This window comes from Lemur catta, chromosome 3 (genome assembly GCF_020740605.2).
Source record: "Lemur catta isolate mLemCat1 chromosome 3, mLemCat1.pri, whole genome shotgun sequence".
Lineage (NCBI taxonomy): Eukaryota > Metazoa > Chordata > Mammalia > Primates > Lemuridae > Lemur > Lemur catta.
The window spans coordinates 116,134,009-116,255,904 of NC_059130.1; the positions used below are offsets into that span (position 1 = coordinate 116,134,009).

At 49.5% G+C, this 121,896-nt stretch overlaps 6 protein-coding genes and 3 long non-coding RNA genes across 11 annotated transcripts; 4 read left to right on the plus strand and 5 right to left on the minus strand.

Annotated features, from left to right (window-relative positions):
- Positions 1-6,436: 6,436 nt before the first annotated feature.
- On the plus strand, positions 6,437-14,639 carry AGMAT (agmatinase). Its single transcript, XM_045548651.1, has 7 exons — positions 6,437-6,825; positions 7,862-8,064; positions 10,043-10,091; positions 11,167-11,362; positions 12,035-12,214; positions 13,626-13,710; positions 14,454-14,639. Exons 1-7 carry the CDS (start codon positions 6,563-6,565, stop codon positions 14,525-14,527), a joined length of 1,050 nt encoding a protein of 349 aa, XP_045404607.1. The 5' UTR covers positions 6,437-6,562; the 3' UTR covers positions 14,528-14,639.
- Positions 14,640-19,629: 4,990 nt separating this feature from the next.
- Positions 19,630-48,626, minus strand: DNAJC16 (DnaJ heat shock protein family (Hsp40) member C16). 2 transcript variants are annotated; one of them, XM_045548652.1, is made up of 15 exons: positions 48,476-48,626; positions 46,467-46,651; positions 41,843-41,909; positions 40,355-40,667; positions 33,296-33,480; positions 31,109-31,213; positions 30,181-30,339; positions 26,543-26,673; positions 24,622-24,805; positions 23,369-23,551; positions 23,154-23,230; positions 21,761-21,841; positions 21,560-21,658; positions 20,766-20,936; positions 19,630-20,218 (listed from the first exon to the last, which is right to left on the minus strand). In XM_045548652.1, exons 2-15 carry the CDS (start codon positions 46,631-46,633, stop codon positions 19,819-19,821), a joined length of 2,322 nt encoding a protein of 773 aa, XP_045404608.1. In that variant the 5' UTR covers positions 46,634-46,651; positions 48,476-48,626; the 3' UTR covers positions 19,630-19,818. The 2 variants fall into 2 exon arrangements, with proteins under 2 accessions (XP_045404608.1, XP_045404609.1); XM_045548653.1 differs by lacking the exon at positions 46,467-46,651 and having other exon boundaries at positions 48,476-48,580.
- Positions 48,627-50,499: 1,873 nt separating this feature from the next.
- On the plus strand, positions 50,500-71,928 carry CASP9 (caspase 9). Of its 2 annotated transcripts, none has more exons than XM_045548654.1 (9): positions 50,500-50,715; positions 52,447-52,717; positions 60,769-60,803; positions 61,630-61,806; positions 62,251-62,340; positions 62,910-63,057; positions 69,137-69,316; positions 69,902-70,011; positions 71,222-71,928. In XM_045548654.1, the coding sequence occupies exons 1-9, from the start codon at positions 50,584-50,586 to the stop codon at positions 71,312-71,314; spliced, it is 1,236 nt and encodes a 411-aa protein (XP_045404610.1). In that variant the 5' UTR covers positions 50,500-50,583; the 3' UTR covers positions 71,315-71,928. The 2 variants fall into 2 exon arrangements, with proteins under 2 accessions (XP_045404610.1, XP_045404611.1); XM_045548655.1 differs by having other exon boundaries at positions 52,447-52,624.
- A 603-nt stretch (positions 71,929-72,531) lies between these two features.
- On the minus strand, positions 72,532-84,954 carry LOC123635960 (chymotrypsin-like elastase family member 2A). Its single transcript, XM_045548656.1, has 8 exons — positions 84,896-84,954; positions 84,518-84,606; positions 79,134-79,231; positions 77,987-78,115; positions 77,343-77,479; positions 76,314-76,459; positions 75,237-75,389; positions 72,532-72,626 (listed from the first exon to the last, which is right to left on the minus strand). Exons 1-8 carry the CDS (start codon positions 84,933-84,935, stop codon positions 72,609-72,611), a joined length of 810 nt encoding a protein of 269 aa, XP_045404612.1. The 5' UTR covers positions 84,936-84,954; the 3' UTR covers positions 72,532-72,608.
- On the plus strand, positions 76,886-79,977 carry LOC123635961. The gene is made up of 3 exons (XR_006734259.1): positions 76,886-78,099; positions 78,605-78,685; positions 78,876-79,977. It is a non-coding gene; the product is annotated as an uncharacterized LOC123635961 (long non-coding RNA).
- A 7,403-nt stretch (positions 84,955-92,357) lies between the features above and the next one.
- Positions 92,358-98,783, minus strand: CTRC (chymotrypsin C). The gene is made up of 8 exons (XM_045546562.1): positions 98,744-98,783; positions 97,387-97,478; positions 97,185-97,282; positions 95,965-96,090; positions 95,011-95,147; positions 94,020-94,165; positions 93,037-93,189; positions 92,358-92,429 (listed from the first exon to the last, which is right to left on the minus strand). Exons 1-8 carry the CDS (start codon positions 98,781-98,783, stop codon positions 92,415-92,417), a joined length of 807 nt encoding a protein of 268 aa, XP_045402518.1. The 3' UTR covers positions 92,358-92,414.
- Positions 98,784-98,995: 212 nt separating this feature from the next.
- LOC123635962 lies at positions 98,996-103,805 on the minus strand. The gene is made up of 5 exons (XR_006734260.1): positions 103,518-103,805; positions 103,082-103,182; positions 101,187-101,225; positions 99,794-99,889; positions 98,996-99,530 (listed from the first exon to the last, which is right to left on the minus strand). It is a non-coding gene; the product is annotated as an uncharacterized LOC123635962 (long non-coding RNA).
- Positions 103,806-104,038: 233 nt separating this feature from the next.
- EFHD2 (EF-hand domain family member D2) lies at positions 104,039-119,434 on the minus strand. Its single transcript, XM_045548658.1, has 4 exons — positions 119,057-119,434; positions 107,550-107,697; positions 106,458-106,592; positions 104,039-105,502 (listed from the first exon to the last, which is right to left on the minus strand). Exons 1-4 carry the CDS (start codon positions 119,356-119,358, stop codon positions 105,371-105,373), a joined length of 717 nt encoding a protein of 238 aa, XP_045404614.1. The 5' UTR covers positions 119,359-119,434; the 3' UTR covers positions 104,039-105,370.
- A 97-nt stretch (positions 119,435-119,531) lies between these two features.
- Positions 119,532-120,852, plus strand: LOC123634745. Its single transcript, XR_006734000.1, has 2 exons — positions 119,532-119,598; positions 120,491-120,852. It is a non-coding gene; the product is annotated as an uncharacterized LOC123634745 (long non-coding RNA).
- The last annotated feature ends 1,044 nt before the right edge of the window (positions 120,853-121,896 follow it).

The window sequence follows — 121,896 nt, forward strand, 5'->3', positions numbered from 1 at the left end:
CAAAGAAGGGAAAGATGAGTGTTGATGATGTAACCAAGTGAGTGAGAGTCATAGAAAGCCCCCAGCCGGGTAGGTGTCTTGGGGAGGCTGGAGTTGCTGCAGGGTCATTCCTGAGCTTCCACGGCACAGACAAGTTCAAGTTGTTGACTCCCTGTGCAGAGCCCTTGCATCACGCTCACTGGGCCAAAGAAAACCCACACAGACAGCTGAAGTGCACACGGTGTTTTCCACACACTCTTCGGCTGTCACAGTATTTTTGGCTGAAATAGTCATCACCCCAGAGCTGCTTGCTCTTCACAGTTCTAGAAGATCTGTTCAATTATTCACTGGCTCACAGAACATTTTTTACTTGATTTTTGGAGGCTTTTGGCCAAGAGGATAAAGCAGATATTGAAACATAGTTTACCTGCAGGTCCCCCAACCTCTTTCCTGGCATGGCACACGTACAAAATGAGACAATTTATATCTCCCACTGAAGTCAACTGGAGGAGATTGGGGTGAAAAATGTTAAAGGTATCTTCTACATGTTGTATGATCATGATTTGAAAAATAAAATCAAAGTATTAGAGAAAGCATTAAATGTTGAGCTAATATAAAATTTCCAAACAAAATATTGTCTAATTTTAGCTCTCTTTGTGTGAATGTAACTGTTTAATGTCAGGTTTTATGCTTGAAAGGGCTACACGTAATAATGACCCAGAACTTTTAAACAATGATCTCTTCAAGTTCTTGCTGGCCATTAACAATTATTCAAGTACACAATAAAAATTCTAAAAGACATTTTAACATTCAAAAATTTACAAAAGTTGAAATTCAGTCTTATTTTTCATTCTTTAACAAATGTACAATTGGAATGTCTTGTGATAACATTAATAGATTTTTGAGTCTAAATCAAATTCTTTCATTTCAAACATTTCAAAACAATGATGGAGCTCTGATTTGAAGACATGTTCCTTCAAGGTTGATGTCCACTTGATGTGAACTGATATTCACTGTTCCAGGCCAGCTGGCATCTGCTCTGATTGGCCAATGTCTGTGTCACTGACACAGGAAAATGACTCCCAATGCTGGGAGCCACTTGAAGTCCAAGTGGGTCCTTGACTTATGCAAAAAAAGAATTTAGGAACTAGCCAACAGTAGAAAGTGAAAACAAGTTTTATTTAGAAAGTATAGAAAATCTACTCCACAGAGGAGAACTGGCCCCAGGGGTCCTTTAGCCCCTTTGTTTAAGCAACAGCTTAATTATAGGCTGAACAAGGAGAGGAATATTCATGTTATTTCTTGGAAAGGGCAGTATTTTCCTAGAATTAAGGTGACACCCTCCTTTTGACCTAATAGGAAGTGTCCTGGCATCAGGTGCATGATAGGAATGGGAGGCTATCTTGGAAACTTCCATGGCAATGAAGCGTTTAACAAAACCGTCAGGTCGAGAGTGTTCGATTTCTCCACCGTCTTGGTTCTAACTGGTTGGGACTAGTCCTGCCTTCAACTTGTTTTGATCAAAGTGTTTTGAAACTTTGTTTTGAGACTTCCTGACTCAGTTAAAACATGCCAGCACAATTAAGCAATGCCCCAAGCAGTGCCTGCCAGTTCCCTATCTCACCATCTCAGAGGTTAAATATTAGGAATACCACCCTTCTCATAAGCATTGTTAAAACAATCCCCCTACAGTTAGCTTGGACTCTGCTAAAATGGTTCACTGGCCAGAAATGGAGAGAAATATTTGATACTATGCAAAGACAGACTTGGAGCAGCTGCCTGGGGCTGCTCTGGCCAGAACCACCGCTGTCCCCTTCACTCCTAACCAGCTGTACCTTGGGTTGCTGCCCATCCTCCCTGGGCGTCTGGAACCCAACCTTGTCAGCAGGGCCCTGGGCCCTTGTCCATGAGGGGCCGTAGAGCACTCTGCAGCTGGCCTTGAGGCGGATGTCCAGGTGGCAAGACATGGCGAGCAGCAAATGTTGCTGGTCCTGCTGTCTCCTTGCGGGGAATCACAGGGCAGGATGTCACACTGTGTTCTGCTTGGATCCTCGGAGGAGGAGCTCCCCATGAGCTGCTTGCACCCAAGGTGACTAGCCTAGCTGATGGCCCCAAAAGCCATGGGATCTTCATGTTGTGTCTCATTGTTACAGCAAGTGTTACAGTGGTGGTTCCGGGGACAAACCGAGTGGCACACGGAGAGTCGGAGAATCAAGGTTTATTTGCTGGCAGGATCAGAGGGGTCTGGCCACCAAATTCTGAGCCCCGTCTACCTGATTTTTCCCAGTTTTATTAGGTTGGGGTGGTCCGAGGGGTGGGGTATCACGTGGCTAATGCGCCGGGTAATAGGTTAGTATTATGTTGGTGAGGGTCTTCCGAGGGGTGGGGTCTCAGGTGGCTGATTCACCAGGTAATAGATGGGAGTCCTCCTTATCACCATCCGTAACCTAACTGCAATACGGCAGCGTGCTATGGCCACTGGTTGGGAAACTGCAGTAGAGGATATAAGACATACGATGATAACACTACCTATTATTTATCAGTGTATGGTTTACACCGATCTTTCACAGTGGGCCTCATATAATGCTCATGGACCTCATTTAATCCTCATAGGAACAACCAGTAAGTGTTACTGAAAGCTTGGCACTTATCCCTATCCCTGAGGCCGGATCAGAAGAACAGGGACCAGTGGTTTGAGAAGGAAAGAAGTTTATTAATTTTCTGGCAAATGGGGAAGATGGAGACTACTTTCTATAATGCCATCGTCCTACTAATACAGAAACTTAGAGCTTTTAAAGGGGTGCCATTTAGCGTCAGGTAATTGCTGTTCAATTGTAGTCCATCCCATCTCCCGACCTCTGCCCACCTGGGAGTCCCACTTGGACCTCCAGGACTTCTGCCTGCCCGATATTGGTGGGGCTGAACCATCTCCTGTAGCACAAAGAACAAAAGACATTACCCTGCCCCTCCAGACCACTAACCTGAAGCAGGTATGTAGGTTTCAGTTCCCAAGAAAGAGTTTGGGATGTTTTAAAGAGACAGAAAATATTTTTGCCCTTCCCCACCCCAGGCCATTCCTTCTGTTACATAAGGATTATCATTCCAGTTTGCAGAGTAGGAAATGGGTTCAAAAGCGTGAGTTGCTCCAGTCGACATGCTAAGTTCACGTTTCCCTTACTGGGGTGCTGTCCAATGTATCAATCAGGGATGTACACATTGGTACACCTGGTTAAACAATGCCAGTTATAGGAGAGACAACTTTACTTGAAAGATTTTGGGGAAATATTACCTGGTAAATAATGTTAAAAATAATTAATTGGGGCCAGGCATGATGGCTCATGCCTAGAATCCTAGCACTCTGGGAGGCCAAGGTGGGAGGATTGCTTGAGCCCAGGAGTTAGAGGCTGCAGTGAGCTGTAATGATGCCATTGCACTCTAGCCTGAGCGACAAAGTGAAACCCTATCTCTAAAAATATAAAAAATGTTTAAACTAAAAATTAATTAATTAATTAAAAGACTAAGTTGGGCACATTAATGTTTGGGAGTTTATTTGCGCATTTAGCAATTCATGAATTGAGCCAGACTGCAAGCCATTCAGTGCTCCACTGAGGGGGAAACTTTTATAACGTGTTTGAGGAAGCAAAACAAAAGAAAAGGTTGATGGTTAAAGTGAAAAAACCCTAGTTAGATGTTAGTTGGTGGTTTCTGATTGATTAAGCTTAAGTTTTGTTTTACTATTTACATTGAGTTGGGTTTCAGTTTGCTAATGTAGGAACCCAAGGCACTGGAGTCATCCCATCCTAATGGCCTCTCAATTAATTATTATTTATTTATTTTTTGGAGACAGTGTCTTGCTCTGTCGTCCCAGCTAGAGTGCAGTGATGTCATCATAGTTCACTGCAACCTCAAACTCCTGGGCTCAAGCAATCCTCCTGCCTCAGGGACTTCAGGTGCACGTCTAAGTTTTAAATTCTTTGTAGAGATAGGATCTCACTATGTTGTCCAGGCTGGTCTTGAACTCCTGGCCTCAAGCCATCCTTATGCCTCAGCTTCCCAAAATGCTGGGATTACAGGCTCGAGTCACCACTCCTAACTCCTAAATTTATCTTTTAACAATATAAAATATTTTTCTGCTAAAATAAACACATCATGAAATTGAATGAAAACTTTCACAAATTTGTAAGATCAAATGGGAAACTTAAAAGAAACATTGTGTTTAATGGAGGGTACTTTGATCTGTGCCCCCACACCCCTGGAGATTGGGAGTGAATTATAATTATCTTGTCTGCCATCAGTGATTGAGATACAGTGATGGTGAAGCCAGGATTAACTTTTTTTTTTTTTAGAGGCAGGGTCTTGCTATGTTGCCCAGGCAAACTCCTGGGCTCAAGGGATCCTCCTTCCTCATCTTCTCGAGTAGCTGGGACCCCAGGTGCATGCCACTGTGCCCAGCTTAACTTTCTTCTGATTCCAGCTCCCATGCTTATGCCAGGTAGAAAACTGTCAGGATTTTAAGAGAGTTCAGAGTATTTTAAGAGAGTTCAGAGTATTTGAGTGTGGGCTTCAAGGGAACATCGGACAAGTGGAGATGAGGGTCGGAAGGTAGAGCATTCCAGGCAGAGAAAATGGCACGAGCAAAGGAAAGGAGGTGAGAAAGTGGGGCTGAGTCAGGTGAACAATGCTGGAGGGACAAGCTGGTGAAGTGCAGAAGGGGAAATACGGTTAGCAAGGTGGATTGGCTTCCGGCAGTGCTACCTGGCAAACACATCTATGATGACACTAGCAATGGTGAGATCAGATGGAGAGCTGGAGGCGAGAAGGCCTGAACCGGCAGCAGCAGAGCAACTGAGAGGAAGGCTTGTGTGCAGGAAACCACTGGGACTTGCCAAACGGTGGGGTACACAGCAGGATCAAAGAGAGGGGAGTGGAAAGTTGCTGGCTGAACGTACAGCCCACCTGAGATGCCGTCAAACATCCAGGGCGAGAGTTAGCAAATACCTGGAGCTCAGGGCTGGGATTTGGTCTCATGGATGACCTGCTATAGGTCAAAATCATCACCTTGATATGAAAAGAGACTGATTGCCATCAGAGAAGGAGCCATCAGAAAGGTGGCAGGAGACCCTGAGAGCACCTGGTCAAGAACCGCCACCTGTCCCCCCGGAAAGTTTCAAGGAGGAGTGCTCAGCAGTAGTGAGTAATGCAAAAAAGTTAGAGTTGTCACGTAGTGCCTGGCACATAGGAGGCGCTCCATAAATACCCGTGAGATGAATGAAAGGGGCAAGAGCATATACATTCAGAGCAAATGACATGAAACAAATAGTGGGAGAATCTCGGCCAGGTGCGGTGGCTCACACCTGTAATCCTAGCACTCTGGAAGGCAGAGGCGAGATCGTTTGAGCTCAGGAGTTCGAAACCAGACTGAGCCTGAGCAAGAGCAAGACCCTGCCTCTATTAAAAAATAGAAAGAAATTAGCTGGACAACTAAAAATATACAGAAAAAGTTAGCTGGGCATGGTGGCACATGCCTGTAATCCCAGCTACTTGGGAGGCTGAGTCAGAAGGATTGTTCGAGCCCAGGAGTTTGAGGTTGCTGTGAGCTAGGCTGACGCCATGGCACTCTAGCCAGGGTGACAGAGTGGGACTCTGCCCCCCACCAAAAAAAAAAAAAAAAAGAAAGAAAAAGAAGAAGAAAAAGAAATAGTGAGAGAATCTGAGTGTTAAGAGAATGACAGAGATTGTTGCATTTGTTCCAGAAAATGGCTGGGACCTGTTCCAAGGCCTCGTTTAGCCCTGAACGTTTGTTACTGGCCATTAGGAAACTTTGCCCCCACCTGCCGAGTGGAGGCTGGAATGGTGTGGGGTTTAATGTGTGACCTTGTGTCGCTAACTCGGGTCTTTTCCATTCACTCTCAACTTCTACAGATTAAGAAAAAATTTATATATATATAAATATATCATACCACCAAATGGCTCGCATAATTCCATTACAAATCACTTCTTTCTTTCTCTAGTGTATCTTTTTTTCCCCTTAGAAATAAAGAGGTCAGCACATTAGCCGGCTCACTGGCACTGTGACCTTCCCTACAGCTCACCTCTAAGTTCTTTTTTTAAAAGTTTATTTAAAAAGGCTTTGCTGCTTCCTGAAAATCCCACCCCCACACATTTCTTAATAGATTATTATTTTTTAAAAAAAATACATTTCCCATTTCTCTGGCATAGAGAAAGGTCTTTCCCCTTCAAACGTTTACGCTTTAAAAATATTACTCTGAATGGGAGAAGAGGCTGCCAAAGGCCAGGTGTTAGGGGCGCAGGGCGCAGACACCCCTGGGCAGTGCGGGGGCGCTGAGTGGCGAGCCCCCCGCCTGGCTCCGGCGACCAAAGGAGCCAGAGGCTGAAGTCCGGAGAGGGTGAGGGAGGGAGCCGGCGCCTGGGCCCTCCCCCGCCTTCGATCCGATCCCGGGGCGCCCCTGCCCTTTGAGCCCGGGCAGCTCCCGCGCTGGGAGGCTCGCCCTGTGGGCTCCGGGGACCAGCCCGGTCCGGCCTCGCGGGCTGGGGAGCGGTCGGGCACGGGCCCGCGGGCGACATGCTGCGGCTGCTGACGTCCGGCTGGGCCCGGGGCTCGAGGGCAGGGGTGCGCGCCCGTCCTGCCGCGGGGCTCTGCGACCCGCGGCGCGGCCAGGCCTCCGACGCCCCCCGGAACCAGCCCCCGAGCTCCGAGTTCGTGGCCCGGCCGGTGGGCGTCTGCTCCATGATGCGCCTGCCCGTGCAGGCCTCCCCCGAGGGGCTGGACGCTGCGTTCGTCGGGGTGCCCCTGGACATCGGGACCTCCAACCGACCCGGGGCGAGGTAAGGCCCGGGAGAGCAGGGCTGGGGGCCACGTGGCGGGACAGCCTACTAGCTGTCAGGCATGGAAGGTGCCAGGACAGGTGCCTCTGCTCACACTGGGTAGGGTTTGAAGCTGGGGGCCGGCTCCAAAATGCCCCTTATGATTTAAGACAGCTGATTTTCTGGCTCCTCAGTGAGCAACCTGAAGAGCTCAACATGGGAGAGCACGTCCTCCCTCATCCTGGTGTTATCCATTGTCAGGAAGGGCTTCTAGTACCCAAACCTTCTCCGAGTCCCCATCCAGGGGCCTTGCTGGGTTGGCGACTGTGGGTACCCCTATTCCCGCCAGCTTACAGCAGCAGGTGACCTTGCATTTGAGAACAGAAGCTGGCTGCCCCTTCCCAAATCCTCTAGATGTCACCTGACTCAAGAAATGCTCAAATTAAGGCAGTTTTCCTAAAAGGAAATTGGAGGAAGTAAAATCTGTTTTTCTAATTATTGAACACCAGCGTATTCCTGATTCAGTTCAGCAACATTACATCTGATTGTAACAGTCTGAATTATGAAAGCCAGCATTTATTAAATGTTTACTAAGTGCAAGGTGTTTTGCATAGATCATCTCATCTAATTCTTACAACCACAGGGTAAGGTAAACATTATTATTTTACAGATCGGGAAACTGAGACTCGGGGAGCTTATGACATTGTCTGATGCTTTTAGTATATTGGTGAGGATGAGTGGACTCCTAAATCTGTGCCTTATTTCATCTCTTCCATATACAGCGTAGATCAGTGGTTCTCAAAGGGGATGGTTTGGCATCCAGGGGACATTTGGCAATATCTGGAGGCATTTTTGGTTGTTACAACTTGGGGAAGGGGTGCTGCTGGCATCTAGTGGGTACAGGCCAGAGATGCTGCTGAACATCCTACTATGCAATACCCCATGACAAGGAACCATCCAGCCTCGAATGTCAACAGTGCTGAGGGGAGAAGTCCTGCCTCAGGTGGGGCCTTTGTACACCTGCAGACGGCTGACAGGGTGATTCTCCCTCCTCCAGATTTGGACCTCGGCGAATCCGGGAAGAGTCAGTGATGCTGCGGACAGTCAACCCTAGCACGGGGGCCCTCCCCTTCCAGTCCCTCATGGTCGCAGACCTGGGCGATGTGAACGTCAATCTTTACAACCTTCAGGACAGCTGCCGGCTAATTCGAGAGGCCTACCAGAAAATTGTAGCAGCTGGCTGTGTTCCTCTGACTTTGGGTAACAGTAGTCTGCAAGGGCCGCTGTAATAGTTCTCTGCACTGAGGGTTTGTTTATCATGAGCTTGAATACAGCCACTTCTCCCTGGCCAGCCACTGCAAATATGGAGACAGGAGGAAAGAGAACATTTTAATTCATTTATTTTAATCACTGGGTAGAGGATATTGAAAATTTTGGAGTAGCATGACCGACAGGGCCGGACTAGGGTGAAGCAAGTGAGGCACTTGCTTTGGTGCAAAATTTAAGGGGTGCCAAAAAAGTCAACAAGCAAGATCAATTAAACAGGATAAATATTCCTGATTTTTCCTTTTTGCTGTAGGCCCCTGGGTGACAGAGTGAGACCCTGTCTCAAAAAAAAAAAAAAAAAAAAGTATTTTTCTTGATACTAAGTTTTTTGGTACCATTCACATTTTGTACCCTGGCAAGTGCCTCCCCTGTCCCACCCTCATTGCAGCCCTTGATCCCAGGCCTGGAGAAGGCTGCCAGTGGGACCTTTCCAGCGATTTCAAAGACAATGTTTCTAATGACTTTATTTGCAAGGAGAACTGCAGGGGCATTTTTGTCCTGGTCAGGGTCCCCATCAGTCTGTAGGGCAGCTTTCCCCATGTCCCTCTCCTGACCGCCCATTCTCACTGTAGTATTTCTTTTTATCTCCTTCACAAATAGTTAAAATGACAGGGACCTTCTTCTAAATATCCAAACTTATTTTTGCCAAATTAGAGGGCCTAGCCTGTATAGCATAGTGGTAGAAGGATGGTTTCTGGATGGCAGGGTTTGAAGTCTCAGCTCCACCGCTCACTAGCTGTGTCACTGTATGCACTGCTTGATGCTTCCTGTCCTCACCTGTAAAATGGGAATGATAACACTACACTGTGTGAGGGGCATATAATGAAAGTGCATATGATTAGCCTGGTGTGGTGGTGTGCGCCCATAGTCCCAGCTACTCAGGAGGCTGAGGCAGGAGGATCGCTTGAGCCCAGGAGTTGGAGGCTGCAGTGAGCTGTGATGATGCCACTGCACTCTAGCCCGGGCAACAGAGTGAGACCCTGTCTCAATTAAAAAAAAAAAGAAATTGCATATGAATTACCCAGAATCATGCCTTTACATATTTTAAGCTTCAATAAATGTTAGCTGTTGTTATTATTAATAATTATCGATAGGAATACTCTCCTAGGTCTTTGCTGTCCAATATGATAGCCACAAGCCACATGTGGCTACTTAAATTAAAGTTAATTAAAATAAAATAGTTTCTCAGTCATACTAGTCACATGTGTGTCATGTGACTAGTGACATGTCATGTGACTAGTGACTACCACATAGGTTAGTGCAGATAGAACATTTCCATCATCGCAGAAAGTTCTATTGGACAGAACTGTTCTAGGCATTTACCTGTAAGTCTCAATTTGTCTAACTTATTCTTTTATTTATGTGTGTGTGTGTGTATATATATATATATATTTTTTTGAGACAGAGTCTCACTCTGTTGCCCGGGCTAGAGTGAGTGCCGTGGCGTCAGCCTAGCTCACAGCAACCTCAAACTCCTGGGCTCAAGCAGTCCTCCTGCCTCAGCCTCCCGAGTAGCTGGAACTACAGGCATGCGCCATCATGCCCGGCTAATTTTTCTATATATATTTTTAGTTGTCCATATAATTTCTTTCTATTTTTAGTAGAGACGGGGTCTCGCTCTTGCTCAGGCTGGTCTTGAACTCCTGAGCTCAAATGATCCACCTGCCTCGGCCTCCCAGAGTGCTAGGATTATAGGCATTGAGCCACCTGGCCCAGTCCCAATCTCCTCTTTTAAATAACAGGGACATCTTAAGCATCCCACCAATGAACAAGATCTTATTTTAGCTGTGGTTACCATTCCTCAGTCTAAAAGGGTGGCAGGGTTGGGTAAATCTAATCTTATGTAATAATCCTAGTTCTATGTAATAATCCTATTCACATTCCAGATGTTTTCTTCTTTTTCTCTTTGCAGGTGGAGATCACACAATCACATATCCCATATTGCAAGCTATGGCAAAAAAGTAAGTCCCAAATGGCTTGGCCCAAGCGAAATTTCAAACTCCAGAGCTGGGGAATGAGTTGTTTGCTGGTACGCGGCATCGGGTGACCGCTGCTGGCTCAGGTTGTTGGGGGTGATAGGACATTCCCAACTGAGTGGCTTCTGGGGATCAAAGTTAAGGTTGAACTCCAGATGTCTCTGTCAGTCACCAGCTGGAAGCCAGGACAATTTATTATTAACACTTCTAGCCGCCCTCCCTTGCCCTAGATCTGTTGTGATATGCATGCTCAGCATTTCCAGCCTGCCTCTGTTTTTGGAAGATGAGCCCCTAGTGAAATACACAACCCCACTTAACTTCAGTTTCTGTTTTGTTTCAACTGCCAAATACAAATACTGACAGGCACAACGGAGGAGCTTGCTCAGAGGCCCTGTTTTCTCCTGACAGGGCCCCTTTCCCAGACAGTGAGAAGACTGATTTTCCAGTAGTGGAAGTCTTACCGGGGATTGACTAATTAGGCCAATTTAATTTGAGAAAGAGACAGAAGGGCCGAGGCGGAGGGTGGCAGCTCCAGGATTTGTATATGGCAGGAGCATGTGGGCAGCATTCTGGTTGTGGGTGGGTGGGTGCAGGTCTTTTCTCAAAGCTGCACTTGCCTCCCACTGATTTGGATCATCTGTTTATTTTGGGTAGGGGTTGATGGAGGTTATGGAGGGAGAGCTGGGTCGGAGCTTCCTCTCGGTGCCACCGTTGGAAGAAGGGTGGCTTATGTGTACAGCCTTCAGCCGAGCTCACCTCCGAGCCTCCACTCTTTTTTCTCATCCTTCTGCCCGCTCTGTCTCTGAGTGAAGCAAATTCTGGGTGATAGGTAGTGGGTGGCAGCCAAAGCACATGTCTATTTTCTGCCTGACTTCTCTGAGTTTATTGTTCCTCTGAGCTGCTAAGTGAGTTGAAGACAGAAACTGATTGCAAGGCAGGTAATTGATGCCAGGTGCCCCTCTGTGGCTATGAATTGTCATCAAGGTTTGGTGGCATGAGGGGTGGCTGTGCTAGGGCCCCACAGGGAGGCTTGGCCTCTGAGGTGCCCTGCTGTCCTCAGGTATGGCCCTGTGGGGCTGCTGCACGTGGATGCCCACACGGACACCGCCGACAAGGCCCTAGGAGAGAAGCTGTATCACGGGACGCCCTTCCGCCGGTGCGTGGACGAGGGCCTCCTGGACTGTAAGAGGGTGGTGCAGATCGGCATCCGTGGCCCTTCTATGACCTTGGATCCCTACAGATACAACTGGAGCCAGGTGACAGACTGAGTGCCCCTCCCGCTCGCCCCTGGCCCCTAAAGCACCTTGTTTCCCATTGCCTACCCACTGGCAATTGTGGAGCCGACAGGGGCTTTAGTAATCAAGTTCAGAGAGTGGGAGGTTTGCATCAGGAGGGTCACATGGGTCAGAGATGTGTGAGGAGGTTAGTTCATGAGGCACTGGGGGACAGTCACTGGGGGGGGGGAGAAGCAGAAACCAACCACTGCTCAGATGTTGCTGGCTTGGACAAGAGATGAGAAGGTTGGAACCCAAGGTGAGCTGCCACCTTCTTAGTTCCCATCCTCATGCCCACTAAGCAGAAGAGCTCTTAGGGAAGCACACAGGAAAAGACCCCAGTAGGAAAGGCCCAACTCTTTTGCTTTTAGAGCGTCACGGCCAGTCTTCTGGACAGAGCCATCCAGAAGGTGCTAGCCAGCTTCTCTCTAACTCCGACTCTGAGGTCCGCCCTGACCCTGCTTCCTTACCAGGCATTGTCCCTCCCTTCCTCATCTGTCAAGTGGGGACAGTAGTCCCCTCCTCATGGAAATGGAGGGCCAAACATGACGTGCACGCGAAGAGCTGAGCATGGGGGTGGCACACAGGAAGTGCCCGGTCAGTGCTGCCATGCAGATGCCTGGACCTCCCGCTCTTCCCTCCCGGCCTCCCCAGGGCTTCCGCGTGGTCCTGGCTGAAGACTGCTGGATGAAGTCACTGGTGCCTCTGATGGGGGAAGTGAGGCAGCAGATGGGAGACAAGCCCATTTACATCAGCTTTGACATCGATGCCTTGGATCCTGCCTATGCCCCAGGGACAGGGACACCTGAAATTGCTGGTCTCACCCCTAGTCAGGTAAGGAAGCTCCACCAGTGAAGATTCTTGGGGGTGGGGGTACTTTGCACCCCACTTTCTTGGCACTTGTAGTGAGTCTTCTTGTAGTGAGGAACCAGGATAGGATTTTCAAAGCAGAGCACCTAGGCCGTCGGCGTCCTCATGGCTGACAGTAGTTTGCAGACTCCCTCCTTGAGGAGTGACTGATTTTGACAAGGGCCTTCACTTACCTGGCATGTGTTATAGCAGTCCTTTATTTGGTCTTCCTGCCTGCAGGCCATGTGTAGTTGGCTCATGGGGACAATATTATAGTACCCCTTCTTAAGAACACTAAACTTACCTTTTGAGAGTTAAATTTAAAAAGTGCATGCAATGGCATTAGCTACCAAGAGTTTTAGAAACACCCAAATAGGCCAGGCGCAGTGGCTCACGCCTGTAATCCTAGCACTCTGGGAGGCCGAGGTGGGCGGATCACTCGAGGTCAGGAGTGCGAGACCAGCCTGAGCAAGAGTGAGACCCCCTCTCTACTAAAAATAGAAATAAATTAGCTGGACAACTAAAAATATATAGAAAAAATTAGCCAGGCACGGTGGCGCATGCCTGTAGTCCCAGCTACTGGGGAGGCTGAGGCAGAAGGATCCCTTGAGCCCAGGGGTTTGAGGTTGCTGTGAGCTAGGCTAATGCCACAGCACTCTAGCCTGGGCAACAGAGTGAGACTCTGTCTCAAAAAATAAATAAATAAATAAATAAAATAAAGAGTAGGTAGTCGAAGATATTTGTGAGCAAATGAAGGCTGCTTAAACGGAATCAACTGTCTTACATCCTCTAAGAGGGGAGGATGGGCATAACTACCTCTCCTGAAGTCCTTCTCTGTTGCCATCAGAGGGATTTCTGAAACTCTGCTTAACTTTCTGGGCTTTTTGTCTGCAGGATGGGAACCCTTTCAGACAAGCCCACTCTCTTCCTACCAGCCCCCCTCACTTATCCCATCCTCCGGCCACATCCAACTACTTGCACCTCTCCTATCTTGATGCCTTTGCTTTTGTCTTCCCCTCTGCCTGGAATGCTCTTCCACCTGCTTGGCCAATCCCGTGAACTAAGTACTTCCACTTTGAGGAAGCCTCACGCCACCTCTCCAGGCTGCTACCTGTGCTTATACTTTTCTGGGCTTGCTTTTCTTGAAGCCCTTAAAGCATGACATGGAACTGATTGGTTTACTTGTCTCCGTCCTCACACTATAAAGCCCTCAGGAGCAGGGACTGTGCGTTAGTTATGTGTGCCTCTGGTAGTTAATAAATGCTTATGGAGGGAAAGCCAACAGCTCCAAGTCAAAGGGTGGACACGTGTGGGAGCAACCCACTGAAGCCACTACTGGTCACTTTTCACTGTGAACCATTACTGCTGTGGGCAGCTCAGTCTTGATCTTGGACAGGCTCTGGAGATCATCCGGGGTTGTCAAGGCCTGAACGTGGTGGGCTGTGATCTTGTGGAAGTTTCTCCACCGTATGATCTTTCTGGTGAGTAAGCAAGAGGACTGATCCGTGGGCAGCTGCTAGTTTAAATTACATTCATATAGTTAATAAGTAGAAAATGGATGGGTCCCCTTATATTAATACAATTCAGAGAACCTGCTGAGCACATCCAACAGTGAAGAAAATGAACCCATTACTGCACATAGCGCACACATGAGCTAATTAACCCTAACAAACCCCCTGGGAGGTAGCTAAGTATTATTAGCTTGCCCACCAGCCAGCAGAAGAGAACCCTGCCCCCCCCTGCAGTTAGTGACAGGGTGGCACAGTTCCATCCTCCTTTGATATTTCATTGAAAAGTGAATTCTAAAGCATAAATAACATATATTAATATTTATCAAGTGGGGAGTTAGCTGATTAAGATCTTCAAAGTAGATGCCATCCCAGTAATTTTAATGTAGAAAAATCTTAAGCTTCAGCGTTAGGCCTATTAGGCTCAGAGGGTAGGTAATAAATACCGCACACGCCATTACTAAAGGTTTCCCTTTGGGAAGAATCTGCGCTCAGAGTAAACAAAGAACCTTCTGAATTTTAAAATATGATTTCCAAATGATGCTTGGTGGAGGTACAACGCCAGGGAAAGCATGTTCACAGGCGGGTGGGCGGCCCAGACAGGAGGACGCAAGTCAGGGCTCTGGGAAAGGAGGCACGAAGGGAAGCGGTCCCGAGAGCCCTGGCTTTGCGGGGTGGTCCGTGCCCTGTTCACCTCAGCTTTTACTTCCTCGTAGGGAACACTGCCCTCCTGGCGGCCAACCTGCTGTTTGAGATGCTGTGTGCTCTCCCCAAAGTGACAACCGTCTGAGTCTTCTCTTCAAGACAAAACAGACTGCACTGCTGACAGAGTCCCAAGAATTTATGAGTGAGCAATCTGAGTACGAAAGCGTTTATGACAATAAAACTTTCTGCTAAAAGTCTCCTCGGTGGCTATGAAATCGGGATATTCAGTAAAACTCTACTGAATAGAGTTTTACTATGTTACAGCTAACATTTCTTTTCTTTTTTTGAGACAGAGTCTCCCTCTGTTGTCTGGGCTAGAGTGCCGTAGCATCAGCCTAGCTCACAGCAACCTCAAACTCCTGGGCTCAAGCGATCCTCCTGCCTCAGCCTCCTGCCCAGCTAATTTTTTTGCTTTTAGTTGTCAGCTGATTTCTTTTTATTTTTAGTGGAGACAGGGTCTTACTCTTGCTGAGGCTGGTCTCAAACTCCTGACCTCAAGCAATCCTCCCGCCTCGGCCTCCCAGAGTGCTAGGATTACAGGCGTGAGCCACCACCATGCCCGGCCCAAACAGCTAACATTTCTAAGGAGTTTGGATTAACTTAAAAAAAAGTGAAGCACTTGTACTACTTTTTTTTCCTTTGTTAAAAGATGGTGGAGGATAAAGGGGAAGGGGATGGAAAATTTCATTCAAAATTATTTAAAAATTGGAAAAATGAAATAAAAGAAATTAAAAAATACTGGATAAACATTCCATATTTCCATAGTATCTTCCTTTAAAATACATCTTCTCTGAGGAGATTAGGACTGCATCTTGATTTTAGGACCCTTGTGAACATAAATAAGTTCAAAAGAAAGTTAACATTGAGGTTCTAATAAAGAAACTTCCTGCTCAAAAGCCCAGGAGGGTGCACTAAATGTCTTCTAAATCAGAAAACATCAGGCAAGCCCTTAATGAAACTTCCTACAAGACTCAGTTTTGCAATATCTGTTCTTCAAGCCAGTGTACCCTCTATGACAACAATTCCTGAAATCTGCAGTTAAGCTGTGATCTCAAGAATGTGTTGACTTACATGCAAATTCAGTTTTGTTGATAATGCGTCCATGATAAAATCATCATCTTGCAATGCAAGGGCTACCCCATAATTATCACACATTAAAATAGTTTATTTCTGTTTCCAGTCTGTTACATTCTTAAAACAAAATAACATCAGCTTCAGTGCCTGTTCACAATACAAAAAAAATACCCAAAACAAAAAAACACCCAAAACATAAAAAAGACACAATTTGCCAAATAAGTTATTTGTTGCTAAGAGTATCAAAAGTGCAAAATAGTCATTCACCTTCTTTTTAGATGTCTCCCAAATATCATTACCCACTGGACAAACTGAACAGATTCAGCAGCTACCACACTGTATTTGTTTTCAGGGGACAATGTCAGACACTTGGATGTGAACTACATTTCATCTGTAAAGATGTTTTGCATCAGCTGTTCAGAATTCCACTTTTTAAAGAAAAGGTTTTGAGTGTTTGCTTCCAATCCCTATTGCCAAACAAAGCAAATCGCTCAAAACACAAGTCAGATCCCATTTCTTTTTATATCAGGAAAACATTTCTGTATTGATGACAGCTGCAAATTGATTAGGATGGTAATAAATAAAAGGGTACTAGTATGAATGGCTGCAAATGAGGAGGAAATCAACCTATCTGAAAACTACAGCCAAATTCTCATGGTCCGTAAGTGATGGTGGTGAGATCATGGCCCTAGTGGAAGTTAGGTAGGGCAGTCGTCTTGCTCACTGAAATATTCCTTAGTTTGAGCTTACGACCTCTGTATTAGAAAAATTGTGCAAACATCACCTGAGCAATAAAACAGTATTTTTGAAATGTGCATGGGTATTCTACAAAGACTTGTTTTAGGCCAGTTTCACCCCATCTACTAAACATGATGCATAGTCTGTATTAACCAGAGAAACCCACCTCTGAAAACATCGGTGTTGATATTCAGACTAGGGCATTAACTTAGAACTGGAATTGGGTCTTGTGTGATTACATATATCAGAAAGAAACTGTGGCACTGGCTGAGCAAGACAACAGCTCACACCATTGACATAAAAGTAAACAAATTTATGGAAACAACATTCAGCAGGAAAGGCTTGGATGGTAAAGGGTGAAGTTCAATTAAAATAAAGCTCCCTGGCATCCTCACAGGGGACAAATCTACCAGCCCCCAAATGGATCTGCAGAAGAATTTTTGGACTGAAACGTTTGGCAGAAATATTGTCAATCTCATCACCACTTTCTTTTTCTAGTGCAAATGGAAGGTATGACTGCCTGAAGGTGCTTTTTCTTTGTTTTTCTTAAGAGACAGGCACTCTGTTGCTCAGGCTGGAGTACTGTCTCACAATCTAGCTCACTACAGCCTCAAACTCCTGGCCTCAGGCAATCCTCCTGCCTCGACCTCCTCAGTAGCTGGGACTACAGGCATGTGCCACCACGCCTGGCTAATTTTTCTTATTTTCTTTTTTGTAGAGACGGGGTCTCATTGTGTTGTTGCTCAGGCTGATCTTGAACTCCTGGCCTCAAGTGATCCTCCCGCCTCAGCCTCCCAAAGTGCTGGGACTGCAGGTGTGAGCTATAGTGCCCGGCCCTGAAGGTGCCTTTTATATTTTAATGATCAAAGTTTTTTAAAATGAACAAATCTGGGGAGTTTTTGGTTTTCAGAAATTAAAGGCAGGTGCTCAGTGCAAGGAGACAAGTAAAATAAAATAAAAAAAAGGAATTAGGCCGGGCACGGTGGCTCACGCCTGTAATCCTAGCATTCTGGGAGGCCGAGGTGGGCGGATCATTGGAGCTCAGGAGTTCAAGACCAGCCTGAGCAAGAGCGAGACCCCGTCTCTACTAAAAATAGAAAGAAATTATATGGACATCTAAAAATATATATAGAAAAAATTAGCCAGGCATGGTGGTGCATGCCTGTAGTCCCAGCTACTCGGGAGGCTGAGGCAGAAGGATCACTTGAGCCCAGGAGTTTGAGGTTGCTGTGAGCTAGGCTGATGCCACGGCACTCATTCTAGCCTGGGCAACAGAGTGAGGCTCTGTCTCGAAAAAAAAAAAAAAAAAAAAGAAATTAAAGTCAGGAATTTCATTAGTAACTGAAATTAAACCTACCACCAAATCTAAACACTACTCTTATGAGAAACCTGGCCACGAAAGACCCAGAAAATAATTTTAAGGACTGGTGTGTAAAGAAGCCAGATGAATTCTTTGACCATTTCTTTTTTCTTTTTGAGGCAGAGTCTTGCTCTGTTGCCCTAGATAGAGTACAGTAGCATCATCATAGCTCACTGCAACCTCAAACTCCTGGGCTCAAGGAGTCCTGCTTCCTTCTGCCTCTGCCTCCCGAGTAGCTGGGACCACAGGTGTGTGCCACCATACCCAGCTAATTTTTTTTTGGAGTCAGGGTTTTATTCTGTCACCCAGGCTAGAATGCAGTGGCATTATCATAGCTCACTGCAACCTGAAACTCCTGGGCTCAAGCGATCCTCCTGCCTCAGCTTCCTGAGTAGCTGGGACCAGAGGTGTGCACCACCATGCCCAGATAATTTTTCTATTTTTTGTAGAGACAGGTCTCACTTTTGCTCAGGCTGGTCTCAAATTCCTGACCTCAGGAGATCTTCCCACCTCAGCCTCCCAGAGTGCTAGGATTATAGGCGTGAGCCACCGCGCTCAGCTGAATTCCTTGACCATTTCTAACTACAGCATTCAGAGTAAGCATTTTTAGAGGATCATATGGAAGAATGAAGCCTGGCAGTGATTTCTTTATTTTTCAATAAAGCTATAAACTCCATGAAAACTAATTGGGCTTCAATAATTTATTACTTACCACTGTAGCTCAATATTTATTCAGGATCCAAGTGGCTTACTTTAAAGCAATTATGATTAAAGAAATACTAACTTAGTAACTGTTCTACCACTGATTTTCACCCTTCACTTTACAAAAGGACAATTTGCTTTGACATTTGATCAGACCACTCTTTGACGTTGTCCAGACTCCATTGGTGGTTTTACCCTACATTCTCCAACTGGCTGGTATGATCCAGCCGGGGGTCCGTTATACACTGGAGCTCAGCAAGCTCGGGTCTGGCGGTCAGTCCCACCCTGATACTGGTGCAGCAGTTGTAAGTTAAGAGTGAAAACAATTAAGATGAGACATCAAAATATAGGCCAGAAGTGGAAAGCCTTTTGTAAAACAGGAGTCCAGAACAAGTCTTGGCTCACGTGTCACAAAAGATGACTTCAAGATACAGCACTTTTGGGGTAAGAGTGTTCAAAATACAATTGCTGAGAAATTGTAAGTTCCTTGATACAAAGACATGTCTGATATTTTACTAAAGAGACACAGTGGAGTGAAGAGGTTCCTTGAGCCCGACTCATAGCAGGTGGGAATAATTTCTCTTCAGTTTAACATCTACTGGCTTATAGCAGCTTATCTCTATACTCAGAGAACACGATTATAAGTTATGGCTCCTAATATCCATACCCTAAAATCGACGGAGGCAGAAAGGCATCTGAAAGCATACATGTCAAGGGTTCAAAGTCATTACAGTACTTCTTGCTGCGCAGACCCCTGCCCTGGCCGCAGGCAGTGCTGGGAGGCAGCGGATGGGTGGCTCACCAAGGCTCGCAGAGCTGCTCTGCTCCAGCCACTGCCCGGGCCTCCCTTTTCTTGGGAACCCACATGCAGAACCCCCACTCATCCCTTTCCTTTTCAACCATGGCCAACAAATTGTTGTGGGGGATACCCCCAAAATATACTTTTAGCCACTTACTCCCAGAACAACCATGAAATGTGAGATTGTTTGGAACTAGGCCTCTTTGCAGATGCAGGGCTAGAAGCTGCTGTGGGCTGGCCAGTGTCAACAGCATGCGCCACGGCAGAAGCACAGCAGGGCCAGGGCGGTGGGGCAGGGCGTGGGGGCGGGGGACAGGCTCAGGAGGGTCTGTTCAGGTGCTGCTGCAAGCGTGAGCCCTGTGTTTTTCTCCAACATAAGAGACAGGACAGGGAGGGTCAGGTGAGCACGTGACAGGGACGACAAAGGAAGAGGGAATGAGCAGTCTGTTTTAAATAGTACGGCATTCAAATGAGGAAAAAAACACTCAAAGGAAAATATAGTTTGATCGAGAGAATTCAAACCTGTGGTGTTTTTCACTCCTAGGTTAGAACAGGACAAAGGAAAGATTCTTCTAGCCATTGTTCTAGAAGAGCAATCTAACATCTATACTCTGTTCATTGTGATAGTTTCAGTCCTGAAAATACCTGTTCACAGGGGCATGTTAAAAAGTCTGAAGAGTTCAAATCTCCTTCTGAAATCCTCTCAGTCTAGTTCAGGCCACGATGGGATATAAAACCTCTGTAAGGAGCCTTCCAACAGGCGTTCCATCCATAAGGACAACTTGCTCAGTTTTTCTTTGATGGGCCTGCATCTAAGGCCACTGGGAGATTTCCCTCGAGATTCACCCGGCTGGAGGGAAGAGTCAAGATCACTGCATGATCCCAGGGCTTCCTCCTCTTGGACTGTTTTCTGGGGCTTGAAGAGGCAGAAGTATTTCTTGTGGCCATTCAGAGCCAGCACGTAACCAGTGTAGTCACGTTCCATGAAATGCTTATCATACTGGTTTGGGATCGGGGCTGCATCTTGAGCAAATTCTAGTAAGTATTCTAGCCATTCTCTGTGTTTATCTAGACTCAGGAAGGAGAAGTGTAGGCAGTTGCTCCTGTAGGAATAATAGAATGAGGTTTCAATATATTTCTAACACATTTAATTCCAGGGAAAACAAATACCCCAGTGAGATTTCAAATACCAGGAAAAGTCTTTGTGTTGGATGGGGCCTGAACACAGAGAAAATGAAAAATTACTGTGGGAGAAGGAGGGTCTCTATAACAGCTGTGACACTTCGGTCACCCATTCCCCCATTTCCTGCTAGGTATAACTTATATCACTCTCAGTGTCTGGCTTCTGGAAGATACACAAGGCTTAGAGAACAGTCAGTTTTCTGAAAGGGCTCAGGGAATAACATTGAGTTCTAGCTCTTCTGTTCAGAACTAACAGAACACGAAGTCAAGTGGGAAAGAGGTCCCTCTCATGATGGCTTCGATGTCTGGGTTAGAAACGTCATAGCCAACACCTTGCTGTGTGGATAAGGCCCTGATCAGCCAAAAAGGAAGGGAGGGCAGTTCTCCTCCAGTCCCCTCTTTACACAAACGTGCAGGGTTCCTCCCTCACATGTGCGTGCACACACGTATGCACACACACACACTCACCCAGTGAACGTGTAGACCTCGAAAGCAAATTTCTGCAGTAGGCTGTTCTTGGTGGAACTTGACAGGATAAGGACCACGTTCATGTGGCCTGGCCTCAGGCGTACCAAGTTACTGGTGTATGTTACATCTGTGAGTTCAGTTACCTCCACAAAGCCTTTCTTAGGAATCTTGCTGTGGAGAAACATTGAGGAGTTGTTATCAGGATAGGGGAAAGCTATTACTTTAAAAAGGAACAAGTGGAAGAAAATGCTATGTTCTAACCAGACTAGATATGTTATTTAACATTCTTGAGTCTCACACATCGGCAAGCTGGGGAAGAGCCTGACTGGGTAATCCCTGGCCCACAAACAGCCCTTCTGATGCTGCCTTGCAGATGGTGTAGAAGTCGTGTTGGGACAGAATGAAGACGGCAGCCACCACGCACTCTGTTCTGTCTCAGAGGCCCTGGCAAGAGGCCAGGGTGTGCGCTCACAACTGATCACATTGATCAGCAGTTATGGTGACAAACCATTCTCTGCTTGTGGCAACTCTACCTGCTCCCTGACATACTTCTTTGCTTCTTGCCTTCATTGTTAAATCTGAGACCGGGAAACGAAGTCCCAGAGTGTAAGTCGGTGCTGTTTCTAAATACCTAAGGGCCTTCGTAAACACTAGCCAGCAGTGACCACGTTTGACACCCAAGAAGCTGAGCCGGAGTTCTTCTGTCTACCAGAGATCCCAACACTGCTTTGTTCAACCACACGGCCTGCGGTCAGGCGCTGAGGGGAGGGGAGTTTGGAGTTTATTAGTGAAACCTGCTGTTTTCTTTGGTGAAGCTTGGCTCAGCCTTCCCAGCCTTCTTTTGGGCGTCATCTTTATCTGGAGGGCTTGATTCTTGCTCATCATTCACGACGCTGAAGTAAAAAAAAGGAGTTTGACACAAAAAGTGTACAAACCACCATGGAGGTTTGGGACTCAACCCTCAGCGCTACGCTGAGAAGCCGTGGGGCACTTACCTGAAAGCCTGGACCATGACAGTGCCGAAGAGGACGAAGAGGGCTGACAAGATCAGGGACAGGAGGGGCATCATTTCCCGCCTAAAACCGAGTTAATAAACTTATTAGCTTGACATGGGATGTTGTGATTTTAGGTTTCTTCTCTCCAGCTCAAAGAAGAAAAAAATCTCCAAAAAATTTCACATCAATAAACACTTTCTAATTTCATGCAAATAGAGGCTTTTTTTTGGTGTTGGGTGGTGGAGGGAAAGGTAGAGATTGTTTCCTCAGTGTACTAATTCATAGACAGCTTATTCTATTCTATTTTATTATATTTATTTATTTTAGAGACAGATTCTCGCTCTGTCAGCCAGGCTGGAGTGTACTGGCATGATCATAGCTCATTATAACCTTGAACTCTTGGGCTCAAGCCAAACTTCCACCTCAGCCTCTTGAGTATGGAGGACTAGCCTGGTTAATTTTTAAACTTTTTGTAGATAGGGTCTTGCTATGTTGCCCAGGTTGGTCTCAAACTCCTGGCCTTAAGCAATCCTCCCAAAGCACTGGGATTACAGGTATGAGCCACTGTGCCTGGGCCCCCAGACAGCTTATCCTAAAAGTCTGATTTTGTATCTCAGTATAATAGGCTGTGCTTAATAAATCCTGCATAAGGAAACAATAAAAGGGATAATAAAGGATTTCAGTTGTATACATGGAAGAACTTTCTGATGCTGAGGTATCAGTGACTAAAAAGTCTGTGGAGAGTTTGAGGCTGTAGTGAGCTATGATGATGCCACCGCACTCTAGCCAGGACAACAGAGCAAGACTGTCTCCAAAAAAAAACAGTCTGAAGCCTATGGAATTATTTCCTAAATTTTATTGATTTTATTCTGCCCAGAATAATTCAGAAGTAGCCCAGACGAGTGGAGTAGGGAAAGAAAATTGATCTTTCAAGATTTCATTTAGGATTGGTGTTCTAAATTTTGTTCATAAAAAACCGTCATCAAAGGCCTGCCGTTTCTTAGGCACTGCGCTGGGTGCCCAGAATCACAAACATGAATAACACATGTGGTTCTGTCCTTGAAGAACTCGTGGTCTCACTGGGGAGTGGGAGTGGGATGGCCCTTCTCTGATTAATTCACTGACTTGTTTGTACATCTGTACACTGGACTCCAGTGAAGGGCAGTCATGGGTGACCCTTTCCCAACCAGTGGGAAAGGGTCAGTCAGCAGACACAAAAAAAGTGAAGTTACTACAAGAAAAAGGGGAACAGTTGTTGAAAATGTGTAAACATTCTTCCACTTGCCCACATCAAGTATACATTGAAATTTAAAAAGGATGGATTCTTTTCAAATAAAAACAATTATACCAGTATTAACAAAGAGAAAGAAATCCAACCTAGCAATATCCCTACCAGTTGTTGTAAAGCATGTTATCCCAGCAGTCCGAGATGTAGTCAGAAGCAGAGTAGAGCCACCGAAGGAAAAAAACCTATTGAGAGACAAAATGGACAATGGTCAGGTCCGAACCCCCCGCCCCCCAACACAGTGCTGCTGCTGGACCTCTGCTCTTGGCAGAGATCCATCACCAGCACTGTGACCCAGAGTCCTCGCTGGCCATGGTGCTCACAGGAGCAAGTTCGTCGGTCAGGTCGGGAAGCACAGCTTCAGAGGACAGAAGAGCTGAATCTTTCCGCAGCTGGTCGAGATAACTCAAGAGGAGGAATTTATCATTCTCGCTTCCGGTCCAGGGATCTTCCAATGTTTTATACACCACCCTTCCTGCTGTGTTGCGCCTTTCTAAGATAGACACCTGGGAGCAAAGGAGAGGAGACCATCAGATGTCTGAAAAGCATGCAGTTGTTTGGTTTTTTTCAGGGAGGATGGAAAAAAGGGTCCAGTGAAATTAGTAATGAGCTCAAAAACAAATACTGATGAGTCTGAAGTATTTGCAAAAGATTTAAATCTTTCTGACAAAAGAAATTATTTTTATGGTGACTTTTCAAAGCTTTTGTTAAAAATTAAAACTCTTGGCCAGGCACGGTGGCTCATGCCTGTAATCCTAGCACTCTGGGAGGCCGAGGTGGGAGGATCGCTTGAGATCAATGAGCTCGAGACCAGCCTGACTAAGAGCGAGACTCCGTCTCTACTGAAAACAGAAAAATTTAGAGCTGGGCATGGTGGCGCGTGCCTGTAGTCCTAGCTACTTAGGAGGCTGAGGCAGGAGGATCGCTTGAGCCCAGGAGTTTGAAGTTGCTGTGAACTAGGCTGATCCCATGATACTTACTCTAGCCTGGGCAACAGAGCAAGACTCTTATCTCAAAAAAAAAAAAAAAAAAAATTAAAAGTCTTTTTTCTCAATAGACTTTGTTCTATAACCTCTGACTTAGTATTATAATAAAGGAACACTTTGTTTTTAAGAGAGATTTTCCATGATTACCAAAATGATGAAAAAGTCAAAGAAGAATTTCATGATTCTGTTAGGAGCAATGATGACAAGGGAAGAGAAAGGAAGGAGAGATAATTAGGATGAAGTGAAAGAGGCAGGAGGGGAAATCTCCGAAGCATATTACTGGTGGCCTAAAGACCTGTAGGGCTAGGATCCTGCAAGACTAGGCCTGCCATAGAGAAGAACTAGTGAAAAGGACCGATGCACTTCAGCATTTACTGATAGGAAAGATGCTTTCTGTGGAGGCCTGAAGCTGAAACCTAGAATGCGAAGTGACCAGGTGAAAGACTGTTTTAAGACTAGGCTTTCAAAACAGGCTTCAGAGATTTCTACATTTCCTGGAATCTGTACTGTATGCTGCCAGGGAAGGAGGAAACAGAATCCAGTGCCGTGTGCTCTGAAGAGCCTGGGATCAGGAAGGATTGGCAGCTCACCGCTGATTTCCCTCGAAATGCCTCGCCGTCTGGTATCAAGGTGCTGGCAAACTCCTGCTGCTGACTGCTGTAGACGTGCACAAATCTCACGGTGTCTTGAGTGTTTGCCAGGGCAAAGGACAGGAAAGCCTCGAAGGGTTTGCCCAACTTGGTCGTCTCGGCAGTCAGTAAAACCACACAGTACCTGCACAACACAGAAAAGAGAAAACTTTGCAACCAACCCCGGAGGGCAGGGCCAGTACCCATAATGGCAAGTGCAGGTGGAGAAGAGGAGGCGCTCATCTTATAGACGTGAACACATTTTGCACAAGCAAAGCTGATGTCTCTGATGAGAGAGGATTTCCAAGTCATTAAGGACCTGCCGCTTTTCCAAATTGGTGATGTTTTTCCCAAACCAAACGTCTTCATGATGTTTAGGAATTTCTTTCAAGACATGGGTCACTGAGTTCTTGATGCAGCAGGGCCTTTTAGAAGCCATGTGTTCTAGTTCTTCTACCACAGGGAGGGCTGATCGAACCTGTCTCAGGCCAGAGGCCACTGAGCCTCATTCCAAAAGGCTTCCTTTGCAACGTTCCAACGGAAAGTTTTGCTGTTTATTCATTCACTCATTCATTTCCCCAAATACTGACTGAGCACTAACTATATGCCAGGTAAAGAGACAACATTCTTGCCTTCACAGAGCTTATATTCCAGTGGGGAAGACAGAAAACTAATAAAAAGATTTATCATGACAGGTAACAAGTGCTATGAAAAAAAATGAAGAAAAAAAGGGGAGAGAGGGAGGCCAGAGTAGGGTGGGAGTCATAATCCATTAGACAGCCCGGCCAGGAAGCGATACTGGAGGTGACGTTTGAGCAGGGACCTGAATAAAGTACACCGTGGGAGGAAACGGTCAGAGCATCCTGGGAAGAGAGAACTAGTGCAAAGATCCCAAGATGGAGAATGGCTTGATCCGACTCGCATTTTTAAAGATCACTTGGCTGATGTGTGGAGAACTGTTTGGTAGGCACGAGACTGGAAGCGGAGAAACTAGTTAGGAAGCTGCCACCGTGGTGGCAGGTGGCCTGTTCTAGGGTAGCAATGGTTAAAAAAAAAAAAAGGTGAGAAGCGTGTGGATTTGGGATATTTCTTGAAGGCTTTGTAAACAACAGTCCTTATAGTCAGGATGTTCTCTTTTTATGTCTAATAAAGAAAGTCTAAATTAAAGTGATTCTTTCTTCTCTCTTAGCCTATAAGGGAATCTGAAAAGTCTGGTAACATAGGGAAATTCTTTATTTTAAACAATATTTTAGTTGTATTTTCAAATAATATGGTCAATGTTTTCTCCCATGTCCAGATACCTTTTACAGATGAAATAGCCCTAAATTTAAAGCCACTGATTCATTTACCTCAGAAACATGTAACAAATATTTTCCCTGTATTTCCAGACATCTTAGATACTCTGTATAATAACTCTTCACATACTTAATTGAGTAAGTTTTTAGCCTTCCTAATTCCCAGCTGATTATTTTAACTCAGTACTCTATACTTCCTTACTTTTTAATTATTATAATGGCTCCTTTCTAAGACCTCCAAAGACTCACGCTGCATGAAATGCTCTAGTAGGGACAGTAACTCTCTCATACTCCATGCTTCTTTAAAGTGACACTTGGCTAAAGTCTGCTCATCCTTCAGGTCTCAGCTAAAGTGTTATATCTTAGGGAGATCTTCTCTGACCCCTAGACCAGGCTGGCACATCCAATAATTTGGTGCGGTGGCTCCCTGGACTAATACATCCTACTACCATTATGGTTGTTAATATTTGATAAAATGATGAATAAATTCTGACTGTCACAGGGTAGATGTTTAATCACCCTGTGGTAAAATACAGGATGGCCTCTCTGTTGCAATGTCAAGCAGAGGCAAAGCCTTGAGTCCTTACTTCCTCTGTCGGTGAGACCGTTTCACAGGGCAGAGTTCATGGAACAACTTCTGGTTGGTGAGCCTGGTGGCCAACAAATACTTGTTTTGGGTGATGAAATCGTCGATGGCTTGCTTTTTCATACCTCGGGCCTATAGAAAAACCAAGAAGCAATAGGTTTTTATTCAGTTTTCTCACTGCAAATGGGCTTTACTTACAAGCTTAATAAGTAATGTGGCTGACCATGGCTAAAGTAATATAACCAAATAAGACAGACCTGTTTGAGCAAATAAACACGTGGTGATCTATTTCACAATGCAGGGCTGAAAACAATGATGTGGCTATTTCGGGTCAAAGGAAAAATCAAGTATTCTTTCCACTGGAGAACTTTTGTATACTGTTCTATGATGACAAATTTAAAAAGTCAATCATTTTGAATTTTAGGCAAATTTATTTCCATTCAGGATTTGTACCAAATCGAATTAAAAATAAACCCCAAAGCAACATGTTACAACATTAAAGGAAGACTGCAAAACTGCATGATTACCATTTTGTTATTACTAATTTTCATATATTTCAAAGGATTGAAATCATATACAGCACACACTGACCACAATGTAATTAATCTAAAACTCAATATAAAATGCAAACCAGAAACGTAAACATTTCCTTTTATGTATGCAAATTAAGAAACACAATTTGAATAAGAAGAAAGCCTATCAGATTAGAAAATGTTTTGATGACTTTTACACTGTGGCCAAAAAAAAAAAAAAGAAAATGTTTTGAATTTGGATGATTGATGAAAATATTACTTATCAAAACTTTGAGATGCAGATAAAATAATACTTGGGTAATTTCACAATTAATATATTAGAAAAGAAATTGGCCAGGCACGGTGGCTCACGCCTGTAATCCTAGCACTCTGGGAGGCCGAGGTGGGAGGATTGCTTGAGGTCAGGAGTTCAAGGCCAGCCTGAGCAAGAGCGAGACCCCGTCTCTACTAAAAAATAGAAAGAAATTAACGGAACAACTAAAAATATAGCCGGGCATGGTGGAGCATGCCTGTAGTCCCAGCTACTTGGCAGGCTGAGGCAGCAGGATTGCTTGAGCCTAGGAGTTTGAGGTTGCTGTGAGCTAGGCTGACGCCATAGCATTCTAGCCGGGCAACAGAGTGAGACTCTGTCTCCAGAAAAAAAAAAAAAAAGAAAAGAAATTAATGAACTAACAGAGCCAAAATTGGTTCTTTGAAAAAGCTAATAAAATTGACAAACCTCTGGTAAAACCAATCATGAAAAAAAGAGAAGGCACAAAGAGCCATTATCAGGGATAACAAGAAGGCATCACTATCTACATTGCAGAAGGTTATTTAAAAAAAAAAAGGTTATTTAAATCTGAAAATTTAGATGAAATGAAAAAATTTCTAAAAAAATTGAGCAAACTCTGAAAAACCCAGAAAACCTAAAAGTTCTATAATCATTAAAGAAACTGAATCAGTAAGTCAAAAATCTTTCCTAAAAATAAGACTCAAAAACCCAAACTCAAGGCCCAGATGGCATTATAGATGGTTTCAATTAACCTTTCATGGAAGATAATCCAATCTTATATCAAATCTTCCTGAGAACAGAAAGAGAACATATCCCAACTCATTTCATGAAGCCAAAGCCCCATCATGAGAAAGAGAAGTTAGAAGTCAATCTCATTTCTGAACATGAATGCAAAAGTCCTAAACAAAACGTTAGCAACCTGAATCCAGCAATATATACTGAAAGCATAATTTAAATCACGATCCCATTGGATTTAGCTCATGAATGCAAGGTAGGTTTTTTTTTGTTTTTTTTTTGAGACAGAGTCTGTCTCTGTTGCCCGGGCTAGCGTGTCATGGTGTCAGCCTAGCTCACAGCAACTTCAAACTCCTGGGCTCAAGCAATCCTCCTGCCTCAGCCTCCTGAGTAGCTGGGACTACCGGCATGCACCACCATGCCTGGCTAATTTTTTTCTATATATATTTTTAGCTGTCCAAATCATTTCTTTCTATTTTTAGTAGAGACGGGGTCTCGGTCTTTCTCAGGCTGGTCTTGAACTCCTGACCTCAAGTGATCTTCCTGCCTCGGCCTCCCAGAGTGCTAGGATTACAGACATGTGCCACGGTGCCCGGCCCAAGGTAGGTTTAACATTAGAAAATACATTAACATGAGTTAGCACATTACAGAAGATTAATGATTAAGAAATATTAGATTCCTAAAAGGTATCTCACCTCTCGCAGGTCAAGTGTCACCTTCTTAATGAGAGCCTTCTAGGCCATTCTACCTTAAAATTGCAACACTTCTCCCCTAATACTCTACATTCCTCTTTCCTGCTTTATTTTCCTCCTTAGCACTTATCACTATGTAATATACCATAAGAGACTACATTATGCTGACTGTGTCTTCTCCAATAGGTTATAGGGCAGGGAATTCTCTTGACCTTGTTCGTTGCTGTACCCCTGGCACCTAGAACGGTGTTTGGCACATAATAGGTACTCAGGATGACTCATGAATCAAGGTGATTATTACAATATTATCAAATTTCTTTTCTGAAAGCCTACTTCCTCCAGTAAAGCAAAAAAACAAAACAAACAAACAAATAAAAACTTATTTTTCTACACCCTCAATAGTCCTGAGTGGTTTTTTTTTTTTTGAGACAGAGTCTCACTATTTTGCCCTGGCTAGAGTGCCGTGGCGTCAGCCTAGCTCACAGCAATCTCAAACTCCTGGGCTTAAGCAATCCTACTGCCTCAGCCTCCCGAGTAGCTGGGCCTACAGGCATGCGCCACCACGCTCGGCTAATTTTTTCTATATATTTTTAGTTGTTCAGTTAATTTCTTTCTATTTTTTATTAGAGACGGGGTCTTGCTCTTGCTCAGGCTGGTCTTGAACTCCTGACCTCAAGCGATCTTCCCTCCTTAGCCTCTCAGAGTGCTAAGATTACAGGCATGAGCCATTGCACCCGGCCTTTTCTTTTTTTTTTAGAGAGGGTCTCACCCTGTTGCAGTAGTGTCATCATCATAGCTCGCTGCAACCTCAATCTCTTGGATTCAAACAATCCTCTCCCAAGTAGCTGGGACTACAGGTGCACGTCACCATGCCCCGCCAATTTTTCTATGTTTTGTAGAGATGAGGTCTCACTATGTTGCCCAGGCTGGTCTTGAATTCCTGGCCTCAAGCAATCCTCCTGCCTCAGCCTCCCGAGTTACAGGGACTATAGGCACACACCACCACGCCAGGCTGATTTTTATCTATTTTTAGTAGAGATGGGGTCTCACCCTTGCTCAGGGTCTCAAACTCCTGAGCTCAAGCAATCCTCTTGCCTTGGCCTCCGAGAGTGCTAGGATTACAGGTGTGAGCCACCACGCCTGGCCCAATTTTTGTAATTTATTTTGGAAAAAGATTGCTGGTTTTCCAACAGGAGCACTTTAGAGATAAAAGATTTTTTTTTAAGCAAAATTATATCAAGTCAGATAAAAAACAAACTCTTCTTTGAATTTTGTGCATCTGAAGGAAGAAATTGAAAACCAGTTTCTCTTTCCCTCAACTACTTTGTGTTCAATTTTGGTGTTTATTTACATGAAGGCTTAAGATAAAATGTGAAGGAAATCTTGAAACAAGGTGATTCTCACATACCTGGATAACATCAGCAGGCTTGTTTATGTGTTCTTTGAAGACCAGGATGGTGGGGGTGTTGGAATTGATGTTGTACTGCCTTGTCATCTCCTCCGCCCCTCTCGAACCCATGTACACATATCCAAAGGATAAATAATCTTTGTGGGCAAAAGCAGTCAACTGTTAAGACATAATAGAGAGGAAGAAAATGAAATTGGTAGCACAGCATCCAAATTACAAATCAAGTGGGACTTGCTCATGTCACTGGGGGGAGATGGAAGCCAGCACATACAGCTCCACTAGACCTTTCACACGCTGTGGGCTTCCAGGGATTCTATGATGTTCCATGCGCAAAAACTGTACCAACAAGGTAAATACAAATATTTCTTTTTTGCACAGATAAAGCAAAATGATCACCTTATTGACATCTGTACTAGGTGGGAGGCATGGGCTCGGGGAATTACTGGTACCCCCAATTGGGTAAGATGGCAGTGACCATGCCAATGGCCAGGAAACCTTCCTCTCCCATCTCATGCCATAGGAATGTCAAGAGGTGTGGTGAAGTGTAGTAGAGGACATCATTCAGAGGGCAGGTTTGGAGTCAGACAGGTTCAAATGGAAATCGCATACTCACCACGCTGTAGTGAGACCCTGGGTAGGTTATATGACCACTCTAAGCCTCAGTATCTTGGTCTATGAAATACGGATAATATCTCTATCACTTGGTTCTTCCCAGGATTAAGTGATATATACATGGAAAGCACTAGCACAGTAACCAGCATCAGTAGGCGCTCAGTGTATGGTGGTTAAGTAAAACTTGTGGTCTTCAAACACTTCTCATGGAATAAATTATTACTTACAAAAAGGACAAACAGGCTAGAAGTTCCAATTCAGAGACGACTTTCCACACACACACAAAATGAAAACATTATGACAGCATAGACAATACCTTGTATGGCAGTGGCACAACGGGTGTTTGGTCAAATAGAAGGACATGAGGTTTATTCTCCTGTTGCCAGCCAGAGAGGAACTGGACATAATTTTTATTTGTAACCTTAAATTGAAAACAGAATGTTAGTCTCAATATTTAATTTTTAACAATGGTATTATACTCCAGTCAGGAGATAAATCAGATATGCATAAAAATTGTTTATAAAAAATAAAAAATGCAGACAACTAATCTTTCTGTCTTCATTTGACTAAAGCTACTAAAATATACTTATTTCATATTTTCATTGGTATCAATTCTTATACATTGAAATCATAACCATGTCTGAAATAATTACTGACCATATTATAAAAACTGAGCTTCCAAAAGTTGGTTCTGGCTTAATTATAGAGTACACTTCTTTTTTTTTTTTTTTGAGACGGGGTCTCACTCTGTCACCTTGCTAGAGTGCAGTGGTGTCATCATAGCTCACTGCAGCCTCAAACTCCTGTCATGGGCTCAAGCAATTCTCCTGTCTCCTAGGTAGCTGGGACTACAGGTACCTGGCACCATGTCCCACTAATTTTTCTATTTTTTTTAGAGACAGGGTCTTGCTGTGTTGCCCAGGCTGGTCTTGAACTCCTGGCCTCAAGTGATCCTCCCATCTCAGCTACCCAAAGTGCTGGGATTACAGACGTGATCCACCTCACACAGCCTAGAGTACACCTCTTAATCTACTAGGCTGCAGAAGATAATGCAATACTTGCCCTTTTTAAATGGCTTAAATAAAAATAAGGTCCACCCCATCTATACCTTACATAATTTCATTTACTGCCAACTGAATTGTTACTTTTTCCCTGTTTGTATCTTAAAATATCCCTTTTGAAAGAATAAATTACAAACATGAATCAAGTAGATCTCTAGCTAGAAATTTTTCATAGTTCAGAAAAGTTTATCTTTCCACATAGCATCCAGAATGATTTATATAAAACCCAAATCTGATCATTTCACTCCTCTGCTGCAATCTCTACAATGGCTCCATCACCTGCAGGCCAAGGCCAAGTTCCTTAAAGGGGCATGGAGGTGCTCTGAGGGTCTCCCAGTGAGATTCCTGCTAACCCCTCTAACCTCATCCTCTCCTGCTCACCAATGACGACTTCACACAAGGCAGGCTTTTTCATGTCTCCAGACCTCTGCTTGCCCACAACTCATTCCCTCATTCTCTCCCTCTACCTGGCAAACTCAGTACAGGGGTCATTTCTGCCAACTCGATACGACGGGCTCCAACATAATGGATAGAAACAACCACCTACTTAGCTTAGGAGCTGCTTGAAAAGTGTCCTCAACACTCATGTTATTCTGTGCCTGGCACAGAATAGGCCATTTTATATGTTTGAGGACCATCAGGACAACCTATCATCTTTTAGGAAGCCACAATACTCTCTGACTTTTTAAGCTTACTCCAACAAATATTTCTTCTGTGGATAATGATCCCAGCAGGACAATCTATGAATAGCACATGTAGAAATAAGATAGAAATTTTTCTACGTTTGTTTTCCCTGATATTGGTAAAAGAATGAGAGTCCTTTCCTAGTTACTTTGATCCCTGCACTAAGATACTGGGGAAAAAATTAGGTGCTTAAATATAAAAACCATAAACTAGTATGAACTCTGTGTTTGGTTTTTTTAGCTCAAACTTTTCTTGGTGAAATTCACTCATATTGTTGGGTCACTATAAGCTTCTAAAGTTACTCCAAAAATAATTGCTTTTATGCAATCTGGCATTTTATAGATATGATCATTAAATATATAACCAAGCATAATTTAATTTGAATATTTTCATAAGACAAATACCTTTACATGAACAAATTCATAAACTGGAAAGAAATCCTTTATCCTACTATGTGATCTAATTTTTTTGGTTGTTTAGAAAATACTCACTGTCATTTTAGGCTCAGATTCCTATGACAATGTAAAATCTATAAGACGGTTATTAATAGGAATTAATTCTTTTAGTTTTGTTGTTCATGTTTTAATTTTAGTCTCCTATAGATTTCATTTAAATGATTTGGTTTGAGTAATTCATTGATATGTCTTGCCCTGCTCAAAATGAAACTCATGTCTGAGAGAACCACAGATAAACTCCCAATTAGCAGACCCAGGTACCTCTTAAGCTACTTCTCAGCCATGTTCTAGATAGATACTTACTTTCTCCACCAAGTTCCCTGGAAGAAGACTTTCTACAAATTGTCGCAGGTTCTCCCGAACAACTGCATTGTGGAAGAAGGACACTTTCCCATTAATGATTCCTAGGATAGAGGGTGTGCTGTGTGCTCCCAGGTGATGGGCCAGGCGTTTCTCATACCCAGCATGGACCACGCCGATTCCTACACCTGAAAAGTAGGGGAGGTCTACATGAAGCCTGTTTATGTCATCATGGCAGTTGGAAGAAATGCTAATAAGTAATTTTTTGGTGTGAAATTAAAATCCTGACCCAGTAGGAAGAGTCATCTTTCCTAAAGACTGTCTAGCATTCTTCCACTGCTGGAATTCTAGATCAGTTCAGTTTTTCTGCAGAGCAATCTGGTACTATTTAAGAAGAATTACAAATCTTTATAGCTTTTAGCCCACTATTTCTAATTTTGGGAGTAGATCATGAGGAAACACTTCAAAAGAAAAATGAGCAGTCTGTAAGAGCATTCCTATTCATAAAGAAACAAAAATCTATAGACACCTTAAGAGTCCAACACATATTATATCTTTTATATCATCACTTTTCATACTTGTGACCACATTGCATAGTAAATATCACTGGCTTTATAGATGAGGAAACTGATGCTGGGAGAAAACTCACCTGGTGTGACAGTTAGTGTGCAGTGGAACCAAGATCTGAGCCCAGTCCCAGCTGACTGCCATGACCACTTAGGTCCTGGGTTATGTTCAGTTTCTTAGAGACTGACTTACCCTAAATGACCTTACCAGAGATTGCTACATAGATCAGAGGCCAATTTATTAACCTATCCTGGGAAATATGCCTTTCTAGTATATGTTTTCTTAAGGGTATCAACAAATAAGAAATAAAAAACCCAAATAAGAAACCAGCCTAGAATCAGGGCAGGAGTCGTAGACAGCCATGGGAGAGCAAAGGAAAACGGAAGAGCTCTTCTGCACCTCCTGTTCACGCTACTCTTCTTTATCAAGGAGGCTCATTCTCTCACCCCCTGCGGGCTGCCTTTTCAGCAAGACCGTCCTTGTCAGCCCAATTTAAAACTGCAGCTTCTCTCCCTTGTGTTTCCTAGTAACCACCTCTGCTTTATCACGATGTATCACCATTTGGCAGATTAAATATTTTCTTTCTTTCTTTGTCTCCCCTCACTAGAACATAAGCTCCCCAAGGGCAGAACAGTTCCTGGCACTTAGCTGCCACTCTTTATTATTCTTATTTCTTTAGAGATGGGGGCCTCCATGTTTCCCAGGCTGACCTCGTACTACTGGGCTCAAGCAGCCCTCCTGCCTCAGGCTCTCGAGTAGCTGAGATTACAGTTGCATGCACTGTGCCCAGACATTTTTTTTTTTTTGAACAAATAAATGAATCAAGCAAAGTGTTTGAGGTCGGACAGACCCAGATTCAAATCTCAGCTCTGCTACCCATCAGCTGTGTAATGTGAGGCAAGTCATTTAACCTCGCTGAGCCCCGGTTTCTTTATTCATGACATGCAGATGAGTTATGAGGATTAAATGATGTACTATAAAAAAGAACCTAACCCACAGCCTGGAATATAGTAGGTGCCTAATTAGTCACAGCTATTATTATTAAGTATCATTTCATCCGGACTGTGGTGAAGTCTGACACAGAGACTATCTCTTAGTGGGTGGGATTTTACCCTCCCATAGGCTCACTGGCCTTCCTGCGCACAGCGGGATAAACAAGGACCAACTCTCTCTCCTGCTGGCCTCCTTTCCCCACTTTTTCCCAGGCTTCCACAAATATAGCTTTTTCTTCCAGTTAAAACAGAATACAAGTGATTAGGTTTCATTTTTTTTTTTTTTTTTGAGACAGAGTCTCGCTGTGTTGCCCAGGCTAGAGTGAGTGCCGTGGCGTCAGCCTAGCTCACAGCAACCTCAAACTCCTGGGCTCAAGCAATCCTCCTGCCTCAGCCTCCCGAGTAGCTGGGACTACAGGCATGCGCCACCATGCCCGGCTAATTTTTTCTATGTACATTTTTAGTTGGCCAGATAATTTCTTTCTATTTTTAGTAGAGACGGGGTCTCGCTCTTGCTCAGGCTGGTCTTGAACTCCTGACCTCGAGCGATCCACCACGCCTCAGCCTCCCAGAGTGCTAGGATTACAGGCGTGAGCCACTGTGCCTGGCCAGTTTCATCTTTTTTAAATGACTTTTGAATTCTCAGGCTTACGTACATCCCCTTCATTAAATGCAGGTGTATCCAAATCTATTCAGGCTATGTTCTTGGCTCACTTCTACAGAGGACTTCAATTCTTACTATCATCATCCCATTTCTAACTTCTCTCCTTATATACTGACTATCATAAAGAATAGAATAAAGAATGATAATAGATGTTTGATGTTTTAAATTTGTAGTATTTTTCTCCCTGAAAAGGAAAATATTTAACACATTAACTGCCATGAGAGTTGTTTTTAACTCACTCTACTTTTGACCCCGGGGCTGCGTGAAGCATATATAAAATCTTACGTGTTGATGTTCTTATTGTTACAATGAATATTATCAACTTAATTCTAAAAACGTGGATTAAATGAATAGAAGTCAATAAATTTCATTTTTCTGTTTATGTTTACCTTTAAATTACACTCAAAGTTTTTATTCTATTTTCGTAATAAAACACTGGGTCCCCAAGGAAAAATTTCTGATTTTTTTGTGTAGCAGTCAACGTGTTAAGAGTATAAGGACGTGTGCCTGTGGTCCCAGCTACTCAGGAGGATCACCTGAGCCCAGGAGTTTGAGGCTGTAGTGTTATAATCATGCCTGTGACAGGCCATTGCACTCTAGCCTGGGCAACATGGCGAGACTCCATCTCTAAGAGAAAAAAAAGAGTATAAAAAGAAGCCCAGATTTTTTTAAGATTCTGCCAACCCCCTTTCCTAGCTGGGAAAGAAGAGTAAGAAAAGTTGGCAGCACTGTTTTCTCCCTGAGATGTAGGCTGGGAAATGACCATGATAACAGGTAATAACTTAAGTTCTGAGTCACAGTGAACACCACAGTTTCCAGCCTCCTCCTGTTTTGAAATTCTCTACACTCCAAAGTTCAGGATTCATAAGCAAGCTTAGCTAGGCCAACAGCGAGTGAAATCATTCTCATGACCTGGCTAGATAACAGACAGACGTGCCCAGAAACCCAAGTGAACCCGAGGAGCACATTCAAAAGCCAGCCAAAGCACATGTGACTTTTTTCACAAACATGACTTGATTTTTATATGAATCAATGTTTTGGCTAATTTGCATGTCCTGGGGAATTAAAAACACTACATTTTCTCCTCTTTTTGAGGCTGTGAGAAGGCCTTCTTCCTGTGCAGTACCAAACATCAGGCCAGTAGTTTGAGGTGCCTATTATATTTGCTGTCATTGTGCAATTACAAACACGTAACGTATTTCATCTTTTAAGGAAATTCCTTCTTTTTCCCTCCAGTAGCACATACGCCTTTATTTTCTCTCCACCTTTGAATATACCTTAAGGGATGGCACAGAGCCAACTGGAAGAACATGCCACTGTCAAATCTGGCTAAATTCAAACCTATTAATAAACAAATTACAAAAATGCCAAATGATGTGAAATAAAACAAAATCAAGAACACAGAGCTGGCCAGGTCCGGTGGCTCACGCCTGTAATCCTAGCACTCTGGGAGGCCGAGGCGGGTGGATTGTTTGAGCTCAGGAGTTCCAGACCAGCCTGAGCAAGAGCGAGACCCTGTCTCTACTAAAAAAATAGAAAGAAATTATACGGACAACTAAAGATACATATAGAAAAAATTAGCCGGGCATGGTGGTGCATGCCCGTAGTCCCAACTACTCGGGAGGCTGAGGCAGGAGGATCGCTTGAGCCCAGGAGTTTGAGGTTGCTGTGAGCTAGGCTGATGCCAGGCATGGCACTCTAGCCTGGGCAAGAGAGTGAGACTCTGTCTCAAAAAAAAAAAAAAAAAAAGAACACAGAGCTAAAGCAGAAAAAAATACATATTTTGACCAATATCAAGGCAGATTCTTTTCCTACACAGTATGAGATTTTTTACATACTTCTCAAATCCTTGAAAGATAGGAATTATTCTTTCTTTTCAGATTATTTTTGTTTTATTATTATTTTTTTATAGACAAGGTCTTGCTCTGTCACCTAGGCTGGAACGCCATGGTGCAGTAATAGCTCACTGCAGCCTTGAACTCCTGGGCTCAAGAGACCCTCCCACCCCAACCTCCTGAGTAGCTGGACTACAGGTGCATGCTACCATGCCAAGCTAATTTTTTTTTTGTAGAGATGGGTCTCACTATGTTGTCCAGGCTAGTCTTAAACACCTGGCCTCAAGCAATCCTCCTGCCTCAGCCTCCCAAAGTGCTGGGATCAGAGGTGTGAGCCACTGTGCCTGGCCCTTATTCTTTCTTTTTAAATAATAAGTCATGGTGAATAATCACCTCTTGATCATCCAAATTGAGTTTCCATAAGATGATATTTGATTTCAAGACGCTGCTCAACCTCCCTGACACTCTGGTAGACCTCCCAGCAAGCCCTAAGTGTGCTGCGATGATTTAAATGTGTTTCTTATTTGAGTTTCCTGGGCATAAGGATCAGGATTTACTTATTTCTGAAGCAGTGTGGTGTTTTTTTGTTTTTTTTTTTTTCAGAGATGGGGTCTTGCTCTGTCACCCAGACTGGAGGGCAGTGGAGTGATCATAGCTCACTGCAGCCTTGAACTCCTGGGCTTAAGCAATCGTCCCACCTCAGCCTCCTACATAGCTGGGACTACAGGCATGCACCACTACACCTGGCTTATAGAGCAGTGTTTAAGAGAATTAAACTCCTGGGTCTATGCCCCACACTGCTGCTTAAGAGAAATGTAACCTTGGATTAGTCCCTTAGTCTTCCTCAGTTTCTTCATCTATAGTATGGGGATAACAGTCACTCCTGCATTGGGTTGCTGTGGGGATAAAGATAGTCCATACAAAACCCCCTGAATGCAAGGGAACTGCAATGCTCAATAAAAATTATTATCATATATCCTTTAGTATCTAACACAGTAACTGGTACATGAAAGTTGATAAAGAAAAAAGTTTTAAGTAAGAATATGCAATGGATTTCTTGTCACCCTGTGCTTACTCCTTCTGCACTATGTTATTCCAAACCTGCAAATGTCAGGGTGGTGTTAATTCTTTACGTACGTGTTTTCTCTTCAACTAAATGGTGAGCTACTCAAGCAGGGACAGTGCTGACTATTTCCCTCCTTGAAATGGAAAGCACACTTGTCTATAAAAGCATCTATATCGGATGCTTTTGCACACTAGTTATTACCAGATTGTGTGACTGTAGATTCCACTCAAATAGGTGCAACATTTTTCCTCCAGGTGGAACTGTTCTTTCTTTTATATACTGCAAGTCAGGTGTTCCATGTTATTCTGAGATTATGTGCGAGCTTCCTCAGACCACTCAGCTAATCTCTAAAAATGGCCTATTAAGCAAATTAATCTAATACATTTAGCCACAGCCTACTGTCCAGGTTGAGGCAATCCATGGGATTTGGGGAGTGGGGTAGGGAACGCATAAAATACTCAGCAAATATTAATTCTACGGATGCTACTTCCAGCTTCTTCTACCCTTATCATTTTGAGTCCTGACTTACGAGAATTATATAGCATAACAACTAAAAAGAATGGCAAGATCTTCAATCAGCAATTCAAGGACACTGAAAGGCAGTATAGCACCATGGCTATGAAACTGCAGAGCCAGACTACCTCGGTTTAAGTCCCCAAACTGCCAAACACCAACTGTGACCTTGGATGAGGTACCAGAGGTGAGCTAAGTACCTGTAAAAGAGGGATGGCAATGGCACCTGTCTCATAGGGTTGTTGTGTAATATGAAGTGATACTTAAAATGGTACTTGGCATATGGTAAACTCTCAATAAATATAAGCTATTATTATTACGTCTGTATTGTTTCACATTGAATGTTCAAACTGAAGTTGTTATTTCCAACCACTTCTCCCTGAATTCAACTCTTCCCTTCTGTATTCCTTGCCCACCAGGAGCTCAGATCAAAATGCAGACTGTCGTAGTCCCTCTATCCTTTCCCTCATTTCTCACGTTCAAATGGTTCCAGGAGACAGGTGCCCCCAGGTTCCATGATCCCTCCATGATCCTACCCCTCTCTCTATTCCCACTGCCCTAGTTCTGGCCGCTGGTTGCTGTCTCGCCAGGGCTGGTAACCTCTCAGCTTCTTCAATCTGTCCTTCACACAGCTTTACCAGTCAGCTTTCTAAAGCATAGATCTGATTCAATTACTCCTCTGTAAAAACTCTTCTTGGCCTTATTACATACTGTACCATGAAGTTCAGCTCCCTCAGCCATTCTTATCATTTTGAGTTCTGACTTACTAGAATTATAGACTGAGCTAAGATAGGGACTTTAAAGAAGTAGCTAAGTTAAAATGGAGTCACCAGTGTGGGCCCTAATCCAATATGCCTGGGGTCCTTATAAAAGGCAAGGACACCAAAAGAGATACCAGATGCAAAGAGAGATGGCCATGTGAATACACACTGAGAAGTTGGCCATCTGAAAGCCAGGAGCAGAGGCCTCAGAAGAAAGCAAACCTATTAATATCTTGACCTTGGACTTCTGGCCTCTAGAATTGTGAGAAAATAAATCTCTATTGTTTGAGCTACCCAGTCTACCTTATATTCTTATGGCAGCCCTAGCAAACTAATACACACAGTGAAATGACAAACACGATAGTATTATCTGCATTAAAATTGATGCCTGAGGGGTGCTTTGTTCAACCAGTAATTATTAAGTTTCTCCTATGTATTAGGCTCCCAGCTTGATATTAGGAGACTATAGTGATAAAGCTCAAATTAGTGATGCAAAATGAAAGTGGCTTATACATAATTGAAAATATGTCCCTAGAAATCACCATGAGCTTGTGAAAAGAAATCACATTAACGACTCCTTTCCTCCAATATCCCATACAATTCAAGAGACATAAAAGTCATCTTTTCTTATATAAACATCTTCCAGTGAACAAAATGATCTTACCCAAGCCTTCCAGTTCTTGAACTACTTCTTTCCAAACAGGCTCGATATGGATACAGCTAAAGCACCAATCCGAGGTGATCTTAATGAGGTAGGGTTTTCTGAAGCTATCTGGAACCACTTCATTCACATAATGGGAAAAGTACAGTAAATACTTTTCATCAATGGAGTCCCGCCGCTCAGAATTAAACGGGAAGTTAAAAAAAGATTCATCGAAATAAAAATTTTTATGGAAATGGCGGAAGCGGTAGCCCTGGCTCTCTCCAGCAGCTCCATAGTGATCATAATGTGCTCTCTTCTCTTCATTGGAAAGAATCTACAAAGATTAAAAAAAAAAAGAGAGAGAAATCAAAACAACCAAAAAAAGAGGTTCATAAAATGAGATGAGGGAGAGTTAAAAAAGAAAAGTTTTACCCAAAGGACTTTTCTGTAAGCAGCTTGGAAGACACAGGAAGAAAATACATGTAGAGATTCTGACATGATTAGATAGTCTAAATGCAGTCAGTCATTCAACATACCAAGAAATCCTTCTCTTTTTTTAAAAAAATTTTTTGTTTTTTACTTTTTTAGAGACGGGGGTCTTACTCTTTTCTCAGGCTGGTCTTGAACTCCTGACCTCAAGTGATCCTCCTGCCTTGGCCTCCCAGAGTGCTAGGATTATAGACGTGAGCCACCATGCCCAGCCCAAGACACTTTTCTCTTGATAGAAACATTAAAGAAAATTCAAGACCAAAATATTTTAGTTGTTTAGTTGTCATGCTCATCTTGGCATTAATTTAGAGCTATCACAACACGAAACACTTTAGTAAAACAAATAAACTTAATGTTGATCACCAGGGCTCAACTGCAAGAAAATTGACTTGGTCAGACCTTATGGGCTGGAATAATTTAAACCAAGACACGAAAAGCTGTGAATACCAAAAAAGTAGCTACAGAATTGAGTCTAGTAGCTTGTATGCTGTTGCTTTTGTTTTACTTAAAAATAGCTTTGAAGTCTAAAATTCAAGAATCTGTTTCAGGATGATATGTCATTCTATGAGCTAAAGCACTTTTTGTTGAAGAGAATTACCCTACACAAATCAGGAAGCCACAGACTTATCTTTCATGAATATTCCAGACCAACCTACTTAGGCTGACATGTTGGAAAATTATCAAAAATCTTGCATTTAAATGTGTTTTTAACCTTGTGCCAGTTTAATAAATATAGGTGAATTCTTTAATGTAAATTCCAAAAAGGCAATAGACATATATTCAAGGTAATTCTACAATTCTAATTAAAGTCTTTAAAATAGGCCAGTTTTTTCAAGAGCTGAAGTGTTCAGGCACTCGTTTCAACATATTGGATGTGGCTAAATATGTTCTCTCTACTGTCACCTAGAAACTGTGTCAAGGGCATGGGGAACATGCACTTTCTTAGAAACCGTTATAAAACTGATCACCTAAGGCATATTTTATAACAACTAATGGATGCAGCGCAGTCTGACACACTACCTCATAAGCCTTGCTGATCTGAATGAACTTGTCTTCAGCTCCAGGATCTTTGTTTTTGTCAGGATGCCTGAAACACAAATGGGCAGGTAGGGAGAATGGATTTGATTTTTTACACACAGTCATTTAACATCCTTGCTCCCACAGTTCACTACATCAGAGGAAATGGAGGGCCATTTTGTTAGGATAGTTTCTTAAAATAAACATAGAAGCAATCAGTTGCTTTATATGACTATAATAAATGAAACTCTGAAACAGGTGATTTCTTCCCAAAACATTGCAGCTGGGCACATTTTCAAAGCACCAGATAGTACTGCAGCATTTCAATGAGAAGGTGGGGATTGTGCATGTTTTACATTGCTCCCAACCACTGCTAAAGCTGGCTCAAGGCTAAATCACTTATCCATAAGAACCCATGTCTTTTCCTAGAATGGCAGCATTTCATCTCAATGTTAAAATGATATTGATCTAGGTATTTCTTCAGACAATACAGGTAGACATAAGGAACAGTTTTAGGATGAGAGTGTATTTGTTTAGTAACAATCATGTTTCAATTAGTATCTTGCTGCTGACTTTCAAATTAGAACATTTTAGTTTTCATTATTACTCATTTTATCCCATTCTGCCTGTGATCACCTTTTACGTATAAATAGATAATAATTTCAAGGCCACATGTTTAAGATGTGAGAAAAGTCTATAGTCCATGTAAAGTTATTTCAACTAATATTAGAATGAAATCTTCAACATTTGCTATTACATATAGCTGGCAATTAACTGTACCCATCTTGCTGGCATATATTATTTTTTAATCATCTTGTCTTTATACCAGTTACAGCTTTGGGGCTTTTAAAGTTCTGGAAAGAAGGGGCTAGGTTTACTTGGATACTCCTACGATCTAAATCAGTGTTTTGTACAGATTGATTTTTCAATGTTCACTTTATTAAGAGACTTCTGTATGACAGAATTTATTCTCTATGTAATCACTTCTGTTAAATTCTAGCAAATTTCCTCTGATTAAGGTTCTGGAAAGAAAAACAATCCACTAGGAAGCAAATAACTACTAAAAACGTGCCAAATACATTGGAATAAAAATGAAATCTACAATTTGATAGACTTATTCTAGCAGGAATGTATTTGAATGAATTATAACATATTCTGACGTCTCTAAACATAAGGAAACTTCAAATGCTTGACTACTGAATTTAGACATCATTTCTTCCTTAACCATTTAATCCTTTCTGTAAATATTAGTGGGGGGAAAATCTCAGAGGTATAATGAAAACAGTATGACTTAAGGAAACAAGATGGTGGTTCTAAAGCATGTTTCTGGATGACAAAAAAAATATTCAAACTTAGGCTAAAGGCTGAGTGGGTAAAAATTATGTAATCATATAAATGAGGATCTAACATATAGAACTCTGTAGAGAAAGAGGAGCAGGAAGGGGCTTTTTAAGAAACTGAACCAAAGAGAGAGGCTTGAGGGCAGCTGGGTTAGAAAACCCGGATCCTGAAACAGAGGCCAGGGCTCAGGAACAGGGAGGAAACCACAAGGCAGTTTCAGCTTATAAGGAATATTTTCCTAATTGTGAGAAGATACTACAAGGTTGAAACATTTAAAAAAGGATAAATTCAGCCCTAGGAAAGTAGCATCCTATGCTATTTTCAGCAAATATTAAATTGTGTTATGAACTGCAATATGATACTCAACCTTTAAATTTCAAAGGAAGAAAATATTGTACTTAGTATCTATGGGCTGTCCAGTTATTCCTAAAGGAATAAAAATAAAGAAAAAGTAATACAACAAAGAATTAGAAAAATTATTAATAATTTATTGTTCAGGTCACTGGATCATGTTACATCAATTTGCTTTTCTTAGGGTGGGAGGAGTTATTTTGATAATGTGGATGACAAATGAAAAGTACCTTTGATAAAACTTAGTTACTGGGAGAGAAATGGTTTTCCTGAGAGAAAAAAGTAATTTCAAATGGTTTCGCCATGCAAGGAAAAATTCTTAAGTCTAAGAAACAATTAGTATAACATAATAGAGGAAAGCTATAGATCCAATTCTACAATTAACCACTTCCCCTGCTACAGCTCACTCTGAAAAGTCAAACTGGGAAACGCTGCTATTTTCAGCATATGAAACGATTATGAAGTGAAACTTAAACTATTCCAAGTGGTAAAGCATTGCCATGGCCCAAGGAGCAGAATATAACAGCACAGCAGAATTACAAAAGTAAAGTAAAACTTTAGACTCTTAATGGATGACACACTCGGTATATTTCTATGGTGATAAATTATTCCTAGAGAGAATCTAATTAAAGGAGAGAAAGCATATGACTTATTTAATTAATATCCTAACACCCATTCCAGCTCTGGGAGACAGAAAAGTCAAACCTATACATTTTCATAGGTCCCACATATTCAAGCTGTTATTTGTGCTCTTAAAATATTGTCAAAGGCTGTACACTTCCAAAAGAATGTTACCTTATGAATTAACTGCAGATTTATGTATTTTGCTTTAAACATAAAGAGGCAAGACTCTGAAATGATACACAAAGTAACTTTGGTGTAAAGAGTCCCTGGCAAGAGGTCCTGCATAATTAGAGATTGGCTTTTTTAGTTTCCAATTCTGGGGTACTCATGATATAAATATGGTCTAAAACATTTATTCAAAACATTATATATATATATATATATATATATATATATATATATATATATATAATTTTTTTTTTTTTGAGACAGAGTCTTGCTCTGTTGACTGGGCTACAGTGCTGTGGCATCAGCCTAGCTTACAGCAATCTCAGACTCCTGGGCTCAGGTGATCCTCCTGTCTCAGCCTCCCCAGTAGCTGGGACTACAGGCATGTACCACCATACCCGGCTAATTTTTTGTATTTTTAGTTGCCCAGCTAATATTTTTTCTGTTTTTTTTTGTTTAGTAGAGATGGGGTCTCACTCTTGCTCAGGCTGGTCTCAAATTCATGAGCTCAAGCAATCCTCCTGCCTTGGCCTTCCAGAGTGCTAGGATTATAGGCAGGAGCCACTGTGCCTGGCCCCAAACATTGTATTTTAAACTACCCTTACTTTGGCTGGGCGAGGTAAGTTTAGATTTATTGCCATCCTGCTAACTACAGGAAAAATTACAATTTTTTCTAAGATTTTTTGTTTATTTTTTTTAGAGATAAGGTCTCGCTCTGTCACCCAGATTGCAGTACAATGGCCTGATCATAGCTCACTGTAACCTTGAATTCCTGGGCTCAAGTGATCCTCCAGTCTCAGTCTTCTGAGTAGCTGGTACTACAGGCATGTGCCACCATGCCCACCTAATTTCTACATTTTTTGTAGAAAAGGGGTCTCACTCTGTTGTCCAGGCTGGTTTCAAACTCCTGGTTTGATTCTCAAGTGATCCTCCTGACTTAGCCTCCCAAAGTGCTGGGATTACAGGTGTGAGCCACTGTGCTCAGACTTCTAGAAGAGTTTTAAAAAAGTAACATACAGTTGGCCCACCATATCTATGGGTTCCCCATCTATGGATTCAACCAACCACAGACAGAAAATATTAAAATACACTGCATCTGTGCTGAACATGCAGACTTTTTTTTGGTCACTATTCCTTAAACAATATAGCATAACAACCATATACATTGCATTCACCACTGTATGAGGTATTATAAGTAATCTAGAAATGATTTAAAGTATATCAGAGGATGTGCATAGGTTATATGCAAATGCTACACCATTTTATATGGACTTGAGCATCCATGGATTTTGGTGTCCTCAGGGGTCCTGGAAACAATCCCCCACAGATACCAAGGGACATCTGCACTTGGTTCCTGAATTTTTTTAAATTGAGGGCAAAAACCTCTTATTCTAAACTTTGTTTTTTAAAGCTTAAAAATTAATAATTTAGAGAACACTATTGTATATTGTTCCCTTTAGCAATTACACTCATAAAGAGTTACTTTATGAATAACATCATGGGAAGGATAGTTTATCCATTGTTGATTACATTTTTAAAAATTAAAGCTCTTTCTACTTGAACATTAAATATGCTAACAATATATAAGGCAATTTTTTTTTTTTTTTTTTTTGGAGACAGAGTCTCACTCTGTTGCCCAGGCTAGAGTGCCGTGGCGTCAGCCTAGCTCACAGCAATCTCAAATTCTTCAGCTCAAGCAATCCTACTGCCTCAGCATCCTGAGTAGCTGGGACTACAGGCATGCACCACCATGCCTGGCTAAATTTTTCTCTATATTTTTAGTTGTCTGGTTAATTGTTTTCTATTTTTTAGTAGAGACGGAGGTCTTGCTCTTGCTCAGGCTGGTCTTGAACTCCTGACCTCGAGCGATTCTCCTGGCTCTGACTCCCAGAGTGCTAGGATTACAGGTGTGAGCCACCACGCCAGGCCTAAGGCAATTGTGTAAGGGAGTTTTAGAGTAAACATAGGTTTTGGTCTTATCACTAAAAATTATAGAATATGAACATTAGTTCTCCTACATAAAAAATTATATATACAGAAAACACAGAACAGAGACAAATAAAAGCTAAGCATAATTTAGGCTTCATTCCCCTACTAAGACTGCTTGGCTTATATTAAACTTCTATTTTTTTGTTTCACCTACCATTCCCGGGCGAGCTTCTTATAAGCCTTTTTAATATCAGCCTGACTGGCTGTTCGGCTGACCCCTAGGATTCTGTATGGGTCAAAATCCAACGCAGACAGAATTTGCAGGATCAGAACCAGAACTATCAAGAACTGCCAGGAAATGCTCAACTTTTTCACTTCCATTTCTCTTCCTTTCCAGAGCTGAAATGATTGAAGAGGCAATTAAGTTTCAGTGGCAGAAACCTGGACAGTCTTGCTTTTTAGGTAAAGATATAAGATATATAGATGAAAAACAAAACAGATATTTTGCAGGAAAAGTGTCAAGCTGTTTGAGCATATCTTTTAAAACAAAAAATCTTGCTACTACTTTTGAATATCACAAATTAGAACTATTATAGGGTGCAAAAATGAACAATAAGAATTAACAGCAACTCTCCAGAATCTTGGATTAGAAAAGCTTTAGAAATGACTGAAAATGAATGAGATGCAGAAATAGTAAGTGAATATGGGAAAACATAAATAGGGTAATCAGGGTGACTACATCTTAAATACACTATTTCATTTATTTTGATAATAATAGTTTACACAAAATAAATGGTTTAAGAATAATTCACTGAATACATGTTAAATAAACTCATAAAATTATAAGATTTGTCATGTGCTAAACTACAAAATGAGATAGTTGTGGTGTTTGGGTGTTAAATAAGTTCAAATATGAAATACTTTTAAAAAACTGTAGTTAAGACTTAGCATGCCTCAATTGTATTCTTTCTCACCATGTCCGCTTAAACAAGAAAATGAGAGGCTTCTCTTAAATTTAATTGTTAGTAATAGGATCATCATAAATAGAAACCTCAGATAAGAAAGAGTGGTGAGAAAAAAATTTAGTTTTCCAAGTAAAGAAGAATTAATAGCAAAGACTGGAGAACAGGCACGGTCTTAAAAAGTTTAAGTTCCATCTCTGGTGAGTGTAGTCACTGAATTTATGGCCGGTTTTGGAAACAATCCTGGCTGGTTAGTGAACAACGTAATGCTAGTATTGTAGACATTTACCCTTCAGAATTATGATCTTTGTTATACCATACAATGTCTTTTCAAGGGTTACATTTATCTTGATTTTTTATAAATTAATAAAGTTTTAAGGTTCAAGTGTTAACGTGACATCTGACTCAAGAGGGACAAAGCTGTAACAGCAGTGGATTTTGACAAGTGGGAGTTTAACGCTTCTTAGGAGCCTCCCCCAAATTAACTAATCTGATGATCAATGTCTAGACTGCATACGTGCAGAATCAAATCCTAAAACAAACAAGTTTCTCCCTCGTTAAGGCAACCTATATCTGTCCTACAAAAAACGTGAAGGCTATGTAGCTACTGGTTAAACACAAGCGCTTTGGATTCAGACTAAGATTGGTATTTGTCCTCCACTTTATGACCTCGGGCAAGTTCTTTAAACATGCTAAACCTCAGTGTCATTCATAAAATGGGAATGAATGATACTATTTTGAAGGGTCGGCATGGGGGATTAAATGTATGTAAAAGATTTACTGAGCACAGAGTCAACAATTAAGTGGTAGCTATTATTATTATTTCTAATATGCAGTATGGATCACTGCCTTATTCATCTGTGTCAGTACCCTCCAGTTAGAGGGGCCCAAGTGGCGAGGGGCTGTGAAGTTCTTTTGCTGACAGTCTGGAGCTCGAGGGTGCTGGCTTCAGGGCAGGAAACCACCTGCCCAACAGGTAGGCTGCCCGCCCTCTGGGCTGCATCTCCGGGACCTTGTAGAGGCTCCCAGGGACGACTCTAAGTTTGAGCCCCGCCTCGAGCTCCCGCCGGAGGTCGCGACCCTCCAGGAGACCGCCCCCTCCCCGGCTGCCCCCCGAGAGCCCTGGGCCGGGCCCTGTAGGCTCCTGGTTCTCCCCGGGCCCACCAGGGACTGGGAACGACAAGAAATTGACGGGAGATCCCTGAGCCTGCCCGGCTCCACCGCGTTGGCGGCTCCGCGCGTCACGCCGGGAAGGAGTTACCGGGAAAGGGCACCTGCCCAACCGGCTGCAGCGTCCGTGCTCCAGGTAATCCGCTGGGCCGGGAGGTCCCCGTCCACACCAGCGCTCGCCGGGGCCGGGGAGGGGAAAGAGGCGGGGAGGAGACGAGGTGGAGGGGCGTCACGTGACACTTAAAGGTCCGGCGCACCGAAGGCACAGATCAATCAGGCCGATGGCTTCTACTCTGCGCATCTGTTTTGACCCTTGCCACTTGCCGTCTGCGCGTGGACCTGGCGCGGTTGCTATAGGAACGAGGCGCGCTCTTTGGCTGGAGCCAAAGGGTTGATTGTGACCAAAGAGGCCCAAACGTGCCTCCTAGCGAGGCGAAGTCGCTATGTATGACGGGATGCCAGAAAGACCTCCCCGATCCAGGGAGGGGTTTCCACGCCTGCTAGGAGATGGCCCTCGTCTAGCGACAGTTGCTAGGATGGGGAAGCAATTGCGGGTCTCCTAGAGCGTCACATTGGAAAGGACCTTAGGGATCCTCCAACTCCTCCGTATATTGATGGGAAGGCCGAGGCCCAGAGAGGGGCAGGGACTTGCCCGAGGCCTAGAATCAGGACTCCTAATCCCGTTTCCCGAAAAGCGAGAGCTCCGCCCAAGGGAGTGCCAGGCCTTGCCTTAAGCACCCGAGAGGGCGGTGGGGTGGGGACAGGGAAAAGGCCCTGGTGAATGAGGTAAACTTTCTTCGAGCCAAGGAGGTATGTCCCTTGGGGATATAAAGAAAGAGCTTCCTGCCTTGTTTTTATTTTTTTCTCGCTTGCATTCATTACTATCTAACATATCTTTTGTTATTTGTGTTATTTATCTCCTGACTCCTCCCACTGGAATGTAAGCTAAAAGCAGGGATTTTTGTCTGTTTTGTTCATCTCTGTATTCTCTGTGTTTGACTTTGGCACATACTGGCTTAATAAATATTTGTAGAATAAATGAATGAATGAGGTTGAAGTTTTGCTGCTCAAGCGATTATATTCTAGGGTGGACTCTTAGGTTAAGAGTGTTGACTGTAGAGTCAGGCTCGGGTTTGAATCCTGCCTGCCTCTTCCGCTTACTACGCGTGTGACCTTTAACAGAGACAAGTTCCCTGAGCCCCAGGGTCTACATCCGTAAAACGGGGAAAGGGGTGGGGAGAAGAATACTTCCTTTCCCTGGCAGGATCGTGGTCAGGGATAAATGAGATTAGGCATGGAAAAGTGGCTAGCACAATGGCTGGGATTTAGCAAATGTTCAGTAGACAGAAACCATTATTTTTTGAAATGTGGAAATGAACCATACAAAACTATGGGAGTTCAGAGGACTAGATTTCTGCCAGCTTTTTTCCCCCTAATCTTTGTGGGAGGTGTTAAGAGGGCAGGGAAGAGGGGAATGGAAGACTGCGTAAGGCGGGCTTGGTTGGATCAGACTACGAGTTTGGAACAGTAAGCTGCGATCTGGGCACGGGGGCTGGGGAGGCGAACTCATGGTTTTACTGGGGGCAAGGGAGGGGAACAGAGGGAAGCCATACACTGGGGGGGGGGGGGGGTTGAATGGGGCGAGACAGACCATGGCTCCAGGCATGGCTGTCCCTCTTGCTAGTAGTGTGACCCGGTCGTCGTGAATCCTGGCAGGGGGCCTGCGGCGGGCCGGGAATGTGTGCCACTATAGCAAAGCGGCGCCTGCACTGGGAGGGGGGCGGTGACGCGGAGGTGGGTCCTGGGGGCGCAGCGGTAACAAGAGGATGATCCTGGGGGCAGGGCGATGTGTATGTGGGGGGGGCTGTATTCCGGGGGCGGGGCGAGGGTGCGGAGGGGCGTCCCTGGGGGCGGGGCGGTGATGAGAGCCCGGACCCTGAGGGCGGGACGGTGACCAGAGGATGAACTCCATAGGCAGGGCGACGGAGGGGGCTGGATCCTGGGGGCGGGGCGGTGACGCGCTGGCGGGTCCTGGGGTGAGGGCGGGTCCTGGGGTGAGGGCGGGTCCTGGGGTGAGGGCGGGTCCTGGGGTGAGGGCGGGTCCTGGGGTGAGGGCGGGCCCCGAGGTCCCGACGGGGCGCGGCGGCCGAGGCCCGGAAGCGGTCGGAGGCGGCCGGGCGTTCCCGCTGTCTGCCAGCCATGGAGGAAGCGGATCGGCAGCTCCTGCGGCGGTCCCGGGTGCGACTGGTCAGCGAGCTGCAGGTGGTCCCGCTCTGGGATGCTCTGCTGAGCCGCGAGCTCTTTACGCCCGACATGATCGAGGACATCCAGGTGCGTCCCCGTCCCCGCCCAACCGGCACCCGCACTTCCCGCGCGGCACGCGGTCCTCCCTGTCGGCGGTGGGTACGGCGAGCGGTGCGGGGAGGTCGCTGAAGGCACATCACTTAATGGCCGAGCTCCCGCCCTCTGCCCCGCGTTGTCCTAGCCGGTACCCATCCTCTTCGAGGAACCATTGGGTGGGAACCCCGTTTTCCCTTCCGGCATCGAGCCCGCACAGTCCTCCCGCGGAAGCCAAGGATCCCAGACACCGCTTTCTGGAGTGTTTGCTAAAGCGATTCCGCGTCCTGCACCGTCAGCGTGCGCTGTTAGGTAAAAGGAAAATCTGAGGCACAACTAAATTTAGAAGAATTTGAGTAAGAAGCAATTCATGAATTGGGGAACACCAGACTGAAAGAGGTTTAGTGTTACCATGACAAAACGTCAGAGGCAACTATTTATTGGGAAGATGTGGAAGCAAAATAAATGATTTGATTGGTTTGCAATTATAAAATTGCCTTTTTTTAGTTACCTTATTGGAAAGTCCCTAGTTATACAAGCCTAGGTTAGTTGACCGCTTATGATTGGCTGGGTGGTTTTATTTCTGTCTAACATAAACATTTACCAGAAATGACCCAAGTTAAGTTTTGCTTATGTTTGCAATTTAACCAGGATTTGGATCACTTATGAGGCCTGCTTGGTTTTGTCTGCTCAGGGATTCTTCAGGCTTGGTCTCCATCTTAATTTACTTTAACACTTGGGAGGAAGGAGGATGTGTACTTTTACTTCACTAGCATAGAAGTTCCAGGCCCTCACTTTGACATCAGACTCTCTGGCAGCCTGTGCTTGGGCAAGTCACTTACCCTCTTTGAGCCTCAGTTTCCTGGGCTGTGAAATGGGAACAACAATAATGTTGTCATAAGGGCAAAATGAGATAATGGTTGTGAAACAGTGCGATGTCTTATCCCTGTGAATCCTGAGAAACTAGTCCAGTGTTGGGTCTCCAAGGACAGGCAGCGGATAACCCGCATCTTCCTCTTGTCTTAGTGACCGGCCCCACCATTCTGACACCTGTCTGTCGACCTTGACTGTCCTCTCACCTCTCTGTTCCAGCTGCACCATCTTTGCCGCCTCCTGTCCTGCCTGTGGCTCACTCCTTTTCATTGTCCACCCTGACCCCAGGATGATTTTTTGAAAAGGCAGATCCGACTGTGTCATTCCCTTCTTAAAATTCTTAGGGGGCTCCTCCCAGCTCTCAGGATGGATTTCTTGGCCTGGTCACACAAAGGCTGTGTCCCTTGCCACTTGTCCACCTACCCCGCTTATAATTTTCTGAATTCACTATTCACTTCCTGATGTTTCCTGGGGTCTCAGCTAAGACTTCCCCTCCTGGGGACTTTCCTGACCCCCCAAGGCTGAGTTGGATGATCCTGTACCCTCTTGACCCCATATGTCTTCCATCTGAGCACTTCTGTCTTTACTGTGTCATTGCTGGTTTGTCTGATTGCATCCTTCGTTAGGCATTTGCTCCTTAAGGACTGAGGCTGTTCACTTAGCACAGTGCTGGGCACACAGTAGATGTCTCCACAATACTGAATAAATAGATAAACACTCAGTGTACCTGCAGGCTCCATTTCCGCCCACCTGCCTGATTGTTTAACTTACACTAGAGGGGAAATGGGGGTTCAGGTGGGAGCCACATGAAAGTATGTGGGTAATTAGTGTTATGTCTTTCTTTTCAAACAGCGGGCAGGCTCTGGATCTCGGCGGGATCAGGCCAGGCAGCTGATCATAGACCTAGAGACTCGAGGGAGTCAGGCGCTTCCCTTGTTCATCTCATGCTTAGAGGACACAGGCCAGGACGTGCTGGCATCATTCCTGCGAACCAGTAGGCACTCAGCAAAGCTGTCGAAGCCGACCCTAGGTAACCCTACCCCAGTGGTGCTCAGGCCAGAGGTTCTCAGGCCAGAAATACCCAGGCCAGTGGGCACTGGTTCTGGAGGATTCAGGGATGTCTGTGAGTATCAACAGAGTGGTTGGTGGGTGGGGAGTGACCGTTGGTATGCCTGGGTGGGGTGAAATTCAGAATTGAATTTTGGTGTTGTCTCTCTGAGTGCTCATAGGGCCGGGCAGAATATTCCAGTAGGTCTTCAGGAGATTTAATTCTGGCAGTCCCTCCTCTGAAAGGCACATGCTGAAGTCTGTTTTGGATGTGCCAAGTTTTGTTTTTGGTTTTTCCCTACCTTTGATCGTGTGTCCCAAGTTTTGAGCTGTGTTTCTAGATCCAGCTATTGTTTAAGACTTGCCTTTGGGCCTGGCATGGTGGCTTATGCCTGTAATCCTAGCACAGTGGGAGGCTGAGGCGGGCTGATCCTTTGAGCTCAGGAGTTCAAGACCAGCCTGAGCAAGAGTGAGACACCGTCTCTACTAAAAAAATAGAAAGAAATTAGCTGGACAACTAAAAAAATTAGCTGGGCATGGTGGCACATGCCTGTAGTCCCAGCTACTCGAGAGGCTGAGGCAGAAGGATTGCTTGAGCCCAGGAGTTTGAGGTTGCTGTGAGCTAGGCTGATGCCATGGCACTGTAGCCTGGGCAACGGAGTGAGACTTTGTCTCAAAAAAAAAAAAAAAAAAAAAAAAAGACTTGCCTTTGGGTCTGGGTGGGTGGCTGGGACTAACCCATGCCTGGGGGCAGGAGGGAGCCTCTTCAGAGCCTGCCCCATGCAAACAGTCCTCTGCCCGGTGCCTCCTACCTTTGCAGCCACCCTGCAAGGCAGGTATCAGACCCATCCTTGTTGATGAGGAAACTGAAGCTCAGGGAAATTAAATAATTTTTAATTATTTAAATTATTTTATTTTATTTTATAATTATTTTAAGTATTACTGGACAAGGATACGTCCAGTAAAATGCATAAATCCCAAGAGTATAGGTGGGTGATTTTTACCTGTGTGTTCATAGGGTCTTGGAAACCAAGACCCAGATGCTCAAAATATAAAACATTCCAGTGCCCTGTGTCAGTGGGAAAAAGCCAAACTCTGTAAAATAATTTTAAAGAGGTTTATTCTGAGCCAAATTTGAGGACCATGACCCGGAGCCACGCCCAAGAGGCCTTGAGCAAGTGAACTCGGTGTGGCTGGGTTACAGTTTGGTTTTATACATTTTAGGGAGATACGGATTACAGGTAAAGTCATAAATCAATACGTGGGAGGCATACATTGGTTTTTGCCCAAAAAGGTGGGCCATCTCGAAGCAGGGGCTTACAGGTTATAGGTGGGTCTAAAGATTCTTTGGCTTGGAATTGGTTAAAGACCTGAAGCTTTGTCTAAAGGCTTGGAATGTTTTAACATAGTTGCTGTTTATCAGAGATAAGCCACCGGATATAGATTTGTTGTGTAAATTGAGGGCTTGTAGGTTGTCTTGCATACCCTTAGACTTGTTAATGGGTTACAAAGGATGTCCCCAAGAAGGGAGGGGGGCATGATGAGGCAGGTCTGACCTCCCTCCTCCTGGCAGGCAATTTAGTTTTAGGATATTCCTTTGGCCATGAGGGGGTCCATTCAGTCAGCCAGTAGGGGGTGAGCCTTAAAATTTTATTTTAGTTCACACCTGTAAGACTCTCTTGCCTCTTCCCAGTCTAGTCCCTCTCCCCGTTTCGCTAGGTAATCTCTGCTCTGACCTCTATCACCCCGGTCCCTTTTGCTGAGTTAAGGTGGAAAGCGTAGTAGGTGCTCACAATGAGGGCGGAGAAAGATTTAAGGTGGAAAGCTTAGTAGGTGCTCACAGTGAGGGCGGAGAAAGATTTCTCCACGCAGAGATTAAGATAGAAAGAAAAGGCTTATTTGCTTTTCCCTGGGGAGGGGGAAAAGGACCAGCACAGAGGTGGAAAAGGAAGAATGTGTCCGTGGAAAACCAGCCATTGAGGCTTTTTAAAGCGGGTTGTAGACTGGCAGGTGCAGTGGAGAAACTGCTGCATCGGCCCCTTCTTTTCTTCTTGGCCGCGGGTAGATAACAAAAACTGTGAGGATGTCAAAGTCCAAGAGTTGGCTCCCCTGCCTTTCCTTGGAGAAGGGATTATCACAGGAGATGTGACTCTGTCCTCGGGTTGTGGCTGAGGCCTGGAGCTTGGGCCCTGCTGTTCACTCAGGAACTCTTTAGACTGTAAGAAAGCAGATTCTCAAAAAACAATTTTGAACGAGAGAGATTTACATCTCTTTTCTGTCCATTCAGCTCTCTTTAGAAGTTGTGCAAAACAGAACTCCTGCAGAGTGCCTGTTAGGGAGAGATTGATCTTTAACTGTTACTGGGGAAATTGGGGGGGTTAGGTATTTTCCTGTTAGTTCAGCAAGGCCGCCCCTTTCACTTGACCTTCAACTTCGTATAAATGGAATCCTGTGCACTCTTCACTCCTCATTATATCTGTGAAATTCATTCATACTGTTTTGCATATCAGTAGTCCGTTATGTTTTATTGCTAGTGGCTCCTATTCTGAATAATCCACAATTTCTTTAACCATTCTCCTGTTGATGGACACGTGGGTTGTCTGCAGTTAGGGCTTTGTTCTCACTGCAGCACATGGAGATCTAGTGCTTCCTATTTCATGGTTGCCTGGTGGACCATTGCATGGTATTGATGCCAATAATAATAATAGTAATGGTTAACATTATTGAGTACTTATTATTTGGCAGGCACTGTTCAGGTGCTTACATAAATGAGCTAATTTAATCTCCCCAAATCTTTTGTAAGGCAGGTGCTACATGTTTCCCATTTTACTATTGAACAAAGTGAGTCACAAATTAGGAAATGACTTGCCCCAAACCGCACAGCTACTGAGAAATGGAAACAAGATTGCAGTCCAGGCTTCCTCATTCTTTTTTTAAAATTTATTTTTATTTTTTATTATATTTTATTTTTAAAATTTTGAACACTGAGGGGTAATAGGCTTCCCCATTCTGTCTGCTCTGCCGCCGGGTAGCCCCACATGTGCCTTGTGCTATATTTCTTTATCCCGCCCTTGTTAATGGATGTTGTGTTGTTTCCACAGTGGCCTTGCCTGTCTCTGACTGAGGGATACATGCCTAGAGATGAATTGTGGGTTCAAGGGTACATGTTTCCTTCTGATGGATGCTACCAGCTTATACTTCCAAAATGTGTCATTTTTTAATCTCACCAACTATGACTGAGGGTGACCATTTTCCCATGTTTTTGCCAACAAGGAATTTTAACATTCTTTCCTTATGTGATGGGTGATAAGTAGTATCTGAATCAGTAGTGCTGAACACCTTTGTGATTTTGGACAATCTATTAAAGCAGAGAAACAAACAAACATGATTAGGATATGGAGCTGCATTTGCTTGAAGTGTAAGGAAGAAGATTGTTCCTGGAATTGTTTATATTCATTATTGTTCTACTGCAAAGAAGGCAGGTAAAATATACAGTTCATCTGTTATCTGGTTCTGGGAAATGTCAATTTGAGTCATTTAGGAGCAGCAGTCTGAACTTGAAACTTCCTGTTCTTTTGTAAGGTATTTTATTTCCTGTTAGTTGTGAATATTTATTCCCAGTAGGAGCTTAATTCCAAAGGGTAAATAATAATAGCAATAATACATCACTTTAAATGTGAATATCACTTTATAGCATACATAGTGATTTTTTTTTTTTTTTAAGATACAAGGTCTTGCTCTTCGGCCTAGGCTGGAGTGCATCCTCCTGGGCTCAAACAATCCTCCCACCTCAGCCTCCCGAGGAGCTGGGACCACCATGCCTGGCTAATTTAAAAAAAATTTTTTTTTTTTTTAAGAGATGGGATCTTTCTATGTTGCCCAGGCTGCTCTGAAACTCCTGACCTCAAGTGATCCTCCCACCTCAGCCTCCTGAATAGCTGGGATTGCAGGTGCAAGCTAGTGTGCCTGGCCACAGTGCTTTTTCAGGTCATCAAAAATCCCCTGTGTGGTGGTAGGCAGGCCAAACCCCTCTCTTACTAGACTCCATTTACAGGGGAGGAAGCTGGGCTCTGAGAGCCGCACAGTCACAGAGCAGGTTCAAGTGCAGAGCTGGGACTCGGGCCTGGGTCTTCTAGCTTAATACAGTGACTGTGCCATTCACCCTGATGCTGCTGAGAGATACCCTTTTTAGGTGCTGGGCCTTAGACTCCTGAAGATTGTACAGGAATGTTTATCAAGGTAGGTTTCCTGGTGACCCACAAAGAAAGAGCTCTGTAGTCATGTAAGTGTGGGAAAATCTGGCTAAGCAGGAGTAGGGCCACCAACAGGACTTCATGGAGTCCTTAATAAGCTATGCAGGAAAGGGTGCTGTAGATCAGCATTTGTCAAGTTGGGGCAATTTTGCCCCACCCACCAAGGGACATTAGGCAATGTCTAGAGACATAGTTGGTTGTTACAGCTGAGGGTGGGTGGGCGCTACTGGCGTCTAGTGGGTAGAGGACAGAGATGCTGCCAAACATCCTAAGATGCACAGGACAACTTTTCACAGTAAAGTATAATCTGGCCCACAGCGACAGTGCTGGGGTTGAGTGTACATACTGCTCTGGAGTATGCGTGTCAATGAATAATAATAGCCATGATCAGTTTTATTGAGCTTTTAATGTGTCAGGTATTATTTTCTGTGCTTGACATGTATCAATCATTTGAGGCCTTACCACAATCCTGTGAAGTTGGTAGTTGCTCTGTTGATCCCATGATGCAGATGGGGAGAACAGAGGCCCAGAGACTCTGAGCTACCTGCCCAGTGTCACACAGCTGGTGAGTGGTAGAATCGGGCTTTGAACCCAAGTACTCAGGCTGTGAAGGCCAGACTCATTCCATCACTGCCTCATAAATACTAATGGCTCATTCTCTTTCTTGTCCCTGTATTTGTGCCATTTAGTCATTAGCTTACTCAAGCATTTGTTAGGTACCTGCTGGGTTCAAGGCATCAACTAGGCATTGTGGGTACAGCATTGAACAAAGATGCACAGTCCTTGCTTTCACGCGGGGAGGGACAGACATTTAATTCATGCCTGCACAATTAGGTCTTTAATCATAGCTGTGGTTAGTGCTTTGAAAAAGTTGAACACAGTGCTTTGGGAGTGCATGCTACAGGGGGCTCACCAGAGAGGGTGGCTTTGTCTTTAAATGTTTGAGGGGAAATGCTGTTTCCTTCAGAATGGAATTAACTTTCTTAGTTTCAAACATGAGTGTGTAACTGCTTGTCTCAGCCAAGACCTCTTGCATGGGAGGGCTGGGAGAGCTATTGGTGGCTATATTAGTCAGAGTTCTCCAGAAATGCAGAATCAATAGGAGATATCTATCTGTCTGTCTATCTTGATAGATAGATACACACACACACACACACACACACACACACACACACACACACGCATACATATGAGAAAGAGATTTATTAAGGAATTGGCTCATGCAATTATGGAGGCTGAGAAGTCCCATGATCTGGGATCTGCAAGCTGGAGCCCCAGGAAAGCTGGTGGTATACTTCCAGTCTGAGTCTGAAGGCCTGAGAACCAGGACTGCCAATGGTGTAAGTCCCAGATTGAAGGCAGAAGACCAATGTTCCAGATCAAGTGGTCAGACAGAGAGAGATTGACTTCTCCCTTCCTCCACTTTTTTGTCCTATTCGGGCCCTCATTGGATTGGATGAGCCTCACCTATGTTGGGGAGGGCTGTCTGCTTTACCCAGTCTACCCGTTCAAATCCCAATCTCATCCCCAAACGCTCTCACGGACACAACCAGAAATGGTGCTTAACCAAATATCTGGATGCCCTGTGACCTAGTCAAATTGACACATAAAATTAATATCACTAATGGCTTTCTCTGCTCATGCCTTACCTGGGTTGGAAGTTTCTTGAAAGTAGAAGTTGGCTCTTTAGCCCTCCCTGGATCCTATCCCCTCCATTCTGGGGCTGGTGGCTGTGCTCACCTCCCGTTACCACTCGGACTCCCTGAGCCTCCCACTCCCCTCTGGCAAGTGGGGATAAACGACAGTACTTATTTGCTGCGGGGACTGCTCTGAGGAGTTAGTGTGGCAGTGCATGGCAGGACTTTTGGGGTCTCGCGTTGAGAACTTGGGTGGGTGGGTCAGCTCTGCTTCCTGCTGTGATTTCTGAATTGCCAAGAGCTGGGGAGGGCTTATCCTAGGGCATCTACCCTTCTGTAGGGTCCCCCATGTCCCCCCACCCCTGCTTTCTTTCTGTGTCATGACTGAGAATCACAGAGTGCCTTGACCATCCTGTGACCCAACCAGCCACAGGTTTTTCCCAGCACGTTTGAACCCAAACCAGGGCCTTGAACATTCCCAGGCACTGACAAAGGTATCTGGGTTTACTAGAAGGAAACTAGACCCAGCCCTGAGCCATATTCCTTAACCCTCCTATAAACTCCACACCCTGACCCTCTTGCTGTGGACGTACCTGGGTAGGACACCCTTTTCTCTCGCTGCCGTCCCAAGGATCATGGCAGCCCACTCTGTGCCTAAGTTCCCCCTATAAACGCTCTGCACTGAGCACCCTGGTGTCTACTGCTTCCTTCTTTGGAATCGCAACTGACCCCATCTAGGGATGGTTTGGGGTACTCCCTTGTGGATACCCCCCTGCTGTTGCTTTTGGGGAGATTCCAGCCGTGGGTTCAGTGGGACAAAATGCCTTTCTTCCCTTGTGCATCAGAGAGGATGTGCTTTCCCTTTCTCCTTGTGTTCGAGACATGGGCACAAGCCCAGTGACCCTCAGGCTGTAAGACTGATCTTTTTGCACACACTTAGCCATGTGTTTTCTTGTCCCCATGGGAGCCACCATTTTGGGAGAAACTGCTCTCAGGCACCATGTATTTGACCATGACATCCTCCTTGAGGGTCCCCGAGCATGCCGTGCTCTTGCAGGCCTCCCTGTCTTTGTTTGTGCTGTGCCGTTTGCCTGGAATGTCTTCCCTGCCTCTTTCTTTTGGTACCCTTTGTTGACTTCTCCTTCTGCAGACCCCTGTAGCCTGTCCATCCCCCAGAGCCATTTTGTTTTGTCCATTGATAGTATTAATGGGGAATGAATGAATTCCTCAGTAGTAGAAAATGGTTACAATTCTGGGGTGCAATGGAATTTTGGCAATGAGCAAACATTCTCAGAATTCAATCTGTGGACTCTAGGAGTCTTCAGTCTAGATAAAACCATTTCTAATTTAAAAAATGGGATGTAAATGCTTTTCTGGTATAGTTTATAAACTGGCAAGAGAATAGTTCCCAGCAAGAGGTCCAGACCTGCTCTAAGCAAGGAGTGGCACCATCGCTGGAACTCAAGTGTAGGTTTCACCACAGCCTGGAGGTAGCCACTGTGTTCTTGTTTAAAAAAGAAGAGATGTCTCATGACCTTATAGGCTGGCGGCCAGTTAAGTTCTTGCTAAGTGAAATGAAAACTCTTTGACGTTGAAGGAAAGTGACCATCTTTATTCATTTATTCATTCTGCAAATATTTCCTGAAGACCTACTGTGCTCAGCCCCGTGGCTCTCCTGGAACTTCCCTTACCCCTTTCTGTTCTGGAGTTTCACATGAGTGGAATCACACTGTCTACACTCTTCTGTGTCTGGATTTTATGCAGCATAATGTTTTCAAGGTTATCAACTGTGTTGCATGAATTTGTAGCTTGTTCCTTTTTGGGCTGTGTGGTGTTCCCTTGTATGGCTGTATCACAACTTACATACCCAACTTGTGGGTATGTATCATATCAACTTGTGTTGGATTGGTTTTTTCTAGATTGGGGCATCATGCATAAGGCCTCAGTGACCATTCTTGGCCAATTCCCTAATATTTTGTACCCATATATACTCATCTCTCTCGGATACATACCTGAGGGTAGACTTGGTAGTCAGAGGGTAGGTGTGTGTTTAACTTTATTAGAAACTTTTACAGATATCCGAGGTGGCTTTGCTGCTTGATTCTCCCACTAGCAGAGCCTGAGGGTCCCCAAGTTTCTGCTCCTCTCTGTGTTTGTGGGGCTGTCCTCACAGTGTCCCTTGCCCCTCCCCTGTTGGACCCTGACGTTCATGTTTCCCTCTTTCTGTGTCTCTCCAGGTGCTCCCGAGACACTGAGGAGAAATACGGATTTGGTGAGCCTTCCTGTGACTTGGGGCCCGTTGCTTGGGCTCTGGGCCCTTCCCTGTCCACTGGGCAGGTCCTTCCCTGCAGCCGTGTCAGGAGCCCAGGGATCCCAGCGCGGCCGGGGAGTGGGGTTCCAGTCCCAGCCTTCCCGGCTCCCTGCCCCTGCCCAGCACTTCTGACATAGCTTGCTCAACCCTGCTCTTCCTCATGTGTGAAGTCAGCGGGCAGAACTCAGGAGGGGCAGGCAGCAGGCTCGGCTGTGTCCCCCCATCCCAAGTCACCACTGTCTCGTTCACAAGCATTCATTGTGTGGCTCCTGTGTGCCCTGGGCTCTGCTGGGGTTCGCTGTGGGAAGAGCCATCAGTCTAGCAGGGGAGAGAGAAGTTAGGCAAATGAATATGTATTTAATAAACACATTGATACGTACCCCGTAGACAAAAAGAATAGGCTCCTGTGGGAGAGAATTACAGGGAGAAGGGGCTTAGGGAGGGAGCAGCCTCAGATGCTCGGTTGGTGGGTGGGTGGGGAGCCCTGGACTAGGTGACCTGTAAAGTCCTTTTGCGGTGAACGTTTGAGTTGTTGGATTTCCAAGCTGGCAGCTCGCACCCTGAATACCAGGAGTGACTCTTCTCTCCAGAGTTTAGCCGAACTGCTAGTCCCTACCCGTCTGTCCTGCGGGTGGTTCTCTCCCGCCTGCTACTCCTGCCGTGGGAGGGCAGACCCCTTGTCCTGTCCCGTCTCTCCAGACCGTTCACCACCTAAGTGGGAAGCGCGGGCGGCCTCCTGGGGAGTGCGCTGAGGCCGTGGGTTTATGTTGGTCCCTGTGCTGGGCAGACGTACGTCCTGAACGCGGACCCTTGTGGCCACTGCCTCATCGTCAACAACGTGAACTTCTGCCCGGACTCGGGGCACAGCACCCGCGCCGGCTCCAACATCGACTGTGAGAAGTTGCGGCGCCGCTTCTCCTCGCTGCATTTTGCGGTGGAGGTGAAGTGCGACCTGACCGCCAAGGTACTGTCGCTGTCTGTGGGGGCGAGTGGGGACGTGGCCCTGTGAGGGACCCCGAAAGCCAGCTGACTGTCCAGGCGAGCCCTTACATGTGTAGGACCGTGGGGGGCAGTCTGGCCGGTGGTTACAGGGTCAAGCTTCAGACTCAGCGAAGCCTGGGCTTAAGGACTGGCTCTCCCGGCTACCTGCCGGGTGACCTCCTGTGCCTCAGTTTCCGTGTCCAGAAGGCAAGGATAATACCCACCTTGTCGTGGGGGTTGGGTGAACAGTGCCCAAGCGTAGCCCCTTTTCCCTGCAAATGGTGGCTGTTAGTACTGTGAGGAGTGTCATTACTTCAGTACCGGCCCCCGGGAGCCGAGAAGTGCTGTGCCCAGGCCTTTGGGCTGGGCCCCCTCACTGCCTGGAAATCTGTCAGTGCTCCCGGCTCACCCGCGCCTCCCCTCGTAGAAAATGGTCCTGGCTTTGGTGGAGCTGGCGCGGCGGGACCACAGCGCCCTGGACTGCTGCGTGGTGGTCATCCTCTCTCACGGCTGTCAGGTAGGGCCCCCGCCACTCTGCCCTGCTCCGCGGGTCCAGGCTGTGCTGCGAGGCTGTGCAGGAGCCCCGTCCCTTCCTGTGTCCAGAACATCTTTGGCTTTGTAGGAAGGAGCTGTGGAGTTGTGGGGTCCTGTCCACCTCCTGTTGTTTTCTCAGGAGCCATCTGGTCCTCTGAGGAGTTGGCTGTGCCCTCCTGCATCAGAGGTTCCTGGATTGCTGACTTAGGAGGTCGGGTTGGGGCCTGGGAATTGCATTTCTTACCAGTTCCCAAGTGATACTGATGCTGCTGGCCCAGGGGCCACACTCTGAGAGCCACTGGTCTAGCGGAAGCTGGCCGGCGTGCTCCAGCTGGGCCACCTGGCACCTAGGGGCACGTGCGTGTGAGACACCTGGAATAGATGCTGAGCAGGGTCCTTCTAGAGCCAAACTCTTCTGTCTAAATCAGCTTCGGGCCCCTGGCCGGGACCTTCCGAATACTTGGTCCCCCCTCACAGAACCTCTAAACAGGCTGTTGGATTCCTTCGTACCCTCACTTCTTGGTTTTGTAACCAGGGTTATTCGTCTTCTAGGCCAGCCACCTCCAGTTCCCAGGGGCCGTGTATGGCACAGACGGATGTCCTGTGTCCGTGGAGAAAATCGTGAACATCTTCAACGGGACTGGCTGCCCCAGCCTGGGAGGGAGGCCCAAGCTCTTTTTCATCCAGGCCTGTGGAGGGGGTAAGCAGCTCCTTAGCCTCCTGGTGGGCAGATCTGTGGGGAAGGAGCCCCTGCCTGCTTCCTTCTCACCCAGCCCCTCAGAGTCCTCAGGATCCCTCCAGGCAGTCGGGGTGGGGAGTGGGGGGTCCCGCCCGTGCCACACCTCCACCTCACTGGGGCTGGCGGCAGCCCTGTCGCTCTGTAGAGGTTGGAGTCACGGTGCAGCAGCACCATGGGTACGTGTAACTGGCAGCCTCAACTCCAGACACTTGGCACAAACACACTCAAAGCAGAGGGGAGAGGAAAAAAGCCCTTGTTCTTTTCCTTGTCATTCGCCAACCTCCATCAACTCCACGCCCTTTCCACCGTCACAGAGAAAGGGAGGCCATCGCTGAACTGCAAGGAGAAACTCAAGGGTTTAATTGTGGGAATTTCCAAGGCCCCAGGTCCAGGGGATTTGAGGAACAGTGTAAGGATTATTTGTAGTTTTGCCATATGCCCTGATTTTAAATCTAACCGCTACTTACTGTTACCTGATTTTCTTGTAAAATAAAAACAAAGAGAAGAGAGAGAAACATTGGGTTTCCTGGCTTGCGGGTCATGACAGGAATAGTGGAAGCACTAGAAGTTCTGTCCCAGGGAGTCCCCTGTGCCCTGGGCCTTCCAGGGGCTGGAGCATTTGAAAGGTGTATCGGTTCCTTGCCCCAGGATCTGCCAGGGAAGTGGGCATCGTTACTCACAGGAATGTCCAGCTTGTGCAGGGCGCTGTATCCGCTGACAGCCTGTGACGTGGGCACCTGTGGTATATTTCTTCTGTGCCCTTCCTACTGTCCCGTACTGTTCCATACTGGCAAGGTGGGGTGGGACTTGTCTTGGAGAGCAGGCTCTGGTCACATGAGTCATCCAGTAAGTGTTCACTGAGCACCTGCTGTATACACCAGGCTGTGTTAGGTGCTGGGGATAGAAGGAAGACAGGGTCTCAGGCCCCTGGAATTTATAATTTGACATGAGCTCTATTAAGTTACTGTCATGACCCATGCCCACAGCTTGGCCACAAGTGACTGAGGAGACTTCATTCAACCCTGGATTGGCTACTCACTCATTGTATTATACGGTCCTGGGCCAGTCAACCTCTAGAAACCTTGACAAATGGGAGAATAACCAAACCCACCTGGTGGCGTTACCATGACAATATCCAATGCACTAATTAGTGTGTGTACAATGCCTAAAATGTGTTTATTTTACTAGCTGAAAACCCAGCCTCCCCCCCACCCCCCGCCTGTTCTCCCACTCCGGAAGACCCAGTGTCCCCTACGCCCCTGTCAGCAGCAGTTACCTCAGAATAACAGCATTAGGAAGGGGGAGGCGGCTGCTCTTGGGGTTGTGGATGTCCTGCTCTAACTCACCCGTTCTTCTATCCCAAATGCGTGGAGTGATGCTCTCACACTGGAGCCCGCGGCCCCTCTTCTCATGCGAATGAAATGAAAGGTGGAGGGGGCGAGGGGCCATGAATGAAGGTGGGCGGGGTGCCCGCCTTCTGGACAGTTAGCCTGTCTTGTGCACCCCTCCCCCATCCATTCTCAGCAGCAAGGAGGACCTCTGTCATGTGCATGGCTGCAGTGTCACTCTTTGGACTCCTTAGCGGGGCCTACAAGGCCTTTGATGACGGGCCCCTGCCACTGTTGTCCCCCGCCCCCCAGCACAGCTCAACCTTCCCAGGGTGTCCCAGGCTCTTCGTTGCTCCTCTGCTGTGTCCCCTGGCTACCTCTGAATCATCCATCCTTCTGGTTATAACTTATTGTCACTATCTCCAGGAAGTCTTCCCTTAACATCCCCTTCCTTGTACAAGGTCAAGGTTAGCTGGCCCTCGTGTTCTTGCAGAGCCTGTTCTGCTGCTGCCATAGCACTTTCTCCCTGGATTGGGATGGCCTCATCCCTGATCAGCTCTGAGGGCAGAGCAAGGCCTGCTGCCCCCCAGCCTGGCACGGAGCTCACAGTCAGCTCACAGTCGGCTCGCATCTCATGTGGATTCTAATTGTTTGAATTTGCAGTGGAACCATATAAAAATATCTCTGAATGGAATTTGAAATAATTTACATTCCTGCCATTAAAACAAAACAAAACAACAAATCAAAACAGAAGAAAACTTACGGGGAGCAGCAGGATTTCCAAGCTCTGGAATACAGCGAGTAAGATGCCCCTGTGGAGCTCTGGTCCCTGCTTTGCCCCTGGCAGGCTGCGTGACCTGCTGTTTATCGCTGTTGCCACATGGTGGCGCCACGTCAGCTGAGAGCAGAAATACGCAGAAACGTCCCGTTCTCTGCCACTCTCTGGCGGGTGTCCTGTTTACGGGCATCAGCACACCTGCCCTGCATTTTGGTGACTCTTGCATTGCTATTTTCAAACTCACTGTTGTAATAATTTAAAACAATTTAAAAATCCTTCAATACCTTCTCCCCTTCATTAAGAGGTAGCGCAGCACCAAGGCTGGAAAAACGTGCCTCAGAGTCATTAATTTTGTTGTGGGATGTCAGCGTGATACAGCACAAAACAGCAGGACACACTTGGCCGAAGGCACGTGGCCGCCTCTGTGAGGCCAAGCTGTCGATTTTGGGGTGACCCCTCTTCAGAACTTTGGAGGTCATGGCGAGAAGGCAGAGAGCAACAGCAATGTGCTGCCGTGGTTGTGAACTTTACGTGCGAGGGAACATCGCCTCCTCCCACCGTGTATTTATTCTTACGGGGAAGTGAGCTTTGCCTTGCGGGGAGTTTTGCATTAATGAGGCTGGCTAAGAACCAAGCTGTGCACAAGATGCATCACCCCGCAGGCTGGGCCTTCACGTCAGATTTGCAGGATGGGGATGATGCAGGAGTGGAGCGGCAGTCGTACCCCCATCTGGCCCGCTCTTCCCCTCCCCCACCCCCTGTGATCCCGATGTCTTCTCCGTGTTTGGCGGGCAGTCTCTCTGCTCACCCCTGTTTCCTTGGGCCATTCTGGTGGCACCCCGCACTCCAGTGCCCCTGCCGCTGCTGCAGCAGGCTGCCCCGGCACACCAGACACAGTGCCACACTCACGTCCCCAGCCTCCTCCCTCTGCTGCTTCACAGACCTGGGGCAGATTCCGGAATCTCTACCAAGAACATAACCAGCAGATGACCTGAGAAAGCCAGAGATGAGTAAGGCTTTTGCAGATATGAGAGGCCCCACGTTGCAGGGTGTTGGCCCTCCGGGGGAAGCAGCAGGGTGGGTGAGAGGCAAAAACTCCAGGGCAGAGGCCTGTTCCCCTGCACGTTATCTGGGAGGATGCAGATTACAAGCAGTTCCGGAGCTTTAGCTGTGTGGAGCGAGAGGTCAGTAGATGTTATTATTATGGGGTTGCCAGAACCATCTGTGACTCCTGCAGATGGGCCCCCAGCTCCCTGGGTGAACTGTGACTGCCCCTCCGTCACATAGATCCAGCCACACCAACCTGCTGGCTCTGCAGCCCGACGTGTGCCGTCTCTCCCACCAGGACTGTTCTCCCTGTTCTCTCCCATCAGAGCCTGGGTCACCGTCACCTTCTCCAGGGGTATTTCCCTAAGGGACCCTCTGGACCACTCAGCTCTGCCCCCTGCCTTTTTCTTTTTCTAACCCAAGCTCTTGTTGGCTGTCCCCTGTGATCCCCATGAGCCCTATGGCAGAGGACCTCATGCCAGGAGCCCTCCCACAGTGTCACCGTTTTCGTGGCTCTGTGGCTGACTGTGTGACCAGAATCCTGCCCTGACCTCTCTGTTTTCCAAGCCTGACACTGCTTTGGGGCAGTTTGGATTTTAAAACTAAAAATGCAGAAAATACGACAACCTAAAAAAAATCGTCCAGAATGTGAGAGCTGATACAGACACCTCATTTCTTCCTTGTCCTTTTGAATCCCACCCCCCGAGCACGGCCAGCTTTGCTCACTGAACACAGTTGTCTCTGAAGCACTTCCACACATCTCTGTGGCCTTCATCGCCAGTTCCAATGACTTGATGATGTTCCGTTTTCATGACGTGCACTCATTAAGAAACCATTTTCCTAATGGTGGCCATTTAGGTGACATCCAGTTTTTGGCACACATGACCACAGGTGCCTTTGTTTAGAGAGCTTTTATCTGAACTTGAATTCTGTCTTTAGGAAAGCAGTAGAGTAGAAGATGTAAACATCTTCAAGGGTTTCATTACCTGTGACTTGGTATCGGTTAGGTATGTTTCTGATGCCTTGTTTGATTCCATGAAAGGATTGTGATAGCTCAAGAAGCACAAGTATTTCAGTAGAACAAAATGGAGAGAAGTGCAAGGACAGAAGGAAGGAAGAGTGAGTTTGGAATCCATAAATGCCCGCTATGATTGCTGCGTACTTGCTGGAGGTGGCCTGCAGATGTTTTGTGCTTCCATCAGCCACGGCAACACATGATCGCTTACAAGGTCCACGGTATCTGGTATTTGCAGGACAGAAGTCAGGAACATTTCTTCCCTTTGTTGCCTTAAAGGGGACACTGTGATGTAGTGGACAGCTTCCTCAACTATGTGTCTAAACACCAACAAAAAAGACAAGTTTTATAGGGCTTTTTTATTGTGTACAATACGCCTAACATAAAATTTACCATTTTAACCTTTTTTTTTGTTTGCTTTTTAAGACAGAGTCCTGCTCTGTTTTCTGGGCTAGAGTGCAGTGGCATCATCATAGCTCACTGCAGCCTCAAACTCCTGGGCTCAAGGGGTCCTCTTGCCTCGGGTTCCCAAGTAGCTGAGACTACAGGTGCACACCACCACGCCTGGCTAATTTTTCTATTTTTTGTAAAGACAGAGTCTTGCTCTTGCTCAGGCTGGTCTGCAAGTCCTGGCCTCAAGCAATTCTCCCACGTCTGCCTCCTAAAGTGCTAGAATTACAGGTGTGAGACACCACACCCGGCCAGAGAGATTTTTTATTACTGACTCAATCTCCTTACTGGTTCTAAATCTGTTTAGATTTTCTATTTCTTTGTGATTTACTCTTAGATTTTGTGTTCTTAGGAGCTTGTCCATTTCATCTAGGAGGTTATCCAATTTGTTGGTGTACCGTGGTTCATAGTACTCTCATATTCTTTTTTTATTTCTGTAGTAATGTTCCCACTGTCATTTCTGTCTTTAGTGATTTGAGTCTTCTCTCTTCTTAGTCCATCTAGCTAGAGGTTTGTTAATTTTGTTGATCTTTTTGAAGAACCAACTTTTGGTTTCATTAATTTTTCTTTACTGTTTTTCCATATTCATATTTCGTTGATCTCTACCCTGTATGGCTTTTTTCCCCTTTAATCTAAGTGTCAGTGTAACTTGAGGACACAGTTTATTCACTTTGGGCTTTTAGCACGTGAGACAGAAGGACCCCCCCTTCTCCTTACCTGTGTCTTTCCTCAGTGTCCGTGTTGATACTCCGGAGCCCAGGGTACCCCGTAGATGTACGTGTGTCTGCCCCTGTGTCGTAAACCGGGAATTTAAAGAAGGCTTTGTAATAACCGTGGGAAATCCTCTGTGGATTTGCCTGTTCTGGATATTTCATATAAATGGCATCATATCTCGTGTGGCTTTTATGAGTGGCTTCTGTTCTCAGCACAGTGTTCTCAAGGTTCATCGTGTCGCAGTAGCAGGTATCGGTGTTTCAGTCCTTTTTAAGGCTGGAGAATGTTCCTGTGTCTGGATAGACCACGTGTAGTTTGTCCATTGATGTGTTGATGGACACTGGGTTGTTTCTACCTCTGGGCTATTGTGAATGGTGCTGCCCTGCACACCTGTGTGCAAGTTTTTGTTTGAATACCTGTTTTCAATTATTTTAGGTGTATATCTTATAACCTATGTTTATAGCAGTTTTTAAAATTCCTGGACTCTCCTTTTTACCCCAAATGTGAACTTACGAACATGTAATAGCTTTGTTGTAGAAAAAAGTAAAGTTTCTGTTTGCTGCTCATGTTTGCCCAGCACTGGGACCCTGGCTCGAGAGGGAATCAGGGGGTCTTGACTGGGGACAGGGTGGATGGGCCAAGAAGTGAGGCCAGAGCCCTGGTCTGTGAGTTTCAGTGGCAAATGGTGTTTGGTTTTGCTTCCCGCAGGGCAGAGAGATCATGGGTTTGAGGTGGCCTCCAGTTCCCCTGAAGACAGGGCCTCGGGCAGTAACCCGGAGCCAGACGCCACCCCGTTCCAGCAGGGCTCTGGGACCATGGACCAGCCAGACGCCATGTCTAGTTTGCCCACCCCCAGTGACATCTTTGTGTCCTACTCCACCTTCCCAGGTGAGCACATCAGGAGCGCTCATTGTCCCAGCCAGGGGGTTTCCCGTCTGCCCTGGAGGCAGCTGTGCCATGAAAGAAAAGGCCTGGTTGTGAGCCCTGGTTGTGCCTCTTGCCACCTGTGTAACCCTGAGCGAGTGACTTCGCCTCTCTGAGAGTCAGCTCAGGCTGAAGGGGCGAGGATGCACGGTAGGGCACACGTCCTCACCGCCTCACCCTGCCTCAGCCTTCTCAGCTTTAGAATGGGAACAGTAATGACACCTCAGGGGTTGTCACTGAGCACAGTGCCTGGCACATGGCAGGGGCCACAGGTGGTCGTTTCCTTCCTTTCTTATCCCTTGGGTGAGTCACTTGACTTCTCTGAGGCTTGGTTCCTTGTCAGGAAGGCGGGAATCATAGCAGAAGTCAGGAGGGGTCATGAAGAGGAGATAAGATCAGGATGCGGGCAGAGCTGCGGGGTGAGGCTGCTCTTGCAGGGGTGAGGCTGCTCTTGTAGGACGTGTGAATGGGTCTGCGTCTGGAGGTCCCCGAGACTTCGTGCATGGGGAGGGGCGTCTCCAACAAAGTTCAGCCTTCCTCCCTCCGAAGGTTTTGTCTCCTGGAGGGATACCAAGAGCGGCTCCTGGTATGTGGAGACCCTGGACAGCATCTTTGAGCAGTGGGCTCACTCGGAAGACCTGCAGTCCCTGATGCTCAGGGTGAGTGCTGCCTCCCTCCTTGAAGCGGGGGTGGCTGCTCAGGGCAGGAGGCAGGTGTCTTCCTCTGGGCAAGGTGGCAGGGGCGAGCAGGGCACGAGGCCCAAACCAAAGGTAAAAGGTGGTAGCACCCCACCTGCCTCTCAGTCCTGGCTTGCTGTGAGGGTCAGTGCTTTTGTTTCTCTTTATGAAAGACTGTGCTGCCAATGGTGACATTTGCCTTTTATTCAAGGGGCTCCCCTCTGTGTATCCTCTGAGGTTCCCAGGCTAACACCTCCTGCTCTCCCACTGATGGAGCCCGTCCTCGGTGCCAGGGTGGGATGGCTCACTGGCCAGAGCCTAGGACCCTTGAGGGTGGATCGTGGGGCCCCTCCCCGCACCTGTTGCACCACTGCAGTCTTCTCCTCTTGTCCCACAAGAATCACAAATCCCTCTTTGGGGCTGGGCACGGTGGCTCACACCTGTAATCCTAGCACTCTGGGAGGCCAAGGCAGGAGGATCACTTGAGCTCAGGAGTTCAAGACCAGCGAGAGCAAGAGTGAGATCTTGTCTATACTAAAAATAGAAAAATTAGCCAGGCGCTGTGGTACACACCTGTAGTCCCAGCTACTCGGGAGGCTGAGGCAGGAGGATCAGTTCAGCCCAGGAGTTTGAGGTTGCAGTGAACTCCGATAATGCCAGTGCACCCTAGCCTGGGTGACAGAGGGAGATTGTCTCAACAAAACAAAACAAAACAAACCCAAAATCCAAGAACCAAATCCCTCTTTAGTACATTCCTTTCTCAAGAGGCCCCAGGGAGACGACCGACGGGGAAGGGTGGCCTGGTAGGGCCAACACACGCCATGGAAACGCCACTCAGAGCAGTTGCTTCCTCTGAGGGTCCCAGACCTCCCGGCTACCTTCCGGAAGTAGCATGTGAGGGTCCCTCCTGCTCTGCTCGACGGCTGGGACCACCGCTTGCTCCTGTGGGAGGAGCCGGTTGCTGCGCTTTTCAGAGCAGAGCTGGGCGGGTATTAACGTTTCACTCTCATCTGAACATGGTGGATTTTGAAATTTTGAATTTTGAGGTGCTTGTTCATTAAATCCCCTGGGCAAGGATGCAGTTAGAGCTGTTTTTCAAGTGTGGGTGTAGTGGACCCCCAGCCCCTGTTTTGAATTTATCCTTCACTGGAGAGAACTGAACTCACCGACCTCCGTGGTCATGTTTTCACAGGTTGCTAACGCCGTTTCGGTGAAAGGGATTTACAAACAGATGCCTGGTTGTTTTAATTTCCTGCGGAAAAAACTTTTCTTTAAAACACAGTGAGGCCCAGCCCCTCACCCTGCCTTATCTTGTGCTCCAGAACCTTCCTGCTCCAGGCCTAGTGGAGGCTGAGGCCTGGACTTCCCTGCATCTCAGGGACATGCAGCCTGTACGGGTCTGGTCTTTCCCTGTTGTGCCAGGCTGTTAGCAGCTTCCAGACTGGACACACATGCTGAGCAGTGGCGGAAGAGGGACAGAAGAAAGCCATGGATACCTCGTGGCCTCTTCACCAGTGGCTGGTCTTGGGCTAGTGACTGTGGCCTCTGAGCCCTGTGTTTTCTCTAGGCGGGGATTAACCGCCACACTATGATGTATGGGGCTATTCTGTGTGTTGTACGATGTTTAGCACCATCCCTGGCCTCCACCCACTCGATGCCAGCAGCGCCTGTCCCCGAGTAGCGCCAACTAAAAATGTCTTCAGACATTGCCAAATATGCCCTGGGGGACAAAAGTGCCCCCATTCAGGAATCACTGATCTGTAGAGATTTTTGGCTACAAACAAACCAGCATCTCTCCTTAGATCTGCAAGCTGGGGGCTTCTAGACTCTGAGCAGCTGGAATGTGTGAATTCTAAATGAAGTTTTAAAAATTGTTAATTTTTTCTGTATTGCATTATTCTTAAAAATAAACCTTAGGCAAACATGGACTCTGTTTTGCCTATTTTCCCCCTCATTTTGCTTATAGCTTTGTTCTTCCATATACAGGACACTTTTGTTTTCTTCAAAACATTTCTTCATGTCTTTTGGGGTCTTGCTATGTTGCTCAGGCTGGCCTCAAACTCCTGGGCTCGAGTGATCCTCCTGCCTCAGCCTCCGAAGTAGTTGAGTGTGCAGGGGCCCACCACCATGGCTGGCCTTGTTTCCCCATATCTTAGTTCACTCGATCCCTGTCCCATCCCAGGAACGCAACTAGGGTGGGAACCATGTGCTCAGGGAGGTTAAGTCTCTTGTCCCAGGGAACACAGTTATCCAGTGGAGAGACCTGGCTGGAACCCGGGTCTCCGGAGTCCCAGCCCGTGCCTGCCCTGTGCCTTGCTTGCCAAGGCACCCCCGGACTGCAGTGTGACTGTGGTGTGCAACAGTGAGACGCTGGGCTTCCCCAGAGAAGGCCCCATCCCTGGGGTCTTTTAAGCTGTCCTGATCCCAGCCTGTTTCTTGTTTCTAGGGCCCTGGATGTTAGATGATTTGCTAATAAGACTCTCACCAAGATGTGATTCATGCAGTTGTTACTTTATTATAATATCATTTTCCCTCTGTGACCTTTCCAAGTCTGAAACAGTCCTGGAGACTTCTTTTGGTTAGTTATTTGCAATCACCTGCAGGGTGCACACAAAATAATCAAGTTAACCAAACAGCGGTGCTGCGCTTGGCAGTTTCCTGTCTTTGTCCTTCCAGGCTACACTACTGCTGTGATTCCCAGGCAGCCCACGCTGGGGTAACTCCTGCCTGAGGCGTTCTGGTGATGTTTGCGAGAAAAAGATGTGATCCCGGCTTTTCACTGACCTGGTAGGGTCTTCCTGTAAAGGGGGTCTGAGCTTGGATCTTGTTTGGGTTTTAGGGTGGGGGTCTGTTAACCCCTAAAAATTATAATCCAAATGCGTGGATGGGCATGCTTTTAGATTTCCTTTGTTTCTCAGATCAAAACTGCTGTTTGCAAGGCAGTGTTAGCACTGTGGGTGAGGCTGTAACCCTGTTTCAGAGACTGTGTAGCAGTATTTATTAAACATTTTTACATGCCAAGTTCACGATCCAGTAAAGCTGCCATAGCACAAACACTCAGACCCATGTGCAATAGTTATGTACAAAGATGTTCACTTGAGCAGTGTAAGCGTCAAACGCAGGAAACAGGTGAAAGCTTCAACCATTACATTCACAATATGGAGCACTATTTGACTGTTCCATATTTTAATATTTTTACAAAGAGTATGTATTACCTTCTGAAAAAAAAAATAAAGCTAGTGATTGCTGAAGGTCCCTGTGTTGCTGTCATTCAGGAGACATCTGTTGAAAGGACTAATGTCTTTGGCCAGGTGTCTCCTCCTGAAGCTTCTCTGCTCAGATCTTTTGTTGGCAGTTTCCTGACCTTGTCACCTGTCTGAGTTTCTCCAGGCAGGTGCTCCCAAGCACCCAGAGAGCCGCAGCTGTGTGTGACTCCAAGCTGTACACTGTGTGCCCCTGGGCTGGGACCACTGCAAGGTTTCATTAGGCCCTCTGCAGCTGCCTGGAGCCCCCCAACCCAAGGACAGCTGGGTGCTTGGCTCTTCCACTTCTGGAACCGGTTCCCGGGCATCTGTGCCTGCCCTGGCTGCTGTCCCATGAATGCAGGACCTCTGCCCAGTGCCCTGCAAGGCTCGCTTTCCCGGCTGATCCCTGCTGCCGTCTGGCCATGCTTTGGGCTCTGGCCTGCTCTGTCATGCTTGTGTGTGTTGCTGGGAACAGCTGACGCTGGGACAACGAGTGAGGACAATTGCCCCTGGCCCCTGCTTTAAGCCCCGAAGGTGCTGCAGGCACCAGCTGCACAGAGACTCACGCAGCAGCCGGGGCTGGAAAGGGGTCCTGGGATTGGGCTGGAAAAGGCCCCTCAGCATCCTTCTGTCCAGGCCAGTCTCCTTTCAAATGCTGGCGGGACCTCAGCAGCTAGACTCAGACTTCCCTCTGCCCAAATGAAATCATGGCTCTCCCCCAATTTGCCAAAAAAAAAACAAAAACAAAAACAAAGGCTAATTAACGGCCACTCTGTTTTTTTGATTTCCATTTTTCTCCAACAAATTTTGCTGGAATCTCTGATGGCTGTGAGCACGTGTTGGCAAAGAAATGGCAGCAGACAGAGCAGTGAACGCAGAGCTGGCAGGTGTTCATGAGAAACCTTGGAAACAGCCACCTGCTTGTCCTGACACTGCAGTTTTCCTCCTGCGACCACATGCTCATGGCTTCGGGTTCATATTTGGTTTCATAAGTGTCAGTTGAATTCAGCCTAACAGTTCTCTGCTAGTTAAACTTAAGCAGTCAGATGCCAGCTTTCCCCTGTGTTGGGGGCTCCGCCACAAAGGCCACAACCGTCACTTGCTCTGGCTCCTAAGAATGTGGAGGAGCCCTGGTCTAGGTCAAGTCCCATTTTACAGAAGAGCAAAATGAGGTGGTGGCAATGCCAGGGGTGGTTAAGAAAGTGCCCCCGATTGACACAGAACTTCCTCCTTTTCCCTCCCTGCGTCCATCACTGGGCTGAGGGACCCTGCCCTCCCCCAGGTCCCCCTGTCTCGTGGTGACGCTCCCTGTCTGCTGCTGCTCACTGCTACTGTATCCATGGCTGCTCCTTAACACTGGTGACTGCTATTGTTCTTTTAATAAATAATTTTATGGTTATTGTAAACAAATGTGTTTTCATTATGCAAAAATACAGAAATTGAGCTGGTGTGGAAGCTCACGGGGGACAGCTGAGTTCACATTCGCAAGAATGGGGCGACCACCTCAGCCCCATGTGCCTGGGACTGTCCCCGTCTACAGCTGGAAGTCCTGCATCCCAGGAACCTCGGCCCCCAGCCAACTGGGAAGAGTGGCTGTGGATTGAGTTCCGATAATTAAGGCTGCAGAAGTCTCAAACTGTTAGATTTTGGGCTTTGTAGATGAATCTGTTTCTAGCACTGGCTGGTGGGGTCTGTGCCTACACACAGAGAAGCAAAACCCAAATATCCCACTAATCCTAAGGAACCTGCTCTTAATGCCTCAGGAGAACCCTGTTTTCAGCCTCTTTAGACAAGGCTACTCTCCATGTTCCCTTTCACCCAACTTTGCGCACACAGAAACTTTTGGGGGCTCCTGCCTACGCCTCAGGACGAAGGAGGGGCTCAGAGCCCGGGCGGCCTTGGCCCTCCTGGGGCAGGTGAGCAGAGCAGTACCCGTGGGGTCAGGGCTCCTGTGGTTCTTACCGACTGGATCCAGGAGATGTAGCTGGAGACCCGTGTGAAGACGGAGGGCTTGTGGTAGTAGTTGCAGCCGAGGGAGGACCCGAAGCTGACCACGCCGTGCACTTCCCACTTGCCGGTGGCTGCCTGGCAGTTCAGCGGCCCCCCGGAGTCCCCCTGAGGAAGGCCGTGCGTTAGAACGCTCGTGCCGATGGCATTTCTGTTGTTCTACTGCGGGCCGCTCTGCCCTCTGAAGCCAGCCCTGGGGTCACAGCTGCAGGTGGCACCACAATCCCGACAAGCGCTAACACTCCTTTCCATGCGCCCAGCGCTGGGCCGAGCACTTTCTAGGCCCCATCTCGGTGAATGCTCACAGAGCCCGTGAGGTTCACCTCGGAGCACTGTTACTGCTCCCGGCCACCAAGCGGGAAACTGCAGTCTTGGAGGCTGGGACTTGCCGAGGCTGCACAGGCAGTTAGTGAAGGAGCTGGGAGCACATCCCGGAGTTAGGCTACCGGGCTCCTAACTGCCACTGGCCATGTCCTTCCACCTTGAGCAAATTTCCCAGGGCAGGGAGTTGTCTGTGTGGGCAGAGAGTGTGGGGTACAGTGTGGTCTGAAAGGTGTGGAGCTACTTCCACTCCGTCCCACTCTGTCCCACTCTTTGCACTATGGGACAAAGTCCAAAAGGATCTGCGCTAGTCTCCAGGAAGGCTTCTGTGGCCGCTACCTTGAGGGGACACATTGGGCCATTAATGAGATTAATTTGACAGATAAACCAGAAACATCCTCACCCACAGAATACCTCCCCTTGGCTCCATTCCTACAAGAGGGCAGAATAAACAAGAGGATGACAGTAATGAGAGACCTTGAGGAGACCCAAGGAAGGACTTCCCAGCTTCGAGTGGGTGGACACTGGAAGGAGAATCTCAAAACATGTTTTCTGGAGTTCACAAGGTCAAAGGTCAGGGGATATGTCCGGAGCTATTTCTGGGTGCTTCTTCCAGGGGGCAAGAGGACTGACCCGGGGACTCCTAGAGCCTCTCCCCATCCCCAGCCACACTTGGTGGCATAACGGGGGCACCTGACTTTCTGTACTCACGTTGCAGCTGGAGATCACGCCGTCACCCCCAGCGCAGACCATACTGGTCTTCACGGTGCTGCCCCACCAGCCGGACCTGGAGCACGTGGCGTAGTCCACGACCAGCAAGCGGCCCTGCTGCAGGATGTCAGCAGCAGCCCCATTGGCTGAATGACCAGACAGAGAGCATTACAGGGACAAAGGGACTCCTGGGAAAAAGGGAAACAGTGGACACCTGCTGGGCTTTCTGTCTAGCTCTTTTCTTTTTTGGGGGGAGGACAGGGTCTTTCTCTGTCATCCAGGTGGGAGGGTGGTGGGTGTGATCATAGCTCACAGCAACCTCAAACTCCTGGGCTCAAGCGATCCTGCCTCAGCTTCCGGAGTACGTGGGAATGCAGGCGCACTGCACCACGACACCTGGCTAATTTTTCTATTTTTGGTAGAAACAGGGTCTCGCTGTTGCTTTGGCTGTAGCCTCTTCTTTCTGGCCCCTGTTACTCTCTCCCATCCACAGGGTTGCCATGAGAGCAGCCATGTTTGTCTATACTGTTTGTCTACACTTCTATACAGTTCGCTGGTTAGTGGCACATGGGACAGCTATTGATATGGGGAGTGCAGGGTCTGGTGAGGAGCTCCAGAAGCCTGAGGTCACAGAGTAAATGCTGTTCTGGACTCTGGCCTTGGGCCATACGGAAGATGTCATGTGGTCTGTACAAGTCTCATTCCATCATAGGCATCGTGACAACGGCTGACACCCGGCAGCTATGATGTGCCAGGCATTGGTCTAAGGGCCTCCCAAGGGCGCACTCCTTCAACCATCTCGACAACGCTGTGATGTAGGTGCTATGATCATCCCCATTTTACAGATGAGGACTGCGGCACGGAGAGGCTACGTAATGTGCCCAGGGTCACACAGCTATCTAGCGGGAGAGCTGGGATCTGAACCCAGGCAGACTTACTAGTCTATGCCATCTGGGCCCTCTAGGGCGGCAAGAGGCCCTGGATGGACGGGGACGACATCGCCTCCCTTCCCTCCCGGCCCCCACTTACTCTGCAGCCTTCCCCAGCCGGTGACGTAGCAGGGGTAGTTGTTGCTGAGAATGGTGCCAGCAGCTGGGAGGCAGGCCAGCTGGATCTTGTCGCTCAGGGAGACAGCTGAAGCCAATTTGAGCAGGGCAATGTCATACCTGGGTCAGTGAAGAGGCAGAGCACGAAGAAAGAGTTGACTTTCCCCACCCTGTGGGGCTTTGGAGAGCTCTGAGACCCTTGTCATCTTTCTGTGGACATGACCCCCAGGCTGCCCTGACAGGCAGGACAGAGGCCTTGTTGGGAGGGGGAAGGCGGAGAGACTGTGCCCTACTCCCCTGACAGCCGTGGGGTCTGCAGCGCCACCCGTGGGTCTCCAAGGCTTGGCACGGAGTAGCTGCACGGTCAGTGAGGGTCTGGGCTGGCCAGGCGGCCAGCAGAGATAGCTGGCAGGAAACCCAGGTCACTCTAGCAGTCTTTGCTTCTCCTTTCCCAGGTCACACCCCCACCCCAGGGACCTTTGGGGCTGGCTCCATGTCTAACAGTCAGAGCTCCCTCTGCCTCCCTAGAGAGGCAGCAAAGGAGGGGGTGGGGTTGAGCCCACTGCCTCTTTGAGACTCCTGGCTGTTTCCTTGCCAACCTAACCCTCCAAGTGCACCCAGACGTACCCGTTGGCCACCTTGTTGGAGTTCCACTTCTCATGCACCACTCTCTTGGACACCTGGACGGCCACAGAGCCCGACTCCTCAGTGGAGAGGCTTTGCCGGCCCAGCACCACGCGGTAGGTCCTGGAGGAGCTGGGAGAAAGGGGCCAAACGGAGTGGGCTCCCCGCTGCCCCCACAGGCACGGACAGCCTAAGGCATCCCCTCCAGAGGCTGGCTTTGGATAGCGATGCGGATGTAAGTGAGTGCTGCGGGAGCCACGAGCTGGAGTTTGGGGATTTTTCTTCCCCAGGGACAGTTAGTTCTAAGATAAAATAAACTATACAGCATAATAACTACAACTATGTGATAATTGTTGCTGTACTAATACAAGCTGCAATACAAAAGTTATAATAACATAATCTCTATGTTATCTTGGAAGGAATGAGATGAACACAGAGAAACAGAAGTTATTTGCCCTCAAGGGCATTTTCTAGTTTAACCCTCCAGCTCTCATTTTCAAATGGGGAAACTGAGGCCCAGAGAGGGCTAACTAGTCCAGAGTCCCACAGTCAGTCAGAAATCAGGACCAGAAGCCAGGACTGCTGACTCCTAGGCCTTATTAATTTCCTATCACCTTGTAGAACTTATTGTAAATTAAGTGGGAGAAAGGAACCACCCGCAGCAAGGAGTGCCACTGACCCAGCAGAACCTCGGAATCTCCGGTGAGTTCCAGCTGATGTGATAAGCAGAGGTCACAGGGAAGGAAGAGGATAAGTGAACAACGTTACAGAATCTTCTCTTTCCTCCTGGGCCTTATAATTGGTGTATATGTTATGATTCACTTTTATTGAGCACTTACTAAGTGCCAGGCCCCATTAATCCACACTCAATTCTGTTATCCTATTTTTACAGGTGATGGTATTGAAGCTTGGAGAAGTTATTTAAGTTGTTCGAGGGAACCCAATTCCATATCTAGAGGACACATCTACAACCCCGGAGGGCAAGGATGGTATCATCCCCTCTGCATCCTCCCTCAGTGCCTGGCACAGGTCCCTGAGACTATGCCACGTATGGACCCATGGACGGACTAACAGACAGAAGCCTAGATGGACCGAAGCTTGTGCGTTGGCCAACAGGTGGTCATTTGCACAGCCTGGGCGTGGCAGTTACCTGATGCAGTGGGCGGCTGTCAGGACCCAGTTATTGGCCACCAGGGACCCTCCGCAGGTGTGGTACCACTTGCCACTGGAGCTGTACTGCAGGGAGGCCTGTAGAGAAGCACAGGCACGCTGGTGGCTGGAAGGTCCAGGCCACGCTGCTGTCCAGTGTCCCCAGAACAGGGCTGGGACCCCGTAAGGCAGTGAGGCACTCATAGGTGCAAAACTTAAGGGGGTGCCAAAAAACTCAGCCATCAAGATAAAAAACATTTTAATGCTATTTAAAAAATCAAAATGAGCACAAAAATTCAGGATAAACAAAATATCAAAAACTTAAATAGACAATTAAAACATAATTGTTCTGAACATCTTTCTGTAGGTTGATTTGTTGAGACCTTCTCCTTCTTGGGAGCTATTTCTTAGCTCCCTCCAATTTAATGCGACTAAAAGCAAACTCTCGGATTCCGCCCCCAACCCTGTTCTTTCCGCAGGCTTCCCCGACTCAGTACATGGCACCTCTTCTTACTGCTCAGGCCACACACTTTGGCGTCATCCTTTGCTCTTCTCTTACTCTCTTATCCCGCATGCAAATCCATCTGCAAATGCCGTCAGCTCTACTTTCAGAACACGTGGAGTGACCGCTACCCTGGCACCACCTGAGCGGCTCGCCCCAGCCACTGTCATCTCTCGTCTAGTGTCCTGTTTTCCCCACTCCCCCTTGTCCATTTTCCACCACAGCGGCCAGAATGATCCTTTTCAATGTAAGTCTGGGGCCGGGAGTGATAGCTCACGCCTGTAATCCCAGTGCTTTGGGAGGCCGAGGGAAGAGGATCGCTTGAGGCCAGGAGTTTAAGACCAGCCTGGACAACATAGGAGACCCCATCTCTTAAAAAATAAACAACAGAAAAATTAGCCCAGTGTGGCGCATTCTCCTGTAGTCCCACCTATTCAGGAGGCTAAGGTGGGAAGATCGCTTGAGCCCAGGAGTTGAGGATGTTGTGAGCCATGATGATGCCACTGTACTCTAGCCTGAGCGACAGATCAAGACCCTGTCTCTAACAATAAATAAATAAATTCTAGAAAACAAATAAATATAAGTCTGATTATGTCTCTTCTCAGCTCAGACACTCCAGTGCCTCCCCCTTGAACACAGTAAAATCCCAAACTGTATGATGACCTCCTAGGCCCTCCCTGACCTGTCTGATTTCCTAGGCCTCCACCCTATCTCCTACAGCCATACTGACCTCCATGCGTTCTGCAAGTACACCAAGCCCACTTCGGCCTCAGGGCCTTTGCACTTGCTGTTCCCCCTGCCTGGAATATGCTTCTCCCAAGTACCAGCATAGTTCTCTCCTTCACTTCCTATAGGTCTCTGCTCAAGGTTACTTTTTCTATGAGCCCTTCTATGACCACTGTGTCCAAAATGGTGTGCGCACACACATGCACACTCATGTACACGTGCACACACAAGCAGATACACGTCTCTCTCTTCCCTCTTGTCCTGCTTTTCTCTTCATCATCGTATCTTTCATACCTGACATCTTATGAATTTACCCAACAACTGTTTATTGTCTTACTCCCCCACTGTAATAAAAGCTCCCTGAATTTTTTCCCCCACTGTTGCGTTCCAGGTGCCTAGAACCAGTGCCTGGGACATAGTGGGTCGGTGATAAATATGTACTGATTGATTAAGTGCTGAGTAAGCAAATAAGTGAATGAATGAATGAAAATGGAATCACCAGGGCAAGGGTCTGATCTCTCCTGTAGATCTTGTCACCTGTCGCTCTACTTTCTCCCTGAGGACTAAATCCAGGCATAGGAACGTGAGAATGCATGAGTGCACCTGCCCTCCTTCCACCCCCAGCTCCTTAACATATTTCTTTTTTTGATAAAAGATGATTTCTCTTTAGGTTTGAAAAGATGATTTCTCTTTAGTCTCTAATGAGGCTGTCCCATGCCTTCCCCCGTCTTCATCCCTACTCTCCTGCCTTTCAAGTCTGTGCCGTGGCCAAACAGCAAGAGGGAGGTGACAGCAGAGCACGGCTGCTCTGACCAGGGCTCCTGTCACTGCGGGGAATGATTCTCTCTGTGTCGCCAGATGCCTGCTTTTCTCTGAACGTCTGCATTTCTTTTCTTTTTTTTTTTTTTTTTTTAGACAGAGTCTCGCTTTTGTTGCCCGGGCTAGAATGAGTGCCGTGGCGTCAGCCTAGCTCACAGCAACCTCAAACTCCTGGGCTCAAGCAATCCTCCTGCCTCAGCCTCTCGAGTAGCTGGGACTACAGGCATGTGCCACCATGCCCGGCTAATTTTTTCTATATATATTTTTAGTTGTCCAGATAATTTATTTCTATTTTTAGTAGAGACGGGGTCTCGCTCAGGCTGGTCTTGAACTCCTGACCTCGAGCGATCCACCCACCTCAGCCTCCCAGAGGGCTAGGATTACAGGCGTGAGCCACCGCACCCGGCCTGCATTTCTGATTAGCCACTCGGCATTGCTCATTTGCTCGACATTAAGGGGCCTTAGAGGAACTGGCTTTTAAAAAGATGTTTAAAATTAGAGAAAATGGACAAAAACACCTAAAAGTGCCCCCCCCAATCTCAAAATAGGCTGAAGCCATCCTACAGCTGTGAAATTGTGTCCATGTAATACATGTTGCTTGTGGGCAGCAAAGTGTGGCCCAAAGAGCAAGGACTGAACAAAATTTGAATCCTCACTGTCCCCCGGGCTAACTGGGTGACTTAGGGAAATTACGTACACTTTCTGGTCCCAGATAAGTTCTTCCCTTATCTGGAAAATGGGAACATAAAAGCCGCTGTGCCGCGCACTTGGGGGGATTAATACTGTAATCACAAACACTTTAGCAAACACTTTACAGGTCTAATAATTTGAGCACTTGCCAGGGGCCGGACACTGTGCTGAGCTCAGAATGTGCATTAGCTCACGTGGTAACCACAGCAACCCTGCGAGGCAGTATCATTATTCCCCTTTCACAGCTGAGTAAACTAAGGCAGCTGAGGTGCATCTGCACAATGTGGTCCGTGCCCTTTGGGCTCTAGAGTATTTCTAATGTTGTCTCCAAAGGGCAATGGAGTTGCTCCAGGTCATCCCCAGGATTTGAGCCCTGGCCGCCTGGACTGAGAATCTGTTTTTGGAAACTTAATACTTTTGGAAAACTTTAAATCCTACTTTAGTTCTAAAGCTCGTAGCCCTTTATTTCTGAGTGTATGGTGGATTGGTTTTAGGGGTATCGACCCGGGGCCACAATCTTGGGGTGGGTGTCGGGTATAAGAGTCCTCTCAGGCAGTACAGTGCTGAGTCACATTAATCCTGGTTTAGTTTAAAATGTTGATATTTTGTTCATTATGGATACTTTTGTATTCAGTTTGATTTAAAAAACACTGCATGCAATTATTATCCATTTTGGTTGCCGAATTTTGTGTTACCCCCTTAAAATTTTCCCCTAAAGTCAGTGCCTTGCTTTCCTCCCCTGAGTTCCCGCCCAGCTAGACATGCCCTCCCACCCCAATAAAGAAATCTCCCTGAGGAAACAGAAGCAGGAAGTGCAGGGTCTTCCAAGACTCACATTAGTTGGCTTCCAAGGCAAGGATACATTGGTATAAGAGGGTGAGAAAATACTTTGGTCGGCGGCACTGAGGGGACCTCAGCACAAGTGTGCCTGTGCTTTGGGGCCCTGCAGCACAGGGGACATGGCCCCTCATCCAACCTCCCAGAGAAGAAATACTATGTGAGTTTGAGAAAAGCAAAAGAAGTGGTAAAAGCACATAAAGCCAAGTATACAAATCGTGAAATATCAGGCACCATTTTATCACTGGCCTTCTCTTTTTTTAAGTTATTTTTAAAGACTCCCGACATTGCCCAAGCTGGTCTCAAACTCCGGGCCTCGAGTGATCCTCCCACCTTAGCCTCTGAAGTAGGTGAGACTGGAGGTGTGAGCCACAACGTTCTCTTAGTCGAGGGGCAGGGACTGGATGGTGGCCATTCCTTCTATAAACATAGTGACTGTGGTATGAGGCACCCTGAACCCTCAAGGCTGGCAGGCCCCCAGATGCACCCACCACGTAGGTTTAGAAACTCAGCCCAGTTCAGCTGGGTTTGCTCCCACACTTGTTTGTGTCCGTTCTGCTTGCAATAATGAAATTTGATTAAATGTGTAACTAACAAAATATGAGCTCAGAAAGAAAGTTGTGATTTATATAGGAACTAAGTTAAATGCTTGGAAGCGACTGGATAACCGTTGCTCTTAAAAAAAAATTTCTCTTGAAGTAGTTTCTGAGAGAAAATGGAAAGATTAGGGAGGAAAGTCAAAAGTCTGGATGGGCTCATTACTCAGAATGCTTCATGAGTGTCTCAAAGTTTCTGCTGTAAAGAAATGAACTTGTAGATGATATATTATGAGTGGTGGTTTAAAGGAGAAAGACAGTTAAGAACTAAAAAGATTGGTGAATGAATGTATATTTACATGGTCTAAATTAAGATAAAATGCTTAAAGCATATATGTATGACTTCAAATAATTTCTCTATAATTAGCTTTTCAATTACTCAGTCCCAACTATGTCAGACAAGAGAGATTTTCCTATATATATTTATGACAATGTGAACTCCATACATTTCTATTGAGAATCCTGTCACTGACAGCTGGATAGGGTGGTGCACACCTGTAATCCCAGCTACTTGGGAGGCTGAGGCAGAAGGATCGCTTGAGGCAGAATTCAAGCTGGGGTGGGTGTGGGTTAGTCCCACCACTAACATGTCCTAGTAATTTTTTATTTTTTAAAGGCTGGTTAAATGAAGCAGTGCGAGTGGAGAAGGAACAAAGCAATCTGTAACTGGTTGTGATCAATTAGTTGTAAATACCACTGCAGATGAACTAACCACAGTCCTAGTACTTTGTGCCCATGCCCCTTTGGCATCTTAGTCCTGCTATCACTATGATTATATGAACGTAAGGAAACATTTATTTTCATTGGTAACATCAATTTTCATTGATTTGCCTGTAGTTAAGAATTAATCTGCATAAGCAGCACTGATTGGTTCCTTAAAGCAAGGCTCATTTGCACAGGCAGTGATGAATGGTTCATAGCACAACAGTACATTTGTATGCAAGCGTCTGATTGGTTAGCAGAGTAAGAGTATGTCTGTGAATTTGTGGGCTGGAATGGTGGGGTGGAGCAGCTCCTTACTGAAGCTGGAGAAGGCACCTCTCCCCGACCCCCAGCGTTGGCCTAGGCCACAGAAGTATATTTTATTGGTGAAGTGGCCGCACTGGCCACCAATCCTCACCTCTGCCAGCCCAATAGAGTCTACTTTGGAAGGGCAAAGGGGTGATGTGAGGGGCGTGGGGCCAGGAGGGAGGACGTACAGCGTGGTCAACTCACCTGCCAGGGCCAGCTGTTGGGCCTTGCATCTTCACCTCCAACCACCCTGGACACCTGGGGTGCATACGTGGGGCTCCCACAGCTGAGAGCTGTAGTAAGACAAAGGGTTGTGAGTCCAGGTAGCAGTGACCCAAGCAACGTACACTACACTCACAGCATTCCTACCCCTTAAATAGAAACTCTTAGTTCTGGAAGGATCTCAAGAGGTCATAGAGTTCTGCTCTTTGCCTCGGTCCTTTTGACTTCCACTCCAGCTTTCTTATAGCTATAAGGCTGCATGCAATGGGGGCGGGCAGGGGGAGAGGGGAAGGCAGGAAGGTCCCATTCCCACCCCCACCAGGGGGTTGAAAACCAGGGTCTCTGGGTGACAGGGCTTACCTCCAACTACCAATGCAGATAGCAGTAGAGTTCTGATCATGGTGTGTCCCTGGGGTTCTATAAGGCTGGCCCTGGCTGATGCCCTCGTCTTATGGGCTGGCTTATCAGCGAAAGATACACTGGGAGCACGCAAGATGGCGATTTTCCCAGAGCCCAGCAGAAAAAGGAGCTTGTGTCCAGATATTTTTTTTTTTGTATTTTATCCCAACCATCATCCTTGAAATATTTTGAAAAAAATGCCAAAGGTAGATATTGTAATATGGGTTTATCTACTTTCAAGAGATTATGTTGTTTGTTAGGGGAGGAAGACAAATATTGGTTGTTGGTCCTTGGGGTTGTGTTTTGTAAGAAAAGTCTTAAGTTGGCATGCTGAACAAACAGCATTCTAGTCCAGTGGTTATTAGCGTGGCTGGGTTAGCCCTCTGGGGGACATTTGACATTTGGAGATATTTTTGTTGTCATGGCAGAGGTTGATGTATTGGTAGCATCTAGTGGGTAGAGAACAGAGATGCTGCAAAACATCCTACAATGCACAGGACAACGAGGACTTGCTCAGCCCCAAATGTCAATGATGCTGAGGTTGAGAAAGCCTGTCCTAGGCCCCGCCATGGCTTGCTGTGTGACCTTGGCTGAGTCACGTAAGTGTCGAGGCCGGGCTGCCCATATGTGAAACAGGGAGAGAACCCTGTGTCCAGTCTGTTTCACAACATCGTGGTAGAATTTGCATAATGTGGGGAAGGTGCTACACAGTGGAGGGGCAAGGCAGACCCACACAATTGAGGTTTGGCAGCCCCAGTGATGGGGTGAAGGAGAACCCTGGCACAAGAGGACTTTGTTGGGATGGATCAGGTTGGGTTTCATTGTCTGCTCCTAAGACAACAGAAGTTTGCACTTGCCCAATAACTTCGTCTTCTACATGGGGTCAAAACAGGAGCTTCCTGCAAAGGAGAACAAACAAAGGCTGGCAAGCCGACACTCACCAAGCACTCACTCTCATTTGTTACCTGATCTAAGCCTTAGAAAACCCCTTAAGAGGCTCTCTTATTTCAGAAGAGGAACCTGGGTTCAGACAGGTAAGGTGACTTGCCCAAGATCACACAGCTTCTAAGTGGCAGAAGAGGGATTTGAACCTATGTTGGTCTGATTCCAAAGCTCAGTACTTGATACCATGGAGACAGAATTGTGCATCACCTCCTAGTACTGCCATGAGCCCCTTGTTGGCGGGGAAGGTGGAGTAAGTGAGCGGGTTTTCTGATGGACTTTCTTGGTCTTCCTGAGACCCTCACGCTCGTTGCTTTCGGGCAGAGCACAGCACCCGGCAGGCCAGGCGCTGAGGAGCCGGCCCTGCTCTGTGATCACAGACTCCAGTGTTTGCCTCAGCTGGAAAAGCAGAGGGGAAGGTGGACTTGAACTCTTAAGACTTGTGTTCAAGTCCTCGCTCGGTCAGCTTGGAGTGTTGTGGCCCAGACAAGCCATTTATCTTCTGAACCTCAGTTTCCTGGATAGCACTCCAGGCCCGGATTGCAGAACTGCTGTGTGGGTAAGAAAGTGAGTGTAAAAGAACTTCATAGTCTCCCAAGGATCATGCAAATATGAGGGCAGTTAGGGTGCAGAAGCCCACTGGACTGGATGTCAGCAGACTCGGGTTCCAGTCCCCACTCTACGCCTCACTCCCTGTAGCAGTTTGGACTCTTGTTTATAGTCCGTAGCAGTCACTGCAGAAAATGACCGTTTCGGAAGTCTCATTTTATCTTAAAGGTTAATAAAGGTTCATGTGAATTTGTCATTCTGCTCCCCATATCTGTGTTTGTTTTAATATAAAAATAAAGTTTTTCGTCTCTGAGGCCACGGAACAAACACCAGTGTGGCACATGCCATGGGTTTGCTGAGTGGCCTTGGGCAATTCACAGAGGACTTCCGGCCTGGGGTTGCCCATCTACAAAGCAGGGAGGGGAATATAAGACATAAGTCCAGTCTGTTTTACCACTTTGCTGTCCCATTTGAAAGTGACATAAAACTTCATTCAAATTGGCTTAAGCCAAAAGGCCATTCCTTGGGCCTCAAAATGGAAAAGTCCAGCAGCAGAGGTGGCTTCAGGCACAGTTGGATCCTGGGCCCTGACAATGTCCCCAGGAGCTGGCTTCTCTCCTTGTGGCTCTGCCTGTTGCCGTGAGTTCCACTCTCAGGCTCTGTTAAGTGGCCTGTGGCAGCCCCAGGGGTCTCCCTTCCTTGGGGACAAGATCACTGTAGAGTCTCTGGCCCAAGGCTTCTCAATTGCAGTCCCATGGGCATTATGGGGAAGATGACTCTTCGTTATGAGGGCTGTCCTGAGCATTGTGGGACGTTTGGCAGCACCCCTGGCCCCACCCACTGGGTGCCAGTACCCCACCCCCAACAGTTGTGATAACCAAAATGTTTCCACACATTGCCAGATGTATCCTGGGGAACAAAATCACCCCTTCTCTTCCTTTCAGTCTCCTTTTGCTGTTGTAGCCTCAAATCCCTGCATCCTCAAACCCAGCATGAGTGAGAGCCTTCTGGAAGCTCCATGCAGACCTCCTGTTACCTCTCTGATTGGACCTGCCTCAGGTCACATGCTCATCCCTGAACCAATGGTGGTGGTGGGGGAAGGGATGAAATGCACTGATTGGCCAGGCCTGGAGCACGTGCTCCACCCAGACCACCGAGACCACCAGAGCAGGGATGCCCAGGGACAGCACCTAAACCAGAATCCAGGCTTCTGTGCTGCGTGGGGCGGACAAGGGGGCTGGGAGGGCAGAGAGCACATAGCCACTACAGCCCACTTCCCCCGCTAGAGCTCCTTTATATATTGTTTGACAACAAGGCCATCTGTCAAGTTCTCACGCGGCCTGGGCCTGTGAGGTCTCAGTGGGGCAGGCGGATCCAGATGTGAAATTCCCATGGGGCTTTCGACCCATCAGAGCAATCCCTCCGGGAGCCACGGAGCTCAGTGGCGAGGGGCGTGGGCGTGGGTCCTGGTGCCCCAGTGGCGACTGTGTGTTTGGATCCTGGCTGCCGAGTGTGGCTGGACCAGCGGCAGGAGCACAGCTCAGGAGCTGTCAGAGATGCAGAATCTCCCACCTTCAGCCTCTGCGGTTCAGCAGGTGAGCTGGTTCCTCTGCTCAGTGCAGTTTGAGAAGCTCTGGGCGAGGGCAAGTTCCACCTCTCTATTCCTGGCTTTATTCAACTGTCTCATAGACAGAAGGTCAGTACCGTTCGTCTCTCAGGGTCGTTAGGACAGAACAACAGTTTACTCAAAGCGCTCAGAACAGCGAATGCGCACTGAATGTTCACGCTTAGCGCCTTGGACCCGCAGCCCTCGGCTATCAGAATAGAACAGAATTCTGCAAACTTTTCCATCAGACAATCCCACTAGATCACGGGTTGGCAAACGTTTAGTGTAAAGGGCCAGACAGTAAACATTTTAGACTTTTGGGCCATATGGTCTCTGTGACAACTTGTCATCTCTTCCGTCGTGGTGTAAAAGCAGCCATATGGGCATCACTGTGTTCCAATAAAACTTTATTTACAAAACAGATTTGCGTTGTAGGCTCGAGTTTGTAGCAAAGTGATGATCTGGGGTCTAGCACAGAGCAGCGGCAACAACAAAATGTCTCAGAAGCCTCGTTCTTCATCTGGAAAGCTTAATTGGAATTTTGTGACTTTGTAACGTAGCTGGGCTTATTTTAATATAACGTTTTTTTCTTCCTTCCAGATCTCCACAGAAAACAGATGCTATGGGGGACGCTGTCTGTGTTTTCTCTGCCTGCACACGGCCCCTGGCCCCTGACCATGAGAACCTTTGTAGACACCTGTTCCAACTGGACAGGAATTGGACCCCAAGGATGTGCTGGAGACCTGAGTTCTGCAAGGAGTGAGACTTCCTCTCCTGAGGAACAAAACAGAGAGGGAAGATTTGGTGTCAGGAGTCCGGAGAGGGAGGAGTTAGGAGCAATGACTCCTCCTATTTGCAAGCCTGTGTTATTTCATTGGCTCCCAGGAAGGAGACAGGGCAGGTGTCCATTTTACAGATGAGGAAAACTGAGGCTCAGAGAGGTCAGGCGACTCTGCCATTGACACTGCCTGTCAGTGGCAGAGCTCAGGTCTCCAGCCTGGCAAGCTCCCTCTGCCCTGCCCCAGTTCCTGCTACTAATGTGAGGCAGAGAATGTGGGTTTGGCGGCTGCCAAGAGGGCCCTGGTCATCCACACTTCCTGCATCCATGCCCTGTACCACGTGACTTTGCAGTGCCTGCCCAGAGGAGGGGTAAGAGACTTGCAGAGCCAAGCTGTCCCAGCCTGACCCATACTGGGTCAGCCAACACCCTCCCGACCCCTAGGCATAGAGTGAGTACAGCCCGAATCAGCAGGGCTACCTGACTCCCCTGCCACTGCCCCCAGATGTGTGAGCAGTCACTACCCACCACTGGACGCCACTAGGGGCTGGGGGTTGGTTGTTAGGCAGCACTGTCATGCTACAGCTGCTGGTACAGTGGCTGAAAGCCTTTTGTGACTGGGAGCAGTAATTCTCCTCTCAGGGCCCTGTCTCTTTGGGCTCTTTGCCAGCTCTAGGGAAGAGTCCGTTCCCTTGCTTTTGCCAGCTGCTAGTGGCTGCCTGCGTTCCTGGGGGTGGCCCCCCCATCTCCAAAGCCAGCTGCAGCATCTTCAAATCTCTCCCTGAATCCGAGTCCTGGCTTTCGTTTTCATGTCTCCCTCTCTGACCCTATTGTCTCCCTGGTAAGGACACCTGTGAATTACGCTGGGCCCGCGCAGGTCATCCAGGATGAGCACCTGGATCCTTAATGCAATCGTATCTGAAAGGTAAGGCAACACGTTCACAAGTTTGGGGGAATTAGGATGTGGACACCTTTTGGGGAGGCATCATTCTGTCTACCGTAGATACGCTCTGATTCTTGGGCACGACAGTGGATCTTGTCCCTAAATGTGAGAATTTTACACTGTTGTTGAACAAAGAAAACTATGGCTTGTGTTTCACCATGTTGCTAACAAATAGTCGTTTTGATGATTCAATCGCATTCCTGAAAGTTTATAAAAATTTGGGGCTGGAGGAGGCTGCTGCTCAACACTGCACGTTTGCCTCTCACGTCATTACGGAATATCTCCCTTTTCTCCTCTTCGTTACTGCCTCGGTCAGGGCCACGTCATGTCTGCCCTCAGAACAAAGTGCCATCAAGCCCTACCACGGCACATGGCCTTCGTGAAGGGCCATGGCTCACTGTCCCTGCTAGGGTGACTGGGCATCTTGGTTTTCCCGCACTGAACTACCTGTGTCTTGGAAAATTCCTCAGTTCAGGGTCACTCAGGACAGTTTGTCACTCTACCCTGCCCCTGCCGTTATGTTCTGGAAACACCAGCTGCTGGCGTTCTCTTCCAAAGTCACTGTGGCTTGGCTCATGCTGTTCCTTCGGCTGGCGCGTGACCCCTTTTGTTGTTCCCTAGGGTGTTGATTAGGATGTGCTGAGCTGCAAGTAACTGAAAACCTACTACAGTGGCTAAAATGAATGTAGATTTATCTTTTCCACCTGGCAAGACATTCAGAGGAGGACAGTTGCTGGCATGGGTTCTGCAGCTGCTGAGGTCTGAGCTGATGTCTCTGTAATTCTCTTGGCCACCAGATGGCTGCTTCAGTTCCAGGCATCGCATCCGCAGTCAAGGCAGGACGAAGGGGAAGAGGGGACCATCAGCTGTGTCAGAGCCCCCTTATCAGGAAACGTTTGCTTTTCCAGGGGGTTTTGCCTTACATTGCAGGCAGCAGAGCATGGTGGACAAGAGCATGGGCTCTGAAGCCAGATTACCAGAGTCTGGATCCTAGCACCACCACCTTCTGCTTAAACTTCCTTGGGAAGTCACTAACCCTCTCTGGCCTCAGTTTTCTCATCTGTTTAATGGGGATGATGTTAATAACAGCCTACCTCACAGTGTTGTTTTGGGGGTTTGAGATAATAAATGTAAAGCATATAGAACAGTGCCTGGCACATACTAAGTGTTCAATAAACATTAGATATTATTTAATTTTTATACCTTATAGGCCAGAACTGAGTCCCATAGCTCCCTAACTACAAGGGAGCTGGGGACAGCAGTGGTTAGCATTTATAACCTGCAATGTGGAGACGGGCACAAAGGAAGATGACTGGGAACGAAGTTTAGGTCAAGCCAACGGGGGTACTTTCTGGACTTGGGCACCTTCCATTCAAATTTTGAGGCTCAACTTAGGTGTCACTACCTCCAGGAAGCCATCCTGGATTCCTCCTGCCAACTAACAGTGGTTTCAGTGTCCCGTTCCTGTCCTCCTGGTCTACATTTCTATTTTCACAAGTGTACCAGGGAACTCGATGGTCTGTTTGCGGGTCCGTCTCCTGCAGAGCCGGGATCTTGTCTGAACCACCTGCGGATTCCCAGCTCCGAGTGGTACTAGGCTACTTGTAGGCCCCGTTGCTTACTGCGCAAATAAAGCCTTTCCTGAGCATTACCCTGGCATCGTGGGGGTGTGGGAGTTATGTCCGTTGCCCCCTTCCGGGGAACAAAGTCTGATGGAGACGTGGGACAACGCCTGGGCCAGTCAGAGGCGTCTGTGGCCAAGGGCCCCCTGGGAGGGGCTCAGGGGAGGGTGTGGGGCTCCTCCGTGGAGCAGCACTTTCTCAGGAGCGCCCCAGATCAGGGACCCCTGCAGTCCGGGTCAGGTTCCCCACCTGGAACGTGCCTCACTGGACACTGGGTCCCTCTTGTATCTGGCCCCAAGTGCCCTCCGGTCAGCCTTAGGGGGACCGTCCCTTCCTGAGGCTCTCAGGGCTCACGCGTTGCCAGCTGTCCACACCTGTGACCTGCCCCAACTCTTTCCTGTCTTCGGGCCTCTTTTCCCCACCTGTCTAACACCGTGACAGCTTGTCCAGCTCTGACCCCTGTGACTCTCTGTGGAAACCATTGCTTTCCTCAAAGCTGTGCCCTCTGAGGGGGCGCTGGGGGCTCCTCCTCCTGTCCCCACACCACGCCCAGCATGGGGACCAGCATGGGTCAGCGCAGGGAGCCCAGGCCACCTGCAGCCACAGGGCCCGTGCTGGGTCAGGGACCTGCTAGGGAGCTCCTTTCTCAGGGAGCCTGTGGTTGTCCCTGAGCTCTGGGCATCCTCCTTGGCCTGGCCTCTCTGGTCTGGGGAAGGCAGCCCTAGGGGGCCCCATCCTCCACCTGCAGCTGGGGGGCTTGAGGACCCGCCAGGCCCCTCTGTGGAGACAGGATCAGAAAGGCGAGTGATCCGATCAGGGTCTCACGGCTTCCTGGGACCCCTCCCCCACTAGTGCCCCCAGCAGCTCCTTCCAAGGCCCAGCCAGCCTGGCTAAGGGGGTCTCTCTCTGGTGCAAAGAGGCAGCTCTCAGAGAGCCCAGGAACCCACGGGGGAGGCGCAAATCAAGAATCCAGGCGGCTTGAGGGGGAAGGAGGTTTATTTTCGTTGCAGGGACTTGCTGCGGTGGCTCCCAAGGACAAATCACAGCTGCGTTTTCTGAAGGAACAGAGAACAGTGTGAGCGACTCTGGGGCGTGCCACCTTCTGGGCAGCACAAGGCTCTGCCGGGAGAGGGGGTCCGTGGGGGCACAGCCAGCAGCCTTGACAAGCCAGCCCTGTCTCTGTCCAAGGGGTCTCAGCCCACTGTGCAAAGGGGGCTCAGAACACAACCAGTCCCCAGTGGGAAAGCCACCAACCCAAGTGCCCCTCTGTGTCCCCACCCTCAAGAGGACAAATGGCCATCCACACCAGCCCCTCTCCTCTCCTGGGCTCTGCTCTCAGGGGGCCACGTTTCAGTTTTGGGGGTTGCTGGTGTGGTGCCTGGTTGGGGACACAGGTATTCGCCGAAGGCAGCGGACGGATGGGCGGAGGAGCTCATGGCGGTTTCCTTCCCCGCACCCAAGTCAAGGCGTGCGCAGTAAGTGCTCAGTCCGTACTTCTCGAACGCGTGGGTGAGCGAGTGAGAGTGACTGTGTGAGTAAGTGCACGAGCGGGTCACTGAGCGAGCACGTGAATGAGTGAATAGATGCATGAACGAGCGAGGGAGCGGGCACGGGGAGGAGAGGGGCTGACGGGGGCAGGCGGGGCCCGGAGGCTGCACCCACCTGGTTGATCCAGCTGATGTAGGCAGACACCCGGGTGAAGACTGTGGGCTTCTTGAGGGTGTTGCAGCCCAGCCCGGAGCCAAAGCTGACGATGCCAAACACCTCCCAGGATCCGTTCTCAGCCTGGCAGTTCAGCGGGCCGCCCGAGTCCCCCTGCACCAGACCAGCAGGGCATCGGCCACCAGGCCTGCCCCACAGGGAAGGGAAGCAGGGGTGGCAGGGGTGGGGCGGGGGATGTGGGCTGGCTTCTCAGCCTCGCTAGCCCGTTTGGGCCTCATTCTGCCCCTGGTGAGCGAGGCAGAGAAAATGTGGTGTGGGGCTGCCTTGGCCTCGTTCTGGGGCGGTTGGTCTGGCTGGAGATTTGCTGTGTGATCTTGGGATGGCGCTAACCCACTCTGTGCATCAGTACCATGTCTAAGACCCTGTGGGCTGTCTGGAGAATCGAGGACGCTGGGAGCCTGGGAGCCGTGTTGGAGGAGTGGGGAAGGAGGGTGGGAGTGGCGAGAGGGTCGTGTGTTTGCAAACAGGACAGTCCCTGTTTCATGGCTCCGTGTCAGACTCCCTAAGTCCCCTGTCTCCCTAGACTGGTGGAGCTCATGGCATGAAGGAACAGGTGTAGAGACGCCAGTGAAGCCTCTTCTATGTCCTTTAGACTCACTCAGTCCTCACAGCAACCCTGTGAAGTGGTTACTATAGCTCCATTTTATAGATGGGAAAACTGAGGTTCAACAGCCTTCCCAAGGCTACAGAGCTAATAAGTGGTGGGACTGGGACTCTAACTCAGATCTGCATGTGCAGCTCTCACACTCTCACCAGTCTGGGGGATGGGGGTGGGTCAAGGTGACGGGTTCCCCCTAAGCCTGCTGGGCCCAGCCAGGGCCCCGTCTCCTCCCAGGAAAAGGGTTTGCTCAGTCACAGGCCCCTTTGCCCCCATCCGCTCGGCCACCTGCAGTAGGGACAGGGTGTAGGGCCTGGCCACTCACGTTGCAGGCTGAGGTGACGCCGTCGCCCCCGGCGCACACCATGGTGTCCTTCACCCTGGACCCCCACCAGTCCCTCTCGGCGCACGTGGCGTGATCCACCACAGGCTGCAGGCCCTGCTGCAGCTCGTCGGCGATGGGGCCGTTGGCTGGGGAGAGAGGGGGGCGGTGAGCGGGGCGGCCCCAGCCCACCCAGCCTGCCCTGCCCCAGGCCCTCGGGAGCTGTGGGAACCGCACCACTCGCCAGCCCTCCGCGGGTGGGGAAGGGAGCAGCGGAGGCCGAGCCCACCCACGCAAAGCCCTCAAGGAGTAACTGTGCAGTTGTCTTTAAATTGGACTCTGGGGGTTAATTGTCATTCTTTTCCTGTAGGTCTCTGCCTTTGGTGTCACCCATTAAAAGGTCTCTCTCACCTGAGATTTTCTAACTATTGAGCAGCATTTTCCTCTACATCTCCTGTAGTTTCATTTATTTGCATTTAACTTCCAATGCAGCTGTGACCTATTTGGGCGTACGGTATAACATAGGCTCTAAGCCCCACCCCCAAATAGGCTTATTTTAGCTTATGTATATACATTTACTCTGTGCCAAGCCCTAATCTATGCACTTGACAAATTCTTTTTTTGGGAGGGGGGTAGGGTCTCACTCTGTCGCAGGGGCTAGAGTGCTGTGTCGTCGTCCCAGCTCACAGCAACCTCAAACTCCTGCGTTCAAGCGATTCTCCCATCAGCCTCCCAAAGTGCCAGGATCACAGGCATGAGCCACCACTCCAGGCCAGACAAATTCTAACCCATTTAATCCTTATAATCCCCCTCGTATGTGCTTGTTAGAGTGTCCATCACGTGGTGTGTGCTTAATAAATATTAGCCGTTATTATTACAAAGTTTAAAATGATGTGAACATGTTTAGGCAAAAAGGGACAGTGGTGGGCAAAGGTAGGTGGCGCATGCTGCCACCTCCAGGAAGGCTCTTGGGATTTGCCAGGGGTGTACTCACTCCAGAGGCGGCCCCAGCCGGTGACGTAGCAGGGGTAATCCTGAGGCAGCAGGGAGTCCTCCTCCGGCAGGCAGGCCAACTGGATGGTGTCACTCAGCTCCACATGCTCTGCCAGCTTGATGAGGGCAATGTCGTTGCTGGAATCCAGAGCGGAGAGGGTGAGCAGGCAGGGGGCCCCGAGGCTCAGGCTGTGAGCGGGGAGTCAGGCCGGGGTGGCCAGGGGTCCACCATGAACATCCCGACCACCAGCTTCTCGTTGGCCTTTCGGGATGTCGGAGCACGAGTGATTCAGCGTCTAACATGATCGCCCGCCCTGTTCGGCCTTGTGCTTCTCTGCAGGTGTCACCGCATGGGGAAAGGGATGACAGAGGGGACACCGGGGCAGAAGCGTTCAGAGCCACAGCTGGTTATGTATCGATCGGAAATGAAGCTGTAGCAAATGGGAAATTACAATGATAAAAGAGTGGCACTTGCAGATGCCATTTAAAATACTTTCATGTTACAAGAATGAAAGCTGGCAACCTTAGACAGGACGGCACTGGGCTGTGTGACCTGGGACCAACCCCTTAACCTCTCTGAGTCTTGGTTCTTTGTCCAGGGCTGCTGTGAGGATTAAATAAGAGATGACATATAAAGTGCCTGTTGCAATGTGTGCATACAGTAGGCACTCAATAAAGGCGAGTCCTGGTTCAGCCTCTGGAAAGACACTGTGGGAGCCTCAGGGGTCTCACTCCTTGTGCACCTTCCGGGGACCCTTGGCCGATGAGGGGGACGGGAGGGGTGTCCTCCCTGCTCAGCATTTTCCATTTTGTGCAACAGAGTCATCCGCTGGCTGCTCAGGGGAGGGTGGGGGGCCAGGTCCGGGGGGCGGGGGCGGGCTGTGCGGCTCCATCGCAGGGACCCCTCCTTCTGCACTGTCCCCAGGGGCCATGAGCTGGTCAGCGGGGCACTCACCGCAACAGGAAGGAGTTCCACTTCTCGTGGACGTAGATGGTGTCGACAGCCACAAACAGGGAGCCCGCCTCGTCTTCCACCTCCAGGTTGTTCTTCCCCAGGCCCACGCGGTAGGTCAGGGTGTTGCTGGGCAGAGGAAGGGGACCGGGTCAGGGTGGCCTCCTGCCCCCACTGGCCAGTGGGGTGGATAGAGAGAGAACTTGGGGCTTTGTTAACTCAGCCCTGTGGCCACCATGGGACTCATTTGGGGGAAGCGAGTGTCTGTCCCCACTGTCCCTTCTCAGGGTGTGGGGAAAGGATCCAGGACTAGGAGTCAAGGGCCTTGGGTTCATGCTGTAGCCTCGCCTCCACTAGCTGGGAAGCCTGTGCCTCAGTTGCCCCATCTGTGAAGAGGAGGTAATATGGAACTTACCTCCCAGGGCGGCGGTGAGAATAAACGAATCCAAGTTCCCGCCGCCTCTTGCCTACGTTATCGCGACAGCCACCTACCTGCCCCCCTGCTTCTACCCTGGCCTCCCTCCCATCTGTTCTGAACCCAGCAGTGTGAGTCTTTTACAATGTAAGTCGGCCTGCGACTCTCTTTTGCTCAAAACCCTTTCCAATAGCTCTATCTCCTTCAGGGTCGAAGCCAAAGTCCTTATACTGCCCTGTCCCCTTTCTAACCCACCTCCTCTTGCCCTCCCCTGGCACACTCTGCTCCTGCCACACTGGCTTTCTTGTTATTTCTCACCCGAACCTCCAGATCCCTCCTCCAGGCCTCCTCGCGGGCTGTTCCCTCTCCCTGGAACGCCCTTCCCCCAGATGTGTGGCTTCCTCCCTCACTGCCTTCAGGTCTTTGCTCAAGTGTCCCCTTTCCGAGCGGTCTCCCTGGCCAGCCCATTTAAAATAGAATCTCCTTGCTCTTTTTGTCCTCTTCCGACCTTATTTTTCTTCATTACCACTCAGTTTGTTGTGTATTTATTGTTTACTTGTCTGTTGCTCTGCCTTCCACTGGAATATGGGCTCCCTGAGGGCACAGCCTTTGTCTTCACTGCTGTGTTTCCTGGCACTTAGTAGGTGCTCAAGAAATCCTTGTTGGCTGAATAAACGAACAACTGAGTTACCGGATGTAGCTTGCTTAGCCCCGCACCTGGAGTGTGTAGTAGATGCTCAGTGAGAGCAGCTTATCAGGCCCCCGCCCCGGGGGGACTGCAGGCCTCCGCGGCATCGTCCCTGCTCACCTGATGCAGTGGGCAGCGGTGAGGACGAAGTTGCTGGCAATCAAGGTGCCGCCGCATGTGTGCCTCCATGTGTCGTTCTTGAGGTACTGGAGGGAGATCTGCAGGAGGGTGGGCAAGGGCGGCGTGTCAGCCCACAGGTCCCCAGGGCCCCTCACCCCACCACCCTCTCCGTCCCTGCCCCCCACCCCTGCAGCGTGCTTACCTGCCAGGGCCAGCTGTGGGGCTCGGCGTTCTCTCCCCCCACCACCCGAGCCGATAGGTTGGGCTGGACGCTGGGGACCCCGCAGCTGGAGGCTGGGGAGGCAGGAGGGCAGGAGTGCAGGTGAGTGGGGCTGGCCTCCCCAACGGGGAAGGGGCAGGGGGGATGGGCAGGTGAAGAAAGCACAGACTTTGGGGGCGGGCAGACCATGTGACTTTGGGAAGCCACCTAGTTCTCTGGGCCTCAGCTTCCCTTTCTGTGAAATGGGAAGAATGGCTGGGCAGACCATGTGACTTTGGGAAGCCACCTAGTTCTCTGGGCCTCAGCTTACCTTTCTGTGAAATGGGAAGAATAGCACTAACCTGGTGAGTTTGTCCTGAGAGCTAAATTAGACAACTTGCATAAAGCGTTTAGCAAAAGGCCCAGCACAGAGACGATGCTTAACACACTGAGGGAACTAAAACGATGGCTGGCATGTGTGTGGGTGCCTGGGCATGCCTGTGTTTCTCCTGTCCTTCTGTCCCTGTTTAGGCCACTGTATGATGGCAGTGTGTGTGTGTGTGTGTGTGTGTGTGTGCACACGCGTGCGCGTGGGCATTAAATCCACAGAGTGCCAGACCGTCGTGGCTGGGAAGCTGTGTGGAGTGGTCACAAGCCTGTCCTGTACCACTAACCAGCCATGTGACATTGGGCAAGATACTGAGCCTCACTGAACCTCGATGTCCTCATCTGTAAAATGGGGATATTAGTAGATCCTACCTCTCAAGGTTGTTTTGAGGATCAAATTAACTCCTGCAGAACAAGGGCTTAGCAGTGCCTGGCACATCATAAACATGCAATAAACAGGAGTCGCTATTATTACTGTTGCTGTTATTGTTAGCTGCAAGGACTCTTAATCAAGTGCTCTGATTTGCCAAAAAAGCCATTGAGATTTAGAAAGGTGAAGTGACTTGTCCAGGTCCTGCAGAGAGTGAGTGAGTGGCATTTAAGCCAAGTCCGTTGGCTCTTAATATGGGAGAATGCCATCAAACGAGGAAACAGAGAGTCCTCAGGGAAGAGCTGCTGCTGGGAAAGGCAGGCCCGATGTCCCTGAAGGAACCCAGGATGGGCGTCTGCTGGGTCCCCGCCCCTTGCTCGGTGCTTTCCACACCCCATCGCTAATCCCCTCCCGACCTGGGCATTCAGATCATTGTCCCTGTTTTGCAGCCAAGGAAGCAGAATTGCCAGGCGGGAAGAGGCTCGTCTGACACACAGCTGGTCAGTAGCATCTGAACCCATGACGCACCCCAAAGAGTCTTTCCTGGAGAGCAGAGGGCCCTCTGGTCCTGTCCTTGTCCCCAGAGGCCACCCCATCGCTTACCGCAGGCCAGGAGCACAGTGAGGATGGTGATGCCCAACATGGTGCGGGTGCCCAGGACCGACTGGCCGTCAGGGTGGGCAGGGGCACACTTATAGGCAGGAGAGGGGTGAACCCACCTGGTCAAGGCTAAGCCCCCCTTGGAGAGAAACCTGTTCTAATAAGGCTCTTTCCCTGACCTTGGGTGGTTACTGTTTAATTTGAACAAGAAATGGGGCTAGCTCAGAAGCAAGGATTTCCCAAATACCCTGCGACAGCAAATTCTGCACTGCAGTGGTTTTTGGCAACAGCCTCCGCCCCCGACTTTGCTTGTAGTGTGCTCTCATTCTCTCTCCCTACCTTACTCTTTCTAGTTATTTATTGGGCACCTACTATGTGCCAGGCATTGCACTCAGTAGTTCTTGCATTATCTCACCTAACTCTTCCAACAGCACGAAGTATTAATAGATGCTATCATCCTCTCTTTAAAGACGAGGCAGCTGAGACTCAGAGGGTGAGTGACCGTCCAGGGTCACCCAGCTGGGTGGCAACAGAGCTGGGCTTTGAAGGGGGTGCTTCCAACACCAGTCGGGGCTTCAAACTGCTGGGACACGCGGTTTCCTTCTGTCTTTGTAGAGCTGTTAGCTGCTTCCTGCCTTTTCCTTTCTCCCTCGTTCACCTGACCGTGCCTGGGCTCTCCTGCCCCTGCTCCCGGGCTGTGGATGGGGCCCGAGGCTCAGCGGCAGGTGCTTGGTTGGCCAGATTTCTTCCTGGAGCCAGCTTAGTTGTTGGCCCCTCAGTGTCCCTGTCCCTAAAATGGGCGGACAGGGCCAGATGGACTCAAGGGCTCCTTTCAGCCCTGAGAGTCTCTGACTTGAATGTCAAGTTCAGTGGCACATCTGACTTTGTGGCACGTGGGGTGGCTCCAAAGCACTGAGTGACAGAAGTTCTAGCCAGAGCCGCCAGCACTTCGGGGCCAGCCCATCCCTTGGAGCATCTGATTTACTCCATTTGCCCCGAGGCCTGACTTGAGCCCGGTTGGTCCGGTTCCCCTTCCTCTTCCCTTCTACTCACCTGAGTTCTTGGAAGTCCTTCTCTGGGCTGGGCCCACCCATCACTTTAGGAATTGTCTCCTGATAAGAAAGTGCTCCCCTGGTTAAAGATGGTTATCTGGGGGTGAAGGAGGATTCTAACTTACATAGTTTTATGCAGCTTAAATTCTTTTTCAAAAACAAGTGTACATTACTTTGGTAATATAAAAACCATTAAGTTTGATTTTTAAAAAAGATACAGGCTGGGCACGGTGGTTCACACCTGTAATCCCAGCAAGGAAGCTAAGGTGGGAGGATTGCTTGAGGCCAGGAGTTTAAGACTAGCCTGGGTGATATAGTGAGGCCTTGTCTCTACAAAAAATTTAAAATTAGCCGGGCGTGGTGGCACATGTCTATAGTCCCAGCTACTTGGGAGGCTGAGGTGGGAGGATCACTTGAATCCAGGAATTTGAAGTTACAGTGAGCTATGATTGTGCCACTGCACTCTGGTCTGGGTGACAGAGTGTGACTCTGTCTCTAAAAAATAAATAAATAAATAAAAACAAAAAGATACAGAGATGGGGAGTGTGGGTGTATGTTGCGGGGGGCAGGGGGCAGGGAACGGGGGGCCTGTCCTGCTGAGATAATCTCAGTCCCTTGTCCTGGGGCATCTGGGGACCTCAGGCTGTGGGGACCTTTCTGTTGCAATCTAGAGGCTGGTCTTCATACAGGGGTCCGTGACTACCGCCCAATCCAGCTCGGACCCAGAGATGGTGGTTGCCAAATCCTGCAAAGGCCACCCTGGCCTGGGGACTGACACCACAAGCAGAGATGTGGACTGAGTGAGGTGACAGGTCTTGGGAGTTAGCAGGGTCTGGACCCAGGAGACAGGAGGCCTGGTCTGTCTCTGTCGGTGGCTAGCTGGATGACCCCAGACCCTGGGCAATCTCTTTGGGCCTCAGTTTCCTTAATCAAGCCTCTTGGTCAACCTGGAAAAATGACTAACTGGGCTTCTACACGTGGGAGCGTGTGGATTTACACTCACAGAGATAAAGCACTGTCTTAGCCCACGTGTCAGCTGTGTGCATGCCCGGAGGTACACGAGCAAACAGGGACAGGAACGCACACACACGCCTCCATATCCACAGACATGCACACACCAGTCGCACATATGAAGCATTCAGTTATGTATAGAGACATGCAGAGCCATGTGCCACACATTCAAACATGTACACAAACATGTGTACAAGCTGTGTGACCTTGTGCTAGTGGCTCAACCTCTCTGTGCTTCCACTCCCTCTTCTGTGAAGTGGGGGTAAAATGGTACCTGCCTCCTGCTGGGGAAGTGCCTGGCGCACGGGAAGCACTGTGTGAGCATTTGCTGTTACTGTCATTATTGTTGGCACCTGGTTTTCATGAGAAGTCTTGAGACTGACCTGGTCGTAGGGCGCTTTTGCCTTCATGGACCCTTTCCTCTGTCAAAAAATACTAAAAATATGTTTTATGGCTGTGCGGGTACAAAGATGAATGTAATCCGGTTTGGATTCTATTCATTTTTTTCCTATTGATTTTGAAGAAATGAACACATTTTTGTAGGCCCCCAAAGGAACCCTGGGCTCCCGGCACTGTGCCCGCTGTCCCCGATGGGTGCGTGAGCCCTGGCTGTGGCCCCACCTCATGTGAGCTGATATAGGAAGGGCTGAGCCAGAGTTCGGGAATGTTCTGTGAATCATCCTGAGCACCTGCCCTTGGCCCCGGAGGCGCTTGTTAGCTGTGCCCTCGGGCAGCCAGGAGAAAGCTGTTCTCGCTGGAAAAAAGTAGGCAGGGCTGGAGCTGCCTCCGGCATGTGCACGACTGGGGCCAGGCCCTCATGCAGGGACTAGCCCGCCAGAGGATGCCATTACCCCAGTGGCCCAGACTGCCTGAGTTACTGTGGTGACACCAGGTTGGTTGACCTGATTTTCTGGCCAAGATAACCAAGACTGAAGCAGCAACCCCAGGCGGCTTGTGGATACCTGCAGGGGGAAGCCCGAGAGAGCGAATGTCAGGTGGTTGGAAGGGTGGGGCCTTGGGGTTGGATTAACTTGCGTAAAGATGCAACTGTTTTGTTTGCCCAGACTGTGAGGCACCGACACACTATATACACAGAAAACATTCCGTCATTCATTCATTCCTCCCACGATCACTGAGCACATACTACGAGCAGGCCCTGTGCCGGGATTGGGTTTACAGAGATGGTAAGACCCTGTTCAGCATGGGGGGAGCTCCCTGCTGGCCAAGGCGATAAGTGTTCCTTGGTGAGACGGGCCAAAGGCTGGGAGCTCTGCGTGAGAGGAGATTCGTTCTGGGCGGGAGTTTGATGGGGTGCAGGCTGGGAAAAGATTCCTTCTGTACAGATTCCATGTCCAAAATGAATTTGAGGGATTGAGGATGTGAGGACACTAGAATCCCCACCTCCATGCTGCTGAACACTGGGATTTTCAGGGCCTGGAGTGACAGGTTCACTCCAGGACCTGCGACCTTAGAGTCCCTGAGCCACTCAGGGCCAGACTGTCGGAAAATGGAAAAATAACCACAGGTGACTCAGCGGAGGCTGAGCTGGGGGTGTGGGGGGACATGGTCAAATGGTGCCCTGGGGCCTCAGTCGCAGAGCCAGGATGGGGAGGGGCGGGGGATGGGGTGAGAGCCTGAGAAAAGAGGCAGGTGCTACTGACTGGGGCCCAAGTTTCCTGGCTGCTGGGACGGGACCCTCAGGTGGCAGCTGTCATGTCTTGGGTGAGCCCCACTAAGGGGCCAGCCGAGGGGCTGGCAGGGTTTCTCCTCAAAGCCAGATGGAAGTGCAGGGGGTTAGAGGGGGTGGGGGCCCGGCAAGGGGTTGGCACTCAGTGAGGGGTGACGGGTTCAGCGAGGGAAGAGGGTTCAGTGGGGGTTGGGTGTTTGGTGATGGGCCGGGACTCTGTGCCAGGAGGGTTTTAAGGAACCATCTCTCCTGGTCCCTGGATCATCCTGGGCCTCTTCCTTCCTCCACCTGCCTCCTCCACCAGGCTGGGCACGGAGGTCGTGCGCAGGCTCAGGCTGAGGGCCCTGGGGGGCTGCGACCTCGTGGTGGCGGGCCCTGGCTTGGGACAACTGGCCCCTGTCTCACGTTCCGAGGGCTTGAAGTCCATGTCTGTCACCAGGCCAGCAGGGCTCGAGCTCTGGAGCTGAACTGAAGCCCTTCCCTTCCAGCACCCTCCATGCCTCGTTCCTGCGACCCCTTCTGGGAGGGTGTTGGGGATGCTGATGTTCGTCCCTTGGGGAAGGGGTGTGGGAAGGCAGTGCTTAACCTGACCTCTTGCGCTGACAGTGGTGGCGTCTCCGGCACTGGGTAGCGCGTAGGGGTGGCGAGTCCCAGGAAACGCACTTCCAGGATGCTGCCCTCCCGGGCAGGGCCTGTGAGGATGCCCGGGCTGCTGCAGTACCACCCATGACCACCCGGGGGCAGCCGTGCCCAGCCCAATCCCAAACCCCAGCTCCCCACCCTGCCTCAGGGTGTGCACCATGGGGGGCGGGGGGGGCGCCCCACCTGGAGCCACGGGGCTGGAGAGACCCCAGACCCTAGCCCACCCTTGCACTGAGCGGATGGGGAGACCGAGCCCCAGTGGCTAATCTGTCCAAAGCCACACAGGGAGCTGCTGGTGTCCACCCGCCCCTAACCTCCCCTTCCCCCGGGGAGTTTTCCCAGCCTGCTCAAGACTTTGGGCGTCTCTGTGCCTAACTGCAGGCACCTGGGGGGCCACAGGGTGCAGCCATCCAGAATCCCTGGGGTCTTAATGCCACTCCCGGCCCCCGCGTTGTGTGCCTGGGCCCAGATCCTGCTGCCCTCCTCGCCTGTGTGTCTCTGGAAGGCTCTCCAGGCTTCCCCGTTCTTGTCTGCAAAAGAGGAATAAAAATAGCACCCCCCCAGAAGCTCATCCTGAGGATTTAAACGAGCTAATCTATGCAAAGCACTAAGCCTAGCGCCTAGCCACAGCATGTGGACATCAAACACCAACCTCTCTCATTGGTAATGGTGCCTGCACTTCTCCCAGGCTCTGACGTGACTGTCCCAGCATCCAGATGGCCCTGTCCCTGTCCCCTCCTTCCCTAGTCCCTCCCCTGCCCCACTAACCATCAAGAACCACACACACATAGGAATATAGAATTTTATCTTATTTTAGTTAAAAAAAATAATCGTACCACCGAATGAAGAAGTAGCTTTTTTTTTTTTTTGGGTGAGAAGGGAGGAAAAAAATAAAAAGCAAAAAGCCAAAAGGAAAAGAAAATTTTATATCCATCTGTATAAACATATCTGCTAAGGCAAACACAACCCAGGGCCAAGGCTGCGCCGGGCTCAGTCCCTCCTCAATTCGGCAGATTCTAAGGCCAAAAAAATAAAACCTCTGCAAGTCCAACAGAGCTCCACAGACTCCTGGGGCATTTTACTAAAATAAAGAGTTATTGAGCTTAAAAAGCAGTGACGCTGTTATGACACACACTGAAGGTTGCATAACTGTGGCCTCGAGGGCCGTGCACTTGTTTGGACTGGGTGACGGTCACGGCTTCACGACACAGCAACGGACACACACACACACACACGTGAGCAAGCACACGGGGCGCTGCGGCAGAACCGGGCCGGCGGCACGGGGGGGCTGGGGTCCCCATGCCACCTCGGGGTGGGCATGGCAGGCAGGTCCCGTCGCTGGTGACAAGGCGGTGGACATCGCTTGGGGAGGCAGGCGTCAGAGGGCCGAGCAGGGCCCTGCCGCCGCCTGGTGCATGCAAACACGCTTAAAGCACTTCTTGGGCACTTCCAGGGCAATCAACGTGAAGCTCTGGTTTCCTTCCCTGCGAAGGCCCCGAGTCCTCCTCCCACCCTACTCTCTCCAGGGCCCCTTGCGACCCTCAGGGAGTTCGGGGGGGGCGGTGCTAGGGGAGGTGTCTCTGCCCCCCAGAGCGTTCCTTGCCCACGATTCCATGGCATGCCCGACAGAGGGTGGGCCCGTGAGGTAGATCGGCACAGCTGCCCTCACCCTGCCTGGCTGGGCCCCAGAGACCTGGGGTCTCCACGTCAGCATGGGGTGGTCCCTTCACCAAAACAGCCCCCGCCATTCTAGCAGACAGAGGAGGCAGAGGCAGGAGAAAAGGTCCTGGGGTGGGGCCCCCTCGTGTCCCGCTCCATGGGGGTGGCCCCGACTCTTTCCATCTCTGAGGGCCCCGGCGGCAGTGCAGCCCGCTGACCGAGGGCAGGTGGCCCCTGGGCACGGCGGAGCGGGGGTGGAGGGCAGACCCACAGGGCGGGGAGGGGCCCAGGGCCCCGGAGCTGGGCCCGGAGCAGCGCGGGAGCAGGCAGCAGGGGCAGAGCCGCGGGGGTGGCCAGGGAGGGCCGGGCAGGGAGCCAGCGCTGGTGTCGGCCTCAGGAACAGTGGGAGGGAGCAGGGAGCAGCCAGGCCACCTCTGGGAGACCCCTCAACTGGCCCCGGTCACAGGATGTTTAGGTTTTTAGCAGTGGTCCCGTGAGACAGGGCGAGGGCTCAGGCTCGGCCTCCAGCGCCCGCCCTTGCCCGCGGGGCCGGCCCAGGTAGACGCGGCCGCAGCCCGGCTACTTGAAGGTGGACTGCAGCTCCCTGAAGGCAGCCTTGCGCTGCTTCATCTCCTCCGCCTGCTTCTTCCTCTCCTCCTGCTCCGCCTTGATCTCCTCCTCGAAGCGGCTGGACTCGTTGATGGCCTGGACCTGCGGGGGCGTTGGGGTGGGGGGTCAGGGCCGACGGGGGTCTCTGTGCTAAGGCTGCTCTCTCTGGGGTCCCTTCGGGCCCAGGCTCGTCCCGCCAGGCAACGCGCTGCTCTGGCCCTGGGCCAGGCACTTCATTCCCCTCTCAGGCTCAGTGTCTCCACTTAGACCTTGGTGCCCAATGCCCCTGACCTCGGGGACTCCTTGTGGGGACCGACAGAGATGATGTACAGTCAGTGGCTGGGCAGAGCCGGTGTCCTGCCAGTGGGGCCCCTGCTGCTGCCTCTGGCTGTATCCTGTTTCCCATCTGGGGAGCCCGGCCGCACACCCCGTTCCACTGAGGAACCCCGACAGGTACATCAACGCTTGGAAGGCCAGAGGGAGGCAGAGGCGGCCTCTGGAAGGAATATTCTTAGCTCAAGGTGGAAAGAGGGAGAAACGAGGAAAGGTGGGTGCCCAGGGCCCTGGGTAGGCAGGACCCAGGAGACACTAGACCATACTTGTCCCCTCCACCTAAACATGTGCTGAAAGGGGAGGGTGTTGTGCATGCAGGTGGCCTCTGGGTCCCCCATGCTTCCTCCAGACTGTGGCTGGCAGGGACAGTGTCTCCGAGGGGCCCTGGGGAGCCTGTGCCGTTTCAGGGTCTGTGCTGCTCCCTCCTTAGGGCCAGTCCTTTGGGGTAGCACTCAGTGTGCCAAGATGTCCCTGTCCCCTCTTCAAGATACACACCCCTCACCTACCCCTCTGGCAGGTGAGAAAGGGGCGGCTGGGAAGGTTCACAGCCTGGAACGGAGGGGACAGAAGCCAGGGGTGCTGAGGGCCTTGCCTGGCCCAGCAGGTATCAGCTCCCATCTGTCTGCAGCCTCAGCAGGGACAGGAAGGGGACGTGTTAACCCTCGAGCCGACCCAGGGGCCCCTGTCCTTGAGCTGGGGTCAGGGCACCCCTCGGGCTCCTCACCTTGGCCTCAAAGAAGCTCTTGGCCCCCTTGACGCCCTCGCTGGAGACGTCGATCTCGGAGAGGCGCGCCAGCACGCAGAGCCCACTGTCCTCCTGCAGCTCCCCAGCCGCTGCCTTGCGGAAGATCAGGAGGAACTGCAGGGGAGGGGCAGGCGGTGTGAGCGGGGAGGGAGGGGAGCCAAGTCCCTGGGCACAGCCAGGCCCAGCCTCAGGCTGCCCCTGGAGAAAGGGACGGGGAGCCAGAGAGCCGGGTCTCCCTCTCGGGTCCTCGCCCTCTCGGGGCCTCCACTTGCCCGTCTGCGTAACGGGAGGTCGGGTGACTCAGCTCCTGCCTGCCAGGATCCTGGGATACCACGGCCCGGCTCCTTCCCCATCCAACTCCCGACAACACGGCTGCAACCTACCTACCTCTTTTCCTTCTCTCCCACGGCTCCCCAATCTGCTGCGTAACTCTATTTATTGAGTCCTAAAGCTACTAGGATTGAGTCCGTTTTGCAGAAGGAGGAAGGCTCAAGAGGCAGTAAAAGACTTACCCAAAGCCCTGGAGCCAGAAAGTACCAGAAGGACTTGAACCTGTGTCCTCTGACTCCAAACTGTTACCCTGTACGGCCCACACCTCCCTCCCAGCCACCTCTCCCCTCCACCGGCCCCTGCCACCTCTCCCCTTCCCCGCCTCCCTCCTGCTCACTCTCCCAGGGCCTGCTAGAGCCTGTGCTGCCCGGGCCCAGCACCGGCCTTCAGCCTCCTCTTCCTCCCCCTAGAGGAGGCCTGTGCACAGCTCGTGTCAGAGTGACATCCCGAGCCTGAAGTCACCAGCACTGTGCCTGCTGCCTCTCTTCCCCCGAAACATAGCATTGTTAGTTCCCTCTTTGGTGTCTGCCCCTCTGTGCACCAGGACCCTCGGGGCCCCTTCCGTGTGCCCCAGAGCCTGCTCTACCGGCCCTCTGCAGCCTTGCTCACCAGGCACCAGCCAGTCACAGCCGGCTGTTCAATGACAGTGTCATTCAGTGACAAAGGGGGGTGAGTCTCTCCCTGGCCACCACATCCTCAGGTGTAGCCCCCGATGGGGACTGGGGCTGGGGCAGGGCTCACCTCCCGGAAGCTGAGTTTGCTGTCAAAGTCCTCATCCACCTCCTTGATCATGTTTTTCAGGCCCAGGTGGGTCTGGGGGGCCCCAAGTTTCTCCATCATGAGCTTTAGCTCCATCAGGTCGATGAAGCCGTCCCGCCCGGCATCATACCTGTGGGTGCAGAGAGAGAGGCCTAAGGACATCTTGGCACACCTCATACCTGACCAGACAGAGAGTTCACAGCCTGAGTGCAAGGAGCCCGGGGGCTCAGCGGGCATCTCCCACCAGCCATGTCATCCTGTCACAGATGGAAGGGACCTCAGCCCACGTAGAGTTCTGATACATGGCTCCACTTCTGCTTGGTTTCCTCTGATGATGGGGAACTCACCACGTGGCCTGGCAGCCCCCTGCATGTTGAACTTTTGGGCAAGCCTGTGCACAAGGATGCTGAAATCACAGCCTTCCCGTACTGACTGTGACGTGGACGAGCAGCGAGAAGGAATTCACGACACCATGGGGGTTGTGGACCCGGCTCCGAGGTCAGCACGCATTGACCATCTCCAGGACAGGCTGGTATACCAGCGTCTCCACGGGGACTTGGGGGACATCTCACCCCCACCCTGGGTGGCAGAGCCTTGCGTGCAAGGGCAGGGTTTCTCAACCTCAGACTGTTAACATTTTGGACAGGATAATTCCTTGCTGTGTGTGCGGGGCGAGGGGCGGCTGTCCTGTGCATTGCAGGGTGTTTAGAGAAGCATCCCTCCTAAGAGTGACAGCCAAAAATGTCTCCCAGACATCACCCAATGTCTCCTGGGGGGCAAAAGCATTCCCAGGTGAGAAGCGCGGGGACAGTGGGTACGACATGGGTACGGAAGGCAGCCTCCTTCTGTGCAGAAAATGCCTCTTCTCACTTGGCACCCTCCACCCTGGGGTGTCTACTTCATGCCCAGCTTATGCTAGATACTGGGGGGAGGGTAAAAAGCACATAGTAGGTGCTCAAAAAGTGTTGAGTGAATAAATAATACACGAATGAACGGAGGGCCGTCTAAGACAGGGTCTCTGCCTTTGTTGAGTGCATGTTCAGGAAGGAGGCGGAAAGCAGGGCCAGAGGTCGCGGGGGAGGCCTGGTGTGTTCAGGGAACAGCGAGCAGGGTGCCTGCAGGGACTGGCGGAGATCCGGCTGGGCAGCTGATAACAAGCCTCTGCCCTGCACACGGAAGTTCTTTCTTCAGCCACCAATGGCCTGGCAGTCAGGGACGGGGTGAGGGACAGGGTTGAAATGTCCCTCTTGACTGGCCTCCAGGCCCATCCCCCGACTGGGAGCTGCCACTGGTGCCTGGAGCACACAGCTTGGTGGGCGGAGGTTGTCTATGCGGCCCAGCCATCTTTATCAGGCTAACCACGGCCCTTCAGGGTTGGTAAAACGGGTTTTTCTGCACCTAAAGAAGCCTTGTGCAGTCCCCAAGGCCTCAAGCTGGCTGAATGACAGTGTTGGTGACAGCAGTATGGCACAGAGGGGTTGAGTTCCAGAAACCTATGTCCTGGGGATTTGAGACGATACACAAACACACATTTCATTCCTGTGCCTTCTTCCAGCGCCCTTTGCCCTTCTCTAGCTATCCGCATTTTGAACATCCAATAGCAACCACTTACTGAAATCTGTCCTTGTGCCAGGAATTTTATTTTACTTAATCCTCATAATAACCTTATTTCACAACGGAGGCTCAGAGAGGTTAAGCTACCTGCCTAAGGTCACACAGCTAGCCACAAGGAAGGAGCTGGGCTTCCACCCCAGGTCTGTTGGGCTCATAAACCCACACATTTGCTCTGTGCCCAGCCCCTCCCCTACGTGTCCTGGGCTGCGGCAGAACACAGACATCTGCCTGGAGCGCTGAGGGGAGCATTTGTGCGAGGGGTATAAATAGTTCACGAGCAAGTGAGTCAGTGGTTGGAAGCCACGCGGCACAGGAAGGGTGGGTCTTGAGCACCCTGGAGGGAACACAGGGTCCTGAGGGCTTCTTGCCATCACGGGGCGAGGGCTGGGCTTAGGGCGGACGAGCCAGCTGTCCCTGTGGGCAGTGGCCACGGCTGGGGGTTAGAGGGTGTGGGACTCGGAGGGGCGGGCAGGCTGGAGCTCCCACAGTCCAGCCCCCACCCAGAGGGGCCCGTCTCTGGAGCCTGTGGGGCCGGGCGGCCGCTTAGCAAAGTGCTGGGCACACAAAGCTAGCTCCATAAAGGGCAGCTGCCACCACTAAAATGAGATTTAATTGCCTTTACTAAACTCCCAATATGCGCCAGGCATTTTCTCCTTACAACCCGTGTGCTCAGCAACCCTGGCCAGTCTGGATTACGGAAGGAGGGTTCAGACCCCAGCCCCGTGGTCCCCATGCCCTGCCCGCTCTGCCATCCCGCCAGCCTCTCTGAACCACGGCTTTATTTACTGCTCATGTGGACAGGTTTCTCCCGAAGCCGGGGGCAGCTCAGTTTCAGAGGAAGTGCAGATAAAGTATCCAAACTTGGACAGAAACTTGGGCTCCGGATGCCGCCGTCTCTGGCAGCTCCCCGGCCTGCCTGGGCCACAGCTCAGCCGCGGTTTGAACCACTGCCTGTATCAATCAAGGACCAATCAATTACGGGCGCTGGGCTCCATCCCAGGCAGGCTCTGGCCCCCAGGGGGCAATGCAAAGCCTGGCCACAGTGCCAACGAATTAATCACCAAGGGGAGGTGACAGAGGGCTGGGAGAGGCCAGGTGCTGGGGTAGGAGGTGGGGCTCCCAGAGGCGACCTTGCGGGGCTGTTCCCATGAGACTCCCGGGGAGCGGATATCTGCCGTGTGCCCTGGCTCTGACATGGTCTGAGGCAGGGGAGCAGCCAGTTTCTGGGGTTGACCTGATTGAAGATGGCCTTGAAGGTCTGTGCTGACATCAACTCCGCTGAGACCGACCTGGGTCCAAACCCAGCCCTGCCACCTGCTGGCTGGGTGAGCCTGGGCGAGTCACCTACACTGTGAACCTCAATTTCCCCATCGACATCGTGGAGGTGGAAGAACTCATCTCAGGACTGAGGCGAGGACTAAAAGAGTCGATACAAGCAGACCCTTAGCACAGACCCTGGCCCACAGCAAGCACTTAATACACACTAACTATCATAACAATAACCAGTTAATATCATCATTAATATCTACCTTTAAGATTACTAAAAGAGTAAATGAGATTACGGATATAAAATGCCTAACATATAGCAGGTGCATAAAACCTGTTAATTTCATTATAATAATAATAGCAGCTATTATGTCAAGAAGTTTTTATGTGCCAGGTGCTATGCTGAGTACTTTACAGATACAATGTAAAAAGGGTGCTGATACCAGGACTAATGATCCAATAAACACCGGCTTCTCCCACAGGCTCCAGTCCCGACAGGACAGGGCTCAGAGGAAAGGCTTGTTGTGGCCTGGCCTGGAGGCGGGGGTGGGCAAGATGACCCAGGGTCCCTCCAGCATCCCCCTCCTCTGAAGTCCCACTTCTCCTCTACTGGGCCTGATTTGAAGCTTTCCCTCCTCTGAGACGGGGGAAGTGACAAGGGGAGGCTGTCACCATGCCAGAAGTAGGGGAACGTCTGGCAACACGGGGGAGAAGTTCTAAGATGGCTGGAAACAGGCATCTCCCTGGCTGGGGAGGCCCTCCCACCACCAGCCCTCTTCCCTGAGCTGGAACTGAGGTTGCGGGAGGCTCAGAGGATCCAGGACAGAGAGCTCAGCCCACAAGATCCAGCCAGATAGCCTGGTCTCCCTGCTTCATATTATGCAGGGAAATTGGGGCCCAGAGTGGGCAGTGACCAGCCCAGGGTCACACAGCTGGTGGAATGCAGGATCCCAATATTCCTCTCTCTTCTTCCTGTTCCCAAGGAGGGGCCCACAGTCTCAAGCTTGCAGGAACGGGGGAGGCTGGGCTGGGAGACCTGCTTGGGGCCTCCCTGGTGAGGCCAATTCTGTTTGGCAGGACCAGCAGCAAAGCGCACGGGCTGGGAGCTCAGCACTTTTCTCCAGCACCGGAGGGAGGTTGCGGGGCCTGGCACCATGCCCACATTCCTACCCGCCTCCCCCTGAATAGTTCTCACCAGGGAGGGCTCAGCAGCTGCTGCCCTGGATGCTGGTGACAAAATCCCCTCCCATTCCCCCCTTGAAAGTGGAGCGGCCGGCTGCCACCCAGGGCTGAGCACAGTCTCACCCAGCTGGCTGCTTCCCCACCCCCAGCTCTGAGAACCAGGACTGTGGGGGCGGGCAGGCAGTGGCTGGCTCCAACAGCGTGTAGTATCAGTGGCCTGGCCTTGCACCCAGGGCCTGTCCCCGATTCCTAACAATATTATCATTACTGACTACGCTTTGCCGAGCACCTACTATATGCCAGGCACTATGCCAAGTGTTTTGCATCAAATCCTCACAAAAAATCTCGAAGCAGGCGCAAACATCCCTATCGAACAGATGAGGAGAATGAGGCTCAGAGAAGCTGTGACTCGGCCCAGGTCACAGGTGACAAGGGTGTCGCTAGGATCTGAACCAGGCCTGATCGGAAACGTGTGCTCTTAATGACTGTGCTGTGTCCTGATGCCTGTCAGGACGCATCTAGAGAACTTCAGGGTTGACAGGGATATTGGAGGTCATCTCATTTAGCCCTTTGTGAGAGTCAGATTTCGATGCAATTTTGTTTGGTGTCTTGAACACCTCTGAGGACAGGAAGCTCACTGCTTCCCTAAGGCAGCCCATCTTGGCTTTGGAACTATTAGGAAGTTGCTCTGTGCTCGTCCCCATCCTTACCCGAAGCTGTGCTGTGCAGTCTGATGGCAGAAGGAAGCAGAGTCGTTACAGCCACCGCACAGGGGAGGGTGGGAGCACAGGGGACCCCAGTTCTGTCCCTGACTCCCACCACAGGCCCTCTCGGCATGTGGGGCCTAGGAGGACAGACAGCTGGACAGAGTGGTGTTTACGGGCTCCCGAGCCCCCCAGGCCCCCCGGCTTTGGACTTAGCCGTGCCAGTTCCTGCACGCCCCCAGCCCAGATGCCTGACTCACGAGGGAAAGGCCCGTAGCACCACTTTCTCCAGTTCTATCTGTGGGATCTCACACTTGATCTGGGCCCTGTGTCAGCCAAGTGTGTGTGGGGGGGCGGAGAACACAAGTGTGACAAGTGTGTGGTGCTCAGGGCTTCCTGTGGCTCTTCAGCGAGTTGGGGGATCATGTGGTGCTGGGGGCTGTCAGGGCTCGGGGACAATCCTGACCTCAAGTTCAACACCTCTTGATTATCCCCGGCTGCCGGGGGCATCTCCTTCTACGTGCAGCGTCTCCGGCCGGCTCCCCTGCACTGCCTCCTTCCCTTCTTGCCCTTGGCAGTCATTATTGTTAGGAAGTGATTATAAAGAACATTTATTGAATGTCCAATATAAGCCAGTGTTTGTAATGTAACTTAATCTTTACTCCATTCATCTTAGCCCCTTACAGCTCAGACCAAGTAACCGGCCTGAGGTCAACCTCGGGCAAGTGGCGGGGAGATGGCTGTGGGGTGGCCTAGTGCGTCTAAAACGTCCCTGTCTGGGGTGGGGCCTGAGCATCTGCATTTCTAACACCTTCTGCTGATGCACGGGCCACTGTAAGGGTACAGGGGACTTGGAGCCAGACAGTCCCAGGTTCAAATCCTGCCTCTGTCCCCACTAGCTGTGTGACTTTGGACAACTCATGTAAACCTTACAAGACCCAGTCTCCTTATCTGTAGAATGGGTGCTGATAATCTTGCAGGACGTTAAGAAAGGACTGAACAGGAGGCAACGTGCCTGGAATGGGGCAGCGACACTGGTCCTCCCAATCAGACACATGGCCAGGTGCTGGGAAGGCCTGCTCAGAGTTCAGGAATCCCGGGGCCCTGACTCCCGTCTAGACACACCTGTCTGGCACTGAACCTGCTTCTCTGCTGTCCTTGGAAAGCGGAAGTTAGCCAAGGAGAAGGCTGCTCCTCAGTCAGAGGAAACTCAGCCGCTAGAGGATGTGGGGACTGTCCCTGCTGAGGCTGCAAAGTGCCTCTGCCTCTGCTGGCTGGGCTGGCCTTGCAGAAAGGGCCTCTGACCTCCCCAGAGGCAGCAGGGCCCTGTGTCCCTGAGCCTGAACTCTTAGGGAGCCGAGAGCCAAAGAGGAACCAAAAGTCCACGTGGGGCGAAGGGAGATGACTCAGACGCCACTGCAGAGGCGAGGTGGGAGGAACAGAGAGTGGGGACTGAGGTCGGGAAATGCCCTCCCTGGGGCTGCGGGGTATCCGCCCCCCAAAAGCCAGACTCTCGGCTGCTGCAGGCAAAGGACCCAACCTCCCCACCTCTCATGGGGGGTTTCCTCCTAAAGCTCTGGGAGCCCCCCTCCCCCAACCATAAACACTGCTTCGCTCCGCCTCTAGGGACCCCCTGCAGGTAGACTTGGTTCTAATCCCGCCACTGCCACTTATAATCTTGGACAAGTGACTCAACCTCCTTGAGCCTCAGTTTCCTCATCTGTCAAATGGGGATGATAATAGCAGCCACCTCACTGTGCTGGTGTGAGGATTAAATTCAATTCCCTAATAATACACATAGGCTCCCTCAGGAATGGCTGGAACTGGTGGCTCCATTTAAGAAGCAGGGGGCACAGAGGCAGGGGGCTGGCTGCAGACAGCGCGTCAGCACGGTGTCCCTCCCGAGTGCTTTCAGTCTCACGGTGTAAAGAAAGAAAGGAACCTTCCGTTGCTAGGTCTGGGGGCCCACCCTCTCCACCCCAACCCCCTACACGTCACTGCTCTACATGAGACTTTAAGCCTCTTAAGGGCAGGAACCTGATCCTTCATTCAATTCTCCGGAACTTGCATGTAGCAGAAACTTAAAACATCTGTTGGAGGAATGATCATGAGTGGATCTTCATGTTTTTCAAAAACATCATCCGTCATGTGCACGGCCCACAGAACAGACACCAGGATGGCTGTTTACAAAGGCTCAGGGCTCTCCACACCGAATCCTCAGAACTTCACCCCGGGTAGTTTCTTTAGCCCCAGGGGAATCTGGGGCTCAGAGAAGCTGAGTACCCTGCCTAGAGTCACCCAGCTGGGCAGTGGCATTCTGGCACCCCAGCCTTGCCACCCTCCAGAGCTGCTGTTTGCTCTTCCCTTTCTTCTGCCACCTGCCTTCCGCATCACTGGGGATAATGAATTCGTGTCTCCCTTCCTGTCATTCACAAAGCCACATGCAGCTGTCAGAGCGGCTGTTCAGCAGGACAGGAGGGTTCTCACACTAGGTCCTGTCACTCTGGCCCAAAGCAGAGGGTTGGGTGCCAGTCCGGCAGGCCCGGAAGCTCCACTGGGGGTTCGTGGAGGCCAGTGGCTGCTGTGGGCCCCCCTCCAGGCAGCCCACGACCACTGCCAGGGCCCTGCTAGGGGCCAGGAGAGGGTGTATGTTGAGCTGGGGATGATGGTGGCGACAGTAGCTTAGTAACCACTCTGTGCCAAGCACCGGGCTGAGCCCTTTACAACAACCCTGTGGGGTGGGTCCTACTAGCATCCCCGCTCTGGGGTGGGGAACAGAGGCCCAGAAAGTTCCTGTGACTTGCTCCAGGGCCCACAGCTGGGATTCAAACCCAGGGCGGCAGACTCCCAAGCCCCTGCCAGACTGCTTCTGGGAAGGACTCCTGGTAGAGGGGCCCTGAGTGACAGGGGTCTGAAGAGATACCCTGGGGGCAGAGCAGGTGGGAAGGAAGGGAGGGGAGGGCGGGAGGCCTTAGGAGCTTGTGAAGGCAAGAGCCGGACAGCAGGAAAGGGGAGCCTCCCTCCCAGACGCAAAGTCACAAGACAACGCAGCTGGGGATGAGGTGGGGACGGGCGGCAAGGCTGGGCAAGACAGGAACTAGGGCATCCTCCTCAGATTCCAGGCTGCCTTCCTTTCCGGCAGGTCTCGGCTTACAAAACCCTCCAGAGCCCCACCTAGGCTGTTGTCAGCCCCAGGGGGCGGGGAGGGGGGGCACCCTTGAGCTCAGAGGTGATGGACGTGGGGAGGGTGCACTGAGTCCGGGCTCCATGACGCGGCGCCTCCTGTGCCCGGTGCTGGGCCAGAACGCCACGCACGTCACCGCCTCTGAGCCCCACTCTGAGAAGCGGGCACCACTCTCTCCACTGTACAAGGATGCTCTGATTGGGCTGCTGAGAAGCTCCCTGTGACCCTGAGCAAGTCACTACCTCTTTCTGGGTCTTAGTTTCCTCTTCTGTAAAATGGGCAGAGGGGTTGGAGTCAACCCGCAAGGTCTCTCCCAGGAGGAACTGTGAGGCTGTGAGTGTGAGGTCGGTGATGGCGGGGAGCTGGTCTACCTTCCCTCCATCCCCTGTGCTGAATCCACACTGAATGGATGCACCAGAAGGCCCTGGAAGGCAGTTCTGACATCCAGAGGGCTCAGGACCTCTCAGACATAAGAAGGTCAGAGCCGAAAGACCTCTGGGAATCCTCAGATACAGCCTGCCCCTTTTACAGAAGGGCAAACTGAGGCCCAGGGAGGGCCAGCAGGCTGGGACGGATGCCCAGCTTCCTAGCTCCTGGCCGCCAAGGAAAGGCCAGCTCTCAGTTCTCCGTCTGGCCTCCCAGTGTCCTGCACTCTGCTTTGCTGAGGAGCTTCCCAGGGGGGCAGTCTCCCTCCTCCCCGCCCTCCGCTCTCGGAAGAGCCCTGGCTCCGATGCCCTGGCTGTGATCCCCGGGCCCTGCTTGGACCCAGGAGGCTACAGCCCCACTGGGGCAGCGGAAGCAGAACGGGGGTTTTGTCCTCCACGAGAGCCCGTCTGCTGGCTGTGCACAGCCAGGACTGGTGGGGCCGGCCCGCCGGCACAGTAAGGCCTTGTTTCTTTGAATACAAAATCTGCAGCTTTTCACCCTGGCCCGGGCCCCCGGCAGGCGGCACTTCCTTCCCTAGAGGTCCAGCTTCCTGGCCCGCTGGTGTCCCACCCTCCAACACCCCAGCAGGCAGTCCTGGTGCCAAGAGGTGGCTGGAGGGTTTGGCTCCCCCTATTCTCCATCCAGGTACCCCTTGTCACGCTGGCACCCAAACCAGCCTGTGTAAAGCGAGCCAGCCTTGCACACGCAGCTTTAAGCCCATTCCCCAGCCGCACCCCTTCCGACCAAACTCAGCCTCCCAAGTCCTGCTCTGGGGTGTCTGATTCTCCTAAAACAGCTCTACCTTTTTTGGGAGTGTGTGTAGGGGCAGGTAGGAATGGAAGCCCACGAGAAGGAGGGCTCTGGGGCAAAGAAGAAAGTGGGGCTGGTGGCGGGTATGCAAGGTGGAAAATCTGCCACGAACACGGAAGGGGGCGTTGGAGTGTTTTCTGATGGAAAGCCTAGAAGGGAAGAACATGGGTTTTGGAGTCACAGACCTGGGTTCGAATCCTGGCTCTATCATTTTCTAGCTGTGTGGTTTTGGCAAGTTACTTAACTTCTCTGTGCCCGGACTCCTATCTGCACGTTGGTGAGGAAGACGCTATGTCGTGGGCTGTGTGGGAGGATGTGATAAGCTCCTCAGTGCCTCGGCACTGTCAACACAGGGATCTCTGTCCTTTAGAGTCACCTCTGCACTCGCCCGCAGGACAGACTCTACAAGGAAGTTCCAGACAGTGATCCACGCCTGTCCCTGCGCCCAGGGGGCTTTCCAGCCATTCTTCCCGGAATCTTGGAAATCCTGCTCTGCCAACCCGGTCGGTCTTTGGCTGGGAGGAAAGTTTGGAAGAACTTTGACCGAGACCCTGCAGTCAAAGAGGTGGGCTCCTCAGGGCCCTGGGGCTTCTGCGGAGAGGTCCAGAGGCGGGTTAGGGCAGGGACTGACCCCTGGGAAAGTGTGGGCTCCCCAGCCACCCAGGTCTGGGACCTAACAATCTCTTCCCCTGCACTGGGGCCAAATGCAGAAGCTGCAGCAAGTGGTGAGAAGTGGGACAGGGGCTTTCTCAAGCTGTGGGGTTGCAAAACGCCCCTTCCTGGGCTTCCTGCTTGAGGCCTGGGTGCTGACAGCCGTCTGTGGCTGAGGCTGACACCCTCGGCATGCCCCCGACTTCCTGTCCAGCCAAGGTGACTCCGGCCTTGTCACAGCCGTCTTTCCGCCTTGGGCTGCCTGTGCCTGCCAGGCTGGACCTCCCGACTCTCCAACCCAAGACAGCCTCAGGATGGTTCTGTCCCCATCCAATCCACCCCAGACCAGCACCTCTGGGCTGCTCCCTCTCTGGGAGCCGGGGGCAGGCAGGGCGGTGTGGAAGGGGAGGTGGGGAAGGGCAGGAAGGGTGTGGAAGGGAGGTGACTGGGCACCTTCACCACCCCCTGGCACAACCATGGCTGGGACAGTGAGGTCAATCATCTCAGTGCCAACAGGGTGGGACCCAGGGGTGGACCAGAAGGGGAGCTGCGGCCTTCTCTCCCTAGTGGCTCCACAGAGATAGTAAGTTTGTTTCTTTTTGGAGGGGAGGGCCGGCCCACAGGCCTGGGGGTGCCTGTCTGACCCCGTGAGAACACAGTGTGTAGCATCATACCGAACAGAGGGTAGGGGTGGGAGTGACTGGGCAAGTCAGAGGGAGGGGTCTTTCTGGCTAGAGTGGGCGTAGGGCATCGGGGGTCCCACGGGGAGACGGGATGGCCTCTGACAGAATGCAGGGAGCAGTGGTTGCAAAGCTGCTGGGTGCAGGGGGTGGTCTGGGCAAGAGGAGGAGGTTGGACTTCTAAGGCCAGAGGGGACTCAGCCCTGTGGGGATGACCGGGTGGGTGGGGAGGGGTTTACATGCCTGTAGGGCCCCAGGGGTCCCTCTCTAGGGAGACCACTGTGGGTCAAGGCTTTGGGCCCTGGTGGAGGGCAAGGGTGGAAGGGGCCAGTATTTGCCACCCCCCCTTTACTATTCAGATGCTGAATAACTAGTGTGTGTGTGGGGGGTCTCTGCCCAGGACCCACCTTGAGGAGGAACTGAGACAAGCAGAGAAAACAAAAAGACCCCACAGAAAGGAATGTGGTTGACATGGGGTGCAGGGAGTGGTCACCCCAGAGAGGCACCAGGGGTGGGTGTCTTTGACCGAGGTGTGTTGGGGTGGGGGTGGGGAACCAGTAACTGGGTTGGGGAAGAAGGGAGGCCGCTGGGTCCTCAGTCTTGTGTGTGTGCTGAGGGGTGGTGGGGAAGGGTCACCAACAGGGCGCAGGTCCGGGTGCCCATGTGTGGGGGACTCGCGGGGGCTGGGGGTTATCTGGAAGGAGCCTCGGGGTCCCCCCTCCACGTGCGCGCCTATGGTGTACTGGGGGCTGCACCACCATGAGGAGGAGTCGCGTGCCAGGGGCCGGGCAGCCCAGACCCTTGTGTGTGGTGAGGTGGCGGGTCTCGATCCGGAAGGGGCTGCGGGGTCCCAACCCTGCTGTGTCGGGGTTCGGGGGCGCTGGGCCGGCGGCGGGGGTCCCGGGGCGGCGCGGGGTCCGGGGGCGGGGGTTCGGGGCCCGAGGCCGGGGCGCGGGGCGGGCGGGCACTCACTGCTTGAACATCTTCTCCATGTCCTTGATCTGCTTCCTGGAGAACTCCTTGAACTCGGTGTAGGGGTTGAAGACGCGGCGGCTGGGCGACTGGGGCTCGCCGATGCCCTGGTTGAGGTCGGCGCGCCGCAGCAGCTTGGCGCTCAGCTCGCCGTCCGCGCTGCCCAGCGCCTCGGCCGCCTCGTCGGGCGCCCCGGCCGCCGCCGCCCCGTTCAGCCCGGGCTGCTCGGCGGCCTCGCCGCCGCCCTCGCCCTCCATCTGCAGCCGCCGGCTCAGCTTGCTGGCCAGCTCGTCCGTGGCCATGGTGGCCCGCGCGGAGCTCGCCTCGGCCCGGCCCCTGCTCGCCGCGCCGCGCACCGCCGCCGGCCGCGCTCTTCCTCTTCCTGACACTCCCCGGCGCCGGGCGCCGCCCCCGGGGGTGGGACTTGTGTCCCCGGCGGGGACCGCCCGCCCCGCGCCCCGCCCCCCGAGCCAGCGCGTGATGTCCCTCCACCGCCGGGGCTCGGGTGGGCCGGGCGCTCCGAGCCCGCATCGTCTCCCCGCGTAAGACTGGGGGGCCCGTAAGAAGCCCTCCCCACCTTCGTCCCCTATGTGGCAGCTGAACAGGGGAGGTCGGGCTGGGGGCCGGGGCAGGACGGCAGAGGGGTTCCCCCTCCGCAGTTTGTGTTTGGGTCAGGGGCTGGGGGGCGCGTCCCCTCCAACCCCTTCCCTGGAATCCCCACGCCGTGAAGTCGTAATCCTGTGTCCGTGACACCCAGCCGGTTGCCATGGAGACGATTGGATGTTAAAGGCTGGCATTCTCAGTGAGGGTTGCCAGGGGTATGAAGAAGGTGGACCTGGTGAGCCGGAACCCCGGTTCGGATTGAGCCGTGGCTGCAGCTGCTGGCGTCTTTTGGAAAGGGATGGACCAGTAGCTGCGAGGGGGGGGCTTCGTCCCTGAGATGGGCACCCCCCCACCCCCCCGCACCCAGACCAGGGAGAGGGGAGGAAGGAAGAGGCTGGTCCTCTCCCCCTGGGCCCGCACCACGGCAGAGATGACTTGGCAGATCAGCGGCTGGGCCGGGGCTGTCGCCTGTGACTCTGCTTTAGGGGAACTGACAGGGAGATCGTGATGTTGCCGTTTTGATGGTGGCCCCAGAGGAGAGATGTCCTCCCCAAAGGCTTCTGAGACGCGACTGGGGGAAGAGTTCAGAGAAAATGTATCTCAGTGGTCCGGTCTGTCACCTTAAAACTGGAAAGCTGTGGACCCCCCCAACTGAAGATCCACTGGGGCGCTGGTTAATAATACAGATTCCCAGGCCCCAACCTGGGCAGACAAAACTGATCTCTGGGGCGGGACCCAGGAATCTGCATTTTAACAAGCACCCAGGAAAGGTCTGCTCACTGAAATTTGAGAATCCCTGATCTAGAAGGACTGCGTGTGTGTTCTCTGCAGTGTTAGGACGGTGTTGAGGACCCCCATGCAGAAACCGCTCCCACCAGCCAAGGCGGGGAGAAAAGATGGACGTGGGGGCTTAAAAACCAATGCTGGAGCAGAGAGCCCCCCCCTGGGAATGTGCAGCCAGCAGAGCCCCCCCGGGAATGTGCAGCCAGCAAGCTGTTCAGAGTGACTGCACAGGACGGACACTTAACTGACATTTGTCAATTTGCTGTGTTGAAGAACATTGCTGAACTAATTTGAAAGGCATTTTAAAAAGAAATTGAGGGAAAAAACCCTTCAAGATGCAGAAAATGTGAAATTTTCAATTACTTGTTTGTGAGGTTGTTTCTGAGTCCAGTAAAGAGGCTCAGCTTCGATGATTGTGTTTTTTTAAAGCTCAGAATTAAGTTCCTGTTAGTCTTGGGCAGTTCTGTCCAGCTACTTGCCAACGGCAGGTTTCCATGTCTGCCATATGTGGCTCTGAGGGACCCAACAGAAGTAAAATAACTTGTTATTTAATGAATGCAAAGGACTAGGGTGTAGACTGAAATGTTTGAAACGATGCCTGTAGATGTTGGGTTTGCCAAATTCTTAGTCTTTCTCACAAAGCAGCTAATTACTTTCAAAACTCTGGTAAGCCTCAATTTACCCAAATTTGTGATTTCTAATGGTTCGGCATGAAACAGGGCTGCCTTTATCGTGAAATGTTTTGCATCTGTTTGACATGGAAGCAAACCTAACAGGAGATTATGTGAGGGTTTTGCCTCCTTGGAAAAACAACTGACATATTTGTGAAAAACCTGGGCTTTGGGGTTGGTTTATTTGGACAGGCAGTACGTATTAAACTGCCAGGTCAATTACCTACTTGGCTGTGTGGACATAACCTTTGGGAAGGAGGGTGGGCTCCATGTCACCCAGGTAGGGGGATTCCTGTTCATTACCTATTATGTCTTATAAAAGGGCCACTGGACGCCAGAGCCTTGCTGCTATTAAACTCAGGCAGGGCTCAGGAAATGCTGCCCGGATGGGTGAGCCCTTTTCACACCTCTTGGGTTGGTTTTTCACGAGGTTTTCAGGGTTTGCAGAGCTCTGAGGCTCTGTGACCACAGGGCGACACCTCAAGCTGCCCAGTGCTCTGCCCTGTTTCAGAGGCCATGGACCCAGGCCCTGCCTATAGAGATGCCTGCTGATCTGTTCCAAAGCCAGAGATGCATGCTGGGGGCTACATTTTATTTGAACTTTTTTTTTTCTTTTGAGGCCATCAGACTTCAGGAAAAGCACTTTTTAGGGAATTGAAGAAGTAGTGAATGAAGGAAAAGCAGAGAAAACTGATGAGGCTTGATTGGAGGTGAAACTTCCAGGAAATATCAGTTGCCTCTTAATTAGAGGAAATCATTTTGAATGACCCTGAGTCATGTGCC

Excerpts from the sequence above, each read along its gene's own strand:
- CASP9 (XM_045548654.1), top strand. The coding sequence starts at position 50,584 with ATGGAGGAAGCGGATCGGCAGCTCCTGCGGCGGTCCCGGGTGCGACTG. Across the intron at positions 69,317-69,901 it reads GTCCTACTCCACCTTCCCAG|GTTTTGTCTCCTGGAGGGAT; the intron begins GTGAGCACATCA and ends CTCCCTCCGAAG. Across the intron at positions 70,012-71,221 it reads TGCAGTCCCTGATGCTCAGG|GTTGCTAACGCCGTTTCGGT; the intron begins GTGAGTGCTGCC and ends ATGTTTTCACAG.
- EFHD2 (XM_045548658.1), bottom strand. The coding sequence starts at position 119,358 with ATGGCCACGGACGAGCTGGCCAGCAAGCTGAGCCGGCGGCTGCAGATG. Across the intron at positions 107,698-119,056 it reads ATGGAGAAGATGTTCAAGCA|GTATGATGCCGGGCGGGACG; the intron begins GTGAGTGCCCGC and ends CTGCACCCACAG. Across the intron at positions 105,503-106,457 it reads AGAGCTTCTTTGAGGCCAAG|GTCCAGGCCATCAACGAGTC; the intron begins GTGAGGAGCCCG and ends ACGCCCCCGCAG.
- DNAJC16 (XM_045548652.1), bottom strand. The coding sequence starts at position 46,633 with ATGGAAGTGAAAAAGTTGAGCATTTCCTGGCAGTTCTTGATAGTTCTG. Across the intron at positions 23,552-24,621 it reads CATTTCGAGGGAAATCAGCG|GTGTCTATCTTAGAAAGGCG; the intron begins GTGAGCTGCCAA and ends CTTTGCTCCCAG. Across the intron at positions 21,659-21,760 it reads GTCATGGTCCAGGCTTTCAG|CGTCGTGAATGATGAGCAAG; the intron begins GTAAGTGCCCCA and ends TTTTTACTTCAG.
- AGMAT (XM_045548651.1), top strand. The coding sequence starts at position 6,563 with ATGCTGCGGCTGCTGACGTCCGGCTGGGCCCGGGGCTCGAGGGCAGGG. Across the intron at positions 11,363-12,034 it reads ACAGATACAACTGGAGCCAG|GGCTTCCGCGTGGTCCTGGC; the intron begins GTGACAGACTGA and ends CGGCCTCCCCAG. Across the intron at positions 13,711-14,453 it reads TCCACCGTATGATCTTTCTG|GGAACACTGCCCTCCTGGCG; the intron begins GTGAGTAAGCAA and ends ACTTCCTCGTAG.
- CTRC (XM_045546562.1), bottom strand. The coding sequence starts at position 98,783 with ATGTTGGGCATCACCATCCTCACTGTGCTCCTGGCCTGCG. Across the intron at positions 95,148-95,964 it reads TGGAACTCCTTCCTGTTGCG|CAACGACATTGCCCTCATCA; the intron begins GTGAGTGCCCCG and ends TCTGGATTCCAG. Across the intron at positions 94,166-95,010 it reads CGGCTGGGGCCGCCTCTGGA|CCAACGGCCCCATCGCCGAC; the intron begins GTGAGTACACCC and ends CTCTCTCCCCAG.
- LOC123635960 (XM_045548656.1), bottom strand. The coding sequence starts at position 84,935 with ATGATCAGAACTCTACTGCTATCTGCATTGGTAGTTGGAG. Across the intron at positions 79,232-84,517 it reads CCAACAGCTGGCCCTGGCAG|GCCTCCCTGCAGTACAGCTC; the intron begins GTGAGTTGACCA and ends GCTTCTCTACAG. Across the intron at positions 76,460-77,342 it reads CGGCTGGGGAAGGCTGCAGA|CCAATGGGGCTGCTGCTGAC; the intron begins GTAAGTGGGGGC and ends CTGGTCATTCAG.